Source organism: Monodelphis domestica, chromosome 4 (genome assembly GCF_027887165.1).
Source record: "Monodelphis domestica isolate mMonDom1 chromosome 4, mMonDom1.pri, whole genome shotgun sequence".
Lineage (NCBI taxonomy): Eukaryota > Metazoa > Chordata > Mammalia > Didelphimorphia > Didelphidae > Monodelphis > Monodelphis domestica.
The window spans coordinates 421,600,774-421,713,171 of NC_077230.1; the positions used below are offsets into that span (position 1 = coordinate 421,600,774).

Genomic DNA, 112,398 nt, shown 5'->3' on the forward strand with positions numbered 1-112,398 from the left:
TTTTGTTTGTTTTATATGAGTCTTCTTCCTCAGTGACCTATTTGGAAGTATGTTTTGCATGATCACACACGTACGATCTAGACCAAATTGCTTATATTTCAGAGAGGAGGAAGGGAGGGAGAGAATTGGGAAGTCAACATTTTCAAAAAGAAATATTGAAAATTGTTTTTACATGTAATTTGAAAAAATAAAATAATTCTTTAAAAGAACTGGAAAGGCTTTCATCAGCTATCTAGTCAACAGTATGAATGTAAGTTGACAGCATTTTTGTTTTTTATCTTCAGCATCTAAGATAGTGACTGGTGCATTTTGAGTGGCCCTGTCTCTATGTCTGGAAGGCCATGGGGAATGGCACGGGTCCTTTTTCCCATCGTAGGGGCTCCCAGCCCTTGTCCTAGGAAGGAGGATCCTGGGTAAAGTGGAAGCTGGGGGACTACAATACCCACAGTTAATGGCGGCACCTCCTTCTCTGGCGTCCCCGACAGAGTAGCCTTCTGGGAAATGGAGTTCCTCCCTCTCCTCCGCCCTTTCAGTCCCCTCCGACCCCACGCCGAACTACAACTCCCGGTATGCCTCGAAGCAGAAACCCGGAAGTGGAGGCAAGAGGGCGAGTGAGTGGAGTGAGTGGAGTGTGTGAGTGGTGGGAGCCCCTGCCGCGGAGCGACCTGCGGGCGCCCGGAGCGGGTAAGGCCGGAGGGTCGGGTCGGGGAGGCGGGCAGAGGCGGGCCGCCGACTGTCGAGGGGCGCTGGGTGCGTCCCGGAGTAGAGACAGGACTGGGGGGGCGGGGCACCTGGAAGGAGGGAGACAGGTGGGAGGAAGGGGCCTCACTCCTGAACCCCCACCCCCAACCTAGGGGTCTTGCCCTTGGGCGTGGGGTGGGGGGAGCACCGCATTGGGAGACCCTCTCCTCTTCCCGTCCTTACTCCGCCCTCCCTGGCTGGCCCTTCTCTGGCCTCAGTTTCCCTACTTGTGCAGGGAGAGGCGGTGTCTTTGGCCTCCGTTTCCCCATCGGTAAGAGGATGGAGCAGGTATTCCTTCTGAGTCTGGGCCTCTTCCCAGCCCCAGAGATCATTAGGTTCCCACGGACCATCAGCACCCCAGCCATGGGGCGGGAGCAGCCTGACCATCAGTATCATTCGCCTCTGTTGGGTTTCGGTCTGGCAGGCCCAAGGGAGTCCAGGGAGCTGGAAGCCCTCGATGGCCCACAGAGAACAGGATGATGGATCTGGTAGGACTTTAGGACAGGTATTGGGGAGCCCAGAACAGAGGATGGCCCAGCTGGGATGGACCTGAGAACCTGGAATGACAGAGATGGGAGGGACCCGAAGAGCACAGAACCTCGGAGCTTGGGAGAGGCCTTTGGACAGCGAATGTCAGAACGGAGAGACACCTGACAGCCGGGAATGTTAGAACCAGAAGAGAGCTTGCCCGACCGTGTGAGCAGGGAAGGAGTTCAGGACCTGGAATGCCAGCGCTGAGAGGTTTCTTAGACCGAGGAATGTCAGAACTAGAAGGGATCTTGGTACCTAGGATGTCAGAGCTGGGAAGGACCTCCTCCTTTTACAGTTGGGGAGACTGACACCCCCAAAAGGGGAGGGGGACCTTCCTTCTTAAGCAAAGGAAGGACAGGCTATTGGGGCTGGGCAAAGGGAATTTTATTCCTCGACAAGGAGCTGGTAGGAGGAGACAGCCCGGCCTGACCCAGGTCCCTTATTTCTGCAATCAGAGCTGGGCCTGATAGCTGGGTGTCAGCCTCTCATCTTTCATGTCCCTAAGGAGCCCCATCAAGAGGAGATCTGGGGACCCAGGACAAAGGGTCTCTGTCCTGTGTCCAGCGAAGGAGTGCCTGAGACGAAGTAGTGAGCAGCCCTCAGCCAGGAGGCAGCCGATGCCCCGTGCCCGGGCATCTCCCTCCATGTAGATGGCCCTCTCCAGTCTCCTTTGACCCTGGTGCACTGACTGTCTCTGAACCTGTTTTTTGGTCCCTCAAACGGAGGTCTCCGGATCGAGCTCCCCAATCTGAATGGCCGGGTGTTAGCTACCATCTAATTCCAAGATTGTCCGGGGCTTCCGGCCGGTAGAAGTCAGGGAGAAGGGCCATGTAGGAGCCTGGCCACTGGCCCTCGACGCCTGAGGGTTTGATGAGGGCTTCCACTGAGGGCAGGCATGGCCCAACAGCGCTAGGGGCAGGGCTGGAAGGGTTTCCTGAGGGACTTCTTTACCCCTTGACCTGGAGGCCTTTAAGGATTCAGACTGGGTCAGGAAAGGGTATGAGCCCAGAGAGGGGTCGAGTCTCCATTAGGGAAGCCTTGAATGCCAAACTCAGAAGTCGCCCCTATCACCCACCTAGCACATGGGTGGTTATGGCACAGGATGGATTTTGACTTGGGTGGGCTGTGGAAGATAGTATCCTAAAGGCTTATCAATGGAAGTTTATTTCTTTAAAATGATAAGGAGCAGCTCACATTTACCTAGCCGGGCGATCTCTTGTGAGACCACTACTCGTATTATTGAATGCCCACTTTACAGAAGGGGAAACTGAGGTTCAGACGTTATGTGCCTGGTCCCGTGCTCACATCCAGTGAGTAGTGTCCGTGGTAGGATTCAAACCCAGTTCTCACTGGCTCCAGGGTTTTTTGAGCCCATGCAGGAAGGAGCAGGCAGTCACCAGCTAGAGAGGGCACTAGTGGCTGGAAGTGGGGGTTAGGAGGGCGGGGCGAGAAGGTGGCCAGGACCCCTCCTAGACGGTACTTGTATTCGGCTGAGCTTCCCGGCCCTGACTGAGCCCAGGGCCCCGGGTCACGTAGCATTTGAACTCGAGGCTCTCCAGAGTCGGTCCGGGCTGGAGGAGAGTGCAGAGCCCTGCCATCCCGTGCTCGGCCCCTCCCCCGACAGCCTGGTCCCGGCCCCCCCAAGGACCGGGCTCTGCAGAGGCAGGATTGGGACCCCGAGTCTCCCCTCCCAAAGCCGGACTCTGCTCGCATAGTTGCTGTGCCTGGAGTAGAAACCTTGGGCGATCCCGGAGGAGATGGCGCCCCCGCCCCCGCCCCCACCCCCACCCCCCCTTGTTCTGGGGGACAGCTCGAGACCCCTCAGCGTTCTCTCGCCCCGACTGTCCCTGCCGGCTTTCCGCCCCCTCGCCTGCCCTTTGGGGTGTTGTTTCAGCGCGGACCCGAGAGCTTTAAATCCCGCCCTGTGCACGGCGGTGGGCGGCTCAGGGAGTCTCGTTAAGAGAGGCCCACGGAGGACGGGAGTCCAGCCATCCCCTCCTTCCCTCTGCACGGGAGAGAGCGGGCTCGGGAACTGGAGGACGCTCCCTGGCCAGCTCGTGCGCCCCTCCCCCACCCCCACATACTTACACCTCCTAGCCCCGCCCCTTCGCCGATGCCCGTCCATATATGGGTATGGCCCCGATCGGCAGCCTGTCATTGGGCCGCGCCGTCATGCGCGAGTCTGTCAACAAAGGGGCGGGGGGTGTGGTGGCGCGGGCTCCCAGAACACCTCGATTTTCCACCCTTCCTTCTTTCCCCTCCCTCCACCACTGCACTCCCAGCGCATGCGCTCTGCCTTCCCACGCTCTGGGCTTCCCTCTGAATAGTACCTAGAATCCGGAGGGGGTGCAGCCCCGAGGCCTCCTGGGGGCGATTGGGAGGAGCCTGCTTTTGGAGTCAGAAACCCTGGCCCTGCCGCTGGCTTGCTATGTGACCTTGGGCAAGTCATTGCCTCTCTAGGTCTCAGTTTACTCATCTGTAAAATAAAGGGATTGATTTAGAATGACCTCCTGGGGCTGCACTAGCTCGAAATGTCAGCCTGCCGTTGGGGAGGAGTCTGGGTGAAAGGACAGTGTTGGGGAAGATTTATTTGGTGCCTAAATTTGGGGTTTGAGGATCAGGGAACAGGAAGGGGCATGATATGGGATGCCTTGGGCAAACAGGGCCAGGAGGAAGGGGCTGCTGTGCCCAGGTGAGCAGGACAGAACCCAGCCTGGGCCCACCACAGCTCTGCTGCCCCCCATTCTCTCTGGGCCTGGGTGTCACCCTCATTAGAATGAGGTTGTACCTCATTAGCTTACTGAGCCCCTCGCTAGCTCCAAGAGCCTTAGCAAGTGTTTGCTCCCCTCCAGTTCCTTCTGTCCAGTGTGAACGGGCACCCCTAGCTGTGGGCAGTCCAGCAAATTCCTGCCCGAGAGAGGGCTGGGCAGCCGCAGCCAGGGGAGCCCCAGGGCACTGGCATGGTGACTGGGCAGGGTATGCTCTGAGGCTGCTCCCGCCTGGACACTGTTTAACCCAACACTCGGTACCCCTCTTTGGCATCTCCCCACAGCGGCCATCTGGCCTCTGAAGATCTCCAGAACGGGAGTGTTCAGTCCCGTCCCTGCTACATTCAATGCCTATCTTCATCCTAGCTTTCCCCAGTGGCTCGGCCCCCCGTGGCACTCACTTCCCAGGTCACTGGGCACAGTGCAGGCGCCCTGCACGGCCCTCCCGTAGAGAGCTGCGGGCAGCGTCCTCCCACCCCAGCCCTCAGGCAGAGGCCAGCTCTGAGCCCCGGCACGTATGCTGTGAGTGTGTTTCTTTAACAACCGCAGGAGGTCCTTCCCCGGCTGATGGCCCACCACCCCTTTGCTGTCTTCCTCCGCAGGTGGCTCTGGGCGCCTTCGTCTCTAGCCGGGCCTTCAGAATGTGCTGACCCTCATCTGGCTGGACCGCCATGGACCCCAGCAGCCTCTCGCCAGTCCAGCTGTGGTGCCCTCGGCCCTTCGGTACCTATTCGCAGAATCAGCCCCGCTCAGCTGCTCCCTCAGCCCGAAAGCCCCCTCCTCCCCCTGCCTGCCCTGAGCCAAGCGGCGGGAGCAGCATCAGCTCCGGGGATGGGCTGGCCCGCTCTGAGAACACCCCTCCGGCCCCTGCGACCCCCGCAGCTCCCCTGCTTTCCACGGCCCCCGGTGAGGAGGGTCGAGTCCTGCTGGACACGTGGTACGTTATCAAGCCTGGCAACACCAAGGAGAAGGTGGCCTTCTTTGTGGCCCATCAGTGCGGTGGTGGCGCCAGCCGGGCCAGTGCCGGGAAGGTCAAGGGCCACTGGGGCAGTGACAGCTCCAAGGCCAAGCGGAGACGGCGCTGCCTGGACTCCACCAAACCCCGGCCAGGCCCTGGCAAGCCACCTGATGGGGGGGGAGACGAGGACCAGCAGCTGCCGGCGCCCTCCGAGGCCTCAGCCTGTGCCCCTGAGGACGTGGACCTGCTCTCCGTGGCCGAGATGGTGGCCCTGGTGGAGCAGAGGGCAGCTCTGGCCCTGCAGAGCTACCCTCGTGCAGGGGCCCCGACCCCAGTGGTTTTCGTATCGGCGGAGCAGGGCGCTCAGGGTGCTGTCGGGGAGCATCGGCAGGGGCAGGGCAGTGACTGCAGCCGTGTGGCTGAGGCAGTGGCTCATTTTGAGGCCCAGCGGGATGGGCCAAGAAAGGAGGAAGTGCGGGCTGGGGAAGGCGGTCCGGGAGGTGGTCCTGGGGAGGTACGCATTGCCTTTCGAATCTCCAGCGGCCGGGAGCCCCGCTCCCCGGAGGGTGGCCCCCCAGGGGCGGGCTCCGGAGGCCGGCCAGGGTGCCCTTATGGCAGCGGGCCGGGCCCCAGCAGCCGGGCCCAGGACAAGATCACCTGTGACTTGTACCAGCTCATCAGCCCTTCTCGAGATGCCCTGCCCAGCAACGTGGACTTCCTGTTGGCCAGGGCTGATGAGGCTGGAGAAGGGGAAGCAGCCGGAACTTCCCGCCCCGAGGGGCCTCCCGAGCGAGCCTCTGCAGGAGCCACAGCAGGGGACAAGCCCCCTGCCCCGCCCCCGCCCCCCACGGGGGCCCGGGAGTGTGGGGGAGGGGGCGCTGCGGGCTTCCACGTGGACGTGGTGGTCACGGGAGTGGTGGATGAGTGCGTGTTCTTCGGCAAGGATGGGGCCAAGACCGTGAAGGAGGAGACAGTGTGCCTGACAGTGAGCCCGGAGGAGCCCCCGCCCCCGGGCCAGCTCTTCCTGCTGCCTGCCCGCGGGGAGCCGGCGCCCGAGGCGCCTGCTGCCCCAGAGGTACCCACAGCGCCCGCGCCCGAGGGCAGCGAGCCCGAGGCAGGGGGCGGGGCGGGCGCAGCGGCCCCCGACGCCTCCCTGTGCCGCCTCTATCACCACGTATCCCATGACTTCCTGGAGATCCGCTTCAAGATCCAGCGGCTGCTAGAGCCCCGCCAGTACATGCTGCTGCTGCCCGAGCACGTGCTCGTGAAGATCTTCGGCTTCCTGCCCACGCGCGCCCTGGCCGCGCTCAAGTGCACGTGCCACTACTTCAAGTGCGTCATCGAGACGTTCGGCGTGCAGGCCACCGACTCGCGCTGGAGCCGCCACCCGCTCTACCGCGACGACCCCTGCAAGCAGTGCCGCAAGTGCTATGAGAAGGGCGACGTGTCCCTGTGCCGCTGGCACCCCAAGCCCTACCACCACGACCTGCCCTACGGCCGCTCCTACTGGATGTGCTGCCGCCGGCCCGACAAGGACACGCCGGGCTGTCGGCTGGGCCTGCACGACAACAACTGGGTGCTCCCCTGCCACGCGCTGCGGCCAGCCCGGGAGGACGCCAGGTGAAGTGGGGGGAGGGGGAGGGAGCGCCCACCCCCCCCCTCCCAGCCCCTCCCCGCATTCCTTCTGGCCGGCCCCTCCTCAGCATCTAGGACTCGGAGCCAATCGGGCGGGGAACCGAAAAGCCTTCCTGAGACCCCCCCTTTGATTGGCTACTTGGCACTTAAGCCCCACCCCCAGACTCCTGGCTGTTCTCCTGCCAAGGTCTGGGAATAGAGCTGGGCATCTCTTGAGGAGGGCGGTCTTCATCTCAGCCCCTCCCCCGGGGCGGTCTTTCTCCCACCTGGACTCTCCAGGTGGGGGTGCTGCGCCCCGAGCTGGGGCCTTTCTGTCAGCTTTTCAGAAAGTCAAGTCACTAACCCCCGAGGGCCCTGCCAGCAGAGAGTGGACTCAGGCCGTGTCCATGCTGCCCTTCTCGGGTGCCCCCCTCCCCCCAGACTGCACGCCCACACCAAGGACAGTGTCCAGACCTCTAGACCTGGCCCCCCAGTTTTCTCCAGCCTCTGGGGCATCTCTCCCAAACCTGCCTCATCCATAATCTTGCCCCTGCCTCTGGGGTGGGGAGGAGGGGAAAACATTTCTTACGGAGGATTTGACTCCATTTCCCCCTTACCACACAATTTCAAGCAGCCCCCAATCCCAAAGCTGTGAATCCTTTCTGAGCGTGGTGGGAAGCCCGGGCCTGAATTTCTGGGTTTCCCACTTCAGCTCAGGGGACACTCTGGGGGGTGTCGGGTCCTCTCTCTGCTGGGCCAGGCTCACCTCCAGCCTGGCTGCCTTCAGAAAATCAGACTCCTGGGTTTCTCGGGGAAGCTGGGACATTCTAATATTTGGTTGGTTTGGTTTTGTTTTGTGGTGGATTTTTTCCCGTTTTGTTTTGTTTTGGTTTTTGTTCGTTTGTTTTTACATCTTTGTGGTTCTGAATGCTTCTCATGTGTGGCAGTCTGGCCGGTTTGGGAATCGGCCCTTTCTATAAAGCAACTATTTATAAGGCTGGGCCTTGGGCTGGTCTGTGTACAGGGCGGGGAAGGGATTTTGGAGCTCCAAAGGCCGAGGGTCAGGCCTTTGCAGATGTGCCCTGTGTCTGACAGCTAATGCTGCGTCCTGGACCCACGGGCTTCGGCTTCTCCAGAAAAGGGAGGGAGGGAGGCGCGGCTGACCATTCTGATTCCCCAGCTTTGGGTCTAGCCAGGAGGGATGAGATCCCAACACGGATACAGTCACACAGGAAGAGGACAACAGACTATGTGCACTCAGATCTAAAAAGGACCCCAAGGAATCTAGGCTGGCAGTTAGATGGTGCTGTGAATGAAGTGCCAGACTCCTCTTGCAGAATTCAGTCGGGCCTCAGGCAATTACTAGCAAGTCATTTAACCCCTCCTGGCCTGTTTCCTCCTCTGTAAGATGAATTTGAGAAGGAAATGACAAACCACTGGTATCTTTGCAAACAAACAAACCCAAAGAAGGTCATAAAAAGTTGGACAAAACAACAACCAGTCCCCTTCACTCTACATAGAAGGATTTCCTGGCTTAGGCTTGAAAAAATGTCATTGGCATCATGGCCAAAGTAGAGATCATTGGATTGAAACTTGGAGGACCTGGGTTTGAATCCAGCTGCTGCCACTTAACTCTCTAGGCAACCATGGGAGAGATCATTGAACCTCTCAGGATGGCTTTGGGGGATACCTTCCTTTTCAAATTCTATGACCCTGTGAGGTCATAGAGATAATTAGGAGCCAGGCTGGCATTGGAGGGATTCCTGCACTGGTGCTCCTCAGGGAAAGTCACTGCCAACTAAGGGAATCCAGGAGGACTGAAATAGAACCAGTAGTTTCTGAGTTAATATTTTGATAACAACTGCCATTTAGAAAGCATTTAAAGATTAGACCTTGGCTGTATGTTATTTCATCTGACCCTTATAACAACACACTGCAGTGGGTGCTACAGCTACATAGCTGTAAAAAAAAAAGAAAGAAAGAAACTGAGACTTCAGTGAAGTCATTCACATGGCTCGTAAGTGTTTAAGCCAGGATTGAATTATTTTAAGAAATCACAGGTAGTGAAGTGGATAAAGTGCAGGGCCTAGAATCAGTAAGATTCATCTTCTTGAGTTCAAATCCAGCCTCTTACACTTACTAGTTGTGTGACCTTGGGTAAGTCATCTAACCTTGTCTGCTTCAGTTTTCCCATCTATCAGCTGAGCTGGAGAACCACTCCAGTTTGCCAAGAAAACCCCAAGAGGGGCCATAGAGAATTGAACCAGACTATCCGAAATGACTGAACAACAATACTCTGTTTTGACAAAGAGCAGTGAGAAGAGAATAGGGAGGTCATATCCAAAGATTATGATGATATAAAAGCAAATGACTGACAGAACAACAGCATGGATAAGACACTTGACCATATGCAATTTGGGGCATGACTGGATTTTCTAGCTCTATCTCTGTAAAAGATCTGAGGGTTTTGTTGATCTGCATCCCCAGTACCCATCAGTCAACCAAACAGCACTTACTAGTCATTTTCTGTTGTCATCTGGGCATTTTGGTAGGCACTGGACATAAAAAGGCAAAAAATACAACCACTTCTGCCCCTCAAGGAGCTTATAAGCTATAGGGGGAGACAGTGCCCACATAATAGTAAATACAAAATATTGCTATAAATTAAAATTTTTAAAGCCAAGTCAATTCTATAATAGCGGACAATTTTGTAGCGCTTTAAGGTGTGCATTGCCTGCAATCTCATTTGATCCTCAGAAGAACCCTGAGAGTTAGGTGCTACTATTAGCCACATTTTTGAAATTATGAAGTAGAAAACAAGGACGATGAAGGAATTTCCCAGCATCCCATTTAACCTTAGAGACAGAATTCAGACCAGGCAGCCTCTAAATCTCCAAATAAATACAAGGTAACTTAAGGGGGAATGGGGTGGGGAGTGGGTGCAATAACAATGGGGATGGAAGATCAGGAAAGTTTTCCTACAAGAAGTTGTAGCTAAACTGTGCTTTGAAGGAAATTATGAATTCTAAAATGTGAGCATGAGAAGAGAAGACATTCTAAGCCTAGGCTTCCTGACTCTTGAATCCAGCCTGCTGTCCATATGTCATCTAACATGGGGGACAGTCAATGCAAAGGCAAGAAGGTATGAGACCAGTTTAAAGGGAAGAGATATACGGTGGGATTGGTATCAGTGGTGTGATATGGCAGCCAGAAAAACTCGGGTTCTTGGGTCCTTAAGGTACAATGTCATCCTGGGTAAGGCTTTTTAGTGACCCCCAGACAGTGTTTTAGAATTCTGGATTGCAAAACGAATTCTACTTTGCAGGGATGGGAAAGGGAGTGATGAAATTGCAAATCTGTGTTTTTTAAGAAAGGTCATACCCTGCTTACTTTGTGATGTTGTCAAACCACATTTCTCCCTCTGGCTGCTATAGAAGCTACATTTTAGGAAGGGTCTAGACTAGAATCAGTGGGCATAAAATCAAATTTCATCTCTGATATTCTCTACCGTGGTGAAAAACTTAGCTGCCCGAGCCTCTGTTTCCTCCTCTATAAAATGAAGGCATTTCGGGGCAGCTGGATAGCTCAGTGGATAGAGAGCCAGGTCTAGAGATGGAAGGTCCTGGGTTCAAATCGGGCCTCAGCCACTTCCCAGCTGTGTGACCCTGGGCAAGTCACTTGACCCCCATTGCCTAGCCCTTCCTACTCTTCTGCCTTGGAGCCAACAGAAGGTAAGGGTAAAAAAAAAAACCAAAAAAATAAGATGAAGGCATTTGAGCTGATGGTATCTAGAAACCTAAAATAAAATCATTCAGAGGAGAGTAGCCAAGATAGTTTCCAGGATGGTGCAGAACCTGGGTCGGGTTGAAATCCCACCTTCGGAGGATCAGTTGAAAGAACTGGGAATGATTCACCCTTGAAGAGTACTTGCTGATGGTGTAAGGATCTGAAGGCCATCATGGGGAAGAGAGACTAGCTATACATACACACACACAGAGGTTTGAAGCTGGCTAACCCTTTGAGGTAATCTAGCCTAGATCTTTATTTTTATGGAAGAGAAGACTTGAGGCCCAAAGAGTTGAAGTTGTTTGCCTCTGGTCACATATGTAGTACATGAGAGGGGCACAATTTGAGCCAAGGACCTCTGTTTTCAAATCCGAAGCGCTTTCCATAAGAACACACTGCTTTTATGTTTGCATAAACATATGCAGATAGGTAGTCCCTAGTGGATAGAGTACTTGACCTAGTCAAGAAAGACAAGTTCAAATCCACCCTCTGCCTCATACTAGGTGTGTGGACCCTTAGCTGGTCTGCCTGTTTCCTCCTCTGTAAAATGAGAATCACCCCTCACCTGCCTCCCAGGGTTGTTGTGAGGATCAAAGGAGAGCCCATTAAAGTGCTTTGCAAAGCTCTGAGCACTATATAAATATTTTACTCATATTCTGAGGCCCCAGGGCTAGGCACTGCCCTAGATGTCTGGGGCTGCTTGGGAAAGTGGCGTCTCCCTTTGGGGTGCAGTCAAGAGAGCTGTTGGGACAGGTGCTCTCTGATGTGGCTTCCAATGGGAATAGTCCAGGCTTCAAGGACCCCAGGGTCTCACTGGTCCACGTGAACAAGACGCTGGAGGTAATCCTGCATAGACTCCTACAAGCAGCAAAAGAGTTCATCTGGGCGTGGACCTCACCAACTCCAGTTAAAGGGGAGCGCGCTTTCGTCTCCTCCAATCAGGAGCCGGCAAGGTCGAGAGGTGTGTCCTCTGTGAAACCAATTAGAATTTCACTCCTTTGGGGCATGTCCAATAGTCAGCCGATAATACCTGGGGGGCGTGGCAAAGGCCAGGTCGCCCGGACGACGTGATGGGCGTGGCTCGCGTGGAGCCAATCCCCATCGTGCCGCCGGAGGCGGGAGGGGGTGGGTCTCTATGTTTCCCAGTTGGGGCCTCCCATTGGTCTTGATTGCGACTCTCTCTGCGTTCATTGGGCGGGTTATTTCCGGAGAGGCGTGGCGTGCAGGATACACCTCAGCTTTCCGGGCCTCTGCAGGTCCCGGACCATGAGGAAAAGCAATGGCGGGAGTCACGGAGGCGGTGGGGGGCGACCCCGCCGTCGGAGTGTGGAGCGGGGTCTGTCTGAGCCGCTTCAAACCCGGCCACTACTCCAGCGCCGCCTGCTCCGGCCGCCGCTGCCACTGCTGCTGCTGGCACTGGCCCTGGGCACCGGGCTCTACGTGGCCTGTGGGTCGTGGGGAGGGACAGGAGCAGTGGGAGGAGGAGTCGGAGAGCGAAGAGCAGGGGCCAAGAGAAGGAGCAGCCCGGACCTGCAGGTGAGACCAGACGGGAGAACCAAGGAGAGATCCGGGAACTGACACTCCCCACCACCGTCCGATGGGAGACTGACCCCCCCCCCAACGGACTGCCCCCCCCCCCAACTGACCCGTGGGAGACTTGACACCTTTCCCCACCCAATCTACCAGAGATGGTGACTGCCTCCCAGTAATTCCATGGAAACTAGCATCACCATTTTTATACGTCTCTTTGAGAGCCCGACACCTCCAATATAGACCTATCTAGTGGAGGCTGAGAGATTCCCCCTGGCCCTACTTGTCTAGCAAAGATTGACACCCGCCTATCCGAAGAGACTGGCACCCCTTTAAACACATTTGTCTAAGAAAGACTAACCCCCCCCCTCCCATCCATGGAAGACGGAAACTTGGGCACTTGCCTCCCCCAGAATAAATTCAGGGAATACTGGCCTCCTAGACCGCAGAAGATTGATCCCTCACATAATACAAGGGAGACCACCAGCCCTACCTGCCCTTCATGAGAGAATCATCAAGTGTTTTATTAAATGTTCACTCTGCTAGGCACAGGGATAGAAGCCCAAGGAATGGGATTGTCCCTGCCGGCAGGGAGCTTACATCCCAAAGTGTACATGCTTGTGTACATTCTATATAATGAATATATTTTTACACAACTATCTAATTAATCCTTGTCTAAAATGTAGAGAGGGCCTCTGTGAGGCAGAAGGAAGGAGGAATGCATTGCCCAAACATAAAGACATGGAGATGGGAGAGTCTTCATGCATGACCTAGGCCAGCTTGGCTGCACAGCGGACTGCAAAAGGGTGGCTGAAACTTTTCAAAAGGCAGGAGAGTTAAACCAAGCACTGGAGTGGAGTGGATTGGGCAGGGGAGTCACAAAGTCAGATCTAGGCTTCAGGAAAATGACTTGGCAGCAGTGGCATCATGCAAGATAGACTGTCGTGGGAGAGACCCAGGGTAGGGAGCCCCTTTAGTATTGACTATTGCAGAAACGATGAAGGCCTAAAGGAAAGGGGTAGCTGTAAGAGTGGCCAGAAGGGTCATATGGGAGAGATGGAGTGGTGCAAACTGCAAGATCTGGCAACTCATTGGACATCAGAGAGTAAGAGACAGTGTGGAGTCCAGGATCACGGCAGACTGAGACTTTAAGAATGGCCCACTAACAAGGCTGTAAGGACATGTTTCCTCCCAAGACTCAACTGGTAGTGACTGCTCCAGGAGAGCCTTGATTCTTTGGAGACTGAATCCGGTACTTTTATAACTGGCTCAGACTGGTCTGCAATTCTTATCTCCAGTGAAAACAGTCCTAGGTTGGTGGTCCAAGTACCTGGGCTATTTGAGGCCCTATTCTTCCCTTTCCTGGGCCTCTGTAAAAGATTTGGTGAACCTGATTATCGCAAAGGTCCTCTCTACCCAATGGGCTATGGTTCCCGCCTCCCAGCCCAGAGTCACAAAAACTGTCACATCTTCTGGTGACTGATACGGTGCTTCCTCTTTGGGTACTTTCCTGTTCCCCATCTCTGGCCCTCCCTCTCTCACAGGCACAGCTGTTCTAGTGGTCTCAGAAGGAAGGACAAACACTTTAACACAGGAAAGATCCAGTTTCCTTGCCAGCCCCTTGTGCTGACAGGTGGGGGAAGGCCTAGTACAGGTGTATGTCCATCTGCTGACGGCTGTGGAGTTATTGGCTGGTTTAGAATCCCAGCAATGCACCCCTGTAGCCTTCAATCTCCATGGGTTGATGTTTCCCCATGGCTAACAGAAAGGCTTTGAACAACTTGTAAAGTCACTTTTTGCTCCAAGTTTTATTGATCTTATTAGGCAAGAGACCCAGGTTAGCCTCAGAACTGAAGCCAGACCCAAGGCTTGTAGCCTCCCAGGATGCTACCACCTGCCAAATAATTTCTCCAAAGTTACAGTTTTTCCTCAAATTATAGACAGGACCTAGCTCTTAGGGAGGCCCCTGAGCCTTTTCTTCTCTAGGCTCAATATTAGCAGCCCCTTGTACCCCTCCTTTTCTGGCATTGGCTCAGGGCCCATCTGGATTCTGATTGTCCTTCTCTGGATGCTCTCCAGTGTTTAAGGGGCTTTCCTCACACATGGTGCCCATACTTAAACACAGTCTATCACCTCCTTGTTCCCAAAGGCTAGGCCTCCCTGAATGTAGAGAGAGCACACTAGGTTGCTAGATCTCCCACATCCTACTCAGAGCTCACAGCCCCCTGAAATTCCTACATATTCTTCAGACGAACCGTCATCGGGCTTCCCCCTCCCCATGCTATATGTGTGAAACTGGCATCCTGAACCCGAGCGTCACACTTAATGTTTATTAAATTTCCATTTATCCCGCCCAGTATTCTGGCCTCTCAGGGTCTTCTTGGGTCCTGAGCACCCATATGATTAGGGTGCCATCTATGCCTTTATTCAAGTAACTGATTAAAAAAATCCTAACGCTCAGAGCCAGACACAGATCGTCCCTGGGCCCTCCATTTTCTTTCAAGTTGATGCTAAGAAAGGAACAATCTCTACTCGCCATGTGGAGGAGACTCCCCGAAGCCTTATTGCAGGTTTAAGCTTTGATGGCTTAAAATACAGAACTACGACCTAAAGTTGGGAAGTACATCTTTATATACAAAGTGGCTGTACTCGTTCTGGGGGGAAGAGATAAGCCCACAAAGATATATAGGGCCTAATCTACACATCTATTTACAAAATAATTAGACACAAAGTAGCCTGGGAGGGAGGAACAGCTGAGGGGCTCTTGCAGAGGATGGTCTTAAAGGAAGAGAGGATTCTGGGCATTGGGCCGCCTGCACAACGGCAGAGAGAGCGATGGGAGATAGCTGTTATATGAGAAGGGCACTGGCCGTGGGGCAGAGTATTGGCAGGAGGGGGCCTCCACTGAGGCTGGGTGGGGGCCGGCGGAGCTTCTACTTGATCCTGCAGGCGATCCCAAGCCATGGGAGTTGGCTGAGTAGGGCTGCCACTAGGTCAGTTCTGGGCTTTAAGGAGAACAACTGGAAGAGCAGCGTCTAGAACAGACAAGTGGGGAGAGACGTGGGTCAGCAAGACCAAGGTGGAGGGAATTGGTGAGAGGTGCTGAGGGCCGAGAGACGTCGCTGCATGAGCAGAGGAGGAAAGACGGAAAGGGCTGGGCACGTGGGAGGGAGCCAGGGCATGCCGAGCTCCCATGGGAGGCCTTGGGGGCAAAAGCAAGAAGTTCTGTTTGAGATGTCTGGCTTGTCCGCCTGGGAAGTCCAGGCAGCGGCTGATGGATTTGGGGGTGGAAGCCATTCCGGCGTTAACGGCTCTCCTTCGTGTCTGCCCTCTCGGCCGGCCCTGAATCCACCGAGTCACGCCGTCAGCGATGACTCGGCTGAAGTCTCGGTCGGATGCTTTGATGCCGAGCCCGAGGATCAGCTCGTGGGGCTGCGTGAGAGATCTAGGAGTCGTGGAGAGATGGGCGCTACCCAGAGGATTTGCGTTCAAGTGCAGCCTCCAGCGCTGCCGGCTCTGCGACCCCGGACAAGTCACTCCACCCTGTTTGCCTCCACTTCCTAACCCGTACAGCGAGGCTGGAGAAGGGAATGGCAGATCACTCCAGCGTGGGTGCCAGTAGAAGTCTGTCCTCCACAGCACGGTTACCAAGACAGAGGACAGAGAGAAGAGCAGAGGGCCGGATCCAAGCTCTGAGGAGGACGCCAACAAAGCCAGTAAGCATTCTTGAGGCGCCTACTGCGTGCCGGCCACCGGACTAAGCCTCGGGGGTAAAAGGCCCAGACGGGCCCAGCCCGGGAGGACCCAGCGTCCAGCGGACAGAATCAATAAGAAATAATTAAAGAGAAGGACGGAGAAGGCGAGGTTTCAGCTGGGCCTGGAGGGGAGCCGGGATGGAGGGACCCGTTCTTGGAACAGTGAGGAGGCCAGCGTCCCTGGCGAGGAGAGGAGCAGCGGGTCTGGGTGGGCTTCTGACCGGGGGCCCGCTTTCCCGCAGATGTCTCCCAGGCCACCCTCTCTGCACTGGTTCTTTCCTCATTTACTTGCTCCTTCCTGGTTACCTACAAGTACTTGCCTTCCGCAGATCTGACCACCGTCTGGGGCTGGTCTCTCCCCCGGGACCCTTGGCACGGCCTCCCCTTTGTGCTCCTCTTTGAGATCCTCCACCGTCTATTTCCAGCCTCTTCCTTCATTTGGGCCAAATTCTCGCCGCTCCTTCTCCTAGACAGGCCGCCCTTTGTGGGCTCCCCCCGCTGGCTGACCCCTGGTGCTCAGGCTCCGTTTCTCCTCCAGGGCCCGGCCTGGGCCCACTTCCCCCCCTCTCCCGGCTTGGCTGATCTGCTCGGGTCCCCGTGTCCCTCCCGAGCTCCAGGCCCGGGTCCCCCCCTGCCCCAACATTCTGTGCCTCCTAACATTCCGAGGATCTGTGATGCTTCGCACTCCGGGGGCCTTGGAGAGAGCGCGGCAGAGGACGGCCTCGGGGAGGCAGAACATGGGCCGGGGATGGGGAGGGGACCAAGAGGCCGTGCTCCAGGCCTGGCTGTTCTCTTCCCAGGCTCAGGCCCCCCCTGGCCGAAGCCTCCCTGAAGCCCACCTTCGGACGCTGCTAGGACAGCTGGACCCCCAGCGCCTCTGGGGCAAGTACCTCCAGCCCCTACTGGTTGAAAGGACACCAGGCAGTCCTGGGAACTCGAAGGTCCGGCAGGTAAGGAAGAGAAGGCCTGGGGGGTCTTCTGGGCTCTGGCCCCTTCCTAGGCCCCCTGGGCTTGCGAGCTCCCCTCCTCCCCCATCTTTGGAGAACCAGGAGCCCTTAGTGCCCCCCGTGGACCCAGGAGGCCTCGGCCGCCTGGCTGTCTCCCCCAGATCTCCCGCTAGGCCCCCCAGGCTTCCTGGCTCTCCAAGCCCACCTCCTGTGCCCACAGTTCCTGGAGGATGAACTCCGGGCTCTAGACGCTGGCTGGCAGGTGAAGGTGGATGCCTTCTCGGCCCCGACACCGCTAGGGCCCGTGGCCTTCGCCAGCGTGGTGGCCACGCTGTCCCCAGAAGCCCCCCGACGCCTGACCCTGGCCTGCCACTTCGACTCCAAGCTCTTCCCTCCAGGTGGGCCCCCTTTCCTGGGTGCCACAGACTCGGCTGTTCCCTGCGCTCTGCTTCTCGAGCTCGCCCGCGCCCTGGACCCTCAGCTACGCCGCTCCAAGGACCGGGTAAGGAGGGGCCGGAGCCGGGGAGGGGGGCTTTCTGTGGGGTGCCAGCGCTTGTCTCGGGGCGCCGCCTCCTCCTTTCTGGTGACCGCTTTTCAATGACTTCCAGGGGGCTCCTGTGACCCTTCAGCTCCTTTTCCTGGATGGGGAGGAGGCTTTGAAGGAGTGGGGGCCGGAAGACTCTCTTTATGGGGCTCGGCACTTGGCCCAGCGCATGGAGCAGACACCCCACGGCCCGGGCCTCTCAGAGCTTCAGGCGATTGTGAGTGCGAGCGGGGGCTGCCCCGCCTCAGCAGCCAGGGGGGTCGCTCCCCTTCCTTGGGATTTGTGCCCCAGAGAAACATGGGGGCTTCGGGGATTGAGGGAGGGGAGGGGGGGGCAGTGAATCAGCATTCACTAAGCGCCCACTGTGTGCAGGCACGGGGCCGAGCACGTCAGAGGGCCCCCCGGATGCAGATGCCGTGATTATCCCCATCTGGTAGCTGGGGGAGCCCAGGCTGCCTCAGGGTCGCGGAGCTCGCGTCGGGCCCAGCCCTTTCCCCGCCAGGCTCCGCGGTGTGGGGTGCGAGGGAGCCGCCCCCCCGGCCTGGCGACGCTCTGACTGACCTCCGGCACTCGCGGGGCCGCAGGCGCCCGGCCTGAGCTGACCCGTCGGGAGGCGGTCGCCACACTGCTCTCCCCGCTTTGGGCCCTCCTGGATGTCTGGCTGCTGACCGTCCTCCGCCCCTCCCCTCTGTGTGTCTGTCCCAGGAAATGTTTGTCCTCCTGGACCTGCTGGGAGCCCCGAACCCCGTCATCAGGAGTCACTTCCCCAACACGGCCTCCTGGTTCCAGCGGCTCAGCTCCATAGGTACTGGGGGGCCGGGGGGAGGCGGGACGCCCCCGGCGCCGGGGCCTCCCTGACCCCTTGCTGTCCCCCCGCAGAGAAGCGGCTCCACCGGCTGGGGCTCCTGGCCTCCCACCCCCGCGAGCTCATGTACTTCCAGCAGGGGCCGCCCCTCGGGGCCGTGGACGACGACCACGTCCCCTTCCTGCGCAGAGGTGGGTGCGAGGGCAGGGCGGGGGGGGCAGCCTCTGGCTGGGCGGCCTCTGGCGAGCCTCACGGGCTGCCCTCTGCTCGCCCCGCCAGGTGTGCCCATCCTGCACGTCATCCCCACGCCCTTCCCCGTGGTGTGGCACACGGCCGCTGACACGGAGGCCAACCTGCACGCGCCCACCGTCCACAACCTCAGCCGCGTCTTTGCCGTCTTCCTGGCAGAGTATCTGGGCCTGCGCTAGGCCCCGGTGCCCGCAGGGCCCGAGCGCGCCCGCCCGCGGGGAGTGCCAGGCCTGCCGGGCGCCTGCGGACACAAGGATCAGAAATGAAAAGCCTCCAAGAACTCGCCTTCTCTCCAGGCTTCGCAGTGTTTGGGAGCCTCGGGGCAGGGGGGTCCCTCACAGGAGCCCCGAGTTCAAATCCCAACCCCGCCCTTCCTCTTGGTGGGACCCCGAGGAGGCCCTCCGCCTTCTCGGCCCGAGTGTCCCCGGGGAAGAGCGAGGACGATAACATCCTCCCTCAGGAGCAGCCATCGCGGCCAGCACGGGAGGGAAGGCATGTCCGGGGCAGCCGGTGCCTCTGGGGCTCTCTGGACGCTCGGCCAGCGAGACCGTCCTCTGATCCTCCCTGCAGGCCAGCTGCTGCTGTTGCCTTTCCATCAGGAAACGGAGGCTCGGAGGCTTTGGACCGTGAGCGATTCCCAGGCCCCCAGCTCCCGGCAGGAGACGCCTGTCCTAGGCACCTGTGGGGGAGTCCGGGCACCCCTGGGGACCTCAGAGCCCCGAGGTGAGGCCTGGCTGGGCTGGTGCTCCACTTCGTGCAGGTGACGTCAGGGCTGGCTCCCACGAGAGGGCCCCACAGGGAGTGCTGGCCGAGGAGACCGAGGGGGGGAGTGGACACAGTCACACAGCCCCGGTGTGGGATTCCCCGCCGCTCCCTGGCTGGTTTCTGGGCTCAGCTTCGCCCTTTCCTGTCCATGCCAGAAGGAGCTTCAGTCCCTGGTTCAAGAAGCGTCTGTGGCTCCTTCAGGCCCAGGGACGGCCTCCCATCCTTCCCCGCTCATTCCTGCTGCCCGGCCCACCTGGCCTGTTGGCTCTTCCCCGAATGCCACCTTCCCGCTCCCATCTCTGCCTCAGGGAATCCCGGCTTCCTCCCGTGTGGCTCGTGGGGTCCCACCCTTCTGTGGCCTCCGGAGGTGCCTCTCGTTTGGGCCTCAAAAGAGCCCTGTGAGAGTGGTGCTTTGGGGCTGCTCCTTTTGCAGATGGAGAAACTAAGGCTCAGGGAGATAAAACAAGTGTCTGCTGTGGGATCGGCCCCTCGGCTGCCCCTCTGTCTCTCCTCAATACCTCTCTGACTGCACACGGTAGACTGTAAGCTCCAGGCGGGCAAGATTTCCCGGCTTTGTAATCCCGCCCTGAGCGCTGGCCTGGAGGCCCTAATAAATGACCTGGGGTTGGCTTGGCAGTGCCGAGGGGTCACCGAAGCCGCCTGGGCCTGGCCGGGCAAACGCGGGCTTGCAGACTTCTTGACCTTCCAGCTCTTTGACTGTGTTCCTCATTCTTTAAGCATGGGCAGTGTGCGCCCGGGAGACGGGCGACTGCTGACGCTATCTAGGAAAAAGGAGCTCCTGGCCCTGCTCTATCCACTGAGCCACCAAGCTGCCCTCTGCCTCCCGCCGCCCTGTCCCCTCCGACACCCCTACTGTACAGAGGGCTGGCTCCCGGTGGTCTGGGCCTGCCATCCTTGGCTGATGCCCCGGCCCTCGGGGACCCAAGAGGAGGCACCGGGGCGATGGGCTCTGGCTTCTGCCAGGACTGCCCGTCCAGCTCCGGCCCTCTGCTCCTCCATTGGGTCCTAAGGCACAGATCTGACCTTGTCCCTCCTCAGCTGGGTTGAAGACCCTTCCCAATCTGACTCCAGCCTCCCCTTGCAGACGGGCCTCTTTCGCATCACGTTACACTTTCCCAGACTGGCAGTCACCCCTCCTCTGGATTCCTGTCCTGCCAGGCAGGGGCTGCCCGGTGTTTGCTCCCAAGGCACACAGTCACCACTTAATAGAGCCTGGGAGAACGGAGTTGAATTGTGGCCCGACAGGCCACTCGCGATTCCTGGAGCGATGCCTCCCACGGCCTTGGCAGCCACGTGGCACTGACTCTAGTGGGGCCTGCTAGGCGCGTTGCTAAATCACACTCTCATTGGATCCTCACAGCGACCGCAAGAGGGGCTGCTACTATCATCCCCGTTTTGCAGTCAAGGACACAGGCCAAGAGAAGCTCTTTGTAACTTGGGCCAAGTGACAGCTAGTCACTGGGGCCAGGTTTGCCGTTGGGTCTTCCCAGATTCTCCTGCAGCAGCCCAACGAACATCTGCTGCCCCTTCCACGGACTGAGCAAGCACAGCTGAAGTCTAGGGTCCGGACGGTGGCCTCCTCAGGCTTCACAAGGTAGAGTCTGACTCTGACCCACTGAGGGCCAAGGAGGCACACCGGACCAGCTGCAGTGCCTGAAGCAGGGAGGCCAAAAGGCCTCACCACTGGGGCCATCAAAGAGAGGCTGGAGGGTCAATCTCAAAGGGGATCTAGTCCACCCCTACTGCAAGGTAAACCTGGCCACTGTGCAGGGAAGGAGGCCCAGAGGAGGAGTTACAGGGGCCTGGAGTCAGGAAGATCTGAGTTCAAATCCAGCCTCTGGCCAAATCGCTTGGCCTTTGCCTGTAAATTAAAGATAATAGAACATATTCCACAGGGTTTTTGTAAGAATCAAATGCTGGGGCAACAAGGTGACTCAAGTGTTTAGAGAGTAGGGCTTGGAGAGCGGAAGTCCTGGGTTCCAATCCTGACCCAGACATTTCTTAGCTATGTGATCCTAGGCAAGTCACTTAATCCCCACTGCCTGGTCCTTTCTACTCTTCTGCCTTTGAAACATTTTTAATATCAATTCTAAGAAGGGAAGGGGGAGGTTAAAAAAGGGCAAAGGAGGGCGGTGGGCTTTTCCTGTAGTTGGACCTCAGGCCCACCCACCTCTCTCCCCATTTAGATGGGGGAAGGGGGCCTTGAGGGCAGAACTGACTGAATCCCCCTGCATCCGCTGCGCTTAATTAGATGACCTCTCATTCATGCCTCTTAAGGTGCTTTGCTAACCGTACTGCTATAGGAACGTCAGAGCTTGTTATGGGTTTTGTTATGATTATGGCTATAGACGAGTAAACTGAGGCCCAGGGAAGGCCCAAGGTGAGCTGAATTCGAACTAATTCAAATTCTTCCACTTTCTAATTCAGCGCCACCTCGTGGGCACTATATGTAGGCGAGAGCTAAAAGCGTGCCCCTGTCGACACCCCAAAGCTGTCGCTGGAACTGGGAATTCGAGGTTGCCCTAGCCTGGGAATGTGGGCACACTGGGTCCCGCCCCTTTCGCAAAGGACACTGGTCCCAGGTCGTTATGACGACACGGCGCCACCCCCCCCGTCTATTACGCACGCGCAGCCGGCACTTTCCTCTGTAATTAACGTTCCTGCGTCAGTTCCCACACAACCTCCTCGCGGGCCGGAACCGGAACTGCCCTACTCTCCGCCACGCTCCGTACACCGGAACCGGAAGTGACTCCAGGCGGCAGAGAAAACGGAGCCGGAGCGTAGAGGCAGCCACGGCGCGAGGGAAGCAGGAGCGCGAAGGATCGAGGGGCCACAGCCACCATGTGAGCGGTAGTCCTTCCCCGTGCCCGAAAACGGGGACTCCATCTGGGGAGAGGGTGCGGCAGGAGCTTTCAGGGAACGAAGTGGGGACCGGGAGAGGGTGGGCTAAGGCTGCCACCTAGGGGGACTCTCTTGGGTGACGTTGGTTATTAAGACGCGGGGGTGGCGCGTGATCCTATGAGAAGGAAGCGCGCGAGTAGAATGCTGCGGGGTGCCATACGAGCCGGAGATGCGGGTGGGAGAAGGGGGCGCGCACAGCACGTGGAGAGAAAAGTGGCGCCAGCAGCCAATGGGAAGAGGGGGCGGGCTAATGGTGAGGCATGACGGCCAATGGCAAGAGGGGATCAGCCAGGCGAGCGGCTCTGATGGCCAATGGGTGTGGAGGGACGGCCCAGTAGAGCGGGCGACAGGCTATTGGGGAGAAGGGGGTGTCTTTAGATGCAAGAATATAGTATGTGTGTTTCTTGGTGGCTGTCAGGTACTGCCTCGTGCTCTGCATCCTGGTTTCCCCACCTGTTGGGTGCCTACTGTAGGCCAGGCATTGTGTTAAGCCATGAGGATACAGAAAGGGGCAAAAGACGGACCTTCCCCTTTTCGCAGCCAGGGGCTCACTGAAATGAGTTAAGTCCTTTGGGCCTCAGTAATAGAAGGCTGGACCAGATGAACCCCAACGCCTCTAAACACACCATCCTGTAGTATTCTACAAGTATTGAGGGTCTACAATGCCAGGCCCTGAGGGTACAGTAAAAAATGAGATATTTCCTGCCTTCAAGGAGTTAATATTTTACAGAAGAGTAAACAAATATGCCTGTAGGTGAGTACTAGAGTATAGACAGAATTCTCCCTGGCTTTCCATTAGCTCATCTGTAAATTGATTGAAGGGGTAGTGTGGACCTAAGGTTCGTTCTTGCACTCCATATGTAATCTTGTGGTGGGGCAGCAAAGTAGCACTGTAGATAACATTCTAGGCCTGGAATTGGGGGGAATCTAGCTACAAATCTGTGCTCAGACACTTCATGGCTGTGACTCTGGGTGAGTCACTTAACTCATTGCCTAGCCCTTGCTGTTCTTCTGCCTTAGAATTAGTACTAATTGGTTCTAAGACGGAAGATAAGGATTTTAAAATGTAATGTTATAAATCTTGAAAGGACTTAGAGATTCCAAGAGTTGGAGGTAAGGAGAAGGCATCCTGCTGTATTTAGAGAAATTGCTTGGCAAGAAAGGGAGCTAGCTTCAATGTAGACTCAGTCCTTGGGAAAGAATTGGACTATAAAGAATCATAAGTGGTGAATGAATAGGAAATAGGGAGCCATGGGACTAAAGAGAAACTTGGTGTGACAGTATTAGAGAAAGAGGATTCACGGGGCTGGGAGAGGGCAGGGATCCCAAATAGATGGAGTGAAGAGTAGACATTTGTGAGAGAACCTGCAGAGGTGATGGCACAAGAGGTAGGTTAATGTGGAAGTGGGTAGGATAATATGGGTGATGGGGATCTGTCCAAGATCAGGTGGAATTGGTTCACTTGAAAAACCATAAAGGGTGAATTTAAAGGGGACTGTTAGCCACAGAGATATTGAGAGGTATCAGCTAGAAACTTAAAGGTTAGGTGTGGGGGAGGAGATCTTTGGAAATAGGGAGTATTAGCCCCATGGGGAAACTGAGGGGTGGTCAGAGTACTGAGGCAATTCACTTCCTGAGTTGGAGTGTATGATAGCAAAGATGCTGCCATTCAGGGAATTGAGGAGGTTAGACCTTGAATGGAACTTGAACAAATGAGGAGCCAATAGTTGATGAATAGATAAAGACCAACCAACACAAGGAAAATTTTGAGTCATAGAGATTTGATGGTAGAAAAGTTTGGGAAGCAACAGAGGTACCAACTAACTTTTTGGATGGTCTATCGTAGGGGTGACTTGCCATTTAGGAAGCATTGTTAGGCACTGCTAGAAAAATAAAAGGGAATTCAGAAGTCTTTCCAGTTAAGGAGCCCAGAGGGTGAAATGAGAAAACCAGATGGGAAACATTCATATCCATGGAATTGGAGACTTAGAAGAGACCTCCAAAATTATTTGGTCCAAACTCAGCTTGAAATGTTACCTCCCTTGACTGATAAGCTATTGAACCTTTGATTGCCAACCCTCAGAAACCAAGAACTTGATATCTCTCAAGACAATTCTGTGATCATGAGAGTTTTCTTTTTCATATCAGTTCAACATCTGGCCCAGTATTTCTGCTTTCTGGAATCAAGTAGAATGAGTCTTAGCCCCACTTTCATATACCTGAAGACAGTTATCCTTTCCCATGGCCTTTTCTTCTCTAGCTTAATCTCTGCATTCAGTTTCTTCTGGGCAGTCTGAGAAAAGTCCTTTCTGCTTCTAGTCATTGACAGCTTACCAGGACAGGAGGTCTGAGAAATTTTCCTCATACGCCGTGTGTAGTCCAGGCAGACTGGTCTGTCCATTTCCAAAATAGACATCTTCCTTTGCTCCCATAGTCCTCATGCTGTCCATCTTCCCTTTGAGAATAATAGCCTTCTCCAAAGGTAGTTCAGAATAGGGTGGGGCCCTCCATTTGCCATCAGGATCCCTGAACTCAGACCCGTATTCTGCTGTTTCCCACAGTTGTTTGACCTTAGCCAAGCCACCAGTTTTCTCATGAGCCTGTGGTTCCTTCCTACTTCTGGAATGCAGAAGTCTCTATGAGAAGAGAAACACTTCCCCTCTGATACCTCCTCCCGCCCTCCACTTAGATATTTATAAAGCCTGAGAGCTGTTGAGTAAAGTGGAAGAAAAGGATTTGCTTTCATTCATGAACTGCCTGATAGGTGCATTGTGCAGAAAGGATCTATTTGGTTTCCTGAATGTTTAATTTAAAGATCCTAAATATAGAAGCAAGGCCATCTCTACCTATCATCCATAAGCTTGCCTCCTTTATAGAGGAAGCTAGCATTTGTTGGGATTTGGTGTCTATGAAAAGGAGTTTTAGATTGAGGAGTCACGGGGAAGTGAATTGACAAGCTCTTCTTATTATTTGGGGGTAGGAGCATCAGGGCAGAAACAGCTATGTGATTAAGTATGTGAGAGAACACAGACTCTGAGAAGGGAGTTCCAAAGCTGAGGAGGAGATATAGACCTAATTGATTGCCTGGGGCACAGTCTCCTGAGGTCTGATAGTCCTGATGTTAGGGGAAGGTTCTCCTTTATTTCCATAAGGTAATGAGCTCCCTGCCTCTGGAATTGTTCACACACAGGCTAGATGGTTACTCTGCTGTTAGGGATCCATACTTGGGTAGTATTTGGACCAAGGTCCCCCTGGGATTCTTTTGAGTCTAGAATGGAAGGGGTTGGGAAGCCTCCCTTCCCACTGAACTGGCCAAGGTTTAGAGCGGATTCGAGCAGGCCCTGGCCAAGGAGGTCTGAGTGAGTTGGGACATGAATCTCTAGAGAACGGCTTACTAGGGAGAAAGTGGCAGAGGAGCTGCCAGACCACCAAACCCAGATTTAAAAAGAGTTTTGAGACATAGGATGGGGGGGGGGGGGGGGAATCTCAGTACCTGAACTAGAGTGTGTAGAAAGGGCACTTGGGCATACTATCACAGAAGAGATTGGGGAAATAAAGGCAACGTGGAGACCGTGGGGGTCTTAAGGGCTTTGTTGAGGGTGAGATGAGGCTCCAAGGATGCAGGGTTGGATTGTCTCAGCCCAGCAGATCCCTCAGGAACACTCACTAGGAGGGCCTTCTTTTTCCCACGTGGGGATTATCAGCAGGCCAGATATGGTACACAAGGAGCCAGCTCCTCCAGGGGTGGGACACCAATATCTCTGTGTCTGTGCACTGTCCCCAGGAGTCTCTTAAACAAGCCCAAGAGCGAGATGACTCCTGAGGAGCTGCAGAAGAGGGAAGAGGAGGAGTTCAACACTGGACCCCTGTCAGTGCTCACCCAGTCAGTGAAGAACAACACCCAGGTTCTTATCAATTGCCGCAACAACAAGAAACTGCTGGGTCGAGTGAAGGCCTTTGACAGGTGGGGAATGGCCCTCTCTGGCTGCCACTGGGGTGGGGGGTGGGGATCTTCCAGAAGGGCAGTTCTGTGGGCATGGAACAAAAGGGACTCGTGGCCCTGCAAAGGGGCTGTTTCTGCCCCAATTTTCCTCTCTCTTGCCCCTTCCTTTTCCTCTTGGGGCTTTCTTGAAAAATGTTACACTTAGCCGACTTCTCTGCTCATCTCTTGTCCCTCCTGGCCCCAGGCACTGCAACATGGTCTTAGAGAATGTGAAGGAGATGTGGACAGAAGTCCCCAAGAGTGGCAAAGGCAAGAAGAAGTCTAAGCCAGTGAACAAAGATCGCTACATTTCCAAGATGTTCTTGCGGGGGGATTCAGTCATTGTGGTCCTCAGGAACCCACTCATCGCTGGCAAGTAATGAAGTCAGAGCCTTCCCTTCCCACTGATACTTGGCTTGGCCCAATAAGGCACCCCAAGGGTCCCCTTGTTTTACCTTTTGTGAATAAATCCTTGCTGTTTTTTTTTCTTTTTCAGTTTGGTTCTTCTGAGCAAACAGGTGACCCTCAAAGAGTGTGGGCATGGTGGGGGAAGGGGGAAGGGTAGCAAACTCCATGTGGGAGGGACCAAATGAGGCAAGGATGGGGGTACACGTGTGCCTTGGCACCTGTTGAGGTGAGAAAGACCCAAGATCCAGTCCTGTCATCATTGTTGTCCCTCTCCCCCCATACACACAAACCCCAAACCCTCCAACCTTTAGACCCTGAGGTTGTGAGTAACCACAGGTAGGACTGATCACTAGCTGATAGGAATCAACCAGTTGAGAGGACTGCCATAGACAGCTAATGGGCTCTTGAGCCTTGGGAATGCCATTTGGACCTCCAGAATAGAGGAACTAACAACCCTTAACAGAATGCTGGAGACCTGTCCCAAGCATGTCCACCTCCCCCAATTCTGTTGCTAGAGAGGCCTAGAGAGCTCAAGTTATTTGCCCCAGGTCACCCACCTCAAAAGTAAGAGGCGACATGGGAATCCAGTTCTCCTAACTCCCAGCCAAACATGCCTTTTCCTGAACTGTCTGGCTCCCTTGGGCTTGAACTCTTAGGCTGATCTTTTTATTTCATCTCCCCCACAAAGAACAAGTTATTTTACATCTGCCCCTTCCATCTTCATCACCCATGAAGAAGTGAATTCTCACCCCCTAAATCCTCTTCTAGCTATCTCTCCTAGATTTGGGGTGGCCTGGCTCTGGCCCCTGAGAGCTTCCCTTCTTAGATACTACTAAAGGACTTAGACACGAGATCCCTCAAAGTAGAGCAAACCTCCCACCCTTAGGAAGCCACTGTTTCCATTCCAAGAAGTACAGGCTGTATTGTAAAGTCATCGGGTTGGGGTGGTGGATTCTTTACCAGAGTTAAGGGAATTGAGGCCCCTGTAAGGGAGAGGGTGGGAGAGGAACAGTTGGGGGAATGCTCTAGGGACCCTAAGAATAGGGCCATAGAATGATAGATCCTTAGACTTGGAAGGGACTTATAGACCACCTTATTCACTCACTTCTTTGTATAAAGGAAACTGAGGAGCAGTGTGGATTTGTTCAGGGTCATAAAACCTAGTAGAGCCGGGCCCAGAACCCTTCTCCTTTCCAAATTTTGATTTAAGCAGGCATGACTTTCCTCTGAATCCCCAGAGGCATGAACTCCAACTGCTCAACACTGGACCCCAGGGAGCTCCCCTGCTTTGCCCTGGGGCAGGTTTAGGACCCAGAGTCTCATCTCCACCCCAAAAAGCCACAAAGCTTTGCACCTTCAGGGTCTCCTCACCCTCACACCTGCTCAGTATAGATTTGAAAACTTGTGTCATTGCAAGAAGGGAAGGAGGAGAGGCCTTACCAGAGGTGAGGAATGAATCCTCTGGACCCATGGAGGTAAAAGAGGGTTCTCTGGAGTTCCTCTGCTTTTTAGTGAAGGTTGGGTGAGGGAATGGGGATGCCTGAAAAGGAGGAGACCTGAGAGAGCCCTGATGGAAGAGCTAGGCCTCTGCCATAAGCAGGGAGCCCCTAATGATCTCTTGCCTTTTTTATGTATTTTTAATTTTTTCTTAACATCCCTTTTTTAAAAATTGGCTTCCAAATTGCCTCCCTTACCCACCCATTAGTTTGACTCCTGTCATTTTGAGGTTCTTTTTAAAGATCGTCAGAGCAGTTTCAGCTTTTGCTGCTACAAAGCCGCCATCTTGGCTCCACCCCCTCCTTCCTCACCCACCCATTGTAAGGCAAGCACTATGATATCGGTTATACCTATAAAGTCATTCTGGTCTTTTGGAAACAGCCAACAGAGGAGCTACTTGCTAGATTAGAAACAACAGGAATATCAGAGTGGGTTGGGGGACCCTCGCAGGGTTTGTGCTGGAGGAGAGAAGCATTGAGAATTAATTGAACATGCAGCCTAGAATTCAAGAGTGCAGATTTCAGAGTTCAGTTGGACAGTATCCAAAATGGAAAGGGTGAGCTCACCTCGAATGGAGAGGAAATTAAGGCAATTATTACGAGCTATTTTGCCCAGGTATATGGCAATCCAGGTGAAATGGGTGAATATTTACAAAAATGCAAATCACCCAGATTAACAAAAGACAATTGAATACTTAATCCCATGTCAGAAAAAGAAATTGAACAAGCTATCACAGATCTCCCTAAGAAAAAATCCCTAGGGCCTGATGGAGTCACAAGTGAGTTCTATCAAACATTCAAAGAACAACTAATCCCAATATTATACAAACTATTTGAAATAATAAGCAAAGAGGGAGTTCTACCAAATTCCTTTTACAACACAAACATGGTTCTGATCCCAAAGCCAGGCAGGCCAAAAACAGAAAGAAAACTACAGCCAATCTCCTTAATGAACATAGATGCAAAAGTCTTAAATGGAACACTAGCAAAAAGACTCCAGCAAGTGATCACAAGGATTATCCCCCTCTATGACCAGGTAGGATTTATACCAGCTGTGACAAGGAAATCACTTTAAAAGACTGATATATATTAATTTAAGGCGCCAAGGAATTCAGCTATGTAATTCCTAAATGAAAACTCAAGTCAGCAGTCAACCTTTTATAGAGTTTAATTACAAACAGGAGGAAGAAAGGAATTAAAGATAGAGAGAGGGAGAGAGAAAGGGGAGAGAAGGGAATAGGGCTTAAATACCCCTTCTGTTTAGGCTGGGCCAAAAGGCCCAAGGCCTTGGATAGCTGAGGCAAAGAAAAGAGATCAGTCCCTATCACTCATGTGGCCAAAATGGAGAAACAGTCTCAGGGGCCTCCACCTCCAGCTTCCTTCAGAGCCAACTCTCAAAGCACCACCTCTCAGAGCAAAAAATGTCTCCAACCAACAACCCCTCAGTCCTCAGACCCCTCTATCTTTAAGGAAACCATCCAAGTTCCCTCCCCTCAGTTCTCACATCTACCAATCACTGTCCATGTCTTCCCTGTGCCAATGGTGGCTCTAGCTTAACCCAGGACCGCCCAGAGGTCTGTGGCTTTGCACAAGTCTGTTGAAGGTCATATTCTCAAATAATTAAATCTTGATCCTTTGCTGCAGCCCTTCCTAAATCCTGTTAGGACTGAGTGGGGTGGAAATTGTATTTTCCAAGACCTGGTTCTGTCATTCCAAGTATCTCTATTGTATCAATTCTAAAATCAATCATGACTCAAAGAACTTCCTGTTCTATGCTTAAGCATAGGTCAAAGCCCTTTCCATTGTTCAGCAAAAGGTTTCTGTCCTAAAGTAATCTTAAGAAGGGAGGAGGAGGAACCTCCCATGCCAATGGGGTTCACATTCCAATAGAGTTCCCACTGTCAATAGGGAATTTTTCAAGTATGAAATTTCCCAATGGTGAAATTTCCAACATTTATAAGTCTAAGAAATTTTAAGGTTTACACAGGGATGCAGGGCTGGTTCAATATCAGGAAAACCATCCACATAATTGACCATATAACAAGCAAACCAACAAAAATCACATGATTATCTCAATAGATGCAGAAAAAGCCTTTGACAAAATACAACATTCATTCCTATTGAAAACTCTAAAAAGCACAGAAATAATAAGACTGTTTCTTAATAAGTCGTATTTATTTAGAACCATCAGCAAGTATCATCTGCAATGGGGATAAGTTAGAAGCTGTCCCAAGAAGATCAGGAGTGAAGTAAGGGTGCCCATTATCATCACTACTATTTCATACTGTACTCAAAATGTTAGCTTTAGCTCTAGGAGAAAAAGAAACTGAAGGAATGAAAGTAGGCAACGAGGAAAGTAAACTATCACTCTTTGCAGGTAATGTGACATAGAAAATCTGAGAAATTCAACTAAAAAGCTAGTGGAAATAATTCCAGCAAAGTTGCAGGATGCAAAACAAACCCACATAAATCTTCAATATTCCTATGTTTCCAACAAAACTCGGCAGCGAGAGTTAGGAAGAGAAACTGTGTAAAATTACCCTCTACAATAGAAAATATTTAGGAATCTGTCTGCCAGACAGACACAGGAATTCAATGAACACAACTACAAAACACTTCACACAAATAAAACTAGTTCTAAACAATTGGGAAAACATTAATTGCTTATGGGTAGGACAAGTTACTTTAATAAAAATGACAATCCTAAATTAAGTATTCAATGTCACACCTATAAAACTACCAAAAAACTTAAAGAATTAGAAAGAATTAGGGGCAGCTGGGTGGCTCAATGGATTGAGAGTCAGGTCTAAAGACAAGAGGTCCTGGGTTCAAATCTGCCCTCAAATACGTCCTAGTTGTGTGGCCCTGGGCAAGTCACTTGACCCCCATTGCCTAGCCCTTACCTCTCTTCTGCCTTGGAACCAATACCCAGTATTAATTCCAAGTCAGAAGGTAAGGGTTTAAAAAAAAAAAAGAATTAGAAAAAAATGATAACAGTTCATCTAAAAGAACAAAAGGTCAAGAATATCAAGGGAACCAATGAAAAAAAAATGTGAAGGATGAGGGCCTAGCAGTGCCAGATCTTAAACTACTATAAAGCAGGGGTCATCAAAACAAAATGGTACTAGTTAAGAGATGGAAGGAGGATCAGTGGAATAGACTTGGGGTAAGTGACCTCAGTAAGACAGTCTATGATAAGCCCAAAGATCCCAACTTTGGGGATAAGAACTTATTATTTGACAAATATTACTGGGAAAGATGGAAAAAATGGGGAAAATTAGGTTTAGATCAGTATCTCACACACTATACCAAGATGAGTTCAAAATGCGTATAAACACCAAGGGATTGATTGATGCTCAAGTTGGGAGAATGGGCACCCTTGGTGAGTCTGCGCTAACCCAGATGAATTACATTCATGGGTACGCCTGTGGCACCACCATCAGAGAACTCAGGAAGACCCAGGAGTGGGAAGAGGAACCACCAGACTAAGAAGATCAAATTTCTGGATTTTCCAAAAGGAAACCAAGAGGCCAGCGACCTTGACCTGCTCCTGGTAGAGATTCTAGAACGGAGGATTATTAAAGGGCCGCCCAGGTGGCTTTCTTGAGAACAGGCCATTCAAAATTAATTTTATTTGCCTTTTTGACAATGTTACTAAGCTGATACAGCAGGGGAATGCTGAAGATAAGTTTACCTAGGAAAGTTGTATCAAAGCATTCAACTGATTCTCCTGATATTCTTGTGGAAAAGATGGAGAGAGGAGGGCCCGGCGATGCCACAGCTAGAGGGAGCCTTCCGTAGAGTTAAATGGGCAGGCTCTGAAAGCAGTCATTGAACATTTAAGGTTAATTCACAAAAAGATCTCCTCTGAAGTGCCCCCAGGATTTGTGCCATTGAATGTTTTTGTCAGTGACTTTTATAATAAGAGTGTAGGTAAGGGACAGCTAGGTGACTCAGTGAACAAATCTGGGCCTAGAGACCAGAGGGTGCGAGTTCAAATGTGATCTCAAACACTTCCTAGCTCTGGGCAAGTCACTTAGCTCCAGTTGCCTAGCCCTTGTTGCTCTTTTGTCTTAGAATCAGTATTTGTAAGGTAAATATATATATATTTTTAACTCTTACCTTCCATCTTAGAATCACTACTGTGTATTGGTTCCAAGGCAGAAGAGTGGTAAGGGCTAGGCAGTAGGGGTCAAGTGACTTGCCCAGGGTCACACAGCTGGGAAGTGTCTGAGGTCACATTTGAACCCTGGACCTCCCATCTTTAGGTCTGACTCTCAATCCACTGAGCCACCCAACCGCCCCAAATATGTATGTTTTAAAAAGCATAAGTAGCATCTTAATGAGACTTTCAGATGCTCCAAAGCTGGAAGAGTTGGTGAGAGCATCAGTAATCCAAAAAAGATCTTGATAGGCTAACATGACAATGCAAAGAATTCTGGATCTGGAGTCAAGACCTTCATCCAAATCCCACCTATGTGGGCCATGGGCAAGTTATTTGATCCCCTTAGGCCTCAGTTTCTTTATCTGTAAAATGAGTCAGTTGGGACCAGAGGGTCCCTGAAGTCTCTTCAGCTCTAAATCTGTGAGTCTACAAAAACTGGACTGAAATGACTAAGATGAAAAGGGATAAAAATCAAGACTTTGACAGGGGGTCAAAAACTGACTTCTCAAGCAGCGAGCAGGAGAGGGGAGGTTCCATAGTTCACATGAAGAATTTCAGAGGACTGAAAGCTCAGTGTAATTCTACAGGGTGATTGATGCAGCAACCCAAAAAACTAATGTGATCCTGGGCCAGAACTTCCAGGAACCAGGAGATGCTGCTCTTCCTGCTGTTCTCTCATTGGCCAGGCTGCATCTGGGGCATTCAGTTGTGGACACCACAATTTACAAAGGGCACTGATGAGCCAGGGAGTTTCTAGGGGGAAGGGGGAAGGGCTCCAGGTCATGCCAGATAAGGAGGGGTTGAAGGATCCAAGGATCTTTACTCTGGAGAAGAGAAGGTTCAGGAAGAACATGGTGACTCTCTTCAAGCCCTGGAATCTATCCTAGGAATGGAAGAGGGATCCAACCTGCTGTGTGTGGTTGGTGCTGGAGGGAGTCACAAAGAGGAAGATGTTGGCTTGATTTTCCTCAACTGGAGTAGACAGCCTTGGAAGGCAGTGAATTCGGCCCTCTTTGGAGGTCTCCAAGCCAGTTGTCCATTCTGTTATATGAGGAAGTATTGGAGTGTTTGGTCATTGAGGTCCTTTTCAGCTCTGAAATTGTGTGATCATATGACAATCTCTGTCTTCTGCTGTCTGAAGGCCTTGTTCAGCTTGGTCCCAGAGGGCAGGGATTCCTGTTTGGACTTGATATCCAAACCCTGTCATTTCACACATGGATGAACTGAGGCCCAGAGAATGGGAAAGATCTCTTCTAAAGTCACACAAGAAGTCCGTGGCTCCTGGCTGTGTGACCTTGGGCATGTCACTTCTTCCTCTTGCCACTCTTCGGCCTTAGAATTAAGACTAAGACAGAAGGTAAGAGGTTTGTTTTTTTAAAAGGGTCAGTAGCAGAACGAATCCTTGAATTCAGGTCTTCTAACAACAGTGTGCAAAGAGAGAACTTCCTAATAATGAGCTCTAACACTGCCAGAGTGGGAGAGGGGACAAAGGATTGCAGCGAGTTTCCTGCAGGAGACTGGATGCCAGAGAGGGGCCTCCTAGCCCTAGCTCAGGGTCAGGTTGGATTGGATGATGTTGGCAGCTCCCAGATCTCATAATTCTACTCTGCCATACACCCCTGGCCCCTGCCTGTCCTTAGCCGTTCATAGTTATTTTACTTGTGTACCTCTGATGAAGCCGTGTAGCCTTTTGGATCCTTACTTTCCCCCTCTAGAAATCAAGGATAAACAACTTCATTCCCAGCCTAAGGCTGTGCTGAGGAAAGAACTCTACAAACCCCAAACCAGGATTGGAGAAATGATTGTTGCCATTATTATATTTTTGCAAAAAACACAACACTCTGATTCTATGTTGGGACCTACAGAGTGTTTGGAGCCTTTCCTAGCAGGAGCTCTCAGAGGCTGGACTGGCCTCCTCTCCCTCCCCACCCAGGGTCCTGCTGGAGATGGAGAGGCAGGGGGCAGCCCTGTGTCCAGAAGTCTGGCAGCTCCTGGACAAGCGTTGTTCGTTCAATAGACGTTGGCCCAGCTGGCATCGTTGCCATTGTTTTTGGATCTCTGCTTGTACCTGTGGCAGTCAAGGGGCAAGGAAAGGACACGGCCATTACCAATTGGCCTCCCTTGGGGAAGAAGATCATAGTGGATCTGGGGGTTTCATACCTCTTTGTTGATGAAACAGAATAGGATGCTGACAAAAAGGCCCTGGAGAGAAGGGGGAGAGAAGAGGTTGAATGAATGGAAAATCTTTCTGGAAGCATGAGCCCTTTCCTAAATAAAAGGCCAGGACTTCCGAACCATCAGTAATGGAGAACCTTTTAAAGATGGTGTTCCAGGCCTCATGCTCCCAGATTGAGTACTGGCCATCCCCCTTACCCCACATGAGGGAAGGAGAAAGCACTTTCATTGGTAGTAGTGAGGTGAGGAATGCCCTCAGGCATGGTGGAAAGGGAGAAGGTAGCAGCTCTGCCCAAGTCCCTCTGCCTTTCTAGTAACAAATTGGAGGGGGGGGGGTGACACATGCCCACAGACAGCACTCTGTGTGCCATTTTTGGCACCGATGCCATAGGTTCACCACCACTGCTTACATTCTCTCCATGGACTAAGCTGATCATCTTTGCATGCCCTATATTTTTGTGCTAAAACTTTATGAGCCTAGAAATGTGAGCTAGATGGCATTGCTGGCTCTAAGGTGATATGCAAGGGTGAGCAAGTCCTCAGATCTGGGCCTGAATGCCAGCACCAATGCTACTAGGGAAGTGCCTTCCTCTTTCAGAGCCCAAGTTTTGTAAAATGTGGAGGTGTAGGCTAAATGACTCTAGAGCCAGACTTTCAGGGTTGGCCATTTTTGCTTTCTTTGTACTTGGAGCCTTGATGGGAGTGAGGAAAGTCCAATCTGAGAAGCCTTCTCAAAGGAATTTACAAAACCAAGTCAAGATTGGATTGAAGGTCCAAAGGGCAGGAGTGGCAGATGGTGGATCTGGGGTGGAACTGAGACAGTTCCTGCCCTAGTACCCTACCTGGAAGGAGCTGAGGAAGATCTCAAAGCACAGTTTGGTGTAGCGAAGGGTGCCTTCTGCTTGTTCCTCTGTCACAGGTGCAAACACCACCTCATGTATGCCCAGGAGGGGAACCAGGGTCAGTGTGGACCTGGCCAGTCTAGAGGATAGAGGGAGTATGAATCCCCAGAGTCCTTCTGCCCCTCCCCCAATGGAAATTTTCACTGACCCCAAGGTCTCCCCATCCCCAACCTGAGCCTGTAGTCCTGGCAACGCATCTGGTGAGCCCTCAGCTTGGCCAACAGGATGCCCAGAATTTGAATGAAGATAAGGAAATTAATCTGAAGAGTGGAGTGAGAAAATGTAGTGAAGGGTCATGCTAGGGGGAGAGGGCAAAACTGTTAGGGTTTGAAATCAAGTAGGAAGCTAGAGAAAGGAGGTTCCAGACTCATAGACTGTTAGAACTTAAAATATTAGCACTGTGGAGAGTTGGGATTCAAGAACATAAAATGTTAGATCATTACAACTTTGGAGGATTAAACCTAGAATTTGAACACAGAATCTGAGAATGGTAAAGTCCATTTTATCTAGCCATCCTATTTATTAGCTTCTTCCTCTCTTCCTGCCCCTCACTAGTTAGCACTGAGGCTAACGGAGGAAGCCTAGGGATATGAGGCTTTGGGGAACCTTGGGGAATGTTGGGTGCTCCAGTCTCAGAGAGGGGTGCCCATATAGTCAGGAATGAGAGGCCAAGAGGGAAGACACCTAGAAAAATAGAACCATCAAGGAGGGCTTCCTGGAAGAGGTGGGAAACCAACATAGGCTCTGAGGAAGGGACTCTGAATTAGGGAGTTGGGTTGGGATGGAGGATGGAACAGACACCTTCCCTCTGTAAGAGAGAGACGAAATTCAGAGAAGAGGCCCATGGCAGAACAGAGAATGGGGATCATACCAAGATGGTACCGAGGATGGGTGTGCGGATAATCCACCAGATAGCCTTGATCTCATTCCGTTCCCAGCACCTGGAAGAAGGAACTCTCCAAGGTCCTGATTAGCCCGTCCTCTCTGGCCCCGCCTTCAGACAGGCCACACCCACATTCCTTCCCAGCCCCGCCCACTACATCCATTCACGTCGCCCCGGAACAGGCCACGCCCACGTTCCCTGCTAGCTCCGCCTCCTGGCGTCCACCTTTCACTCACTGCGTGTTCTCGTAGAGGTGGCGAGAGATGACCCACGGGATGACGAAGAGCGCAGGGACCCCTGTGAAAACCAGCCATGCCCACAGAGGTCACGAGCCAGGGACCCCCTCCCGCGAGAGATGGGGGCTCTTGGGGAGTCTAAAGCTTTTCAAGGAGAGGGAACGTGAAATACTTAAAAACCCTGGCGAAGCCCTAGACACTCTCTTTTTCAGGGAGCCTTGGGCCGCTCTGTCTCTGTCTCTGTCATTGTCTCTCTCCCTCTCTGCCTCTGACTCTCTGTGTGTCTCTTTCTGTGTGTTTCTGTCTCTCTCTGTCATTGTCTCTCTCTCTGTGTGTCTCTTTCTCTGTCTCTGTCATTGTCTCTCTCTGTCTCTGTTTCTGTTTGTCTCTTTCTGTCTCTCCCTTTGTCTCTGTATGTCTCTTTGTCTCTGTCTCTCTGACTCTGTCTCCTGTCTGTCTCTGTCATTGTTTCTTTCTGTCACTGTCTCTTTCTGTCTCTGTCACTGTATCTCTGCCTCTCTTTGTCTCTCTGACTGTCACTCTGTGTCTCTGACTCTGTCTCGGTCTCCTCTGTCTGTCTCTGTCATTGTTTCTCTCTCTGCCTGTCTTGATCTCTCTCTCTTTCTCTGTCTCTCTCTGCCTCTGCCTCTGTCTGTCTCTCTCTGTGTCTCTGTATCTCTCTCCACTTATTCACATATTGTCTTTTCCATTTGAAGGGTTCCTCTTCGAAGGCAGGGACTACTTTTTGCCTCTGTATCCTCGGGATGTAGCACAGCTCCCACCCACAGAAAGTGCTTAACAAATGTTTAGAGGGCAGCTAGATGGCTCAGTGGACTGAGAGCCAGGCCAGGAGAAGGGAGGTTCTGAGTTCAAATTTGACCCCAGGTACTTCCTGGCTGTGTGACCCTGGACTAGTCACTTCACCCCCATTGCGTAGCCCTTACTGCTGCTCTGCCTCAGAACCAGTACACAGTATTGCTTGTAAGAGGGAAGGGAAGGGGTTAAAAATGTTTGTTGCCTGCCTGGAATGAGAGGTGGAAGGGTCTCTAGAGTGAGGAGGTGCCGTGTAAGACTCACCCCAGCCAAGAAACAAGTAGCATCTGAAGTGTCTCTCCTCTGAAAAGGCCGTGAGCACCAGCAAGCTGTACAGGTACACGCCTTCCACCAACAGCCACATGTGGTTAGCACTGACACAATACTGAGTCACAATCTGGGCCACTCGGCAAGTGGCAAGAGTCTGGAGGTGGGAAGATCAGAAGCCGGCCAAACCTCCCAGGAGAGAGCCCTCCTCCAATAACCAGCCGTCTCCCCCAGCCCCCCATCAACCAGATGCTCTCTCCCTTGATGAAGGTCCCCATTCTAGTCCCGGTCTAGGGAGAGGAAAAGAGACAAGAGTGTGAGCAGTCAAATAGTGGGGAGCAGGCCAAGGCAGGTAGGGAGAGGGTGGTAGAGTCCAGTGGCCACAGAGCATGGAATGTCAGAAGATAAAGCCTAGACGTCACGGCTAGGAAGCTCCTTGGACGAGAGAGAGAACCTAGAACGTTGGCATAAGAGAACTGCGGGCTCTGGGCACACACTAAAAGGGGGAATGAAGGGAGAACCAAGAATTCGCCTGATGAGGGAGCACCTGAGCTGGGTGTCCAGTGCGAAGGCCCAAGGTGGGCAGTAGTTTGTCCCGAGTAAGGATGGCGGCTGCCCGAAAGACAAAGGAGACGAACAGATTCACGTGGATGTAGTTTCGGGTGCATCGAAGCTTCCTGGAGGGATGGATCGTGCCAGAATCTGCTGAGCTACCCATGGGCCACCAAATCTGCTTTCCCCGAGCAGCCCCTCTTTCGTGCTCCCATATGCCTCCTTTCTAGTTACCCTTAAGGAAGTGTGCCCGGGCTGACCCTCCACCAGTGCCCGAAGAGTGGTCGCCACATCTTTGGCTCGAGAGGAGAATCCACTCGCTCCAAGACGGACGGCTCTCCGTCAGCCAGATTTTCCTGGCATGGAGCCTAGATCCGTGTACGTCCCCCCTAGCCCTTCTAGTTCTCCCCTCCAGAGCCAGTCAAGAACAAGAGTACTCAGTCCCTCCAGATGCTTGAAGACTCCCCCCCAGTATTGCAGGCCCAGCCCCACTCTTCAGGCCGGGGGTCTCCCCAGGACCATTTACCTGAAGGAGCTAAGAAGCAGCAGAGCCAGCAGCAGGGCCACCAGGGAGAGCGAGTACCCCACCGTATACACCAGCTGCAGCCTCTCCAGGATGAGCCTTTGGCCCTGCCGGAAGGAAGCCCCCCCCGAGGTCGGAGCACCACAGGGAGACCGATGGGGCATTTTCCCCAGAGGAGAGTGAGATTTTCCCAGAATCCCCCTAAGGAAAGGCCTAGTTGCCATCTCACCTGGAAGACCCGCTCTCCCTCTGGTGCCTCACATTGGGAATGGCTCCTCCAGCGTCCCCACTGCCCATCAGCCCCACAGAGACGCAGCACAGAGCCCTTGGTCACTGAGGAAAAGATGGAGGACAGTGTGTAACGTTGGGGTGGGCACCTAGATAACCAAAGAGAAATCACAGGATCATAAATTTCAAGACGGAAGGGGCCTCTTCTTCCTTTTTCAGATGGGGAAACTAAGACCTAGAAGGTTCAATGACTTGGCCAGGGTCACATAGTTTTGAGGCAAGATTTGAACCCAGGTCTTCATGACTTCAAGTCAGACCTTGTACCAGTCTAGACAGAAACCCAGAGAAGTTCACAGGAAAAGGAAAGCACAATATTAATATGTCAGACCTGGGGGTTCCTTACCACCCAGGGCATTAGATCTTAAGGCCCACTGGAACATAGATGGGAAGGGATCTTAGAAACCATCTAAGCCAATCCCTCTTTTTATATATATAAGGGTGAGGGGGAAACTGAGGCCCATCCAGGAGGAGTGACTTTCCCAAGGTCTCACAGGGAGCAAAGGGCAGATCCAGGCCTTGGGCTTAGAAAACCAGAGATGCAGATAATTCTTAGACCTTCCAAGAGTCAAGGAACCAGAGAAATACAGGGATGGAGATGGACTAAGACACGATGTGTCCAAACCACAGAGAGGAGAGACACAGTGAAAGCCAGAGAGAACACAGAGAAGGAGATAGGGAAGAAATAGAGAGAGATGGAGACCAGACACTTGCATACACACAAGACAGAGGCGGAAGCACAAAGAGACACAGAGAAACCAGAAAAGGGTAGAAGGAGGGAAATCGAGGAAGCCCCAAACTCAGAGAGAGCCTCTCTTATTCTCCCAGAGGGGATCCTCACCTTCCTGGTGCCAGGGCAGGTACCAGGGGCAGGGGACACTGGCCGTGGTGTTAGGGGCTGAGTGGGGCCAGCAGGCATACTCGTCGAAGGTTCCATTGCAGGTAGGTCCTGAGGGACGAGGGGGCAAAGGGGGCAAAGATGTTCTTTTCTCAGGCTCCCTCAAGGGAGAGGAAGAGAATGGGGGATTCTTCCCTCATTCCATCCATAAAACCCAAAGGCTGCTCCTGACTGCCTCCTCCCTTCCTTCATTCCTTAGCTCACAAGCGTGACCCCCAAATCTGGGAAATGTCTGCCCCATGGAATGCCCACCCTAGACGTTTCACCAATCCCTTCCTACCTTCCCTCTCTGACACAAATACTTCCTCATCTTCCATCTTAGAATCAATACTGTGTATTGGTTCCAAGGCAGAAGAGCAGGAAGGGTTAGGTAATGGGGGTCAAGTGACTTGCCCAGGGTCACACAGCTGGAGAGTGTCTGAGGCCAGATTTGAACCCAGGACCTCCCATCTCCAGGTCTGTCTCTCCATCCACTGAGCCACCCAGCTGCTCCCTCCAACACATATGTTTCACTCTCTGCCCAAACCCATCCACATCCGTCCGCCAATCTGTTAAATCCCTTTGGGGCATCTCAACTTCAGAGCAGTGGCTTGGTCTAGACGTGACTCTTCCCCTTCTCTGTCCATGGGGAGCCTCGGCTCACCTGCTATGGGTTCGACAGCAGCTAGATCCTCCAGGCACTGATCCCGGTACTGGGCCCACCGACGCTGGAGCTCCTCGAGGGCTGTACTTCCCGGAGAGCTGGCCTGTGGAGAAGTCCCGTCCTCCCCAGCCCCCTGGGACACAGGGAGGAGGAAGGGCTCTTGGAGCTTCTACGCTAGCTGTGGGGCCTCAAATTCTCCCCATCCCACCTGCCTCCATCTCCTGGGGCCTGAAATGTGCCCTGGACCCCCCATCCCTCAAGCCCGCCTCCAAAGCTAGAAACTCGCCATTTGCTCTCCTGGGAGGAAGAGTCCCTTCTTACCCCTCTCCCCACTCCACTCCTGGGGGGCGTCTAAGGGGTCATCGCCTCTCTCCCCCACCCCCTTACTTGTGCGCTCCTCAGGACTGAATAGGACAGCAAGAGAATCAAGAGAGATGGAGGCTTCCACATCACAGGAAGGAATCTGGTCTTCAGAGCCCAAGACCCCAGGGCTGCCTTGGAACTGTGGGAATGAGGGGGACAAGGAACCTGTGGAGCACTTCTGGATTTGTTATGGGGGACTGCTGGGTGGCTCAGTGGATAAAGAGCCAGACCTCGAGATGGGAGGTCCTGGGTTCAAATGTGACCTCAGACACTTCCTAGTTGTGTGACCCTGGGCAAGTCACTTCACCCCCATTGCCTAGTCCTTACCTCTATTCTGCCTTGGAGCCAACACACAGGATTAATTCTAAGACAGAAGGTAAGGGTTAATTAAAAAAAAAAGCATTTTCTATTTGATCCTCAACAATCTTATAGGGGTCACACACAGTAACATGAGGGATAGATGATTTTTGAGCCAGAAAGGACCGAGTTCAAATGCTGCCTCAGCCAAATCTTGGCTCTATTATTCTGAATAGTCTCTTCACATCTTAGTGCTATAGTCTACACAATCTGACAAGACTATTATTAAGTTGAAAGCAAGAGCTAACCTTTACCGGTAAAGAGAATTCTCTCCCCCAGCAGCTCTCTACGCCCATGAAAACCTTAGGTCGGGTCCTGATTCCTAACAACCACGTGAGACAGAGGCCGTTCCAATCCCCATTTTACAGTCAGGAAAAAGGAAAGGAAACAGATTTCCACCCCCTCCCCCAATCAAGCTGTCTCTGGAGTTTCCAGAAGACGCTTTGAGATCCACAACAGCAACTGAGGATTTGCTTGATAGTTTCTAATCTGTAATCTGCCCTCCTGTCTAAGCCACTTCTGGCACTTCTCCTACCAGCCTGAGGATGAAGGAATGGGCAAGGCTCCCTGCCTGCAGAACTCCTGCTTTGCCCTCCTTGCCTCACCTCCCTCAAGAGGGGCTCCATCTACTTCCCTCTTATTTGGCAATGCATCAGATCTCCAAAACTTTGGGAGGCTAGAGGGGGGTTGGGGTGGGAGGGAGGAAGGCAGGAATCCGAAGGCAGGAGAGAAGTGGCTCCATCTTTGTCCCAACAGTTCTCCTCTGCCTCCATCCCTCCATCACCTTCCTACTTCCCTCCAGACCCCATCAGACCCCAAGGCACAGAGAGACAGACAGAAGAAGGGATGGAAAGGAATGTTGGTGGGGGCAATGGAGGAGAGAAAAGATATGAGGTCATTCCTAAGGTCCTGAACAGAGCCCAGTCCTATAAGAGAGAAAGACAGACCAACAGACCAAGGGAGACAGACAGGCAGACAGGCAGACACACACAGAGGCAGAGACAAAAAGATCTGATTTCTCCTTTACCTGTGCTCTCACCTGTGGCTGTTGCTTTCCTCTTCTTCCTCTGGGTCTCTCCTTCAGACTCTGGATTCTGAGCTCCGCCCCTCCTGGGGTGGGTGCAAGCACTCATTGTCACACATGGAGTCAGTCACAGGCTCAGCCCTCCCATACCTATCCAGGGTTCTCTCTCTCCCTCCCTCCCTCTCTCTCTCTCTCTCTCTCTCTCTCACCCTCCCTCTCTCCCTCCCTCCCTCTCCCTCCCTCCCTCCCTCCCTCCCTCTCTCTCTCTCTCTCTCTCTCTCTCTCTCTCTCTCTCTCTCTCTCTCTCTCTCTCTCTCTCTCTCTCTCTCTCTCTCTCTCTCTCTCTCTCTTCTCTCTCTCTCTCTCTCTCTCTCTCTCTCTCTCTCTCTCTCTCTCTCTCTCTCTCCTCTCTCTCTCTCTCTCTCTCTCTCTCTCTCTCTCTCTCTCTCTCTCTCTCTCTCTCTCCCTCTTCCCTTTCTCTCTCTCTCTTGATTTGGAAGCTGGAAGGGACCTTCCCCTTCAAATAGCCTTTATCTCCCTTTCTGTATCTCGTATCTCCTTCATATTAAGTCTCCCACAGAGGAAAGGAAAACAAGGCAGAACAAACACGATAGGGCTTCTTTCTCTCCACTCTGCTCCTTCCTTTTTCTGTGTCTCCCTCTCACTGTCTTGCAGTCTCTGCCTCTTCTCCTTTTTCTCTTGGTCTCAGTTTCTCCACTTGTTTTTCTTTGCTTTATTGTGAAGTGATAGATCAAAGATTTCAGAGCTGGGAAGGATCTTAAAGGTCAGCAAGTCCAACAAAGGCCCAGAAAAGTCAAGTGACTTACTGGGAGAAAATTGAGGGGATCAGGACAACAAGTGGTTAATTGTAGGAATTGAGTGACCCCCACTGACTCCATCTTGTCACTCAGTTCTGGAACTTGCTCAATTCTCTTTCTATTCAATTATGGGTCCAGTCCAAATTCTGTATTGTGATGAAAGTTCATTCAGTTGTAGGAATTGGAAGAAAACCTTATTGTAATGCCTGAATCTAGTCCTTTGTGGCCGGGAAACAGAACATTTTCCTGTACCTGCTATTTAGAGACCCTTAATCAAGAATGCAAGGGAAAGTGACCAGAACCACAGTCAGATCCTAAGATGGATACAAGGAGGTTCCTCATAATTGAACATTTCTGGCATCCCATATGCCATCTGAAAACTGGCCCCATATGGATCAATCATTTATTGTTTCCATGTTCCTTTGATTGTTTACAAACACTTGGGGAGGAATGAAGCACCTCTTTTCCTGACTTCAAGGAATTGTACCTGTTCTCTCTCCCCTCTCAATTTGGAGAGTCCCTAATTTTTCATCTAATTCAAAATCAGATTACCTAATGAATGGTTTCATTTCAACGAATTGGCTTCATTTGACTAATTGTTTTTGTCTGTCTACCCATGTATTTGGGGTCCAGTCCTAAACTGAGGAGGAGACTCCGTCCCGATTTGTTGGGTAATCGGCATGCGTTGCTTAACAAATTGACATGCTCAGAAGATCAAATCTTTGTTTCTTCAGTCATTTTGTCTTTTGCTGGTTACATTACCCAGAGTCACACAGCCAGATTTAATCCCAATTCCTCTTGACGCCAAGGACAGCAACCCATACATTATACTACAGGGCTTCCAAGGTCTCAAGGATCTTTTATTTTTTTAATTCATGGAAAATTTGCAAACATCCACAGACACAAATGCAAGGTGTCCCCAAAAGCCCTTAATAAGTTGAAAATTGAATGGTCTTTTGGGACATCCAGTATTTTGTCTCTATTTTAGTCTCTGATTCTATTGACCTGTTTCTGGGTGTCTTGTTTCCCACCCTGTGGTCCTTGGGTCTGGGAAGTAGAATAAACTTTGTCTTCATTTTCAAAATAACTCATACACATTCAATGTCTTGAATATTCACGAACACCTACACCAGCCCATCAGGAACCCATTTTCCCATTTCACTGAAGAGGAAACCGAGTTTCCAAAAGGGTAAATGAGAAAACTGAAGTACAGAGGGAGAAAAAGAAGACACCGTGGAATATATATCTGTCCCCAGCAGCCCCTGACCCTGGTATTGGGGTGGAGTAAGGAGAAGCCTAGTTTGATGTAGCTACCTGGCTCAGTGGATAGAAAGCCAGAGTTGAAGTTAGGAGGATGTGGGTTCAAATTTGACCTCAGATACTTCCTAGCTGTGTGACCTTGGGCAAGTCACTTAACCCCATTTGCCTAGTTCTTGCCTTTCTGTCTTGTCACTGAGACTAAAAGTAAGGGTTTAAAAAATGACTGCTTAGTGTGAAATCCCTCTTAATCTTATTTCCTGAATCTGGATGGAAGATGGATGGAAGAAAAAAAACAGGAAGGAGGAGAGGTGGAGGGGAGATGGTTGGGCTGACCCCTAAATCTAAGACTCAGTTGTTGGAGCCCCAATGAGGCCCTCCTTCTCCTACTGCATTAGGATTCAGTAAGGTTAGGAGAGGAGAGCCAGGAGATCTCTTTCATCGTTTTCCTGCTTCTTCTGTCTCTGTCTCTACCCCAGACTGTCTCTGAAGGTTTCTGTGAGCTCTTGGTCCTCTTTGTCTCTGGCTCAGGCTTCCTCTGACCTTCTCACACTATCCTCTTCTCTCTCTTGGCTTAGAGTTTGAGGGCCCCCCTAAATGAACTTCTCCTTCCCCCCTGAGGCCTTCCAGGCTAGTCAGGGGGCTGTGGCCTAGGGCTAAAGAGACAGAAGGGACAGGAAACAGATCCTGGGGGGAGAGGCAGAGGCCTGGAGCCCAGGCAGATGGCAAGGTCGATGAGGCAGAGCAATGAGAGGGCGCCGCTGAAGGGGGGAACTCGGGAGGGAGGTGGGAGACAGAGAAACATGCTGAGACACACATTCCGAGACAAGAAAAGGAATTGATGGAGACAACCAGGGGAAGGAGAGCTAAAGAGAGGAATCAAAACCTCTACTAATGTCCAGGGCCCTGGAGTCCCTACTCGCAGCCAGGATCAGCATGCCAGCTGATGGGGGAGCCACCCAAGGGAGCCTCGGGGCTCTGATCTTGGCTCTGGCTGACTCTCTCTCTTTACATACCTTCTTCTCTGTCTCTAGCTTTCTCTTTCTTTGACTTCCTCACTCAGTTGTGTGTCTGCCTGTCTCTGTATCTTTACATATTTCCACATATATTTCTGTAGCGATCTTTAGATGTTTTTACATCTCTGTTAGTACGTATCTATTCCATAATGAATAGATGACATATGCGTGTTTCGAGACGTGTGTGTATTTGGATCTGTCTCGATTTCTCGACATATATATATTGATTTTGGAATCAATTTTTGTGTCTTTATATATATATTAATATATGTATCTAGTATAGAATATAATATTTATCTTATATAATATATGTGAATTACTATATATATATATATATATATAGAGAGAGAGAGAGAGAGAGAGAGAGAAATGTATGTATGTGTGTATATATATATATATATATTTTTTTTAATTTTCTCCCTCTCTATGCCTGGCTATCTCCTTCAGAGTCTGGAGTCCAGATTCTTTCGTTGTCATAGTGACTCCCTTGAAGCCGGGGAGCAAATATTGTCAGTTCCGGAGTCAACCTTTCTTTCTCAGCATTTGGCCTCTGGAGAGAGAGAGAGAGAGAGATGATGAGGAAAGATCTGGGCCAGGCCCCCGGAGGGCTTCTGTCTGCCTGAGATCCGAAGGTGGCCATTGGGGGGAGAGGATATTGACCTTATATTGGATCAGGTGGAGGAAGGAGGGTTCCTGGGTTCTTTTCCCTAACTCCTCTGAGTGTGTGTGTACAAGCAGGCTGACTCCTCTTCCTCTTCCCAAGGGCATACACCAAAACTCAGGTTTAGCTCTCAGGGCCAGAAAGATCATCTCGATGGAAATAAGGAGGTCCAGCTTGGATCTCTCTTTTTCTTTTCCTTCCTTCCTTCCTTCCTTCCTTCCTTCCTTCCTTCCTTCCTTCCTTCCTTCCTTCCTTCCTTCCTTCCTCTCTTCCTTTCTCTCTTTTCTTCCTTCCTTCCTTTCTCTCTTTCCTTCCTTCCTTCCTTCCTTCCTTCCTTCCTTCCTTCCTTCCTTCCTTCCTTCCTTCCTTCCTTTCTTTCTTTCTTTCTTTTCTTTCTTTCTTTCTTTCTTTCTTTCTTTCTTTCTTTCTTTCTTTCTTTCTTTCTTTCTTTCTTTCTTTCTTCTTCTTTCTTTCTTTCTTTCTTTCTTCTTTCTTTCTTCTTTCTTTCTTTTCCTTACCTTCTCTCTTAGAATCAATACTGTGTGTTGGTTACAAAACAAAAGAGTCCTAAGGGCTAGGCAATGGGGGGCAAGTGACTTTCCCAGACCATAAAGCTGGGAAGTGTCTGAGGTCATATTTGAACCCAGGACCTCCTATCTCCAGGCCTGGCTCTCAATCCAGTGAGCCACCCAGTTCCCCCTGGATCTCTCTGTTTCAATGACTTCAAGAGTCACTTCCTTTCTCTGGTTTCAGGTTCCCTTGGACTAGAGGTCTAAGATCTTTTCTAGCTCCCAAACCCTAGTTTCTCAGAGGTTCTAAGATGCTTGGAGATGTTCCATGGTGGACAATCACCTCTAACAGCAATTCTTAGAACATTCTTGGATATTGTTCAAACATTCAGTGTTTGTAAGGCTCTACGATTCTCGTCCTCCGAGCTTAAGGCACAGAACCTTGAGGGCTTGAGGTTCTAAGGTTCCATCGGTTCAAAAATTTTATGACTTTGAAGTGTTTATGCTTCTGATTGTTGACAGTTCTGAAATTTCAGGGTTCGCCAGTCAAGTGCCTAAAGGAACCTTAGAGTTTATTCTTCATTTTAATCTTCATGGATTCATTTTACAGAGGGGGAATGACTTGACAGTGCAGTTACCCAAAGTTACACAAATATTTAGTGGCAAAATAGTGATTTGAACCCAGGTCCTCTGACTCCCTAAGGAGCCCTCTTTCCACTGCATCATGATCAGATTCTGAGATTGCCAAATTTGGAGTCTGTGCAGAGAGATTCCAACGTGCTAATGTTCTAAGAGACTTATACCCCCTTTCATCACCTCTTGACCATGAGGAGTCTTGGAAGAGAAGCCTATTCCTGATGAGGGGGTGCTCATTGGGCCATAAGGCCCTGGAGACCCTTAAAGAGAGCTGCTCACCATGCTGGCCATCAGCAGTCAAGAGAGAGCTCTACTTGGGAAGTGAAGCCTCTCTTAGTATCCAGACTACCCCCCTGATAGGAGATAACTCATCCAGCAGGGAACAGACAGGAACAGACACAGAGAAGCAACAACCCCTTGGGGCAAGAAACAGTTTCAAGGAGAGAAAGCCCTGGCAGCAGAGAAGAGAGCACACAGTGGTCTCAAGGGAGAAGGATTCATTCTGGCTAATTCCAGTGTAGGAGCCCAGTGGAGCAACCTGCCCCTCAGAGATGCCATTCCCAATGGGTATTGCCTCACATGTACCTCCCTTCCTGCCCAATATACACTAAATCTGTGGCAACTCTTCACATAGATGTTGTGTGTCTTTGTAGGGTAACTCCCAGGTTTATGGGGAGACCATCACCACTCTTCTTCCTCTTCCTCAAAGTAAATTTCTTTGCTATCAATTACATGTGTCTACTGTTGACTTTAGAGAATGCTAAATAGTCTTGTGAGGTGCCCCATGAGGGTACCTCAAAATCTGGGACTATCAGCAGTCTTCTGAGAGGCTCTGAGTGCAAGTACAAGCTGGGGGAATCGTCCAGAAGAGGGGCTAAAATAAAGATCTGACGTTCTAAGGTGATACAGTTTTTAAGCCAAGATTTCCAAGTTTAGGGTTCTGAGTTTCTGTCGTTCTGAGGTTCTAAGGTTCTATGAGTAGACTGTATAATGCCTCGATGTTCTAGGGTTCTAAGATTTCGAGACATCGAGGTGACAGATTCGCAGGTCTCACGAGCTATTAGACCGTTCTGGTGTTCGAAGACAGCGTGTTAGAAATGGAAAGGACTTAAGTGGCGGAATTCGAAGGCAGGTTTCGCTCAGGCCTTGACAAAGACTGCCACGAGTCACGGCTTTTCCAAACCTGTTTCCCAAGGGAGCAGGAAGGGAGATCAGCCTAAGGTGTTTGGAAGTAAGTGGACCAAGGTGCAAGGACCAGGAGGAGAGCTGGAGTCTGGTCTAAAGGGTCTAGGGAGGGGGTGGAGCTAAAAGAGCCGAAGGGAAGGAGGGTTCTGGAGGCAGCTGTGGGGGTGGGGCAGGAACCTAGAACACAGGGTGTGTCCTGGGGCGGGGCTAAGATTTGGGGGTTGGAGCGAAGTAGGAAAAGCAAGGAGGGCTGCGGGGGCGGGGTTCCCCGAGGAGGGGGAGGGGGAAGGTGTTAGGGATCCGGGCAGCCCCTGGCTCTAAGCATCCCTGGCTCTGCTGTAGCCCCATTGGCCGGAGAGCAGCCAATCAGCAGGCTGAGGTGGGGAGAGCCCGGGGTCTGAGGTAGTGTGGGGCACCGATCCAGTCTCCGCAGCCCAACGCCCGTAGTTTCAGGAGGAGGGGGTGGAGAACGACACCGGGAAGGGGGGGGGGGGGAATCTGGTTGCTATGGCGACGGGAGGCCGGGCCCGGGCTGGGATCGCAGCGATGTCTGAGCGAGAGCGGGAGCCGGGCCCGGCCTGCCCCCCCAGCCTGTACGACACCGCCTCTCTGCTTCGCTTCTGCCACGGTCAGTCCCCGGCTCGGGGTCCCAGCTCCATCCCTTCTTTGCCCCCTCCTTGTCACCCTCCCGCCCATGGGACTGGGGGAAGCGAGCCTGGGGGGGGGGAAACTGAGGCAATAAATGGGGGTGGGTGTGTGTAAGGGAGATGAAAGACAGGGCAAAGCTCCATTTCATTTTCTTTTCCTTTCCTTTCCTACCACTCCTTGCCTTGGGCTGGCGGGCACAGTGGTGGTGGTGAGCCTGGCGATAAACTGAGGCAACAAAGGGGGTTCCTCGAGGTTGAGAGACTGAGGACAACAGGGGAGAGGGCAGGGCTGTCGTTGCTACATCCCTTCTCCCCTTTCACCCTTCCCCACTGGCAAGGACACAAAGGTGGCGGTGGTGGGGAGGGAATTTGGGGAGAAACTGAGGCCAAGAAGGGAAAGATCTGGGGAAGAGAAGAGGGAGCCAAGCACTGGGAGCTGAAGGGGAAGAAAGGACTGAGAGGTGAGGGAGTCCAGAGGAAGAGTTTGCTGAGGGAGAGGAAAGGGGCTGCAGGGAACAGGAGGAGGCAAAGACAGGGGACACTAGAAGGACGAAAGCAGGGGACTCGGGAAAACTGAGGCAACAGAGGGGTTGTGGAGAGTAAAGGGAGGCCAAGGACCTAGGAAGAGCAGGGCATAGGATGGGCTGGAAGAGGTTATGGATGTGGGATCTGGGGAAACTGAGGCAATCAGGGTAATGGGTGAAAAGAGCAGGGTAGAACTGAGAAATGTTAGGGGAATGGGGCAGAGGGCCAGGGGGATGTGGAACCTGGGGAGAGAGGGATTTAGCTCCATCCCCTACCTTCCTTTCCTTTCCCTGCCAGAATGAACATGGTGGTACAGGAGATGGGGTCACTAAAGAAACAAGAAAGGTGGGGACTGAGAGCTATAGGAAAGGAACTGGACCATGGAGGACTGGAAAGGACAGAGGGATCCAAAGAGAGCCCAAGGGACACAGAAGGGGGAAGAGCAGGGGAGATGAAGGTCTGGAGAGGAGTGACTGAGGAACCTGAGAGATGATTGAAGGGGAATAGAAAACTGGACTAGTGGATGAGAGGAATCTGAAGGATGGAGTGGTGCAGGTGACTTGCAGTTGAGGGAGACAAAGGCCTGGTGAATGGGACTGAGGGAGGGACTGGAGACTTGAAGTACAAGTGGGATGTAGGGGTTATGGGGTAGCAGGATGAGGCAAAGATGAGGGGGTCAGTCACAGGGAAGGTAGGAGGAGGCTGAGGGCCAAGGCTTGGGATGGGAAAGACTAGTGTTGGAGCAGTGGTCTAAGAACCCCTGGAGAAGGCAGGAAGATGGAAGAGAGGACAGGAGAGCAGGATCACAACACTAGGGAAACTGAGGCAACCAAGGGCATGTGAGACCTCTGATCAGGAGAGAGAGGAAAGAGAGAAACTACCATAGGAAGGTGAAAGAGGCTCGGTAGGTTGAGGAGAGAGAGAGAGAGAGAGAGAGAGAGAGAGAGAGAGAGAGAGAGAGAGAGGCAAGAGGACAGAGATAGAAGCCTGAAAGAGATTTGGGTAACCCGGATGGGAGGGAGGCAGACAGATAAAGAAGAGGGGGAAGAAAGCCAGCAAAGGGGTAGGGGGAAATGGGTAAAGGACTTCAGCTAGAAATGCCTGGGGCTAAATGAGAGCGATGCCAAGGAGAAAACTAACTGTGGGGGGAGACTGCCAGATTCCTGTGCAGGGAAGGCCCAGCCTGGAGGAAAGGATGCCCACCCCCTTGCCCAGGCGACACCCCGGGCCCATGCCTCCAGATGTTTCAGGGGCGGGGCCCTCTTGGGGAAAAGAGAAGGGATCCCCAGGGAAAGCTCTCCAGCTCTGGGGCTTCTCCTCCCCATATAACACCTCCACTCCTCTCCCGAGCACTCGGGGATTCCTCAGAGTAGCCTGAGAGGTGCCAGCTACTCCTCCTGAGAGATTAAGAGGGTGAGGGTGGGGTGGGGGTGGGGGCTGACGATGGGCTGGAAGGAGCAAAGCCGGAGGACCGCGGTGCCCGGCTCCGTCCTCCCGGCGGGGCGAGGTAGGTGCCAGCGAGGCAGACCCCACACCCCTCCCCTGCCTGGCCCTTCTCATGGAATGAATACCCTTCGAACCAGAATCTTGGGAAGATGGAACCCGGGCAGCTTAGAAATAAGAGGATGGCGGACTCTGTATGGAGCCGCCCCCTTCTCGGTCTCCACCTCCCCACCTAGAGGGACCCTCCTGTCCCTCTGCTAAGGGACGCTTTCCGGTCCCCATCTCGTCTGGCCGCTGCAGGCTGCTGGCTCCGGGCCAAGGGAGGGGAGTGGGGGCGGGGTAGCAGGGGAGGTTCGGGCAGGAGATTGGGCAGCGGGCAGAGGGAGGGGGCGGGGCCGGAGGCACTGCGGAGTCCAGACCTAGCGGGAGGAGCTAGCGGACCTCGGGATGGCAGGTGCCCCCCCAAACCCCTTACCAACTCGGAAGACTGGGAGCAGGGAACTCCTGGGTCTCTGGGAAATGGGGGAAAGGGGAGAAGGTCCTCAGCCCCTCCCACTCCTGGAAGGGCTGGGAGAGGTGGTCGATGAGATAGGTGGGGTTCGGGCTGGCACAGGGGCGGAGCGGAGGAAATATCTTCGGGGGGAGGAGAAAATGAGACCTGGAAGAGGTTTCTGACTAGGAAAACCGGGGAAGGGGTTGCCGAGGGCCCTAGACCCTGCGCCTCTCTACCTCTTCCCCGTGGGCGCCGCTCTGCCGGCACTCCCATCGTTTGCCGCCAGGGGTCGCCGCTGCGCTTCCTTAACCCAATCCTGTCAACTAGCCCTGGGGAGGGAGCACATGTGGGCATCAGAAGCAAGGGTAGAGAGAACTTAGAACCCGAGGCTCTCGGCGTTCTAAAGCTTGGAATGGCAGCGTCAGAAGGTCCCTTAGACACAACCTGCTTCAAACCGCCCTCTCATTGCCCAGAAAGGGAAACCGAGGCCAAGAGTGGGATCTGACTTGCCCAAGGGTCCTCGGGGCTGACCACAGAGGCTCTAAGTGAAAGCATCCCATAGCTGAGGATGAGGAAGAGAGAGCATTCCGTGTCTCCTCTCCACTCCCTTCTCTGAGCTCATTTTGCCTTCATGATCCCACTCCACACCACAGACTCTGAAGTTTGAGGACCTGGGTTCAAATCCAGGATCCAAAACGAGGCACTTAAAAGCCCTGGGCCTCAGTTTCCTCTTCTGTAAAGGGATGGGGTGGGACCAGATGACCTCATCTGTTCCCCCACGCAGGAAACGAAGGGGGCAGAGCAGGGATTGTTCTCCCATTTGGCCTGGGGTGGGAACAGGAGCCAGATTCTCCCCTCCAACTTTCCTTCTATTCCTTAGATGACAGCCTGTCCGGGAGCGGCATGGAGGTGGATGACCGGGTGTCGGCACTGGAGCAGCGGCTGCAGCTGCAGGAGGACGAGCTGGCTGTGCTGAAGGCGGCGCTGGCGGATGCCCTGCGCCGGCTCCGAGTGTGCGAGGAGCAGGGGACAGCGATTCGTGCACGGGGTACCCCCAAAGGGCGAGCCCCGCTGCGCCTGGGCCCCGCAGCCACAGGTATGGGGCCCAAGGCATGGTCCTTCCCCATCTTCTGAGGATGCTGGGAGGCTCCTTGGAATTCTAGAACCCTAGACACTGGCCACCCAAAATCGGAGACCCAGAGAAACTAGAACTTTGGGGATCTTAGTCACAGAGCCCAGAACTGGCACTAGAGTGACCCTTTTTGTCTTTTCAGGCCAAATGATGTCAACAAGCACTTAGTAAGCACCTACTGTGTACCAGCCACTAAGTTAAGCCCTCCCCCATCCAGCCTTTCATTTAAGAAAAATCAGCGAATGGAGCCAGTCTGAGAACGTATTCAGCCCCCACTTCTACCCCCTGTAGATCCTGCCTCTTATTTCCCTGGTCTAGGTTTTCCTAATGAGGAAACCCTTTCAGAAATGCAGAATGCCCCTGCCCTGCAATTTAGGGTCTCATATGGGGGCATCTCTGTGGCTCAGTGGATAGAACACCAAGTCTGAAGTCAGGAGGACCCGGGTTCAAATTTGACCTCAGACACTTCCTAGCCGAATGACCCTGGACAAGTCACTTAACCCCAATTGCCTAGTCCTTGCTAATCTGCCTTGGAATTGGGATGGGTTTTAAGACAGAAACCAAGGGCTTAAAACAACAACAACAACAGTGGTCTAAGTTGGAAGTATATCAGCCAATAAGAATTTATTTCACATTCCTAGTAGGTGCCAAGCACTCTGTTAAGGCTGGGAGAACTGAAGGGGTAACTTGACCAGGGCCACATAGCCCGTACTTGTCAAGGTAGAACTTGAACTCGAGTCCTAATATATGCAATATTATATCAAAACAGTTCATATTTATAAAGCAGTCTAGTTTTAAGGTTTACAGAACACTGGGCATACCTGATTCCTATTTGATCCTTACAACTCCAGGAGGCAGGTGCCATTGGTGTAGATGATGGACCAGAGATTTGGACAGGGACACACAGCTAAGAAGTGTCTAAGATGGGATCTGAACCCAGGTCCATACTGATACCAAGCCCGGGATGCTGCTATGGTCTCTCCATCTCTGCAAGGAAGGGAGGAAGGGAAGGGAGAACTCGGTTCTTCTCTGGGTTCAAGCTTGGACATTCAAATCAATCTGTCAGTACTTTAAAACTGTGCTAGAAGCTAGATGGAAAATAGCTCCTGCCCTCGAGAAGCTTACATTCTCCGAGAGACGTGCACATATACAGATCTAGCCAAGGTACACACGAAGTAGCTACAAAGCAACAGTTGGGCAGGCACTCTTCCCTTCCTGCTGCAGCTGGAGAAGGGAAAAGCACACTGGAAAAGGTCTTCTGCCCAAGGTAGAGTTTATTATGCAGAGAAGGAAACCATGAATTCAAGACGTGATGGTGAAAAGGGACAGCATTTCAGGCATGGGGCACAAATGGTTAAGAGGCATGGAAAAGCAGCTAGGTGGCTTGCTGAATAGAGAACAGGTCTAGAGGCAGGAGGTCCTGGGTTCAAATCTGTCCTCAGACACTTCCCAGCTGTGTGACCCTGGATAAGTCACTTGACCCCCATTGCCTAGCCCTGATCACTCTTCTGCCTTGGAGCCAAAAACACAGTATTGATTCTAAGATGGAAGAGAAGATTTTTTTTTAAGGCACGGAAATGGGATATAATTGTCTTTTAAATAGAATTTAGGTTTAAAATTTTTTTTCTGTTTACATTGTTGGAGACACTGTTCAGTTTCTCTGATTCTACTTATAATGAAATTTGCATCAGTTCATACAAATCTTCCCATGTTTCTTTGACTTCCTCAGATTCATTTTTAGGTATATAATTTTTTTAAGAACCCTTACCTTTCATCTTAGAATCAATACTGTGCATTGTTCTAAGGCAGAAGAGCAGAAAGGGCTAGGCAATGGGGGTTAAATGACTTGCCAAGGGTCACACAGCTAGAAGTGTCTGAGGTAAGATTTGAACCCAGGACCTTCTACTTCTAGACCTGCTCTCTATTCACCAAGCCTCCTTCTAGGCCTGGCTCTCAATCCACTGAGTCACCCAGCTGCCCCCATAATCTTTTTTTTTTTTAAACCCTTACCTTCTGTCTTGGAGTCAATACTGTGTATTGGTTCCAAGGCAGAAGAGCTGTAAGGGCTAGCAAATAGGGGTCAAGTGACTTGCCCAGGGTCACACAGCTGGGAAGTCTGAGGCCAGATTTTAACCCAGGACCTCCTGTCTCTAGGTCTGGCTCTCAATCCACTGAGCCACCCAGCTGCCCCCCATAATCTTTTAAAAAAATTAGATAATAAATGATAGCTAGGCATTTAGAGAGGTAGAGCTATAGATGGATAAGTAGGTAGATACAAGGTAGAAGATAGAGAGTTGGAGGATAGATAAATTATTGCTGTTCAGTCATTTCCAGACTTTTCATGACCCCATCTGGGGTTTTCTTGGCAAAGCTACTGACATAGTCTGCCTTTTCCTCCTCCAGTTCATTTTAAAGATGAGGAAACTAAGGCAAAAAAAGAGACTTGCCCAGGGTCACACAGCTAGTAAGTGTCTGAGGCTGGATTTGAACTCAGTAAGAGTTTCCTGACTCCAGGCTTGGCACTCCATCCACTGTGCCACCTAGCTGCACCAGCCATAGAATCTTCTTAATAATTTCAGTTTCTTTAGGACATTAAGATTTATAAAACACTTTCCTAAATAAAACTTCTGTAAAACAGGGATGGCAAGGGTTATTGTTGTTTTACAGAAAGGGAAACTGAGTCTCGGAGAGGGGAAGAGACTTCTCCAGGGTAACTTGGCTTATGAAGTATCTGAGCCCAGGTTCCTGATTCCCTATTTAGAAACAGAACTATGCAATATTGACGTTATCCCCAAACTCTTAACATCCAATCCTAAAGCATCTGAACTGTTAGGGCCAAAATGAAAAGCAGAACAGAATAGGGCTGTTGAGGGCCAGGGGAAGGGCTCCCACAGAGTCAATGGGCCAGGCTTACCTAGGGAGCCAGCTAGGCATACAGAAAAGAGGGCTTGCCCTTAAGAGTGAGGCTTGGACTCAAATCTCTAACAGCTCAGTCAATCTGGACCTACCACTTCATTTCTAGGGCCTCAGGCTCCCCATCTGTAAAATGGGAGAGGATTGGCCCAGCTGATCTCAAGTCCCTTTTTCTCCTCTCCCCAGTGTGCCAGCTCCTGAAGGGCTTCCCCTCCCGGCCCTCGGTGAATGGCCTGACGACTCCTCGCCGCCCTGGGGGCTATGCCACCTCCCCCTCCTCTCCCAAGAAGGAAGCGACCTCGGGGAGAAGGTAAGCTTTGAGGCTGGGAGACTCTAGGATTCTGAGTCTGCGCAGGAGTAGTAGAAAAAGAAGGGGGAATTGTGGGGAGGCGAGCCCTGGCTTTTTCTATCTGTGTGACCTTGGTCCAGTCCACCTTTTCCAGGCCCTCGCTTGATTTCCTCATCTCTAAAATCAGGGGGCTGGTCTAGATGGTCTCGGCCGTTCCTCCTGCCTCGAGATCTGGGGTCCTAAGGCTGGGAAGGGGCGAGGGGAGAGGAGGAAGAGGAAGGGAAGGAGCGGCGGGAGGAGGGGCGAGGCGCCCTGGAGAAAGTTAGGAGGCGAGGAGCAAGGAGAGACAGGGGAAGACAAGGGCAAGACGTGGTGAGAAGGGGGTCGATGGAGAGGGGGAGGAGGCATTCCAGCCCGTCGTCCCAGGCCCTAGCCCTGCTCTTTTGGTTCCCAGCCACAGCGGGCGGCGCTGCCCTTCCCCTGATCGCCTCTCCTCGGTCCGCCGAGATGAGCGCAGCCGTACGACCTCCTCCAGCAGCAACTGCAGCGCCAAGAAGGACGGGTAGGGGCGGAGCCGTGTCTGGGGCGGGGCTAGCGCCGAGGGGGCGGGGCAGGGGAGAAGCAGAGTTGGGGAGGGGAGCGAGCGAAAGACCGAGAGACCCGGTAAAACTGGGATCTATGCAATCTGGGCTCTGAGTGGGGTAAATCAAAGGAGCGCCCGCCCACATTACAATTACAGACCTGGAGAGTAGAAGAAGCAGGCTTGATTCTCTTCCTCGAGGAAGGGGCCATTGCCCTAATGGCGATCGATGCCAGTGCACGAGCGCTGCTAGAAACGTTTTATCGATTCCTGAAGCAAGCCCCTCCCTGGCCGACGGCCCATTGTCTGGGTCCGAATCTAGGCGCGAAAGTCTACCCAATCAGAAACCAGCAAGAGCAGGCGCTCAGCCGGAGCGCCCACCCGGGAGGGGAAAGGTTTTGGAGAGGTAGCCTCGTCCTGGCTCTTAAAGGTCTGAGGAGAAAAGGAGGTAGGATGGCCTCATGGTTTTCGTCCTGGGAGTGAGATCAGAGGCCTGGCCTCCCCACTCACTGGGCCTGTGGCAATAGCGAAATGCCCTTGAGGTCTCGTTCTGTAACCCTAAGCAGCCTTTCCATTCCCTAATGGGGTCTAGGATGGATGTCCACCCTGAAGAGTACAAATTCTTTTTATTCCTCATAGAACCCTAGAACTTTTCTTCTTCTTTTTTAAATCCGTACCTTCTGTCTTAAGAGTCAATACTGAGTTTTAGTTCCAAGGCAGAACATCCCTGAGCGTTGGGCAATGGGGGGTAAAGTGACTTGCCCAGGGTCATACAGCTAGGCTGTGTCTGAGACCTCCCATCTCTAGGCCTGCTACTCCATCCACTGAGCCACCTAGCTGTCCCCTCTTTTTTTCTTAAACCCTTATCTTCTGAGTATTAGTTCTAAAACTGAAGAGGGACAAGGGCTAAACAATCCTGGTCAAGTGACTTGCCCAGGGTCATACTGCTAGGAAGTGCCTGAGGCCAGATTTGAACCCAGGTTCTCCCTATTCCAGGCCTGGAGCTCTATCTTCTGTACTCCCTACCTGCCCCAGAAGCCCAGAATTTCAATCAACTCCTAAAATGTCTGTCTCTCCCTGGCCCATCCTTTCCAGGCCCTGCCCCTGCCAGGCTCCTCACACATTCCTCCAGGTCTTGCTTTTCCTCCCATCACACTATTATTCTGTATTCTTTATCTGTGTACATATCATATCCTGGCATCTTGGACAAAGAAAGATGTGAGTTCAATCCTGCTGCTATTAGCCACTGGATATGTGACCTTGGGCAAGTCACTTGCCATTCCTCAGCTTTCCCCAGGTGAGGCTGAGAACAAAATGGATGGCTAAATCCACCTGCATCAGTGGAGAGAGTATCCACACCGGGAAGCCCTGCTCCATCCCCGTTTGTCCTCCTGGCTGTCTTCCCCCAGAGGCTGCCCTCATCTGCTACTGTAGCAGCTCTTCTCAGTATATACTTTGTATTTCCTGACAAGTGAACTGTGGTTTCCTGGGATACAGTTAACCGAGGCCGAGGACAGTCTTTATCTTTGTAACCCGGCGCCAAGCGGGTGGCACATAGTAGGCACTTCGGTGGAGCGGGGATTACAGACTGGAAAGGCCCTTGTGGCCTTTCTAGTCCATCCAGTCGGCCTCCGCGGCCAGGGGCCCAGAGAGAGGAGGCAGCGTGCCCAAGGTCACGCTGGCAATTAGCAACCGGAAAGGAATTTGAACCCAGGGCCTCCGGCAGATTCCTAGACCCCCCCCCCCCAAATCTCAAGGACGCAGAGACTCCTTAGAATCCCAGGGAGGCTTCTGGGAGAGTGCAAGCCCGGGGGAGGGGCGGGGTGTCTGTCGGAGGCAGCCGAGGGAGTGCTGGGGCCGGGGCGGGGTGGAGCCCGGACCTCCCAGGGCAGGAAGCTGAGCTCGGGTTCCCGGCCCCGCCCTGCCCCCCGCCTCCCTCTCGGAGAGCTGGTCCCGCCGCCGCTGCAGCCCCTGCCGCCCCTGCCGCCCCTGCCGCCGCCGCCATGAGCAGCTTCGGACCTGGGTGAGAGCCTTCCCTTCCCGGTGCCCCCAGCTTCGGGAGGGCGCCTTCGGGCTCTCCCTCCCCCCGGATCCCCTTCCCAGCACACTCCGATGAGGGGGAGGGGGTACTCCTCCGTGCCAGGGTCCGGCGCTCCTGCGTCCAGAGGGGAGGACCAGGGAGCAGGGGCCACTGGACTCCCCTGCCACCCCCAGGCCTCAGCATTTTCCGCTCCTGCGCACCACGCCCCCTTGCAAACCTGCCCTGACCAAACTTTGGAGAGCACGCGCTTTGGCACCTGACGGTCCTCCCCTCTCCCAGCCTCAGTGTCCCCCTGTGTACAAGAGTGTAGACCAGACTCTCTGCAAAGGCCCCACTAGCCAGGGTCCCTAGCAGGCAGGAGGGTCTCAGTGGGCCCTGCTCCAGGCTTCGGAGATACTCTGTGGGGACAAGATGCCGGACAGCGCCCGGGATTCCCCGGGGCTCTGACTCCAAGGCACCATTAACATTTGGGAGACGGGGAGGTGGGAACCCGACCTCTGGAAGGCCGCCGCCACTGCAGCCGAGGGGAAGCTGCCCCCAGACCGCAGTCTGATGGCTCTTTTCCCTCCCCAACAGCAAGACCAAAGAAGTTATCTTCAGCCTGGGTGAGTGGGAATTGGGGGAGCCTGGGGGGAGGGGCGGACTTGGGGCTGGCAAGAAAGAGGCCAGGCCTCAAGCCCTTGACTGCTCCGGCAGAGGAAGGAGCCGTGAAGATGTTTCTCCGGGGTCGTCCGGTGCCCATGATGATCCCCGACTCCCTGGCGCCCACTTACAGCCTGGATGCCCGAGCGGAGCTACCTGGGAGAAGATTCAAGCTGGACTGGGTGTATCCTTTCCAGAGGCGCCTCTAGAGGGCGACAGAGGACAGCTAAAGGATCTCCCCTCTTCTTCCCATACCCGATTTCATGGGGTCTCCCTGCAGGCCTGTTCTGATAACAGTAGTGTGCTCTTGCTTTAGTTAATGGAGGGTAAGTGACTCCCCCATATTTATACAGTCATTGACAGGGTCAGAATTCGAACTCAGCTCTCCCCTGACTCTTACTTCAGTGCCTGTGTCTTTATTGTGATAGAGCCAGTGAGTATGAGCAGAGATTCAAACCCAGGTCTTCAGAGTCTTAGTCTGACTGTGGTTCCCCACACAAAATAGCCTGAAGGAGAAAGCCCTGAGAGTCAGGAGATCCTGGTTTGAACCTTAGTTCTCTCCCTTCTCCTTGCTGGAACTCAGTTTCCCCTTCAGTCAAAAAAGGTGGCTGATCCTGTGGGCTCCAGATTGGTGGCACTGACTGAGTCCTGAAGCACAGAATGGGGTAAGGAGTAGCAGAAGAGAGTCCTAGGGGCTGTCTGGGAGGGCTCCTGGGAGGAGGTGAGATGGCCCCTGAGCCTCAAAGGCTGGGAGGCTATGGAGATGGAGGAGAAGGGAGGGGAGGGGAGTACCCAAGGGATTCTTTATTGGCTCAGAAAATCCAGGAAGATTTTTCAGAGGTGGCTTTGACTTGGGTTCTCTGAAGGGGCCTGGGCCTGGGGGAGATTTAGATATGCAGAGGAGTTGGACAGTCCCTGAGGACTTCCTGGCAGAGGTGATTTTGATGGGGCCTTGGATAACTTAGGGGGTTTAGGGAACTGGTGGGAGGAGAGCTGGTGCACACTGGAGCTCCTTTTCCCCCGAGGCAATGTGGGAAGGTTTCCAAAGGAGTCTAGCTCCAGCTGGGCCTTCCAGGATATAAGGGAGGAAAGAGTCCTTGACTACCGGGCCCAGCTATGGCTACCGGGGCCGGGACTGCCGGGCCAACCTCTACCTGCTGCCCACCGGGGAGATCGTGTACTTTGTGGCCTCCGTGGGTGTCCTTTACAGCATGGAGGAGCAAAGGCAGCGCCACTACCTGGGCCACACGGATGACATCAAGTGGTGCGGAGGGACCCCAGGCATTCCCCTAGCCCCCCACACTCCCCTCTCCTCCTGCCCCGGACACAGTGGCATCACCTGGAAAGGACCCGCTCCCAGAGGAGGAGGGGGTGGGGCTGGGGGCCAGGAATGCAGCCTGGGAAACCTCAGAATCCTGGCCCTGCTGCAATCTGGGACAAATGAAAGGCTTCCTCTTTATGAGCCTCAGTTTCCCTTTGTCTATAAAATGGGCAAGAGACCTAGGACTCTCCAAGCCCCCAGAGAGTTCAGTTTCTACCCTTGGCAAGCAGAGAGGGGGGAGGAGGAGGTCCCCAGATCAAGGGACCCCAGTGACCCGGGTCCCCCTTCCCTCCCTTTCCCAGCCTGGCAGTTCACCCTGACATGGTCACTATCGCCACAGGACAAGTGGCTGGGACCACCAAAGAGGGCAAGGTATAAAGACCCTGGATGGACCTGGAATATTGGGGGGGAGGGGAATGCTGTTAGCCGCTGGAGGCCACAGAACCCCTCAGAAGGTCTGAAAGTGAGAGGCCAGCTAGACAGCTCAGGACTTAGAGTGCTGGACCTGGGGTCAGGAAGTCCTGGGTTCAAACGTGGCCTCATACTTCCTAACTGTGTGACCCTGGGCAAGTCATTTAACGCCAATTGCCTACTCTTCTGCATTGGAACTGATGCTTGGTATTGATTCTAAAGAGAAAGTAAGGGTTTAAAAAAATAAGAAAAAAGGAAAGAAAGAGAAGAAGGGAGGGAGGAAGACAGAGGGAGAAAGAGAGAGAGGAGGGGAAGGAAAGGAGGGACGGAGAATGAGAGGAGAGGAGGGGAAGAAAGGGAGAGGGGAGGGAGGGAGGAAGATAGAAAGGAAGAGAGGAGAAGGAGGGAGAGAGAAGAGGGGAAGGAAAGGAAAAAGGGAGAGGAAGGGAGGGAGAGAGAAAGGAAGGAAGGAAGGAAGGAAGGAAGGAAGGAAGGAAGGAAGGAAGGAAGGAAGGAAGGAAGGGAGAGAAACTGGATTCTGAGGGAATTGGCATCCTGAGTCTAGTGGAAGAAAAGATGAGTCACCAGGGCTCTGAAAGGCCCCATTCATTCTACTGCTGTCTGTCTTTCCCGGCAGCCACTGCCTCCCCACGTGAGGGTCTGGGACTCAGTCTCCCTCTCTACTCTGCACGTGCTGGGCCTGGGTGCTTTTGACCGAGCCGTCTGTTGTGTGGGCTTCTCCAAATCGGTACGTTCCACTTCCTTCCCACAAGCCCTCTGGCCTTGGCTAGACGGGCGTGCCACGGAATGGCATTTCTTTTCACCTCTCCACCCATTTGTGCCTTCCTTTATGTTTCTGGCCCCATCTTCTGCCAGTGAACGCCCCTGGGTCTAGGTTTAAAAGGAGCAGCCTCCGCTGACTGGTCTTTCTTCCCCTCAGAATGGAGGGAACCTCCTGTGTGCTGTGGATGAATCCAATGACCATGTGCTGTCTGTGTGGGACTGGGCCAAAGAGCAAAAAGTGACTGAAGTCAAGGTGAGAAGATCCTGCCTCCGCTTGCCTAACTTCTCCCCACACCAGAGACTCTCCCCCATTCCGTGGAAGGGCTCGAATGCCAAGCCCCCTCTGACCACTCCCAGCCTCCTAGGAGCACAGACTGTCGGAGTTAGGAGAGACCTTGGAGTCTGACATCCCTCCCTGGTTCTCATTTTACAAAAAAGTCAAACCAAGCTCCCAGCTGGGTGGTGCAGTGGATAGAACCCCAGGCTGGAGTGAGGAAGATTCATCTTCCTGAATTCAAATATGGCTTCAGACACTTACTTAGCTGTGTGACCCTGGGCAAGTCACTTAACCCCGTTTGCCTCAGTTTCCTCAAGTATAAAATGAGCTGGAGAAGGAAATGGCAAACCACTCCTGTATCTTTGCCAGGAAAACCCTCAAAAGGGTCAGGAAGACTCTGGCATGAAGGAATAACAGCAACGAAACCAAGTCCCAGAGGAGAGAAAGGACTAGCCCTAGTTTACCCAGCAAGTCAGTGAAATCAGAAGCTTGATCTCTTATCTCCCCACCCATGGGTTGTTTCTTCAACAATGGAGATGCCATAGGACTGCTCTCCCTCCCCACAACCTATGTGGGACCAAGGGGTTAAATCCCCCCCCCCCAAAGTCTCCCTCCTCTATCCTGTAAGATCACAAAGAGGAAACAGGTGCAGAAAAGAGCACTGTAACCAGAGAAAGATATGGAAAGCAGAGAGAATTCTCCTCCCTGGCTCCAGAGGCCAGGCTTTAGCCAAAACTATGTGTGTGGACTCTTTGATTCCGATGCTGCATCAAGTTTAGTTCCCATAGAAAAAGAGATAAATTAGGAACTGCTCCTAGCTTGGGAAGCAGTAGCCTAAATCCTGTTGATAGAATAACATGGTGGATTGAAGCTACATTGTTATAAACCTGACAGTGTGAGAGTCTCTCCTCCCTTGGCACTACCCCACCCCTCAGTCCCGATCCTGGGATCCCCAAGATTGCAACAACAACCCTTGCCCAGAAGCTCCCTCTAGTGGACTAGAAAATAGGAACCCTCAGCTCAAATTGTTGGAGATGGAAAAATCTTTAGAAACCATCTGTTCCAACCAGTTCATTTTATAGGTGGGGAAACTGAGGCACAGAAAAGCAAAGCCACTTTTCCTATGTCATGTAACTGACAACTCAATCTGATATCTTCCAACTCCCAGGCTGGGACTTTTTCCACTAGACCATGGCTTGCCCTGTGATCTTGAGAGACACTTAACTTTTCTGGGTCTCAGTTTCCCCATCTGTAAAATGAGCAAGTGGCATTCAGTGATCTCTAAGGGCACTTGTGGCTCTGACTTTCTTAGCAACACACGGATGTGTCTTGTTCCCTCTCCTCCCTACAGTGTTCCAATGAGGCTGTCCTGGTAGCCACCTTCCATCCTACTGAGCCCAACCTAATCATCACCTGTGGGAAGTCCCACATCTATTTCTGGACCCTTGAAGGGGGGAACCTGAGCAAGAGGCAAGGGATCTTTGAGGTGAGAATAGCCCTTCTGACTCTGGGGGACTTTAGGAGGCGGGTGCTGGTGGGGGAGAAGAGAGAAAGATGCCAAGCCCAGGATGGAGCCAGAAAGACACTTAGCAGCCACAAAGAAAGAGGGTGAGGCACACATAGACACAGACAGGGAGCCCCAGCCCGAAGGACCAACAGAGACAGCAGGCAGATCCTTACATGGGAACAAAGACTGGAGGAGGGATGTAACACACACACACACACGGATCCAGACACCCAGATGGATTCAGAGGCAGAGACGGGAAAAAGACACGGAAGATGGGGAGAAGCTGAAAGCAGAAGCCTGAGTGCTCAAGAGACGCACCGAGGCAGATGGGGAAAGCGGGCAGCCTTGGGGATCTCCTGGCCTCTCCACAATCCTCATCAATAAGCAGAGGCACGTAATTAGAAGGAACTCCAAGGCAGAGATCAACAGAGCCCCAAAGGATCATTGAGGCAGAGAGAAAGTCAGAGATGGCAGCAGAGAAGGGAGACCAAGAAGAAAGAGGGAGGCAAAAAATGATGATGGAGAGGCAGACGACTTATAGACAGGTGGCTTAAGAGTGTGTTGCAGGGTGGAGCAGCTACGTGACTCAGTGGCTAGAGAGCCAGACCTGGAGACTTCTAGACCATGGTTTGACCTGTGATCTTGGGAGACACGTTCTCTAGGTCTCAAATCTGGGAGGTCCTGGGTTCAAATTTCATCTCAGACATGTCCTAGCTGTATGATCCTGGGCAAGTCACTTATCCTCCATTGCCTAGCCCTCACCGATCTTCTGCCTTGGAACCAATACACAGAATTGGTTTTAAGACAAGTTGAGGGTTTTAAGAAAATGTGCTGCAAGGCAGAAGGTCCATCCCCATGAGGTTTCTTCCTGTTCCCCATGATTCCATCTGTCTCACTCTTTTCCCCTAGAAACATGAGAAGCCCAAGTATGTGCTGAGTTTGGCCTTCACAGAGGGAGGCGACGTGGTCACTGGAGATTCCAGTGGGAACATCTATATCTGGGGAAAAGGTCAGAGACACCCCTTCTTGGGGGCCCCCCTTCTCTCCCTCAACAAGGAAGCCTCCCCGTCTAGCTTCAGGCAAAAGACACGAAAGGAGACTGAGGCACAGTGAATGCAAAAGACAGGACTTGGGAATGTAGGACACTTGTATTACCCCATGTCCTGGGGGGAGTATCTTCCCCTCTCTTGGCCTCAGTTTCTCTCTCTGTACAATGGAAGGGAGGACGGGCACTCTGGTTTCATCTGTACGAAGCTGTCAGTGAAGTGAGGGGTGATCAGGGGAAGAGGGATGAGAGGAGACCAGCTAGGATGGAGAATGGGGGCACATTGTGGGAGAGGGCAGAGCGGGCACATGCCTTCTGGTCTCCCTTGCAGGAGGGACACGCATCAGCCACGCGGTGCCTGGGGCCCACGAGGGCGGTGTCTTCGGCCTGTGCGTCCTGCGGGACGGGACGCTGGTGTCTGGGGGCGGCCGGGACCGGCGAGTGGTGCTCTGGGGCCGGGACTACAGCCAACTGCAGGAGGTTGAGGTAAGAGGTGGGAGGCTGGGAGCTAGGTGCCCCCCCCAAAACCCTGCCCAGCCCCAGCCTTGAGAGGCTGACTTTTGGGTGAAAGAGAAGTGGATGGCTTTGAGGCCGTAGGACCTGGCTTCGAATCTTGCCTCTGCTTCCCGCTTTCAGGCTAACCTTGGAGAATCCTCTCTGGGCCTCAGTTTCCAGCTCTGTAAGACCATCTCTAAAGAGCCCTTTCCAGCTGGAAAGTGCCTTTTGGGCAGATCTCACTTGGCCCAGGGAGGTCAAGAGGAAATCCAGACAGAAATGTTAGCTGGACCTCACAGATCCCTGGCCTTGCCAGGCCTCTTCCGGCATGCCTTCTGGGCCAAGTCCATTTTAATCAAAGATCCGATTGAGTGTGTGTTTAAAATCCCCTTACCTTCCATCTTGGAATCAATACTAAGTATCAGTTCCAAGGCAGAAGAGCAGTAAGGACTAGGCAATTCGGGTAAAATGACTAACCTAGGGTCACACAGCTAGGAAGTGTCTGAGGCTAGATTTGAACCCCGTACCTCCCATCACTAGGCTTGACTTTCAATCCAATGAGCCACCTAGCTGGTCCTGTATTTTTTGTTTAAATAGGTTGGGGTCTCTGCCATTTGGTTTTCTAGCTGTGGGCATGCCTCCTTTGATTCCTAACACCACCTTCTAGCCCTCCCCACTCTGGTCCCCAACACCACCGCCTACCCTGACCAGCCTTGGCCCTTGGCCCTCTAGTTTCCCAGCTGTCTTGACTCCAGCTGATACTGGTCAACAACTGTCTCAACATGGGCCTTGCCCACCCCTTCCTTCCCTCCTTCCTTCCTTCCTTCCTTCCTTCCTTCCTTCCTTCCTTCCTTCCTTCCTTCCTTCCTTCCTTCCTTCCTTCCTTCCTTCCTTCCTTCCTTCCTTTTTTCCTTCCTTCCTTCCTTCCTTCCTTCCTTCCTTCCTTCCTTCCTTCCTTCCTTCCATCCTTCCTTCTCTCCTTCCTTCCCTCCTTCCTTCTCTCCTTTCATCCTTCCTTCCCTCCTTCTTTCTCTCCTTCCTTCTCTCCTTCCTTCCCTCCTTCCTTCCCTCCTTCCTTCCCTCCTTCCTTCTCTCCTTCCTTCTCTCCTTCCTTCCCTCCTTCCTTCTCTCCTTCCTTCCCTCCTTCCTTCTCTCCTTCCTTCCCTCCTTCCTTCTCTCCTTCCTTCCCTCCTTCCTTCCCTCCTTCCTTCCCTCCTTCCATCCTTCCTTCCCTCCTTCCTTCTCTCCTTCCTTCCCTCCTTCCTTCTCTCCTTCCCTCCTTCCTTCTCTCCTTCCCTCCTTCCTTCTTTCCTTCCTTCATTCCTTCCTTCCTCCTTTATCTCCTCCATAACTCCCCACTTACAGTCTTCTCTAATCCTTGGTTTGCTCATCAGTAAAATGGGCATCACGATGGCTGCATAGTGCATCATAAGACATGGAAAATACTTTGAAAATGCGGAGGCCCTTGGAAAATGAGAATAGATAATAACAGGTTCTTCTTTGGGTTCTACCTCCTGGCCTAGCAGGTCTGTGGAAAGAACAATGGATTTTAGTCAGGCCCTGGCTTCAAATCCAGGCTCTGCCATGACCTTGGCCAAGTCATTTGCTTTCTTTGGGCCTCCATTTCCTCCGATGGGCAATGAGAGGGCTGGATTTGATGGCCTCAGAGGTCTGCCTCAGCTCTAGTTCCTGATCTACCTGATTGGATGCCTCCCCTTGGTCCGGCCCCGCACGGAGGGCTTGGGAGATCTGGGTCCCCTGGTCAAGGCCAGGGCCCGGGAGGTCTGGGAGTCCCGGCCCTAACGCTGCCCCTATCCTTCCCTTGGTCCCCCATGTGTGTGCCTGTGTGTCCCTGCTGGTCAGTCCACTCCCCTCCCCTGCCGCCTCCCCAGGTCCCTGAGGCCCTTGGGCCAGTGCGCACAGTGGCTGAAGGCCGGGGAGATGAGCTGTTTGTGGGCACGACCCGCAACTCCATCCTTCGAGGCTCCATCCACACGGGCTTCTCTGCCTTGGTCCAGGTGAGCGCCCTCCCTCCTGCCCCCGTCTAACCGGTATGTGTCGCACCCCCTCTTTGCCTGGGTCCGAGCCCCTCCGGCCCCCTTGGCTCTGTGGCCAAGTGTCTTCACTCGAGGCCCCAGCTTCCACCTCTCTGCAGTGAGTCCTCTGCCTTGCCTCAGCCTCATTGGCCTCAATTTAACCCACTGAAAGAGCTCTGACTCTGGGCTCAGGGCCTGGGTTCAAATTCTCCCTTCACCAATGGGAGCTAGGAAAGGTGACTTCGCTTTTCTGGGCCTCCCTTTGTCTTCAGAGTGGAAGAGGCCCTTCCTATAGAGAGCAGAGATCTGCAGACTAGAACCTCTGCTATTCCAGGCCTGAGGTGGCCACAGGGTGGCAGTACTGACCTGCGGAAACCGAGGCTCTCCTGGTGTCTAGAGTAATCTCTCAGGGCTTTGTCTCTGCCCCAAGCTTACCCAGAACTGGGAGGGACTTTTGGGCATGGAATGGCAGAGCTGGAAATGGCCTTAGAACAGAGGGTGTTAGAGCTCTGAGGGAGCTTAGAACATGGAATGTCAGAGCTGGAGAGGAACAGGAAGTATCAGCTGAGAACAGAGAATGTCAAGGTGAGAAGTAGACCTAGAATGTAGAGTTTTAGAGCTCTGAGGGAGCTTAGAACATGGAATGTCAGAGCTGGAGAGGAACAGAGAGTATCAGCTGAGAACAGAGAATGTCAAGGTGAGAAATAGACTTAGAATGTGGAGTTTTAGAGCTCTGAGGGAGCTTAGAACATGGAATGTCAGAGCTGGAGAGGAACAGGGAGTATCAGCTGAGAACAGAGAATGTCAAGGTGAGAAGTAGACCTAGAATGTAGAGTTTTAGAGCTCTGAGGGAGCTTAGAACATGGAATGTCAGAGTTGGAGAGGAACAGGGACAGAGAATGTCAAGGTGAGAAGTAGACTTAGAACGTGGAGTTTTAGAACTCCGAGGGAGCTTAGAACATGGGATGACCTTAGAACATGCAATGTCCTGACTGAGAGGAGCCTTACACCAAACAATGTGAGAGTTGGAAGTAGTCTTAGAACACAGAGTATGTTCTAAGTTCTGGGGGAGCTTAGAACACAGAATGACCTCAGAATGTGCAATGTCACTCTTTCTGTGGCTCGTGGTCAGCAAGGAGGGCTCTCCCATCTATGACTGTCTTTGTTCTGTGACCGTCCCCCATTCTTCTCCCCCACACCCTCCCTAGGGCCACACTGAGGAGCTGTGGGGTCTGGCTGCCCACCCTAGCCGGGGCCAGTTCATCACGTGTGGCCAGGACAAGCAGGTACACTTATGGAGTGCAGATTCACACCAACCCATATGGAGCAAGATCATAGAGGTGAGTCAGAGGAAGACCCTAGCCCAAGTCACTCCTTTTGTACTAAACCCTCACCATTGTTTCTAAGGCAGAAGGGCAGGCAGTTGAGGGGTAAGTGACTTGCCCAGGGTCACCCAGCTAGAACGTGTCTGAAGCTGGGTCTCTATCCGCAATGCTACCTAGCTGCCCCCCTCAATTTACTCTTGATGCTCTCCCCAGAGCATGGCCCTCCCTCCTCATTCTTGAGTCCAGGAAGTCCCCCTTGACTTGGCTGCCCAAGCCCTTCCCTGTCCTTCTGGTGATCCTACCTCTTCCAGGAAGCCCTCCCAGTCTTCACGAGCTTTGAGAGCTTTCCCTCCCTTCTAAGTTGCTGCCAGCTCTTCCGGTCTGGCTCTTTTCTCTCTTTTCTCCAGGAAGCCCTCCCTGATTGGTCCAGCTCCAAAGATTTTCTGTCCCCACTCTGTGCATTAGCTCAAGCTAGTATGATTCTTCTCCCCTGGCCCTGAGCCCACAGAACAGGGAACTCTAGAGCCTTCTTACCTAGTGGTGGATGGGAAGGTCAGGAAGGGCTTTCTGGGCAAGGCGATGGGATACTGCATCTGCCCCGAGAAGGATGGGGAGGCCTGGAGAGCCGAGGTGGCTCTTGGAAGGGGATGGCGCTGGAGAGGGATCCCGGGCCCTGGGGGGGCACCCACTGCCGCCTCTTCTCTCCTGGCCTCCAGGACCCTGCCCGTTCGGCCGGCTTCCACCCCAGTGGTTCCGTCCTGGCTGTGGGTACAGTCACTGGCAGGTAGGGCCCACGTCTGGGGGGAAGGTGGGCTCCCTTGGGTGAAATCCTCCTCTTTCACAGCGGCCCTTTGGTCTCTGCCCCCAAGTAGCCCCTCGACCCTCATGGCTCCCCCATAGCTCTGTTCCAGCACCTAAGTGGGTCACCTCTCTGGACCGGAGCCTCACCCAAATAACACCTTCCTCTCCTCTGGTGCTTCATGGTCTCCAGAGCCTTTCCCGGTAACCATCCCGGGAGGCAATTATTAGCCCCATTGACAGCTGGGGAAACTGAGGCTCAGAGTCCTTCCCTCCCTCCTGAGAAGGGGGCCGGGGGAGCCTTCTGGCCTGGGGAATACCCCGGCATCCTGGCTCAGCCCAGTCTGCTCCCCCCCAGGTGGCTCCTCCTGGACACCGAGTCCCATGACCTCGTGGCCATCCACACAGACGGTAATGAGCAGATCTCCGTGGTGAGCTTCTCCCCAGGTAGGAGATGGGCAGAAGAGAAGGGGGGGGGGCTGGGGGGGGGAGTGCTCGGTCGTAAGGGCCGCCTCTTCCTGTTCCTGCCAGACGGGGCGTTCCTGGCGGTGGGCTCCCATGACAACCTGGTGTACGTGTACAGTGTGAGCGAGGGTGGCCGCAAAGTCAGCCGCCTGGGGAAGTGCTCGGTGAGTGTGTGAGACCCTGCATGACCTTCCCAAGATGGCGGCCTCGTAGGATGCAAACCACGTTGGCTAACTGTTGGCTCTTACCACGCTCGTGGCCCTCCAGGATTATTCGCCATTGCCCTTATCCCTCTTGCTAACATTTAACCGAGGATGAAGCCTGGTATAGGTTAGAGAACTGGACTTGGGTGTCAGGGAGACCCGAGTTCAAATCTTGCCTGAATATGCACGTCACTGAGCCCCTCTGAGTGAGCCTCAGTTTTCTTTTTTTTCTTTCTGTGACTGTGAGTACATGGGCTTAGGACACTACCAGCCAGAAAAATCTCTCCATCAGTGCTGACAGATACCTGTTCTGGCTTTGAAAAAGTCAGTGACTAGAGGGGGGGTCGACCAGTTCCTTCTCCAGCTCATTTTGCAGATGAGGAAACAGAGGCCAGTAGGGTGAAGTGACTTGTCCAGGGTCACCCAGCCAGGAAGTGCCTGAGGCTGGATTTGAACTCGGGAAGATGAGTCTTCCGTACTTCCACGGCCCCGTGGTTACAGCCATTCTCACCCTCCTCCTTGCCCCCGTTGCTCTCTTCCAGGGTCACTCCAGCTTTATAACACATCTGGATTGGGCAGAGGACAGTTCCTGCTTTGTCACCAACTCGGGGGACTATGAAATCCTCTACTGTGAGTGGAAGAGCCTGGGGGGCGGCTGGGGGAATGTGGGGCATTCTGGGAAGAAGACGCGGATCTCCAGCCCTCCGAGTGGCCCTTTTCACGGCCGCCCTCTTTTCCTTTAATGGCCGGGTCTGAGCGGGGCAGCGGGCATCCTGCCAGTTCCTTGGGCTCCTCACTGCCCGGGGCAGTGCTCTGTGGGGTTTGGTTTGGTTCTATAGTTTTATTTTTTAAACCCCAACCTTCTGCCCTAGTATCAGGTCTAAGGCAGACGGGGGAACGTGACTCGTCCAGGGTCACACAGCTAGGAAACGGGCAGCCTTCTCTAACCTGGACTGCCTCGTCGGCCGGGGACTTGGCCTCGGGTTCCGCATTCCAGTCCAGGAAGGAGAGTTTCTAGGGGCTCTCCCACTCTTAAGTCCCGTTTTCTCAGGAGGCCGGTTAAAACCCTTCCCTCTGGCCTTCAGGGGATCCGGCCACTTGTAAGCAAATCACCAGCGCAGACACGGTGAGGAATGTGGAGTGGGCCACGGCCACCTGCGTCCTGGGATTCGGAGTGTTTGGTGAGCGAGGGGGCTCGCCCTCTGGGTCCTGGTGAAAGCCTCCCCTTCGGGGGGGGCCTGGGGGAGCCCCCTCCCCTCTGGGCCCCCAGCACTCACCCCGGGACCCTCTGCTCGCCCCCAGGGATCTGGTCCGAGGGAGCCGACGGCACCGACATCAACGCCGTGGCGCGTTCCCACGATAAGGCGCTCCTGGCTTCGGCGGACGATTTCGGCAAAGTGCACCTGTTCGCCTATCCCTGCTCCCATCCCAGGGTGAGTGCCGGGGACGTGGGGGGCCGGAGGGAGGCCCGGCCGCCCTCTGACCTCCCCTTCTCCTCCTCCCTCCTCAGGCTCCAAGCCACAAGTACGGGGGCCACAGCAGCCACGTGACTAACGTGGCCTTCCTGTGGGACGACTCGGCTGCTCTTTCGGCGGGGGGCAAGGACACCAGCGTCCTGCAGTGGCGGCTGGTCTGAGCCCGGGGCCGGGACGTGCTGGGCCGGCGTGGGAGAGACATATAATATATAAACAGAATCTATATGTAGAGAGATTTATATATAATATATATATACACGGAAGAGAGTTCTAAGGGGGCGAGAGGGCCGAGCGCCGAGCAGACAGAGGTCTCTATATTTCTCCGGGGGGTCCGGGGGGGCGTGGGGGGACGGGGCTCACAGCTGCAGCGAGGACGACACGTTAGTTTAGGTTTTTTTAAGTTCATTCTTTTGTATCATTCAGAAATAAAGACACGTGCACTCGGAGGGCAAGAGCGTGGCTGCATCTCTGGGTCCCAGCATGCCTCTGTGCCTGACCTGGGGGGCAGCTTGGTGAGGGGCACCCTGTGTTTGCTGTTGCTCAGCCATTTCAGTCCTCTCTGATTCCTGGTGGGGACCCCATTTGGGGTTTTCTTGGCAGAGCTACTGGAGGGGTTCACCATCTCCTTCTCCAGAGCATCTGACAGATGAGGAAACCGAGGCAAAAGGGCAAAGTGACTCGCCCAGGGTGACACAGCTAGGAAGTATCTGGGGCTGGATTTGAACTGGCGTCTTCTCGACTTCAAGCTTTGGTGCTCCCCAGTGTGTGATGTGTGGCAATGCAGATCTCTGCTGGTGTCCCCCAGCCTTGCTCCTGCCTGAGGGAGGGAGCTCCTTTTGTCCTTGGGGTGCTCTTCCCTGCCCCTGCCAGTTGTCCCCTCCTCTGGCCCTGATATGCCTGCTTGAAGTCGGGGCCCCTTATCTCAGCAGCCCGGGACGTGGGTGCCCATGTAGGGGGTCAGGCTGGGCATCCAGGTGGAAGGATTGGCTGTGTGACCTCCCCCGAGATGCTCCCCAGCCCCAGCATGGCGCCTGGAATGAGGGTGTCTCTAGTGGCAGAGCAGAAAATGATGGAGCCATTTTAGAGAACTGAATTCCAGTTTAGTAAAGTTAATCAACATTTAAGTGCCTACCTGGGTGGCTCAGTAGACAGAGAGCCCGACCTGGAAACAGGAGGTCCTGGATTCAAATCCCTAGCTGGGGAGACCCTGGACAAGTCACTTAACCCCAATTGCCTAGCCCTTACTGCTCTCCTGCCTTGGAACTGATCCTTAGTGTGGTTCTAAAAAAAACCCCAAACATTCAAGTGCCTACTGTGTGCCAAGCACTGTGCCAAGCATCAGAGATCCACACAAAAGGTGAGACAGTCCTTGCCCTCCAAAGGGCAAGTGTGAGCAGTGTAGGCAGTCCCAGGGAGGTGAGCCTTCCCCAGGTGAAAGGGCCAGACTAGAGCCCAACTCTAATCTACATGGGGACTTTGTAAGCTTCAATCCAGCTATAACAGTCTGAAACTTCCCCATCCTGAGTGCCAGGAGGGAAACAAAGCCGGAGAGAGGGGCCAGGAATTGGCTCCAGGTTCCTTTTCCTCCTAAGATCTGGCATTTTGGGATAAGTGGAAGCCTCTAGGACCCTCAGATCATCGTCAACCCCAGCCTGAATTCCCAGGGATTTTGGGGGTAGGTGTGTAGGAGAAACTCAGGTCCTTTGGTTCAGGACCAGATCCTGGTCCTCTTGGTCCTCTGCTTCCAGCCCTCCCAGTGCTGAGCCTTGTTCAGTGCTGTCCCACCTTCCCAGGACTCCTTCAGGAAGCCCTCCCTGCTTGCTTCTACCCACAAAGATCTTCTCTGCCCCCTTGTGACCATTTAGGACCCTAAAATGCTTTCAGTTACTCCCTGTTTTGAGGCTTGCAGAACATCCCCCCCCCAAGTAATGACCCTCTTGTGATTGTGCGAGATGGGGCAGCAGTTTTTGTTGTTTTCCAGTCTTGTGACTCGTGACCCCATCTGGGGTTTTCTTGGCAAAGACTGGAGTGGTTTACCATTTCCTTCTCCATCTTATTTGACAGGTGAGGAAACTGAGGCAAATACAGTTAGATGACTTGTCCAGGATCACCTCACTAGGAAGTGTTTGAGGCCAGATTTGAGCTCAGAAAAGTGAGTCTTCCTGACTCCAGACCATTGTACCACCAAGCTTGTGGCTAGGTGTGGGGCAGGAGTTAATGATGATGAAAAGGAAGCCAGAGAGGGCATGATACACCCCAAATCACACAGCAAGTTGGCAGAGTAAAGCTTCCTGGATCCCTGGCGCCCATCTACCCAGCCCAGCTCCTCCGTGGTAGGGAGCCGAAAACTTAGGGGCAGATGGCGGGTAGTTTGAGGAGGGGGAAGGGACAGGGAAGTCATCCAAAGCCGGATTCTCTGGAGCCCTATCCCTCTCTGGGCCATCCTCACCATTCTGGGACCAGCTTAGTGACCCCTGGTCCTAGCCCCTACCAGAAAGCCCTCCCTGATGTCTCTGTCCATCTGTCTTTGTGTCTGTCCTTCCATTGGATTCTCTCCTTGTCTCTCTATCTCTGTCCATCTCTGTCTCTCCCTGCCAGCAGCCCCCATTTCTGTCTCTGGCTTTCTGTCTCTCTTGGTGAAGGTGGGGGATAAACTCCAGAGCCATGACTGGCTCAAGAATCAAATTGGGGGGGGGGGCAGCCGCTGGGTAGCTCAGTGGATTGAGAGCCAGTCCTAGAGATGGTAGGTCTTGGGTTCAAATTTGACCTCAGACACTTCCCAGCTGTGTGACCCTGGGTAAGTCACTTAACCCCCATTGCCTAGCCCTTACCACTCTTCTGCCTTGGAGCCAATACACAGTATTGACTTCAAGACAGAAGGTGAGGGTTTAAAAAAAAAAAAGAATCAAATTGATGTGAAAGGACTTACTGAAGGTCAGCCTGAACCCTCACGCTGTGCCCAGCTGGCATCTGTGCCAGTCGGAGGAAGCCTTTGGAGGGCTCTTTGCTAAGCCAGCAGCCTCATTCTCCTTCCTTTCTCCTCTCCCCCTCCTCCTGCCCCTCTGCCCCTAAGAGCTCCAGCTCGGGCTCTCCCAGGAGGCTCTTTTCCTTCCTTTGTGCTGCTGTCTCTGGCTGTCTCCGGTGCAGCCTTTCTTATGGGTTGGGGCTAATTTCCTTCAAGAAGTTGTTCAGGAAGAGCAGAAGAAGCCCTTGGAGGCAGAAGGCAGATCTGGCCCCCACCTTTCCTCTAATCCCTCCCATCCCTTACTTCCTCTCCTCCCTGTCCTCCCCCCCCCAACCTCCAAGACAGGAAGGCTTCAGGAATTCCGGGCCTGGGAGGAGAGGGAGCCTCTTCCTCCCCCCACCTTCTTCCCTTGAACCCTCCAACTTTAACTCCTTCCTGACCCGCCCCCAATCAGAGCCTGAGTGACCTGAACTCAGACAGCATCCAAAGGCTTCCCCCACCCCGACTTCCATCCACTTTCTCTGGGACCAAGCCTGGCTTTGGCTATGGGAACTGTAGGGGAGAAGGCTTTGCCCCTTCTGGGAGGGTCCTATGGGGAGTCCCAAAGGCCTGGGAGCCCGGCTCCTAAAAAAGAACCAATCTGGTCTGAGGTTGCCCAATGGCGGATCATAGAACTGTAGAACTTTCAAATCATAGAATTTGAAAAGCCCAACAGTCCATCCCCTGGGCCTCTGAGAATTTTAGTCTTTTCAGCAAGGGAATATCTAGAACCTTCCAAGCCCCACACTGGAGCTGGGAGGTTCTGGAGCCCAGATGGGGGGATTGTTTTTTTCCACATCTATTTTGGCGAGCTAGCTTCTCTCCTTCAGCTTTTTCATAAATCCTGCAGATTGACCTTCGTGCCTTGTGGTTCTGAGAAAGGGGCCAAAGGCTTCCCCAGGGTGGCAGATCGCCAGCCCAAGGGGTCTCTGCCCTCCCCTCCAATGCCAAGAGCCCCTTGTCTAGTCTCTGTGGCCAGGAGTTGAAGCATCCCTCACCAAAACAAGGGACAGGGAGGCAAGCAAGACTGAGAAGCTGAGAACCTGGCTGGGGGGGTGGAAAAGTGGGGGACAAGGGGTTAAGGGCCCCAGCTTTCTGCCTGCCCCCTCCCTTCCCTGCTGGGGGCTCTAATTTGGCCTGTGTCTAGACAGCTAATAACTTGGCTGCTGTGACTGGGACAGAAACAAGAAGTGGAGAAGGGGGGAGGGCAAAGAGGTTGTTGGGCTCTGGTCAAGGCTGGGGGCTGCTCCCAGGAGGCTCCCCCCAAGGAGGAGAAGCCATGACCAGGCTGGCTCCAGCTGAGCCCCTTCCTCGCCCACCTCCTTGGGGCTCCATCACTGTCACCCAGGGGTGCTGGCTGTGTCCTTCTCCTTCCCAGCCTTCCTCTTTCTCCTCCCGCTGAGTCTCTCCGCCGGGGTGGGGGCTCGAGCCGGCCATGGCCAGGACTGGGGGGAGGAGGGTCAGGTTTCTGGCCGTCCCGGACGGACACCAGGTGGGGAGCGAGGCCGGGCCGGCGTGATCACATTTCAGCCTCTAATGGGCAGCCTGCTATCGAGAGCAGGAGCCGGCAGGCGGTCCCAGAGGGAGCCGGCTGGAGGGGCTGAGGGGCGGGGGCGGGGGCGGATGTGAGGGGGACACAGAGATCGCCGGAGAAGCAGGCGGCGGGGCGGCGGAGCTGGTGAGCGGGCTGAGGGGCCGGGGGAGTGGGGAGGGAGCCCCCATTTGCGTCCCAGCCCCCTAGCCCTTCCCTGCTCATCCCCGGGTCCTTTGGCGCTGTCTCTGGCTGTCTCCCTCAGCCCCAACTTCCACTTCCTACCTCTCCTGCCGTCTCGGGCTCTCTCTTGATGTCTTTCGGGCTCCTTGCCTCAGAGGAGCGCGAGAAGATGTCAGACTTGTCCTCGGTCCCTCGCCCCCAGGCCCTCTCTCCTCTCCCCGCTCCCTTCCCAAATGGGGGCTGGAAAGACGGGGGCGGGGGCGGGGGGGCGCGGACAGAGGACGATGGAGATGGAAGAGATGGGCAAGAAGAGAGGCAGAGCCTGAGATCAACCAAATGATTCATCCGCATCCCCTTTCCTCCTCCCTCTTCCTAGCCGCCCCCCCTCCTGTCTTCCTAGACCTCCTGGCTTGGAGGTAAGAACAGGACTCAAAGGCGAGGGGTAGAGGCCCACCATCCGGAGCGCTAGAGCCCCTGGGAAGATCTAGGTGGAGTGGCGGGTGGGGGGCAGCAGGCAGCAGAAGAGGGAGAAGAGTCCAAGTCTGACCAAGGGTCTTTCTACTGAAGGGTAGTAGAAAACCCCCAAGCTGCCTGCCATTAAGAGACGCGGGTTCTAATCCCACCAACTCTGGGAGCCTGGGCAAATTCCACTTCTGATTTGTCAGCCAAGGAGATGGGACTTTCGCTCTGCCATTCTCCGGCCTAAGGTGCTTCCTCACTTTGCCCCCATTCCATAGTGCCTCTCAGCTAGAAGAGTTCCTGTTCTTCTGGTTCTCCCATTCTACAGTCAGAATCTCCTCCCCAAGTTCCAAGAGTCTCTAGAGCTTTGGGAAAGGGGGTCTTTCGGGGAGTGCTCGGGGTAGTAGCAGACCAAAGTCAGTCCCCAGATATGGCCCCAAAGGGTCCCCTTCCTCTGGATGAGGGAGGGCACTACCACACCTCCCTCCCACTTCCTCCCACCCCAGGAGGAAATGATTGGGTGGGGGGTGAATTTCCTTAATATCAGGAAATTAGGGTGGCTGGTGTTCTCTTCTGCACCAAGGGGCATCAGGTAAGGGAGATGCTGGTATTTTATCTAGAAGAAGGAACCAAGGGAGAGAGAGGGGATGGATGACTCAGGAACAGAGCCCGAGGCGACCGAGAGGCGGTGGAAGGAGTGCAAGGCGACCCACTGGGACAGATGGGGGAAGACTTGATAGGGAGTAAAGAGACTGGTGGAGACAGAGAGGGGAAACTAAGGCGGGGAAAAGGGGGATTGAGGAATGGAGGAAAGGCAAAGGAGGGAGAGAGGGGGGAGACTGTCAGACAGGGAGGGGACAGGGAGAGAGGGGGACCAAAAGGGGAGGAACACTGAAGAGCAGAAGTGGGAGCAACCAGGGAGGCCATGGGAAAAGGGATCCGGAGGAATCCAAAATGGGAGACTCGGAGAGGGGACAGAATGAGAGAAAAAGATGAAAAAGACGGAGGAATGCAGAGGTAGGTGGAAGAATCCAGAGAGGGAAGATAGAAGGACAGAGAGAGGAGATGCTGGGGGTCAGAGGCAGGAGAAAAGGGAGGGACCGGGAGAGACAGTGACGGCAAGGGGGACCGTGGAGGAACAGACAACGGAGACACTGAAGGATGGAGAGGGGAGACAACGCGGAGTGATAAAGATGGGGAGAAAGGAAGGCTGAGCGACAGAGAGAGAGATCAAAAGAAAGGGGCCATCAAGGGAGAGACGCGGGGAAATAGAGTCTGAAGGACAGAGAGGGAGGGTAGATGGGCACAAAAGGAGAAGTGGAACCTGGTAGGAGGAGAATCTGGTGCTAGGAGTGGGGGATGCTTAAGGACAGAGTGGGTACCCTGAGGGTGACAAAGGGAAGATGTAGGGACGCCAGAGAGGAGGCTGAGGAACAAAGCCCTGTAGAGGCATGATCCAAGCTCCAACCCGAAGGCTGGGATAGGCATGGGAAGTGTTTGAAGCCAGGCAGGAGGGCAGGGTTGCCAAGCACACTTGACCTTTTGGTTGGTGGATTAAGAAGCTGCTCTCCGGCTTTGGTGCCAGGGGAATTCGGCCAGGCCAGAAGGGCAGAGCGAGCCACGGGGGAGCACACATGTAAGACCCCCTACATCCATATGCATGAGTGTCTTCCATGTGTGCACACCCAGGGAGCGGAAGTCACACACCCTAGGATAACTCCAGGATACCTATGCAAGGAGAACTTGAAGTGGGTCAGATTTGCTAGATACCGCGTGAGGGAGGAGAGCTTGAGCCCTGGACTGCCAGCTCTGTGACACCAATATATGCCCTCTGGTAAGTCTTTCACCTTCCTGAGCCCCAGTTTCCTCATCTGCAAAACGAGAGAGTTGGAGATGACCTCTAAAATGCTTTCTAGCTCTAGACCTCTAATCTGTCCTTAGACAAATTGCTTTCCCTCCCTAAATATCAGTTTTAATCTATGTAAAATGGGATTGCAAAAAGAGGGGCAGTGAGGTATCTCAGTGGATAGAGTCAAGTCTAGAAATGGGAGGTCCTGGGTTCAAATGTGACCTCAGACACTTCCTAGCTGTGTGATCCTGGGCAAGTCATTTAACCATCATTGCCTCGCCCTTACCACTCTTCTTTCTTGGAACCGATACTAAGTACAGATTGTAAAACAGGAGGAAAGGGGTTAAAATAAATAAATAAACCAAAATGGGATTCTTGTGAGGAAAGAGGCAAGCAAAGTGAAAGTCTTCTAGAGCTGACGGTTGTTTTCCTGTGGTTGTGTGGGTGAAGTGTGTCTCGAGTGTGTGACTGGAGCATCTCCAATTTACCCTGCACATATCTTGGGGGGCCAGATTTGCATTCGTGCTGTCTGTCCCTTAGACTGGCAGCTCCTCGAGGGTAGGGGCTCTCGTTTGCTTTTCCTTATATTCCTCGGGGCTTTGCACAGTGCCTGGCTGCCAGGGGGTCTCCCAACTTCCTCAGGGGCCAATCAGGCTGGTGAGGCTTTGCTCCCAGGCTTCTGTCTGCCTGTTAGGGTGGCTACTTGCCCTCAGAAGGAGGGACCTGCTCCTTCTCCTTGATGCCTCCATCTTAGGTTGCATGGGATGGCCTCTTGGGCTATCTAGCTCTCCCACTTGGCAGAATGGAGTCCCCTACAGCTTGAGGTGCCAGGGAGTGGGGATTTGGACGGCAGGTCCTCTAAATGCCAGCTGGCCTTCTTTCCACTCTACCACTCTGACCCCTCCTGCTCCCCCTTTGATAAGCATTCAAGGCATGGAATGGAAGTTGGTGGCGCCATGGATGGGCTGACCCTCTCCTGTAACCCTCACGCTCCTGCTTCTCTCTTTTAATGCAGGACGAATTTCAGACTCTCAAGCCGGCTTGCTGGAGGCGGAGGGACATGAATGATTCCAACAAAGCTCCGACTCTAAGACTCTCCCTGACCTGAACTGCCCCTCTTGTTTGCCTGAAACCTTCTCTTTCCGCACTGACTCCCCATTTCCTAAAGACTTTCCCCATTGGACGTCTCTGTTTCCCAAGGACTTTAGCCTTCCCCCATTCCCCCTTGCAGCTTGCCTGTCGGAGAGAGAGAGAGACCAAGGGACTCGGTACTCCCTGTCCCCATTCCTACACTCCACCCCAACAGTCCCACACTTAGTCTCCCGAGACCCCTGGATTCTGCTTTTCTTGTTCCGGCCAGCTCCCACTTACTGTCATCATCTCTGATACCCTAGGGAGAAGGAAGGGGGCAGGCGGAGGGATCCTCTGTTCCAACACTTCCGGTTTTTCTTTCTTGCCCTTGCCTCATTAATTACCTTTTCTCCCCTCCCTAGCATTCCCTTATTTGCCTTCCTGCCACCCTTGAAGCTCCTTGTCTCCCATCCCTCAGGTTCCTGTGCTCCCCTGATCATGTGTCCCTGAGTCCCCTGGAGGGGATAGGGGGGCCCCAATGGCCTCCTGCCCTCCAGCCTCTGGAGGCCCCACCGCCCACCTGGATCAGGGGGTGCCCCCCTGCCCCTCCGTTGCCCTCCACACCCACGATGGGCAACACCACTCTGGAGGGCTGTCACGTGGACTCGAGGGTGGACCACCTGTTCCCTCCCTCCCTCTACATCATCGTCATGGGCATCGGGCTGCCCACCAACTGCCTGGCCCTGTGGGCCGCCTATCGCCAGGTCCGCCAGCACAACGAGCTGGGCGTCTACCTGATGAACCTGAGCATCGCTGACCTGCTGTACATCGCCACGCTGCCGCTGTGGGTTGATTACTTTCTGCACCACGATAACTGGATTCACGGACGTGGCTCCTGCAAACTCTTCGGCTTCGTCTTCTATACCAACATCTACATCAGCATCGCCTTCCTCTGCTGCATCTCCGTGGACCGCTACTTGGCCGTGGCCCACCCGCTGCGCTTCGCGCGTCTGCGGCGCGTCAAGACGGCCGTGGCCGTGAGCTCTGTGGTGTGGGCCACAGAGCTGGGCGCCAACTCGGCCCCGCTCTTCCATGACGAGCTCTTCCGGGACCGCTACAACCACACCTTCTGCTTTGAGAAGTTCCCCATGGAGGGCTGGGTGGCCTGGATGAATCTCTATCGCATCTTCATCGGCTTCCTCTTCCCCTGGTCTCTCATGCTCTTCTCGTACCGGGGCATCCTGCGAGCCGTGCGCGGCAGCGTGTCCACCGAGCGCCAGGAGAAGGCCAAGATCAAGCGGCTGGCTCTCAGCCTCATTGCCATCGTGCTGGTGTGCTTTGCGCCCTACCATGTGCTCCTGCTGTCACGCAGCGCCGTCTACCTGGGCCGTCCCTGGGACTGCGGCTTCGAGGAGAAGGTCTTTGCCGCCTACCACAGCTCCCTGGCCTTCACCAGCCTCAACTGCGTGGCTGACCCCATCCTCTACTGCTTTGTCAACGAGGGTGCCCGTGGCGACGTGGCCAAGGCCCTGCACAGCCTCCTGCGATTCCTGGCCAGCGACAAGCCCCAGGAGATGGCCAACGTCTCCCTGACCCTGGAGACCCCGCTGGCGTCCAAGAGGAACAGTGTGGGCCGCTTGGGCTGGGGAGGAGCCCTGGCCTCCCACTCCCACTCTCGAGGGGATGACGTGCAGCTCAAGATGCTGCCTCCCTCTCAGTGACCCTTCTCCGCCAGCCTCCCCCCTTCCCAGACCCCAGCCCTGGCACTGGCCCTCCCACCCAGTCTCTCCTAGGAAAGAGTCTTGGGTGGATAATCCTGAAGAGGTCAGGAGCCAAGATGGAGAGGGGACACCATTTATTTTGTCCCCTGGTGGGGGGATAGGTTTGAGGGTTAATCCTGAAAAGGGGGAGAGAGAGGAAGGGGGAAGGAAGGGAAGGGGAGGGGGCCCCTGGGAAAGATCAGTGATCCAGAGCTGTTCCTAGAAGCGGGCTCTAGCTTGGCCTTAGTTTCCCTGTCTGTTACATGGCCCTAAGGTCCTCCCACATCTCTCCAGGCTTCAGCAAGCTGGTGGAGGCTTCCTACGCAGGGGCCAGCCAGTGTAGGGCCCGGGACAGTGCTGCCCTGGAGGATCTCGAAGGCCCTTTCTGAGGAGCCTGTGAGCAGCTGCAGGGTCCCCCCCCTGGCCCTCTTTCCTGCCCCCTGCTTCAGTTCACACGCCCCTGGAGGGGGAGGAGGGAAGGAAGGGAAGGGAGGGAAGGGAGGGTTTTCTCCAGCTGCCAGCCAGGATCGGCGGGCTGCCTCTTTCTCCCTCCACCTATCCAGGCCACTAGGAGGAGTCTTCCCTCTATTTTCCTTACCCCCCACCCCCACCCCAGCCTTCCCAAATAAGGAGAAGGGGGGAAAAGAGACCGAAGATCTCAAAGCATAGTTTAAACATTAACCCTTTTGGGACAAGAATGACCAGGCTGGGCTGGGGCTGGGGAGGTGAGTGACGTCCAGGGTCAATACTTCACTGAACCCCCCTAGAGATTCCTGAAAACCCATACTGGGAAATGCAGGGGGTGGGGGGGGAGTTAAGAATGGGAAAAATTCTCTAAATGAGGAAAGTGATTCAAGGGGGGGTGGGGTTGTGGAGTGAGACACAGGAAGTGGTTGCGACTCCGGCTAAGACCGGGAGCTGAGGAAGGAGCCAGAATATTATATTATCATCACTCATTTGTTTATTGAAGGGCCAGCAGTGGTAGGGGTGGAGAGTGCCCTGGGCCAGAAGCCAGGAAGCCAGAGTTCAAACTGTGGTTCAACTACTTTCTGGCTGTGTGACCTCAAGTAAATCATTTCCCTCTCTGAGCTTGGTCTTCTCACTCAAAAACCAAACGGGGAGGGGGAGGCTGGACTACATAGCTTCCAAGGTCCCTCCTAGCTTTGACGGTCTCGGTTCGGTTCTAAGGTTCCTTCTAGTTCTGACATCCTGGGTTCCAAAGTGCATTGTGTGCTGCAGTACTTCTTAGCTCCAACATTTCTGTTTTCAGGCCCTTTCCAGATCACCTCCAAGATCCTGAGCTTCTTGATTCTGGCCTCTGCTGTTCTGTGTTCTTGAGTCCTTTCAAGTTCTAACATTGTGTCCTCAGTTCCTTCCTGTCTCTGACCTCGGTGTCCTGAACGTTCCAGATAACAGGGTGAGTCCTGTGTCCATCCCAGTTCTGCTCTTCTTTGTGCTGAGGTCCAGTCACTCATTGCCATTGTGTTGTGAGGTCCCTCCCTTCTAAGGTGCCCTGACTCTTGGCTTTCTGTATTCTAACTTTCTGTGTTGACATTCTATGTTCTGAAGTTCTTCCTGGCCAACGTTCTCTGTTCTAAGGGCCCTCCTAGCGCTGACATTCTATGTTCCGAGGACTCTTCTGGCCCTGACATTCAGTGTCCTGAGGTCAGATGTTCAATGTTCTAAGGCCCTTTGGGACTCGGACATTGTACGTTGGAAGCTCCCTCTTTGCTCTGACATGCTACAAATTGTAACAGGAAGGAACTAGTGGGGAACTATGAGCCTGTCCCCTCCCTTTCCCTAGTCTCTCTCTGGGCAGTGGAGTATTTTGACTCCAAAAAGCCTTCATGAAGCTAGCTATCATTAAAGCACTACAGCCTGGAAAAATCCCAGGACAGTGAGTCAGAAGACTTGGGTTTTAGACCAACTGAGCAGCTGCATGATCTCCCTTCCTGGGTCTTAGTTTCCCCCTCCCAATGGGGTTGAGTGGATGGGAAGGGTGTTTGGATTTCCTAGTGTCTTTCAGGGCCCCTTCTGGCCCCTTTCCACTCTTATCAGACTGCTCTAACTAAGCCTCCAGGCCTTAGGAATTTCGCCTGACCCCTGTTATTCTGAGGTGACTTCCCTGCTGGGGGAGGTTGGACAGGCTGAGATTTGTCCTTAAAAACCCTCCGGACTCTTAGTGAGGCCCTCAGTCAACAAGGCTGCCTCTCCATTTGCTTTCTAAAAAGAGCCTGTGCGTCCAGTTATTCTAGAATTTCAGGCCTGGAAGGGGCACTGGAGACGATCTTATCTAACACCCCTTTCCCCTTTTTCCATGAAGGAAACTGAGGCCCAGCAAGGTAAAGTGACTTCTCTGAGGTCGCAGAGTGAGTCAATAGCACCACCGCATGGACTAGAAGCCAGGGCTCCCAACTCTCAGAAACATTGCTACAGAATAGAAGGGTTCAACCCAATTGTTAAAAATGTCATCCCTGTGTCCCAGCCCAAATCTGTTTCTTTGAAATCTCTCTCCCCACTGTCCCATCCCCATCCTCCTCCACCCAAGCAGACCAAATCTGATCCCTCTTTGACCTAACTATCCTTTTGAAACTTGAATACAGTGACTTCCCGAGGTATGTGTGGCATAGCAGGAAGCCTGCTGGATTTGGAGCAAGCAGATTTGGTTGGAAATCACTGTGACAATTACCAGTTGTGGGATTCTGGGGGGAAACTCCTTCCCCTTTCTAGTCCTTCATTTCTTTCTTGGTAAAATGAGATGGTTGGACTAGACGGTTTCTAAGATTCTAGCCCTAAAACCTTTGGGCCTATGAGTGTGATGTAGTGGAAAGAATTCTGTACTTCCATTTGGGAGAAACCTGGGTTTGATCATTCCTTTAACACATGTTAGTTGTGTGACCTTGGGTAAGTCAGCTCACCTATCTGAACCTGTTTCTTCTTCTGAAATATGGGGTAATATCTGTAGCACCTACCTCACAGGGTTGTTGTGAGGATCAGAGGACATCACATGTGCAAAGCACTTTCCAAACAATAAAAATGTCAACTATTTGTTACCTCTCAGTCTTCTCTTCTCATAGTCAGAGGTCCCAAGCACCTTCAACTGCCTCTCTCATGGCGTGGTTTCTAGTCTCTCCTTTCCTGATCTCCCTGCTTTAGACACGACTGAGCATGTCAGTATCCCCTCTACGAGGTCATATCTTTGTCTTATCCTTCAGCTAGCCTAGGAACTCCGTCGGGAAGACACACTTGCACGTGGACTCACCCACCTCTGTTTCCTTTTCTTTGCAGCCCATCACTTTCTGACCACTCAGGAAAGGATTATTGAATTAGTCCACAAAATCAATGGAAGGGACCTCAGAGACCTAACTTCCTGCCCAGTGGAGGAATCCCCTCTATGGCCTCCCTGATAACAGTCATCTATCATTTGTTTAGATACTTTCAGCAACAGCAATAGCATTACGCTTTGAGGTAGTCATTTTTGTATGTTTCTAATTGTCAGGAAGAAATGACCTTGGATACATAAGTTGCTTTCCCTACTTGTATTTCCTTAGTTGTAAGATGTCTGTGGGGGGCCCAGGTAATCTTTAGACATCTTTCTAGCTCCCATACAGATAATTTCAGAGACCACAGACTGAGTAGGTAGGGGGCCTGTGTTAACCACAAGGTTAGCATACAGTAGTGCCATCTCACCCAGAAGGTGGCTATCCAGAGAAATGAGTAAAGAGATTCCTGGGCACTTACTTCCTCTCTGTGCTAAGAATTTCTCATCACCCCTGTTCAGAAATGGATCTCCTACATTTCTCCCAAGAGGGACAGTTTTCCAGTCACACTCCTTGTTAGAAAGAGAATATTTGGTGGAAGGGGAAAGGGATCCTCATGGAAGTCTGTTCCCAGAGAGTAGGGAAGGGGATCTCCCATAGTTCACCAGTTTCATGAGGGAAAGGTCTTTCTCACAGATTCCAGAGAAGCATTTTCCACAGTCCTCTCACTAAGGGAGAAGCGATCCTCCATGGACACTGGGAATTTTCCACAGTACCCAGTACCCAGGCATACAGTGGAGAGTTTAGAGAGGTTGCCCCCAGCCTCGAACAGGGTAGGGGAAAGAGCCTGAGAGAAGTTTCCCAAGATCCCAAGTTAAGAGAGAAGAGGGATGTCTCCTAGGTCTTCCACAGAGGAAAGGGAGGAATTTCCCACAACCTCGGGAAGGAGGGGCAAGGGAGAGAAATAAAGAAAGGACCGAGGGAGAGGAAAGGAGAAAGGGGGAGGTAGGGGAAGATGAAAGAAGAAGGGGAGGAGAAAAGGCAGATAAGGGAGGATAAAGGAAAGTAGGGAGGGGAAGAGGGCAGGGAGCGGGTTTGGAAAGGACTGGGGAAAGGGAAAGATTAAGGGAAAAGTAAAAGAACAAGGACAGAGAGGAAAAGATACGGGAGGAGAGAACACAAAGAGGAGCAGGAAAAGGGATAAGGGAAGGAGTAGGGAAAAGGGAAAAGACGGGAGGGAGAGGGGGGAAAAGGGCCAAGGGAAGGGGAAGGTTGGGAAAAGGGGCAGGAGAGGGGGAGGGGCGAGTTTCTCTCCAGGCCTTCGGAAGGGGAGGAGGCGGGCGCCTCTTTCCAGGCGGTTCTTAAAACTAAAGCTACTGATTAATCAGCACTCATTGATCGCCTCTAGAATGTGACGTCACCGCCGAGATTCGTGACGTCATTTTGGCCGGTCAGTCATCCGATCTACTCCTCCTCCTCCCGGCACTAAGGCTTATTTACATATCTGCTAGAACGGAGGCGCGCAGCGTCAGAAGAAGCGTGCGTGATGACGCCACCGCGCACCACACGAGCCGAGAGGCGCATGCACAAGGCCTCCACCCCACCTACGGCTAGCCGGCCGGCTGCGCCGGTGACGCGCGCGTGCGCCTAGGGTCCACGCCCCGCCGTTCCCCGCCTTGGGCCGTGACGCACATGCGGCCGCCAAGATGGTGGTGGGCGCGTTCCCCATTGCGAAGCTGCTGTACCTGGGCGTGCGGCAAATCAGCAAGCCGCTGGCCCAAAGGATTAAGGAGGGGGCGCGCCGGAGCCAGTTCTTCCGGACCTACATCTGCCTGCCGCCCGCTCAACGTAAGCTGGACCCCAGAATCTCCCCCACTTCCCGCGATGGTCCTTCCGGACCCGAGCCCCACCCCCCTGTCTCCTCCCGGCCTGAGCAGCCAATCGCGACTCTGCGCGCGACCTGCTCTGCCCAGTCAGGGGAAGCCGTCTCGCGCTAGGGAGGCGGGTCTGTTCTCGCCGGCTCTCGCCCTTTCTTGCGCTCTCTACGTCCTCGTGGAGGCACGACGGACCAATGGGAGAGTCGCTGCGCCGAGGCGGACAGCGACGCTGACCAATGGAGACACAGGAGGGTGGGTCAGCCGGTCAAGTTTGACTTTGAACAGAAGGAATGACAGGCGAGGCGGGGCTTCGGGGTCAGTGGGACCTGTGGATGGGGTGCGGGGACGTAGCGGGGCTCAGGCTCTTCGCCCCCGGATATCCCTAGCCATCCTGTGTGTTATTTTCACCATTCTTACGTGCTGCCTTTTAAACACTTTGAGCTCCAAGGGGAGTGGGCTTGGGTTAAAATCCCACCTCTGCTCCTTAGTGTTGTTCAATGACCCTGGGGAAGTCACTGAGGGTCTCTGATCCCCGATCTCATCATTTCTAAAACGAGCCCACGCTGTCCTGTAGCCATAAGCCAGTGAGAGAAAGCATATTCTTTATACTTTATTTATTTAAAGTACTTTATAGCCCCTCATCGAGGGACAGAGCCATGTCAGCCAGTGTTGCTATCCTAGCAGACAGCCAGCATGTTTATGGAGCTTTCAAGTTTGCAGAGAATTTTATGATTTAGGTCCCAGTAAAGGGAGAGAATATTAGTTATGATCCCCACTTTGTATATGAGGAAACTGAGGCAGAAATGGTTCACTCAGGGTCACACAGCTGGACCTCCAGAAGAACAACTTCAGATTCTCTCAGGAGTCTAAGTCCCTGTGGAGCCAGGGAGAAGGTCCAGTAGAATTCCTCACCACCAAGACAAAAAAATAGTTTCTGCTGAGTGTCAGATGGCCAGGCAGGGCTTTATGGCCTCCAGCATTCCACATTCTGAGGATTCTTTGGGTTCTGACCCTCCTAGCTAGAGACCTGGTTCATCTGTGGGTCAGTAAGCTAGTCAGTTGTTGTAGAGCCACACAAAGCCTGTGAGCATGTGAAAGCCTCATAGTCTCCCCCAGAGGTTAGCCTCCCCACCTGGCTTTGGGGCATCCTCACACTGGCAGAGAATGCTGGCTGGGCACTGATCCCGATGTTTAATGGAACCCAGATCCCTGGCCCCACTGAAGACCCTTCAGAGGGACATTAAACCATGAATGACTTCAGCCACCCCGTTGTTCTTTTTCTGCTGAGTGGCCTCTACTTCGTAGGAGACACTTTGGGGAACATTCTTCTCTGGCCCTACATTCGTTGTCCTCCCATCCTCCACAGGCTTTCACAGACCATCTAGCCGTTTCAGTTCTGGAATTTTCCTGGGAAGCTGTCAAGGCCATGAACTGAACTCTTCAAGGAGCAGCCCTGTGAGCTCTTATTGGCTCTGAATTACTTGGGGAATCTTCTCCATGTTAGCTGTTTGTGTCCTGACCCTTCCAGTCCAAAGATCAATCTCTCTGGCAGGACAAACAGAAGCAGAATGAAGGCTGATCAGCTCTTTTGTTTAGGCTCCTCAGCAGGCTCTCTGGCTTCGAGCAATGCTCTTTGCCTTTTTTCATCCTCCTTTTTCCCCCAATATGGATTTCTAAAACTCTTTTTGTTGTCCTTAGCATTCCTCCTAAGCTTCACATTCTTCTGAGGGTTTGTGTTCCTGAGACTATCTTTATAGGCTTCTGCCATGGTTGGCCTCCATCTTCTGGCCCTATCTTTTTAGTGTGTTCACATACACATCCCTTTGGCTGCCCCCTTCTTGTTTCCCTTGGCCTCACAGCCTCACAGGCCCCCCCGGAGCTGAAAGAGGCCTCAAGGCCCCCCTGATTCCTCGGATATTTGAACAAGTACCTTCCCTTTTCACAATGTGGTAGCCCCAGCTGATAGGTCAGATGGAAGAAGAAGCTTCTTAACGTGTACCCACTGTGCCTAATTCTGCCCCCTGGAGATGAGGGGGAGTCTCTTTCTTTGTGACATATTCCATCTTGTTCCTGCAGATAGCTTCTCTTTAAGTGAAACGTTCCCACTTCCTTCAGCTAGACTGCATATGGGATGATGTCAGGGCTGCTATCTTCTTTGGGTCACCCTTTAGCTTCTCAGGGTCTTTCTCAAAGGGCTGTCTCAAGGATGGAGACAGGTCTGACAGGGCCTGACCCTTCCTAGACCTTGGGCCCTCTTAATGCCTGCTGAGATTGTATATCAGCAGAAGCATCGAGGTGGCTCAGTGGATAGGGCACCAGGCCTAGAGGTGGGAGGTCCTGAGTTCAAATGAGGCCTCAGACACTTCCTAGCTGTGTGACCCTGGGCCAGTCCCTTAACCCCCATTGCCTAGCCCTCACCACTTTTCTGAACCAACAGAACCAACACAAAGTATAGATTCTAGGAGAGAAGGTAAAGGGGGTAGGGTGGGGATAAAAAAGAAAGCATGTATATTGCCATACCATTATTCACCTGCTTTACTCTGTCTCCAAAATGTTATTTGGGCAGACCTCGCCTATAGGAAGGGACTTTGGAGCTGGTAGGGTGAACCTTTGAAACGTGTTTTCATGTGTAAAAATGGAGATTTGAACTCTGGACTTCAATTCCCAGGAGTCCTTGGTAGCTCCCAGAGTTCCCCATAATCTCAGGTGAGGTCATCACCTGGGCTGCGAGGAGAGAGGGGTTTTTTAAATGCACTCCGCCTTCTTCTTGCTCTCTTCCTACTTCCGCTTCCAAGCAGATGTGTCTCTCATGATGTAAGTGAAATTGAATGGGCCTTTCGGCTCTCCTAGGCTCGTGCTTTCTTACTTGTATTTTCTTAAATTCTTAATCTTTAAATAACCTCATAAAATATGCTACAGTTTGGCATAACCACTTTGGGAAAACGAAATACCCTCAATCTTCTGATCTACTGTAACTAAGTTCAGCCTTTAATAGCTAGTGCCTAGTTTTGTTTGTTGTTTCTCCAAGATGCTTTTTTAGAAAACCATCTTGATCAGCTCTGGCCTGGAGCCATCTGCTTCGGACTTTCTTGATTCAATATAGTTCACCTGCCCACCCTTTCTAACCCTCCCCCCCCCTGCAAACTCTAGCCTTGGAGCAGACCGCTCATCGCCCCAGGCCCAGGACTCATTTCTATCAGTTGGTAAAAAACTGGGGTAATTTTCCCTTAGGCTATGATTAGCCTCCACCTGGACTGGGGGCAGGGGATTGAAGGAGGGGAGAAAGAAAGGGAAAGAAGGAAGAGACTTTTCCAAACAGGAACTTACAAGCATGACTACTTTAAAAGGATATCTTTTAACTATATTGATGATTTCATTTACTTCACATGAGATTCAGGAAAAAAATTCAGCTCTCTGCAACTCTTTAGCTAACTTTGGGGAGGCAGCTGGGTATGTCAATGAATTGAGAGCCAGGCCTAGAGAAGGGAGGTCCTCAGTTGGAATCTGGCCTCAGATACTTCCCAGCTGTGTGGCCCTGGATGAGTCCCTTAAACCCCATTGCTTAACTATTACCAATCTGCCTTCTGACAGTAGGCATCTAAATGGAAAAAAAAAACAAAACAAAACAACCCAAGAAACTTTAAAGAGACTGGAGGTTATGTTTTTAAGGCATTTCAGACTCCAATGTTTTATAAAAATCTCCATATTCTATTGCATTTACTGATTGCTTTGTTTAAGATTTAACTTTGTGATTTTAAGATCATATATTACTGCATTCAATACTATTCTGTTACACTGAATCATTTTAATGTACTGAGTTTTAACTACTGTTATATTCTGTTGCTTTCCCCCTATAACCATACTGAATGAACAAACATTGAGTAAGCCCATATTAAAAAAAAAACAACAGCTTTTATATTTTTGACTTTAGATGGACTCCATCAGAAAATGGCTACAATTGTATAACAACCTTTGGAAAATTTAATGAGCTAATTATCTCAAATCAATTTTAAGGGTTCTTTACACATGATTTTTAGAATTTTCTTAACAATTTTTGGTCATTTTGCCTGCCCCTAACACGAGGTAAGGCCCATTTTAACAGATGAAGTGAAATACATTTTATAACCCCCCCACCTGCATTAAAAAAAAATGTGATGGAAGCTGGGCAGTTAATCCCAGGGCATGTACCCCTAGAAGCCTCCCAAAAGAAAAAAAAAACGGGAGCATCTCTCATTTATACTCTTCAGCTCACTACTTAACTTCCACCAGAATGATCTCTAGATTTCTTGATGATGTTCTAAACCCCAAAATGAGTTTTACTTTGTTTAAAAATATATTCACCAAGGTTGAAAGATTTCAATGATTGTAAAAATTGTGACAAATATCCATCAATTCATAGGCTTTAAAAAAATGCCATACAGCAACTTAATGTGAAATATGATAGTGTGTTTGTTTGCTATTGTAATTAATTGGGCTATTGAGAATTTGGGGGATACTGATTCCTACATATTTGTACTACTGTTTTTTAAAAATGAAAAATGTTACCTTGTTCAATTTATTTGCTTGCACTCACAGTGGATCATGGCCAGATATGAAGAAGAAATGGATCTTATTTTTGGTGAGAAAGCCTTGAATTCTATATTTTCTTCACTGACACAGTGTGTCAATGATTATAAGCTATATTTTTGAATTCTAAAACTCTTTTATTATATTTTCTTGCATATGCAATATACTATTTCAGTCTTATTTTTTCTCTCCTTTTTATATTTGAAGCACATGTCACCAGTATTAAGATTTTCTTTAACTTTTTGATTTTGCAGTAATATAAGTTTAAAATACATTTGCTATAATGTCAGTGCATGCCCTAAAAGCTTGAGACTATAAAAATGATGCCACTAATTGTTTTTTTTTTTAAATTATGGGACTTTGCTTAATACTTCTGTCTGATTCCAGGACAAGATATACACAAAAGAGCCATTGCACAGGGCCAAAGATAAACCAATCCAGGACCGATTGATGCACTTCCAAGCCAATTCAAAGGTCTTGAACCTAGTGTGAAGACTCAGGGTTGCTGATGTTTAACATTTGTTACAACATAGGCCTTCCTTGTGTCCACACTCACTCTGAAAATACAGATGAGTATCCCCAAACCTTGGCTCCTACTTGGCTCCTATAATCTGGTCCCTTTTCTGTCTTTCATAGAATGGTACCTTTCTGTGGTCCTGGCTACTGACTGGGTAATGCATCATTGCTTAGATCATTTTAACTGGGCCCTGATTCAAGGACCTGTTATAGATTTATTTTTCTTTTACTTGGAATTTTACACATAAGACTTTGATAGTCTATATTTTCATCCAGTAATTTTCTTTTTTCTTTGGATTTTTCTGATGTCTTTTTAATTCCTCTTGCCAATAGATTCATATACCTCATAACTCAGCCATGCATCCTTAAGTGATCCTGTGTTTTTCAATCACCCTTTTAACGGGGAAATGTAAAAAAAATTATTATTTTAAATTGCAAAGTTTAAATTCCTTTTAAGAAGAATTTTAGGTAAAGAAAGATGCTACCTCTCCGAATCCAGAAACTGAACTGTTTGGAGAAGACACCATGAAGAAGCCTCCAGACCACAAGCTGCATGAGAAGATCAAAAATGAACTTTGGGTGTTGTTGAGTGAACATTTATTTGTATCTATACTTTCATGCCAAAGAGGGCTGCCCCCTAACTGGCTTTTTGTCAATGCATTCAGCAATTATTGTTTTTTTTCCCTCTTATCCTCAAATTATTGTAATCTTTAAGTTGATTATGTTTTCATGATCCTCTGGGAAAAACCTTTTTCCCTGAGGATCAAACAGGAATGTAAAAATGGAGATTTGAACTCTGGACTTCAATTCCCAGGAGTCCTTGGTAGCTCCCAGAGTTCCCCATAATCTCAGGTGAGGTCATCACCTGGGCTGCGAGGAGAGAGGGGTTTTTTAAATGCACTCCGCCTTCTTCTTGCTCTCTTCCTACTTCCGCTTCCAAGCAGATGTGTCTCTCATGATGTAAGTGAAATTGAATGGGCCTTTCGGCTCTCCTAGGCTCGTGCTTTCTTACTTGTATTTTCTTAAATTCTTAATCTTTAAATAACCTCATAAAATATGCTACACATGCCATCTAGGATCGGTAACTGATGACCCCCAACTGGCAACAGAGAGAAACTTGCCAACCTAATATTCAAAGATAGAACAGTCACTTGGCTCCCGAGATTCCTGACATGTAACCATTCTCTCTTTGGCAGTGACCATTGGGTTCAAATGAACAGGTTTCCCCTCTCTGCTTCTTCCACTTTTGGAAAGCTGAAATTGTCATTTTATTGTCATTCAGTTGTTTTTCAGTTATGTCCCAACTCTTCATTTGGGGGCTTTCTTGGCAAAGATCCTGGAATAGCTTGCCATTTCCTTTTCCAGCTCATTTGACTGATGAGGAAACCGAGATCAATATGGTTAAGTGACTTATCCAGGGTCACACAGCTGGTAAGTGTCTGAGGCAGAATTTGAACTCAGGTAAAGACTCTAGTCCTGGTACTCTTTCCCTGTGCCACCTGGCTGCCCCTTAATTACCATTAAGGCTAGCCCTAAAGGGACCAACTTTTTAAAAAATTAAGTTAATTTTATCTTTTCAATATTCAGCATTTATTTTTTTCCTCACTTCCTCCTTGAATAAATAAGCGTGGCCAGGAAAAACAAATCTCTCTATTGTCCCTGGCCACAAATGTGTGTCTATTCTGCACATCAGTTGATTGTTGTGGCCCCTCTGGGAGGAGGTAGGCAGTGTCCCTCAACCACCGTCCTTTGGCCTCAGGGTCCGTCACTGCGTTGATCTGTCTTTGGTCTTTTAGAGTTCTTCTTTTGGGATCAGGCCCTGCCTCGGCATGGGAGAGCCAAGAGATTCAGCTGTTGGCCTGAGTGTTCAGGTTCCCCACCAGAGATCTGGCCAGGCCCCTCCTGGTCTCTTTGCCAAAGTCCTTATCTATTTCCTCCTTCTGTCCAGGAGGACTGTTGTGTATTTCTGCCTGCATTTATCTTCTTCCGATTGTTTGACCACTCCCGTTGGTCATCGTGAGGAGGAGGAGGAGGAAAGCTTCTTCATTTACAGTGGCCTTCCTTTCTCACCACAGCCAGCAACCTCACTCCTTCCTTGTACCCATCTTGGGCCTTTGAGAGTCATTGCAGTTTGGGCTCCCATCAGGCCTTGCTTTTAGGATCTCTAGCTCGCCTCGCCTAAGCTGTGTGCCCCTGGGCATGGACGTCTAAGGCAAGTCCTGCTGGATCCTTTCTTGGATTTTTGTCTCCTGTGAATTCCCAGGCTTCTCTTCCCACTTTCTTTTCTTCCTCCATTTTCTTTGCTTCCTGTGGCAGAGGTTCTTCACTTCTGTTGGGTCCCAGCCCCTTTGGAAGTCCGGCTGCTGAACCCTTTCCCAGAATCGTTTTTAAAGGCATAAAACAAAATATCCGAGATCACAAAGGGAACCATCATTTGGGTTGCACTTCACCCAGGTTCGTTCACCAGGCCCCCGACGCCTTTCTGCATTCTTCTTGGCAGTCACTGAGAACCCCCTCACTGCATGGCGCCTAATGATAGGCCCCTTCCTCTTAAGAACTAGCTGTCTGGGCCACTATGGCCGAGGATGACGTCTCTTCAGAGGACAAGTGACTTGGCCAGGGTGCCCAGCGGACTGACAGTTTTAGAACGAGGTCCTTCAAGGTCCTTCTGTTTCACAGATGGGGAAACTGAGGCCCAGAGAGGAAAAGCCACTTGTGCACTTTCCTAGAGGTGGTCATTGCCTTATCCCTAACCCCCATCTCCGTCATCTTTGCAGTGTACCACTGGGTGGAAATGCGAACAAAGATGAGGATCCTGGGCTTCCGAGGAGCCACAATTAAGCCCCTGAACGAGGAGGCTGCTGCGGACCTCGGGGCCGAGCTGCTGGGGGAGGCCACCATCTTCCTGGTGGGCGGCTGCTGCCTGGTCCTGGAGTACATGCGCCAGTCGGCCCAGTCCCGGAGAAAGGAGGAGGAACAGCGTAACGTCATGGAGACCGTGCAGCAGGAGCTGGGCATTCTCCTCTTGACTGTGGAAACGCTGGAAACTAAGAATAAGGAGCTTGCCAGGCGCCTGGGTGCCATGGACGAGCTCCACACCCAGGTCCACGAGCTCAAGGAACTACTGAACAAAAGCAAGAAATAGGGGGTTCCCCACTGCCCAGTCCAAACCCCGGCCCCATGGGAGACGGGGGACCGTGGCCGGGGTGCTGCCGCCATCTCCCCCTGCACACAGCCCCTTCTGGTGGCGTGTGGTTGGAACCCGAGAGAGGTTTCTCCCTGGGCGGGGATGGTGGCCGGGCCATCTCCCCCCTCCCCCACAGGGCACCCCCCTTGGGACACACCCTGCCTGGGGGCACTTGTCGGTCCTGTGTGACATTTCACATTTCCTCCCCTCTGCCCCTGCTCTCCTTTGGTTCTATCTTCTTGTGGCGCTGGCCATACTTTCCACTCTGTTTCCTTGCCCTCCTCCCGGGAGTAAAGAACTGGCCAGAGTGCTCCTAGCCCTGGGCCTGCCCCTTCTAGGTCCGCACCCCTCGGACCCATCCCGGGGTTGGCGCAGCTCCACATTTCTGCCCCGCACACTTGGGAATGTCCACGCCGCAGCGTGTTGCCATGCTGATCTCGGCACGGGGCTGGCCCCAGGCGGCCTTGGGTCTGCCCTCCCAGCCCAGCTGCTCTGAAGGCCCCTCTTCCTGGGGAACTGCACCCCCACCCACGATTCCCCTTCACATTCTTTCCTGGTCTCTTCCGGATGACATTGGACACGGAAAGACCATCCTTGGGGCCCTCGGTTGAGGTCAGCATCGCCCCGGGCCTGCCTTAGCTCCCAAGTGAAATGGTCCAGCAGAGCCCTTTGTGCTCCCAGGCCAGGCAGAGCCCTGGTTTCCAAGTGCCGAGCTTGATGGGGCTTCTCTGGCTCCCCTTAGACCACCCACCACACTTGCGCTCTCTCCCTCCCTCTGTCTGTCTCCTTGTCTCCCCACCTAGCGGGAGTGTCGGTGGCCCCTCCTGCCATCCCATTCCACCTTCCCCCAGGGAGGAACGGCTCATGGGGTTGGAAGGAGAGGCTGGAGAGGGAAGGGGTCCCCCAGGTCTGATTCTGTTTTTTATGACTCAACAGTTCACAATTAAAGCAGGGGAGGGCCGTGGCCTCGGAAATCACTCGCTCCGCTCCTGGTCTGTTTGGGCTGGGGAAGGTGGGACGGGACCTTTCTGGTGGTTGGGCCGAGGCGGAGACTTGGGTGGGAGGGAGTCGATGCTGACCAAGGAAGGTGGGTGCTGTCAGAGAGGTGTGATGACTCCCCCCACCCCTTCCCGTACCAGCAGGAACAGACTTGGGGAGCCCCCGGCCTGAGGAAGATGGGCCCAGACAGGGCCAAAGACCAGAGTAGACACCAGACAGCCAAGAGTGTGTTGTGGTAGAAAACAAATGGGTAGATTTATTGAGTCCATTTCGACATGGGGGAAGGGCATGAGAACATCCCCCCACCCCAGGAGGGGCTTCCTTTGACGGTCCCCCTCCCCTCCAGGGGAACGGCTCCCAAACCCAAGCCTACCCAAATTAAAAAAATTTTTTTCAAAAAAAGTTACAGTATTTTATAGTCATAGAATCTTAATTATAGAAAAGGGGCAAGGGGGACGTCTTCGGGGAGAGGGGAGAAGGGAGTTCCCTGCAGTGGGGAGAGGTCCTGGTTCCCTGTACCCCCTGGAAGAACCAAACCCCCAAAGGGGGACAGCTAGGGTTCCAGCACAGAAGACTGCCAAGACCCCGCCCTTATCAAAACAAATAAAATCGCCCCTTCCCCCCCAAACAAATATATATATATATATATTTAGGATTTTTTTTCTTTAAAAAATTGAAGGCTTTTAAGGATTAAAGTGAACATTGGGCCCTCAGAGGGGCTCCAGGCAGAGGAGGAACCATCTCCCCTTTCCTCTTCATGTCTTGGAGCTTATTGGTATGTCCCAAGCAGAGGTAGGAGCCCCAAGGGGATGAAAGGAAGAATGGACCAAGGGGGAGGGGGGAAGGAGAGCCCCTGCCTCGAATCTGCATGCCAGGAGGGACTGGTGGGGAGCTGCTGCCTCTTTGGGATTTTCCAAGTGGGCTGAAAGGCCATGGTGTTGGGGAGGCTTCCCCAGCCCTTTCCAAAGGTCGAGACAGGACGGCCTGGGACAGGGCACGATTCCTGGGTCTCCCTGCTCAGGGAGAGCCCCGTTTCCGGAGCTCCTGGACAAAAGCTGAAGGAGAGAACAGATAAGAGCGGACCAGATGAGAAGCCCGAGGCCGCCTCAGAGAGGCACAGACCAGCCTCAGAACCCCTAGCATGGCTAGATGATCCCCACCGTTCTACAGAGAGGGGCAGTCGGGGTACAGTAAGAAGCTGAAACTGCCCATCACTTCTGAGCCCAATGCAGAGCCTTTTGGTCCCAGTCCTGTCCCCCCCCCACCCGGGGTCCCCACTCACCTTCTATTATCTCCTCTTTCACTTTCTGGAGTTCCTTCCTCACTTCCTCCAGCAGTTCCTGTGAGGTGGGAAAAGGGTGCATCAGAAAGCAACCCCCCCAAACCCCAGGCCTACTAAGTCCCTGCACTAGAGGCTCTCCCAGGCCCCCTCTGGCCTCACTCATTCATTCACTTAATCATTCACTCACTCCATTCATTCATTCACTCATTCATTCATTCACTCATTCATTCACTCCATTCATTCACTCATTCATTCACTCCATTCATTCATTCACTCCATTCATTCATTCACTCCATTCATTCATTCATTCATTCATTCATTCACTCCATTCATTCACTCATTCACTCACTCCATTCATTCATTCATTCTCCATTCATTCACTCATTCCATTCATTCACTCATTCCATTCACTCATTCATTCATTCACTCATTCATTCATTCACTCATTCACTCACTCCATTCATTCATTCATTCACTCCATTCATTCATTCACTCATTCATTCACTCCATTCATTCATTCATTCATTCATTCATTCATTCATTCACTCCATTCATTCACTCATTCACTCACTCCATTCATTCATTCATTCTCCATTCATTCACTCATTCCATTCATTCACTCATTCCATTCACTCATTCATTCATTCACTCATTCATTCACTCCATTCATTCATTCACTCCATTCATTCACTCCATTCATTCATTCATTCACTCATTCATTCACTCCATTCATTCATTCATTCATTCACTCATTCATTCACTCCATTCATTCATTCATTCACTCATTCATTCATTCACTCATTCATTCACTCACTCACTCACTCCTATCCGGCTCCCAGAGAACATTCCGTCTGGGGATGGTAGATCAGGCCTCTCCCATACCTGTTTGATCCTGTCTAGGTCAGAGTCCTCGTGGGTGCTGGGAGTTGAGGTAGGGGCCTCACAGCTCGTTACTGATACGGACGACTTCATCCTGGAAGAGTGGAGCAAGCTCTATTATCCCCCTTCCTCAAGCCTATGACGACCAACATTAGCGTGATCCATTTGGGGTGAGGATGGAAATACTGTTTCCCGCTGGGAGAGCCGAGCCCAGAGAGGGGAGGTCCCGGGTTCCACGGTGGCCTCGGACCCTTCCCCCGGGTGACCCTGGACAAGTCACTTGGCCCCTCTGCCTAGTCCTTGTCCTGGAGTCTTAAGTTACCTCAGGGGACTGAAAGTACAGGTGAAAAAGAAAGGACTCTGTGTGTGTGTGTGTGTGTGTGTGTGTGTGTGTGTGAACTCCCGATCTCTCCCCAAGGCTTCTCTGATCTCTCAAAGCACTAAGAACCCCCAGACAGATGGAAGAAGAGAGCAGCTGGGGGGAGCCCTAAACCCGGGAGGTCACCCAGGTGCCGAGGCAAAGGCAGGCTTCAGAGCAGGCTCCCTGTGAGGGCCAGCCCAGGGCCCGTCCTTCCCAGCGGCTCACAGCCGCCCCCCCTCCCAGGGCGTTTTCACTGACCTCGGGAGGGTTGTGCTATTCTTTTCCCACGGTCTCCGAACGGGCTCTGGAAGGTGAAGGGAAAAAAGGGGGGGACAGCCGAGTTGGGGGCTGGAGAAGCCTTAGAAGGGAAGGTCTGCTAGTCTTCTTCCCCTCCTCCCCCAAAGGCTGGCAGCCAGCTGAGAACAAGTGTCAGGGTTCCTCCTCTCAGGTGAACTCACCGTTCTGCGTGGGAATTCTTGACTCCATTTCCTCCTGCTGGGGAAGGGAGACAGAATGAGGGTGGGAAGGGAGAAGGGGCCCCCCTCTTCCTCTCCCCCCTCCCAGTGGGGGAGGGCTGGGCCCAGAGTGCCGCCCCACGGCCCTCACTCACGTTGGCGGGTTCCTCCTTGGCCGGGGGCTTCTCCCCAATCAACGTCGCTTTCCTCCTGTGGCCAGAAGTGGATTATGGGAGCAGAGGTGAGCGCGGCATCTTCCTTGCAGGCTCCCCCCTTCCTGTGTTCTCCATCTCACCCCCGAGTGCCCGAGTGGCCTTTCTTTTTCTTTTAAGAGCCTTCCCCCTCCGCTAAGGACGGCCAGGGCTGGCCATCTGGCTGAGGTGACCTGCCCAGGGCCCCACGTCTAAGACGCAGCCAGATTTGAATCCAGATCCTCCCCACTAGGCCCGGCGCCGCTCTCGCTGCCCTCACTGGGTGCCCCTCTTCTGGGCCTCCGTCTCCCGCAGGGGTGGGAATCGAGGGGTCCAAGTTCCGGCCCGGGGCCCTTTTGGCTTTACGTTCTGGGGGTCGGGGAGTGGGGCCAGGGCCCAGGTCTCACCTCCGGGCCAGCATGGCACTCATTTCCTCCATGAGGCCGCCCCCTGTGCTCCGGGTGCTCTCCGCCTTGGGGGCCGGAGGGGGCCCAGAAGACTCGTCCTGGGGGGAGGCCGGAGGGACGTTGTGAGTGACCCCCCCGGGTGCTGACGGTTAAGAGCAGGGGGGCGTGGCGCGTGACTCGCACAGCCCACAAGGCGTCACCCAGCCCGGGTCTCCTAGGGACACGGCGTCAGCTCCCCCAGTCAGTCACTGGCATCGAGCTCACGAGCACCCACACAATCTCACCTTGCCGACCTTCCTGAGTTTGGCTCCCGCGATGGCCGCAGCCAGGCCTGGGGCGCCCCCGCCTCCCCCACCGGGGCCCTGGGCGGACGGGAGTGGGGGTGCTGGGGGCGGGCCTCCTGCCCCTCCTGCTCCTGAGGGGGGCAGCCCAGGCGGGGGAGGTGGACCGGGGGGAGGAGGGGGCCCAGGAGGGGGCGGGGGTCCCCCAGCTGGGGCTGCCACGGGGGCTCCTGAAACAGAAACAAAAGGATATTTGGGGGTGAAGAGGGGGAGGCAGAAGGGGATCCTCTAAAGCTGAGAAGGAAGAACCCAGAATGTTGGAGGAGGCGGCCAAGGCAGGCCGAGGGACCAGGAGCACCAAAGCCAGAATGGTGTCGGCTGGAAGCCTCTGAGCCGGGCCAGCTCGGACCCTCCCCTCCCCCTCCCCCTCCCGGGAGCCTCACCTGCGTTGGAGACCCGCCGTTCTCTTTCCACCTGTTCCAGATGTTCCAGCTGCTGCCTGCAGGAAAGGGGAGACGGGATGGGAGGGGGCCGCTCGCGGTCACCCCCAGCCTTCAGTTTCTCCAGTTTAATGAGGGGGATTAAAGGGAAGGGGGAGGGGGGCTGGGGATGGGGCTCCACACCCCCGCCCCGGGGGGCCTCCTTTACCTCTTCTGCTGCTCCATCTCTTCGGGTGACGGGCCATTCTGGACGGACCAGGACGAAGGGGGAGGAGGGGGCGGTGGCCCACCTAGAGGGGCGGGCATCCACCTTAGGCCTTCCATCATGCCCACAGAAACCCGAGCTAGCCTCCCGACTCCTGGCCCGTCCCTTCTGCGGACCCCCCTCACCCCCCTTCCCAGTCTTTCTAGGGCCCCACAGCACCGGCCCAAGGATGCTCTCTGGGCCCGTCCCGACCATCTCTAAAGCCTTCCCCGGCGGGGAGAAGGGATTCGTTAAATTAATCACACTTATTTTAAATTAAATTAAATTAGGGAATAAAACAGGTGCAGAGGTGGGGGGACACACAGTAGACAATAACCCTGGCCAAAGGAAGCAACGTTGTGCTGAGGTCACGGAGCTAGAAGACCCCAGTTCGAATGCTGGCTCCGAAACTTTGCACAAGCCCCTTGCCCTTTGGACCCCCTTTCTCTTCTGGGATTAATACCAAGATGGCCTCAGATCCCATAAGCTAATCCGTACCCCCAGCACAGCCCGTGGGATGGCCGGCCTCCCTCCCCCACGCCGTCCACAGAAGGCTCCTCTCCAGACCTCTGGGGACGGGGGACTTCCACCGGACATCACCGTGCGGCCCTTACCTCCTTCTAAGGCCTCCAGGGCATCAGCCATCCCTGCCGCAAACTGAGCTGCATCTTCCTTGCTGCCAAAGTTGAGGCCCCAGACCTGGCGGGCGTCCCGCCACTGGTGGAAATTGGGCGTGGCCTGGTTGTACTTGACACCCCGGACGATGGCACAGTTAATAACAACCTGGTGGGGGAGGGACCGGGTTATGGGGAGTCCCGGCTGCTGCCCAAGGGGAGCCCAGGTCCTCCCCCAAGACCCCGCTCCCCAGTGGGAGTCAGGGCGAAGGGAGGTCAGGTCACCTGCTAGACTGGCTGCTCCCCCAAGGGGAGCCCAGATCCTCCCCCAAGACCCCGCTCCCCAGTGGGAGTAGGGGCGAAGGGAGGCTAGCTAGGGCCAGGAGGTCACCTGCTGATCCGGCTGCATCTTCCGGCCCACAACTCGGAAGGCATTGGTGCTGGGATTGTGGTAGATCTGGACTCTACTGAAGGTCTGCGGCCCCGTCCCGGCCGGTAACCACTTTTTGCTGATGTCATCGTAAACCATCACTGTGGCCCGGCTAGAGCAGACTAGGTTTTCACTGAGGAGAAGAGGGAAGAGACTCAGTGGCCTGCAAGGAACCAGTCCCTTAGGAGAAATCCAAGCCCTCTCTCCTAGCTGATGCCCACAGAGGACCCCCAGCTAGGAGCAGGACCTGAAGGAAGAGAGTGCGGGAGGCTGAGCACCCCCCAGCCTGACTCCACAGCTGGAAAATGAGTACATTGATCTAGAGCTCTCTGAACACCCCTGAAATCCCTCACATCACAGAAGGGGGAGAGTCGAGAGAATATATAGAGGAAGAAAGAAAAAGGGAGGAAGAGAAAAAGAGACAGAGACAGACAGGGAGAGAGATAGAGAGGGAAAGAAACAGAGAGAGAGGAAGAGAGAGAGAGAAGGAAAAGAAAGAGGAGAGAGAGAGAGGAAGGGAGGGAGAGACAGAAAGAGAGACAGAGAGAGAGAGGGAGGGAGGGAGAGAGAGAGAGAAAGAGAGATAGAGACAGAGAAGGAAAAGAAAGAGGAGAGAGAGAGGAAGGGAGGGAGAGACAGAGAGAGAGGGAGGGAGGGAGGGAGAGAGAGAAGAGAGACAGAGAAGGAAAAGAGACAGGAGAGACAGGGAAGAAAAGGAAAGAGACAGGAGAGATAGACAGACAGAGAGGAAGGGAGGGAGACACAGAGAGAGGAGAGAGAGAAGAAAAGGAAAGAGACAGGGAGAGGGAGGGGTGGGGAGGGAGGGAGAGAGAGTACTCTGCTATGCTGGCCTCATTTTCCCAAAAATGTACAGCATGGAAGGTTAAATGGGATAGTCACAAATGCCCCTTCCTGTCTGGATGTTCTATGTCATGGTCCAAATATTTACTCCAAAGGAGGAGACTCAGGCACAGAGACTTAGGCGTGGCACTTTGTTCTCAGCCCCAGATACTGAACCAGGACCCTCTCTCCAGCCTGCATGTTGGTAGAAAAACTACAATTCCCAGAATTCCGTGGAATCCTTCTTTCCCTCAAGGTGTCATGGGAGCCAGCTCCTCCAGACTTCAAAGGGATTAGAGTGCCTTATTAGAGCACCCTGCTATCTGCCCCATCCCCCATGATATGGGGAAGTAGGGAGGCAGGAGCAGTTCCGGAGGAAGGGTGATACTGATCTGGGGTTCTGAAACTCACCTTTTTGTGTGTTACAGAAGGGGAAGGCAGAAGTGGGGCACAGGCAGGAGGAGAATTCAGAGTTAAAAGGGACCCTAGAGAAGGCGCCTGAGGCCCCAAAGCTGAAACAGCAGCCATTCAAGAGCCAGAACTAGAATTCAAAGCAGGGTCGGCCACTTCCCCCACCCCAAGATGTTCCCTCTCTGATCCTGCAGGGATGGCACTGCTCGCCCTCCTCTTCAGCTCCCTAACCCCAAAGAGGGCGAGCCCAAAGGCCCCGAGGCTCTGCCCAGAGGCTGCCAACAGCTGCCAGATGGCTAAGGAGTGGGCCGGGCCCCCAGATTTGTAATTAAGCCCCAGGTGCTCCCCAGCCAGGGGAGGCCTGAGGGGAAGATCCACCCTCCCCAGAAGACAGTCTTGCTTCCAGCCAGAAGCCTGGTGTGGCCAGAGGGGCCGGACCCCACCCCCCGCGCTGCTCAGAGCCAGAGGCAGGGAGGGCCAGAGCTGAAGGTAGGGCCTGGCTCGGTGCCCACACCTGGAGCCCGCACCCACGGGCTGCTGGGGTAAAGGCAGGTCCTAGCACAACACAGGCACCACCCTGCTCTCTGCCCTTCGCCCCTAGTTCCTCCATGGGAGGAGGGGTACACACACCGGAGCCCCACCCATTCCAACTTCAGCTCCAGGACTTCCCAGTGCAGCCTGACCTCTGGCTCCAGGGCCCTTCCACCCTGCCCTTCTGCTCTCTAGTCTCTCCTGGCAGACTCGGCCGCGAAGCTCCCTCTTGACCCTGACACTTTGCACTCTAAGGTCTCTCCCAGGTCGGATGTCTGTGTTTCCACAATAATCCCCGAGCACGGTTTCCCCTTTCTTCACAACACCCCGGGGAGGGCAGGCTCCTGAGCCCCATTTTACAGGTGAAGAAACTGAGACTTCCAGCAGTTCTCAAACCAAACTGGGCGGATTGGATCAGCAAAGCTTGAGGGGATCTTTGGGATCCAGCCCGACCCCCTTCTTTATGAAGGGCACTCGGAGGCCCAGAGAAAGTCACTTGGCCAGTCAAGGCAGAAATCAGCGACTCCAAGAGAACTCTCTGTCCATTAGACCTTGGCAGCGCTCATCCCTCCGTCTTCCCACCCGAAGGGGACCCTCATCACCGGCACCTCCCAAACTACAGGATCAGGGGTGCCCCCCCCAATCCCCCCTTCTCCCCAACGCAGGACGCGTCTCTTCTGAAGATCAGCTCTTGCCACTCCTGTGTGTTTAAACCTTTAGTCTGCGGAGTCGAGTTCAGCCTCCAGCGGCTGCCATTGGACGCTCTCCGCCATCTGGCACTACCCCACATTCCCGGCTTCATCTCATATGACTTCCCTCTGGGCACCCCACCGAGTGCCAAATTGACCTACTCTGGCTAAAGAACACACCCTAAGCTCTCCTATAGTTCTTTGCTCCGGCTGTGCTCCATGCCAACAGGGCCCTCCCTCTCCACCTTTCAATCCCAACTCCAGGCTCCCCCATCTTCCCCCTCAGGCCTCACACGGTTCTGAAATGTTGTATCGTGTGGCAACAGCCTAAGCCAGCTCCGCCAGGGCAGGGGCCGAGAGGATGGGCCACACCTCGGCTGCCCTGCACGGCCAGGCAGCCACAGGGTGCTGCGATGTGGAGCCCAGTGCTAAGGGACCTGGACTCACTGTGCCAATCTCTCTGGACCTCAGTTTCTCTGTTTGTACCAGGGGGTTAGATTTAGAATCCACCCCATCTCTTTCATTTGGCAGATAATAATACCAAGACCCAAAGAAATGGCATGACTTGTCCAAGTCACATAGGCAGCAATTGATAGTCAGCTTTGAACCCAGGTCCTCTGACTGGACAAGTCCCAGAGACTTACTGGTCTTTGAAGATAACTATACAACTGCGGCCACCAATTTTTCATCTGTAAAATGACAGAATTGAATGGGATGACCTCAATGGTCCTGGCACGCTCTCTCTCTCCCTCTTCCTTCTCTCTCTTTCTCTGTCTGTCTCTCCCCCTCTGTCTGTCTCTCTCTCCCCCTCTCCCTTCTTTCTCCTTTTCTCTCTTTCCTTCTCTCTCTTTCTCTGTCTCTCCCCCTCTGTCTGTCTCTCTCTCCCTTCTCTCTCCTTTTCTCTCTTTCCTTCTCTCTCTTTCTCTGTCTCTCTCTCCCCCTCTGTCTCTCTCTCTCTCTCCCTTCTCTCTCCTTTTCTCTTTCCTTCTCTCTCTTTCTGTCTGTCTCTCCCTCTCCCTTCTCTCTCCTTTTCTCTTTCCTTCTCTCTTTCTCTGTCTGTCTCTCTCCTTTTCTCTTTCCTTCTCTCTCTTTCTGTCTGTCTCTCTCTCCCCCTCTCCCTTCTCTCTCTTTCCTTCTCTCTCTTTCTCTGTCTGTCTCTCTCTCCCCCTCTGTCTCTCTCTCTCCCTTCTCTCTCCTTTTCTCTTTCCTTCTCTCTCTTTCTCTGTCTGTCTCTCTCTCCCCCTCTCCCTTCTCTCTCCTTTTCTCTCTTTCTCTGTCTGTCTCTCTCTCCCCCTCTGTCTCTCTCTCTCCCTTCTCTCTCCTTTTCTCTTTCCTTCTCTTTCTGTCTGTCTCTCTGCCTCTCTCTCTCTCTCTCATTTTCTCTCCCTCTCTCTCATTTGCTCTCTCTCCCTCTCATTTTCTCTCTCTCTCTTCCTCTGAATCTCCTTTTTTTCTCTGTCTCCCATCTCCTGCCTTTCCTTCTTTCTCTGTCTCTCACTCACAGAATAGCCCAGTGGACAGATTACTGGCCTTGAAGCCAGAAGACCTGGCTAGGCTCAATTCCAGCCTTGGGTGAGGACAGTGTGACCCTAGGTAGCCCCTCTGGGCCTCAGTTTCCTCATCCTCCATAAAAAAACATGGGAGAGGGACTAGAAGGCATCTGGGAGCCCTTCCAGGGCTGTGAGCCATCATTCAGCACTTTGTCCTCTCATTCTAAGCTCCTTCCCATCAGGAGGAGGAAGTGTCCATGCAGAAGGTGGCTGATCAGCCCCACAGATTATGTGGGAGACAGGATTCTGGCACGCCTCCCTGCTAGTTCCCCTTCCCCTCAAACATGGCCCCAGAGGGCCCTGAGCTGAGCTGGGGGGCCTGCCATTTCCCCAGGGGCTCGGTGGGACTAGGTGCTGGGGGCAGTCTCAGGATGGATCACCGCTTGCCCAAGGCCACCAGACCCAGTCCCAGTGTTCTTCCCACTCATCGGCCCCCTTGCATGGGGTGTAAGGGGCCTGGAACCTGGGGCAGATGCCAGGGCAGGGGGAGGGAGTGTGTGGACAGCATCTGGGTTTCCAGGCTGCGAGGAACCGAACCTTAGAGCTCATGGGAGGCACAGCCTCCGAGATCTGCTTAAGGTCACAGCAGCTGGGGGGTGGCAAGTCAAAGGCGCCCCCTGCCTGTCCTCCCCGACACTAAGCTGCCTCTGCCAGCCATCATCCCTGGGTCCGAGCTGGGAGCAAGGCCCTGAAACCCTCGCGGCCTCAGTTTCCACATCTGTAAAATGGTATTGGGGTGAGCTGGCCGTGGATGCCGAATACCTTCATTTTCAGGCCAAGGATGGAGGGGAGGGGGAAGTGGAGCTGGCGAAGGGGGAGGGCAGCCTCGGCCCTAGCCTTTTACGGTCTCCGGGAGGTGGGGGGGCGGGGACTCGGACATCCGCCTTCTCCGTCTCAGCCCTCCCCACCTCCCTGGTACCAGAGACCGGAAAAGGGGGGAGGAGGAGGGACCTGGGGCAGGAGGTGGGGCGGGGCACGGAAAGGGGAGGGGTCCCGAGCTCCTCCCCAGACTCCAACGAGGGAAGGAAGGCTGAATGGAGACTTATAAGGAGCCAGGGCCGAGCTGCAAAAGGGGGAGGGGGAAGGGGAAATGTTTCTGTCTTCCTGGACCCGGGAGGGGGAGCTGCCTAGCCCGGTTCGGTTCTCCCGGATCCTGAGCTGCCACAGCACTGATCCTCTACCCCGCAGCCTCTCGGGGGCATCTCAGAACCTTGTGCCCCACCCCCGGGCTCAAATCCCCGGCTGGCCCTCCTCGGCCTGCCCCAGGAAATGGGGGGTCTGCGGAGGCCATTCAGACCTTTGGAATGACCTCGGATTTCGGGCTGAGCCCCACGGAACGTTAGAAGAGAACAAATGCTAAGTCAGCTGGAGAGAACGTGAAGCTGGGCTCTTAAAGGCACCCCGCCGAACCCCCTCCCCCGGAAAGTGGTGAAACTAAAGGAAATTGGTATCATAGTCAAACTTTCCCACTACCCCACACAGACTTCCGGCCACAGCGGGGGGTGGGGGGGGTGGGGGACGACCGAGGGAGGAAATTCCCTACCATCCCTCCCCTGGCTCCAGAAAGCCCCACAGCCTGGGAAATCAATAGGAGTCAGCAGAGGTGCTGGAAGCCTGGCCAGGCAGGGGTTAAAGACACCTGGAGTTAAATTCTAGGGTTTGAACCCCAGGGCTGCAGAGCTGGGGAGGGCAGGGGATGTCCGGAAACCCCCTGGGCTGGGAGGAAAAGCGATAGCAAGGTAGCAAGGGGCCCCAGGGGATCTAAAAAGGCCCCGCTCCTCCACCCCCGTCTCTCCCTCACTCCCAGCAGACTCCAGGAGGGTGGTCCTCCACGGAGCAAGTCCGTAGGTCTCCTAGGAGAGGGGCCTGTGACTTTATTTCCCTCTCACACATAATACATATATAAAACCCCCTAACATCTGGATCCCCCCAGGTGAGCAGTTCCCTCCCCCCCACGTGCCCTTTCCCTCCTCCCTTATCCCCTCCCCCATCTAGGGTTCCGAATCTCGCCCTCCGGGACAGGTGAGTCCCAGGAGACAAAAGCAGCCCCCGCCCCTCCTCCATCCCTCCAGCTGTTGGCTTCCTTCCCTGGGGGAACTGGGGGAGGGGTCAGGATTGGGGACTCCAGAGGCCCGCGACCCCTCCAGACAATCTCCCCTAAACCCCCTCAACTCAAGCTACAGCGGGAGGGGGATGTAAACCAGGACCCTCCGCCTTCCAGGAAACTCAGGTGTGTGTTTTGGTGGGGGAGGGGGCGGATGGAGCCCGGGAATGCTCCCCCCACATCTGGGGGCAGACCCGAGCCTTCACTCTGCAGAGGAGCCGGCTAAGAATTCTGAGCTTCCCCAGTCCTGAGGTCAGGCCCCAAGGGTCCCACCACCCAGAAGTTGGGGCTCAGCTTCCGCGGGGGCCCGGGAGACTTAGCAGGGCACAGTCAGGGGCTGGCCCGGAAAACTAAGAAGGACGTTAAGGCGCGATGGGATCCGGTCTCCAAAGGCCAAAGGGAGTAGACGGACCTTTCATCCTTCCCTCCCCCAGGGCATCTCTCTCTCTCACTCACTCACTCTCTTCGTCCAGGCTTCTAAACTAAGGGGACCTTTGGAATTCCCACAATGGGGGGAGGGAGGTGTTCGAGGCAGACTGGGGTCGACCCTGGAATGGAGTGAAGTCCCCCCCCCCCGTCATTTATGCCCAGGTAGGGTGGGGGCACAAGGTGTCTGTCAGCTGCCTTCCGAAGGGTCCCAAGACGGAACTCGATCCCCCCCCCCCCCCATCCCACTATGTGGTTAACGGATCTCGGAGCTCCAGAGCACCGGAGAGGAGATACAATCGGAAGCTCAGGGAAGGAGTTCCCGAAGGGGAAGGGGTAGCGGACCAGCCATCATCAGCCGTGCTCTCCCGGAGGGTCCCTGGTCACCACACCCCTTTCCCCTCCCCCGCCCAGGGTTCAGAGAGACTCCTAGCAAAAGTTGCAGAGGACTGGGCCAGGGGAGATCCCACAGAAATCTTTCCCGCAGCGCTGGGGAAAGGGAGTCCGCCCCTCGCCTCGCCTCCCCTACCCGGAGCGCTCCCCGCCACCCTCCCCCGCCGTCCCCGTAGCCGGCCTCCCCGGATCCCGGCTGGGTCCCCAAGGCCCTCTCGGGCTCCCGGTTCGCAGCCCCCGCCCTAGTGTCTCTCACCTCATGGCGGGGCGCTCGGGGGGCGGGCTGGGCCGCGCTGGGCTCCCGAGCTCCGGGGCTCACCCGGAGACTCCGGGGAAGGAGTAGGGGAGGGGGGGGCCCGGAGCTCTGGGCAGATCTGGGGCCGGAGCCGCCCCACCGAGGGCTGCAGCTTCCTCCTCTGGGGGCAGGGGGAGGGGGCACGACAGGGGCGTGGCCTCGGCGGCCCCGCCCCCTCAACAGTGGGGGGTGTCCGGGCCCTCCCCCCCCGCCCCCGCCCCCCCGTGGGCTCCCCTCCGGCTCGGCTGCGCCTCCCGGGTCAGAGCAGCCGCCGCCGCTGCCGGTCGTTAGAACGTTCCGCTGTCCCTTTCTGGTTACATTTCGTTCCAAGATTCCAACCTGCTTCCCAACCACCCCTGATTCCCCCCGACATCGGGGCGCCCACAATGCCTCGCGCCTTAAAGGTTCCAGGCGGCCAGTGGCCCGGCGGGCTGCCCCTTGCCCTCTCCTTGTAAGCTTCCTTTCCCCACCGGCCAATCTCCCCTCCGCACACTTATTCATAAGTCAGGGTCCTAGGGGCCCCCCCATGGCTCAATCTGGTGTAGATCGAGCCACCCCCCAAATCCCCCTCCCTTTCTCCTCCCTCCACCTGACCTGAACCGGCCCCGCCCCCACTCCTCTAGGGAAGGTGAGGAGGAGGAAGTAGGTGTGGACCAGGATGACTAAGAGACAGACTAAGAGGGCGGGGAAGGGCGGGACGCCTGGCTTCCATCCTGATCCACTCTCCCCCCAGCCAGCGGGCCTCAGTTTCCCCCTCTCCTCCTGCTAAACATCCCCTTTTTTTGCCAGATAGAAGAGGGACGAGAACTAGCGAGTTTGCGTTCATTCTCTGGCCTGCAGGGAGTTCCCTGGGGTTTCTGAGTTCCTCATCTTTTTGAAAACTGAGTGCAGAGGACTCTGGGGGAAAAAGCCTTGGGCTGTAGTTGTGACTCTACTCCGAGCCACCATATGACTTCAAGCAATTTCCTATCCCTCTCTGGGCCTCCGAATCTTCTCTTCAAAAGTTAAATCAGTCAGTCCTCAACTCACCCTGCACCCAGGAGGGAGTGGGTGCTTTAAACTAGGTGACCTCTAAGGTCTGCCTCACCCCCATTATTCTACAGTCTGTGTTTTAAAGGCCCTTCCAGTGTCCTGAGTCCTGAGGTTCAGCCCAGTCTATTACTCTATATTAGAACAGTCTTTGTTTCCTCTCAGTTTTGTGGGAAATTCAGGAGACAGCAGTGGTCACCCTCAGGGCTTAAGGAAGGAAAACTTTCCTCAAATGTTGTGGTTCAGTGGAATCCTATTCTTCATGACTCCATTTGGGTTTTTCTGGGCAGCAGAACTGCAATGGTTTGCCATTTCCTTCTCCAGTTCATTTTACAAATGAGGAAACTGAGGCAGAGTAAAGGGACTTGCCCAGAGTCATATAGCTAGTAACGATTGGAGGCTAGATTTGAACTCCCAGCCCAGTGCTCTATCTCTGTGCCACTTAGTTGCCTAGGAAAGGATTAAAACCTAAAGCAGTAAAGAAGCCCCCAGTGAATGATCTGACAAATGAAAACAATGACCTCCCCAAATTCTTCCTCCATGAACTCTCACCAGCAGGCTCTCTGAGAAGTGAGAAACTGGCTGTCTTCCAGCTTCCCCTTGCCCCAGGAACTTAGAGTGCCCACTCAGTTCAAGATACTGCACTGGGCCCTAAGGATATATTCGTCTTGAATGCTTCAGTACCTCCAGGGAAATGATTTCTTGGTGAGTCCTTGCTGCAGGCACCCAGCTCAGAAACCTCTTCTTCCAACTTGAGCAGCTTTGCCCTGTCCTTGAGGCGGAGGTGGCCAGGAACCTCTCCAAACCCTGCTAGCCTGATCCTCTGTAAGCAGCCCTTCATTCCCTATTCCACTTTTTTTCTTTGTCCAGCAGCACCCACTTTAGCCTTAGCACAGTCCCTGGAACATTGAAGGTACTTAATGAATGCTTCCTGACTTGACCCAGGAGATCTGGCTCCTTTGGTCCTCAAGTTTCTGCTGGCTGATCATTCTGGGACTGCTGAGTGGGCATTTGGGTGATATAGATTGAATTCTATTTTCTCTCTGAGGGGAAAGGGTAGGGAATAAGGGATATGTGTGTGTGTAAAACCTACTATGTGCTCAGCATAGTGCTAAGTGCTTTACAAATAAATATCTCATCTGATCATCACAACAAGTCTGGGAAGTAGGTGCTGCTCTTATCCCCATTTTACAGTTGAGGAAAGGCAAACTGTGGTTAACTGGTTCAGGGTTACATAGCCAGTCACTATCTGAAGACAGATTTGATCTCGTCTTCCTGACTTCAGGGTTTATTCACTGTACCACCTAGCTGCCTCTCTAATGCAGAGAAGTCAGTCCTAGCTATGACCCAAATATACCTTGAGTATGTCCTTTCCCTTGCTGGGCTCTAAGGGAATAAGATTATTCTTCAGCTGGTGCTGAGTCCCAGGATTCCCTTTCCTCTACCTTGTATAAGAGTTTGCATTTTTCCTCCTTTTGAATGTCCCCACTCAAGGGAACCAGAAAAGGGGAAGTCTCCTCCTTAGTCTTTTTTTTCCCCTCCTTAGTCTTAATCATCTTTATTTCCACAGGGCTGGTCAGTCTCGTGGTGGTAGAGATGGGGTAGGTGGCTAAGAAACTCTGTTCCTTTAAAGGTTCCTGTCCTCTGAAGCCACAGAGGCCAGAGAGGAATCAGTCATTCATTAAATAATTATAAGCACCTACTGTGTGTCAGGCATTGTTCAAAGGTTGGGGAATAGTCCCTGCTCTCAAGTAGTGCACAGTCAAATGGGGGTAAGAGAGCAAGAGTCTGTCTCAGGCCTGCTGACCCTGGATATGAAGAAGTTCAGAGCTTTCTCTTCCTTCCAGGCCCATTTTGTTCCAGGCCAAGGGGCTCTGGAGGAGAGTAAAAAAGGGAGGAGGGAAGGTTAAAGTGACCTCTAAAGGTCTTACAAATTTGAACAGTTCCTCATTTAGGCTTTACACATAGGAAGTGGTCAGTAAAAGTCTCTTGGTCAACTTTCTACCATCCTAAAATTCTGTGCCTCTGAGATCTTATGATTCTCTTGATCTAAGGTCCCAAGACACTAAGATTCTATTCAATTAAACAAACACTAAGCTAGGTGGTGCTTGGGTAGCTAGGTGGCACAGTGGTGGATAGAGTGCTGGGCCTGGAACCCAGAAGACCTGAGTTCAAGGAAAGTAGGTGGTTCAGTGGCTAGAGAGCCAGGACTACATATGGGAGGTCCTGGGTTCAAATATGGCTTCACATCCTTCCTAGCTGTGTGGCCCTGGGCAAATCACTTATCCTCCATTGTCTAGCCCTTACTGATTGTCTACCTTGGAACCAATACTTTGTTTAGATTCAGAGACAGAAGGTAAGGGTTTAAAAAGAATAAAAAAAGATCTGAGTTCAAATATGACCTCAGATACTTCCTACTTGTATGACCCTGGGCAAGTTACTCAATCCTGTTTGCCTCAGTTTCCTCATCTGTAAAATGAGCTGGAGAAGGATATGGAAAATAATTCCAGTGTCTTTGCTAAAACAACCCCAAATGGGATCATGAAGAATTGGACATGACTGAACAATAAGTGCCTCTCCACTGTGTATAGTTATGCACAACCATTTCCTGAGCTCACACATATCCAATGCTTAAACACCACAAGACAGGCAGGTTAGCCCTGAGTTCTTTCTCCAGGCACACAAATCAGAAACCCCTTTATGGAATTTCAGTAGAGACATCCTCATCCCCTTGTGGTCAAGCTGGTAAAGAGTCTCTCCAGGGTGGTCTTCAGACTTTCAAGCTAGAATCTACATACAATCCATTCCCTACTCAACCTTTCCAGCTTGGTAGAGAAGGCCAGGGACCAACTTCCACAACTCATCCTTCAAGAACCCAGAGTAACCTGCATGCCATGATGGGCCATCGGAAGCAGGTTGGAGGAAAATCTTGCCTCCAAACCCTACTAGCCTTATGACCTTGGAGAAGCTCCTTGACTTCTCTCTGCCATATTTCTTCCATTGTAAAATGAGGAGGGTGACTTCCTGCTCTAAATCTAATTAGGAAATTAAATGAGGCATGCCCTACCCTCAAGGAACTTTTGTTCATTCATTGTTTTTAATTGTGTTCTACTTCTTGTGATCCCATTTGGGGTTTTCTTGGCAGGGATACTGGAGTGGTCTGCCATTTCCTTCTCCAACTCATTTGACATATGAGGAAACTGAGGCCAACAGAGTGAAATGACTTGCCTGAGGGCACACAGCTTACATTCTGATATGTAAAATAAATAAAATCATAAGGTAGGGTGTAGTGTAAGATAAAAGAAATATGAAAAAAAAGTGCTCTAGGAAGATGATATGAGGAAGCAGAGAATGTTTTCAGCTGGGGAGAGGTGAGAACATGGAAGCCTTTTTGGAGGACATACTAGCTGAGCTGAGCTATGTGGAATCTAAGAATTTCAGGTATGTGTAAAGGTTTTCGATTCTATTT

The 112,398-nt window shown here is 53.0% G+C and overlaps 8 protein-coding genes and 2 long non-coding RNA genes across 24 annotated transcripts; 7 read left to right on the plus strand and 3 right to left on the minus strand.

Annotated features, from left to right (window-relative positions):
• The first annotated feature begins 572 nt into the window (after positions 1–572).
• FBXO46 (F-box protein 46) lies at positions 573–7,607 on the plus strand. The gene is made up of 2 exons (XM_003341071.3): positions 573–684; positions 4,643–7,607. Exon 2 carries the CDS (start codon positions 4,712–4,714, stop codon positions 6,620–6,622), a length of 1,911 nt encoding a protein of 636 aa, XP_003341119.2. The 5' UTR covers positions 573–684; positions 4,643–4,711; the 3' UTR covers positions 6,623–7,607.
• A 2,902-nt stretch (positions 7,608–10,509) lies between these two features.
• On the plus strand, positions 10,510–19,689 carry QPCTL (glutaminyl-peptide cyclotransferase like). Of its 2 annotated transcripts, none has more exons than XM_007492136.3 (7): positions 10,510–11,934; positions 16,484–16,633; positions 16,851–17,132; positions 17,239–17,391; positions 17,880–17,979; positions 18,054–18,170; positions 18,259–19,689. In XM_007492136.3, exons 1-7 carry the CDS (start codon positions 11,665–11,667, stop codon positions 18,405–18,407), a joined length of 1,221 nt encoding a protein of 406 aa, XP_007492198.1. In that variant the 5' UTR covers positions 10,510–11,664; the 3' UTR covers positions 18,408–19,689. The 2 variants fall into 2 exon arrangements, with proteins under 2 accessions (XP_007492198.1, XP_016277790.1); XM_016422304.2 differs by lacking the exon at positions 10,510–11,934 and adding an exon at positions 14,960–15,644.
• On the minus strand, positions 14,238–16,490 carry LOC130453951 (uncharacterized). The gene is made up of 2 exons (XR_008911626.1): positions 15,994–16,490; positions 14,238–14,963 (listed from the first exon to the last, which is right to left on the minus strand). It is a non-coding gene; the product is annotated as an uncharacterized LOC130453951 (long non-coding RNA).
• Positions 19,690–21,666: 1,977 nt separating the features above from the next.
• SNRPD2 (small nuclear ribonucleoprotein D2 polypeptide) lies at positions 21,667–26,384 on the plus strand. Its single transcript, XM_001365136.5, has 3 exons — positions 21,667–21,857; positions 25,700–25,879; positions 26,103–26,384. Coding segments are annotated over exons 1-3 (357 nt in total). The 5' UTR covers positions 21,667–21,855; the 3' UTR covers positions 26,278–26,384.
• Positions 26,385–29,955: 3,571 nt separating this feature from the next.
• GIPR (gastric inhibitory polypeptide receptor) lies at positions 29,956–56,253 on the minus strand. 3 transcript variants are annotated; one of them, XM_056796336.1, is made up of 17 exons: positions 56,153–56,253; positions 53,031–53,196; positions 42,497–42,618; positions 41,891–41,973; positions 40,531–40,645; positions 40,144–40,276; positions 39,444–39,551; positions 38,547–38,650; positions 38,321–38,424; positions 37,790–37,919; positions 37,240–37,399; positions 36,163–36,223; positions 35,915–35,984; positions 35,215–35,303; positions 34,984–35,122; positions 34,127–34,168; positions 29,956–34,034 (listed from the first exon to the last, which is right to left on the minus strand). In XM_056796336.1, the coding sequence occupies exons 5-17, from the start codon at positions 40,591–40,593 to the stop codon at positions 33,849–33,851; spliced, it is 1,389 nt and encodes a 462-aa protein (XP_056652314.1). In that variant the 5' UTR covers positions 40,594–40,645; positions 41,891–41,973; positions 42,497–42,618; positions 53,031–53,196; positions 56,153–56,253; the 3' UTR covers positions 29,956–33,848. The 3 variants fall into 3 exon arrangements, with proteins under 3 accessions (XP_056652314.1, XP_056652313.1, XP_007492199.2); XM_056796335.1 differs by having other exon boundaries at positions 41,903–41,973; positions 42,495–42,618; XM_007492137.3 differs by lacking the exon at positions 42,497–42,618 and having other exon boundaries at positions 41,903–41,973.
• On the plus strand, positions 48,251–71,261 carry EML2 (EMAP like 2). 6 transcript variants are annotated; one of them, XM_056796329.1, is made up of 22 exons: positions 48,251–48,597; positions 51,958–52,173; positions 55,309–55,432; positions 55,866–55,973; positions 58,609–58,637; positions 58,729–58,858; positions 59,789–59,938; positions 60,298–60,367; positions 61,044–61,154; positions 61,347–61,442; positions 62,818–62,952; positions 63,883–63,982; positions 64,350–64,504; positions 66,406–66,531; positions 67,758–67,889; positions 68,591–68,658; positions 69,031–69,119; positions 69,204–69,301; positions 69,883–69,970; positions 70,426–70,521; positions 70,643–70,773; positions 70,851–71,261. In XM_056796329.1, exons 1-22 carry the CDS (start codon positions 48,477–48,479, stop codon positions 70,974–70,976), a joined length of 2,499 nt encoding a protein of 832 aa, XP_056652307.1. In that variant the 5' UTR covers positions 48,251–48,476; the 3' UTR covers positions 70,977–71,261. The 6 variants fall into 6 exon arrangements, with proteins under 6 accessions (XP_056652307.1, XP_056652308.1, XP_056652309.1 ...); XM_056796331.1 differs by lacking the exon at positions 48,251–48,597 and adding an exon at positions 50,968–51,038; XM_056796330.1 differs by lacking the exon at positions 70,426–70,521 and having other exon boundaries at positions 48,356–48,597.
• Positions 71,262–75,411: 4,150 nt separating this feature from the next.
• On the plus strand, positions 75,412–83,720 carry GPR4 (G protein-coupled receptor 4). Of its 6 annotated transcripts, none has more exons than XM_007492138.3 (3): positions 75,455–75,497; positions 77,682–77,826; positions 78,857–83,720. In XM_007492138.3, exon 3 carries the CDS (start codon positions 79,542–79,544, stop codon positions 80,631–80,633), a length of 1,092 nt encoding a protein of 363 aa, XP_007492200.1. In that variant the 5' UTR covers positions 75,455–75,497; positions 77,682–77,826; positions 78,857–79,541; the 3' UTR covers positions 80,634–83,720. The 6 variants fall into 6 exon arrangements, with proteins under 6 accessions (XP_007492204.1, XP_007492200.1, XP_007492205.1 ...); XM_007492139.3 differs by lacking the exon at positions 75,455–75,497 and adding an exon at positions 76,543–76,584; XM_056796342.1 differs by lacking the exon at positions 75,455–75,497 and adding an exon at positions 76,591–77,009.
• Positions 83,721–85,482: 1,762 nt separating this feature from the next.
• Positions 85,483–95,055, plus strand: OPA3 (outer mitochondrial membrane lipid metabolism regulator OPA3). Its single transcript, XM_001365474.4, has 2 exons — positions 85,483–85,780; positions 93,669–95,055. Exons 1-2 carry the CDS (start codon positions 85,639–85,641, stop codon positions 94,034–94,036), a joined length of 510 nt encoding a protein of 169 aa, XP_001365511.1. The 5' UTR covers positions 85,483–85,638; the 3' UTR covers positions 94,037–95,055.
• Positions 85,787–91,966, plus strand: LOC130453953 (uncharacterized). The gene is made up of 2 exons (XR_008911628.1): positions 85,787–90,427; positions 90,763–91,966. It is a non-coding gene; the product is annotated as an uncharacterized LOC130453953 (long non-coding RNA).
• Positions 95,056–95,307: 252 nt separating the features above from the next.
• VASP (vasodilator stimulated phosphoprotein) lies at positions 95,308–108,371 on the minus strand. Of its 2 annotated transcripts, none has more exons than XM_056796339.1 (13): positions 107,862–108,371; positions 100,623–100,794; positions 100,232–100,400; positions 99,582–99,663; positions 99,377–99,432; positions 98,937–99,163; positions 98,653–98,750; positions 98,210–98,264; positions 98,058–98,094; positions 97,858–97,903; positions 97,242–97,332; positions 96,360–96,417; positions 95,308–96,132 (listed from the first exon to the last, which is right to left on the minus strand). In XM_056796339.1, exons 1-13 carry the CDS (start codon positions 107,864–107,866, stop codon positions 96,095–96,097), a joined length of 1,134 nt encoding a protein of 377 aa, XP_056652317.1. In that variant the 5' UTR covers positions 107,867–108,371; the 3' UTR covers positions 95,308–96,094. The 2 variants fall into 2 exon arrangements, with proteins under 2 accessions (XP_056652317.1, XP_056652318.1); XM_056796340.1 differs by having other exon boundaries at positions 98,058–98,091; positions 107,862–108,367.
• Positions 108,372–112,398: the final 4,027 nt, after the last annotated feature.

Bases quoted from the DNA above. Each gene is read 5' to 3' on its own strand.
- GIPR (XM_007492137.3), bottom strand. From the start codon at position 40,593: ATGTGGAAGCCTCCATCTCTCTTGATTCTCTTGCTGTCCTATTCAGTC. The intron at 37,920-38,320 runs GTAAATGGTCCT...CCATCCCTCCAG, and splicing joins CTGCTTCTTAGCTCCTTCAG to GAAGCTTCGATGCACCCGAA. The intron at 34,035-34,126 runs GTATGAAACCCC...TGACTGCCACAG, and splicing joins TCTGTTTCATCAACAAAGAG to GTACAAGCAGAGATCCAAAA.
- GPR4 (XM_007492142.3), top strand. From the start codon at position 79,542: ATGGGCAACACCACTCTGGAGGGCTGTCACGTGGACTCGAGGGTGGAC.
- OPA3 (XM_001365474.4), top strand. From the start codon at position 85,639: ATGGTGGTGGGCGCGTTCCCCATTGCGAAGCTGCTGTACCTGGGCGTG. The intron at 85,781-93,668 runs GTAAGCTGGACC...TCATCTTTGCAG, and splicing joins CTGCCTGCCGCCCGCTCAAC to TGTACCACTGGGTGGAAATG.
- SNRPD2 (XM_001365136.5), top strand. The intron at 25,880-26,102 runs GTGGGGAATGGC...TCCTGGCCCCAG, and splicing joins CGAGTGAAGGCCTTTGACAG to GCACTGCAACATGGTCTTAG.
- FBXO46 (XM_003341071.3), top strand. From the start codon at position 4,712: ATGGACCCCAGCAGCCTCTCGCCAGTCCAGCTGTGGTGCCCTCGGCCC.
- QPCTL (XM_007492136.3), top strand. From the start codon at position 11,665: ATGAGGAAAAGCAATGGCGGGAGTCACGGAGGCGGTGGGGGGCGACCC. The intron at 16,634-16,850 runs GTAAGGAAGAGA...CTGTGCCCACAG, and splicing joins GGAACTCGAAGGTCCGGCAG to TTCCTGGAGGATGAACTCCG. The intron at 18,171-18,258 runs GTGGGTGCGAGG...TCGCCCCGCCAG, and splicing joins CGTCCCCTTCCTGCGCAGAG to GTGTGCCCATCCTGCACGTC.
- EML2 (XM_056796329.1), top strand. From the start codon at position 48,477: ATGGCGACGGGAGGCCGGGCCCGGGCTGGGATCGCAGCGATGTCTGAG. The intron at 55,974-58,608 runs GTAGGGGCGGAG...CCTCCCCAACAG, and splicing joins TGCAGCGCCAAGAAGGACGG to CAAGACCAAAGAAGTTATCT. The intron at 58,859-59,788 runs GTATCCTTTCCA...TACCGGGCCCAG, and splicing joins AGATTCAAGCTGGACTGGGT to CTATGGCTACCGGGGCCGGG.
- VASP (XM_056796339.1), bottom strand. The intron at 98,095-98,209 runs GTGAGTGAGGGC...TCCCTTCCCCAG, and splicing joins CCAAGGAGGAACCCGCCAAC to CAGGAGGAAATGGAGTCAAG. The intron at 97,904-98,057 runs GTGAGTTCACCT...TTCACCTTCCAG, and splicing joins AAGAATTCCCACGCAGAACG to AGCCCGTTCGGAGACCGTGG.